This window comes from Oryctolagus cuniculus, chromosome 4 (assembly GCF_051225735.1).
Source record: "Oryctolagus cuniculus isolate XC-2025 breed Fujian yellow rabbit chromosome 4, ASM5122573v1, whole genome shotgun sequence".
In the NCBI taxonomy this organism is placed as follows: domain Eukaryota; kingdom Metazoa; phylum Chordata; class Mammalia; order Lagomorpha; family Leporidae; genus Oryctolagus; species Oryctolagus cuniculus.
The window spans coordinates 77,645,247-77,767,656 of NC_142870.1; the positions used below are offsets into that span (position 1 = coordinate 77,645,247).

General features: G+C 41.2%; 1 protein-coding gene across 3 annotated transcripts; it reads right to left on the minus strand.

Moving 5' to 3' along the window:
* Positions 1-7,441: 7,441 nt before the first annotated feature.
* On the minus strand, positions 7,442-113,918 carry POLQ (DNA polymerase theta). 3 transcript variants are annotated; one of them, XM_002716640.6, is made up of 30 exons: positions 113,449-113,918; positions 112,225-112,404; positions 109,350-109,480; positions 106,972-107,128; positions 104,986-105,094; positions 99,771-99,990; positions 94,838-94,985; positions 91,904-92,050; positions 89,980-90,192; positions 66,936-67,078; positions 63,949-64,153; positions 63,491-63,633; positions 57,386-57,579; positions 55,790-55,914; positions 54,348-54,591; positions 45,823-48,911; positions 43,856-43,999; positions 42,219-42,415; positions 39,693-39,933; positions 36,283-36,476; positions 35,902-36,039; positions 33,376-33,550; positions 28,713-28,839; positions 27,191-27,312; positions 23,646-23,830; positions 18,175-18,286; positions 15,747-15,871; positions 11,079-11,232; positions 8,683-8,798; positions 7,442-8,257 (listed from the first exon to the last, which is right to left on the minus strand). In XM_002716640.6, exons 1-30 carry the CDS (start codon positions 113,789-113,791, stop codon positions 8,144-8,146), a joined length of 7,935 nt encoding a protein of 2,644 aa, XP_002716686.2. In that variant the 5' UTR covers positions 113,792-113,918; the 3' UTR covers positions 7,442-8,143. The 3 variants fall into 3 exon arrangements, with proteins under 3 accessions (XP_002716686.2, XP_051715229.2, XP_089187894.1); XM_051859269.3 differs by lacking the exons at positions 7,442-8,257; positions 8,683-8,798; positions 11,079-11,232; ... (12 more) ...; positions 112,225-112,404; positions 113,449-113,918 and adding an exon at positions 107,661-107,766 and having other exon boundaries at positions 45,767-48,911; XM_089331768.1 differs by lacking the exons at positions 7,442-8,257; positions 8,683-8,798; positions 11,079-11,232; ... (18 more) ...; positions 112,225-112,404; positions 113,449-113,918 and adding an exon at positions 68,285-68,392 and having other exon boundaries at positions 45,767-48,911.
* Positions 113,919-122,410: the final 8,492 nt, after the last annotated feature.

The window sequence follows — 122,410 nt, forward strand, 5'->3', positions numbered from 1 at the left end:
TTTTACTTTGAATTTCCTTTGAACTTTTACTGGGAGATTTCCTTCCTTTGCCTTCTTTCATAGTGATGACCATGTTTCTGTGTGTTGCACATCCTTAAGCTTCTTTTGTAGGGCTAGATGGGTGGTGACATTCAATCTCTGTCTGTCATGCAAGGTCTTTATTTCACCTTCATTCATAAATGAGAGCTTTGCAGGACTCAGTATTCTGGATTCACAGTTCTTTTCTCTTAAGACTTTGAATATATCTTGCCATTCTCTCCTAGCTTGTAAGGTTTCTGATGAGAAGTCCACTGTGAGTCTACTTGGAGATCCTCTGAAAGTAATCTGGCATTCCTCTCATGCATATTTTAGAATCTTTTCTTTATGTTTTACTGTGGTGAGTTTGATTACAGTGTGTCGTGGTGAAGATCTTTTCTAGTCGTGTCTATTAGGAGTTCTATGTGCTTACTGTACTTGGATGCCCCTTTCTTTCTCCAAATTAGGAAAGTTTTGTTATTTCACTAAAAAGGCCTTCTAATCCTTTCTCTCTTTCCACACCATCAGAAACTTCTAGAACCTGTATGTTGGTCATTTGATGGTATCCTGTAGATTCCCAATAATGTTTTTTAGTTTTCTAATTTCTTCTTCTTCATTTGACTGTATAGTTTCCTGTGTTTTATTGGATAGGTCAGATATTCTTTCTTCAGCATTTTTTATTTGTGCTATTGAATTCATTTCATTTTGATTTCTCTTTAAGATCTCAATTTCGTGGGAGAAATTTTCTTTCATGCCATGTGCAGAATTCAGTAATTCATACATTTGCTTGTGATTACTTCTGTGTAATCTTATGATCGGTGTTTTTAATTCCATTTCTGGCATTTCTTCAGTCTTATCATCTTCACAATCTAGTACTGAAGAGTTGTGTTCTTTTGTGGGTGTCATGTTGTCTTCCTTAATCTTGTTTCTTGAATTGTTGTGTTTTTTTAATTCGGCATTTGTGGAGATATTCATTGGTTTCTTCTTCGTTTTTTTTCTCTATGGTGGCTTTTATCTTTGTACTATGCCTCTGTAGATATGTGGAATGTTTGCTTTCAGTGAATATCTAGAGGTGTGCAGTGGGTGTGGCCAGGGATCGCTGTTCAGTTCCTAGGATGAAGGGTGTGCCTAAGATGACACACCCAGGTTTGGCATGGTAAATCTTTTTTTTATCAGAAGCAAAATTTATTCTGGTCGGCTGAGCTCCTCTCCTCAAATAGACCAGTGCCTGAGTACCTGCCCTAGTTGGTGTAATATTTGTCCGCTCTATCCCAAGGACCAAAGGATCTGTGCAGTCTTCAGTGTAAGCTCAAATTCTGCAGCACTGTCCCTTACCAGGTAACCAGGAAGCCCTAAGTATGTGGAATCTCCCACAGTGACTGCCCAAAGTCCCAGCCACTCTGTGAGTCCTCCCACACAACCTCAGGGTCTTTTTTGGTTTTTGTTTGTTTTTTACAGCCTGGCACAGAACCCTCCCACATTCACAAGCACTCAGCCCCCTGTTGGTTTTCCCCACCAGAGTCCTGAGTTTCCACTCAGCTGATTGCTGGGCATGGACACAAGCTGGTGCAGCTGTTATATATGCCCAAAATGACGCCCAGTCTATCAGTTTGTTACAGGACACCATTAGGGAGAGAGAAAAGTCTCTCTTCTTTTTATTTTTCCTCTAGTGTGATAGTTACACTATTCCCCCCCCCCCCGCTTTTTTTTTTTTTTTTTTCGGACAGGCAGAGTGGAGAGAGAGAGAGAGAGAGGAGAGAGGTCTTCCTTTTGCCATTGGTTCACCTTCCAATGGCCGCCACGGCTGGTGCACAGCTGCGGCACACTGTGCTGATCCAAAGCCAGGAGCCAGGTGCTTCTCCTGGTCTTGGGCCATCCTCCACTGCACTCCCAGGCCACAGCAGAGAGCTAGACTGGAAGAGGAGCAACCGAGACAGAATCCAGCACCCCGACGGGACTAGAACCCAGTGTGCCGGTGCCGCAGGTGGAGGATTAGCCTAGTGAGCCACGGTGCCGGCCTAGTTACACTATTTCCCACAGGGCTCCAAGTTGGTTCCCTCTAGGCTCTTCCTAGAGGAAAGTGACAGTGGCTTGGGCTGCTGCAGTCTGGTCTCACCTCAGTCTCCTATGCTGGTGCAGAAGCTGTTGGCTGCTAGAGTCCTGAGCTGTGAGCATCCATGCCCTCCATGTAGGTCCACTGTGTCCCTCTAATTTGCATAGAGTTCTATCTGCCATTTTCTCCCTAACTTTTCCCTGGGACTGCACTCTTTCCACTTTTTTTAAGCTATCATCTCCTAGACTAAAGCAGTAAGCTCCCTCACTACTCCACCATCTTGGAACCTCCTCTCTAATGTGGTATTTTAACAAATGGGTTTACTTATCCCTTCATCCCTATTTTTTAACAACTAATCTTGATTGCTAATTTGTCATGATATTTTAATCATTTCCCATAGATGTCTGTTTTTTGAATTCTTTATTCTAGTAATTGATTTCTATGTCCTCATCCAATTTTTAAATGATTCTCTTTACAATGTGTGCTAGTGTCTGACAGATCTTTGTTTTTTTCAACTGTGATAGGCATTGACATTTTTTTCTTCAGAAGTTTGAGTACATTATCTTAAAAAAATCCCTGGTGAGATTTTGACTAAAATTACAGTAAGCTACAGATTAATTAATTCTTGGTTTTGCTGGTTTCACTTCCTCTGGGATAACTTTACCCATTGGTCACAACCATTTTGCTCGTGTAGGTTGATAATTTTGCCTTCACTAAGTTTTTCAGGTTGCAATCTGGATTCTCTTAAACAATGGAAATGTCAGCATTCCCACAGCTTCCTGTTCTTTCATAATCCCACTTATGCTCAATTTGAATTTCACTCCCAGTGTTGTCATTTTTCATTTTTCTAGTGTACTTTTCATCTTTATTAGGTAATCTCCACTTCTGATTATCCATTTTTGTAAACTGTCTCACATGGGAGACCAAGAGTCAAGATAATTACTTGCTTTGCTGTCTGTAAGGTAATGGACATGCAGTGGGCAACCATAGACAGACTCTGAAAGAAGTGATGTAATTGATCAGTTATCATGATGTATGCATGTTTTCTGTTAATGACATTAGAAATTGCCATAAACTTACTACCTCCAAACAAAACAAATTCTTGTCTTACAGTTCTGAAGTTCCAAAGTTCAAAACGGTCTTAGCAAGGTTAAAATTCAGGTGTTGGTAGGATTACAACCTTTCCGGAGTCTCCAGGGGAGAATCCAGTTCTTTGCCTTTTCTAGAGGCCTCCTGTGTTCCTTAGCTTAAGACCCATTCTTGCACCTTCATAGCCAGCAGTGTGCCATCTCCAAATCTCGGACTCGGTTATCTCTATCTGCTCTTCTGTTATAAAGACCCTTGCAGTTACACTGGAATCAGCCACACAATGCAGGATAATCTCCCCATTTCACACTGACACATCACATTGGCATAGGTCCTTTTTCCATGTAATATAACTGCAGTTCACAGTTTCAGGGATCAGGATGTAGACCTCTTAGGTTTGGGGATTGGCGGGGGAGTGGGGAGGTGAGTGTGGTTATTCTGCCTAATACAATGCCAATCTAAAATTTGCACAGAGGTTTGCAGACTGAAGAGGTATCAGTCATGTTTCAATGTTAGATAATGACACATAGTAATACTCTGGAATAACTGAAATTTGAATTGTATTGTGGGGGAACTCATGTCATTTAAGTAAATCATAGTAACTAGAATTTATGCATAACTGAATCATGCAAAGTCAGGAAAGACTGCCTGCTTTAAGTCCAAGTGATAGGTCACAAAGGATGAGAAAATGCATGTGACTACATGTGCAGGCAAGGGCTGCAGAAAATGAAGTAATCAACATTTGCCCTCATATTTAAGGAACACATACAGGTAGGTACATAAATTGAGCTTTCCCTTGTGCCAGATCTCAAGCCTACCAGAAAATGGACAGCACTACAGCTGTGTTTTTTGAAGAACATGGTAAAAGTGAATATAGGAAAAACTCAAATAATGATGCATCTCTACCATGTTCTGCTCATTCCCTTGACCCCCAAAACTATGTCTAGTGTACCAATACCCAATCACTGATAATGCATTATCTTTGAAAACAACTGTTTTTCTCTATGCTGTCTGATAAACATAAAAGAGCTCTTCTGATAACTGATTAAGAATATAATAGCAGTCAGAAACACATATTCTAGGAAACCAAGATAGCAGAATAGGGAAGAAGCTTACTGCTCTAATCTAGGGGAAGGTTGTTAAAAAAAAAAAAAAATGTATGTAGAGAGTGCAATCTCAGAGTTAGGGAGAAAACAGCAGAGTAAACTCCATGCAAATCAGAGGAACACTGTGGATCTGCATGGAGGGTGTGGAGGTACACAACTCAGGACCCCAGCAACCCAGTGCAGCAGCACCAGCTTTGGAGAGTGAAGTAAGACCAGAATGCAGGAGCCCAGGCCACTGTTGATAAAGCTGTGGGAAGAGTCAGGTGTGAGTCCAACATGGAGCCCTGTGGGGCACATTATACCTGCCAACCTAGAGGGGAAAAAAGAGGGGCACATTTCTCTCTCTCTCCCCAGTCACCAACACTGGTGTCCTGTAACTAGCCAAGAGGGGAAGGGGCTGTTTTGGACATACACAACAACTGTACCAGCTCATGCCATGTGCCCATCAACCAGCCAAGAGGAGACACCTGAGTCTGGCTGAGAGAATTGACATGAGGCCGAGTGCTCCTAACTGTGGGAGCCTTGTATACTGGGATAGTAAAACGCTATGGCTGCATAGGAGAGCATAGGGTGTGGCTGGGACTTTGGGCAGTCAATGTAAGTGGATCCACAGGCTCGGGGCTCCCTGATTCCCTGGTAAGGGTCATTGCTGCAAGACCCGTGCTCACACCAAGGACTGAATGGATTCTTTGTGTGGTTCTTGTAAGAGTGTGAATGAATATTATACCCACTGGAGCTAGCGAACAGGCATTGGTCTCCATGGAAGAGAGGAGGTAAGCGTGAGACTACTCCAGCAAAGCTAATCAAACTTCCCCTCTAATTTAAAAAAAAGAGCAAGATTTAGCACGCCCAACTTGGGTGTCCTCTTAGATACTTTGCTTACCCTGGAGCACTGAACAGAACTCCTTGGCCACACCCAGCACACACATCTGGGTATTCACAGAGAGCAGGCACTCCACTAAGCCACAGAGGCATAGTCCAAAGAAAAAAGACATCACAGGGGGAAAAAAGATCTCAAAATGTATCTCCACAAATGCCTAAAACAAACACAGCAATTCAAAAAATAATAAGGAAAGCAACGTAACACCTGCCAAAGGAACACAACACCTCAATACTAGAAGATGAAGAGATTGAAGAAATGCCAGAACTGATTGCAGGATAATCAGAAGTAATCAGAAGCAAATCCATGAATTAATGAAGTCCATACATGATATGAATGAACATTTTTCCCATGAAAAATAAAAAATGCAGTAGAAAGCCTTAACAGCAGACGTGGCAAGGCAGAAGAAAGAATATCTGAACTAGAACACAAATTTTTGGAATTATTACAGTAAGACAAAAAAAAAAACCAAAAAACTTAAAAACATTTTTGGAGATTTATGGGATACTATCAAACGCCTTACCATACAGGTCTTAGGAGTTCCTTAAATCATGGAAGCAGAATAGCTTAAAAGGCCTTTTTAGTAAAGTAATTACAGAAAACTTTCATAATTTGGAGGAAAAAAAAGGGAAATCAAGTACTGGAAGCACAAAAAACTCCTAAAAGACATGACCAGAAAAGATCCTAAAATGTGCATGAGAAACACCAGATAAATATCAGAGGATCTCCAGTTACACTCACAGCTGACTTTGCGTCAAATACTATAGGCCAGGAGAGAATGGCAAGATATAGTCCAAGTCTTAAGAGAAAAGAACTGTCAACCCAGAACACTGTACCCTGCAAAGCTCTCATTGATGAATGAAGTTGAAATAAAGACCTTCCATAACAAACAGAAACTGAAAGACTTTGTCACTTGTCCAGGCTTATAAAAGATGCTTAAGGATGTGCTACACACAGAAGCATGACATCACTATCAAAGAAGGTAAATACAGAGGCAATCCAAAGTAAACAATAGGAATATTTATAAAAATAGCAGGGCCAAATCATTACTTATCAATAGTCACCTTGAATGTAAATGGCCTCAACTCTACAGCTAAAAGATACAGACTGGCTGGATGAATTAAAAAACAAAACCCATCTATTTGCTGCCTACAAGAAGCACATCTCACCAACAAAGATACATGCAGACTAAAAGTGAAAGGATGGAAAAAGATATTCCATACTAACAGAAACCAAAAAAGAGCTGGTTTAGCCAACCTAATAGAAGACAAAATAGACTTTTACACAAAAACTGTTAAGAGACAAAGAAGGGCACTATGCAATAATTGAGAAATCAATTCAACATGAGGATGTGACTATAATAAATGTATATGCACCTAATTACAGGGCACCTGCCTTCTAAAAGAAATGTTAATTGATCTAAAGGGAGACATAGACTCCCATACAATAGTAATGGGGGACTTTAATGCCTTACTTTCAGCAATGGACAAAACAACCAGACAGAAATCACCAAGAAAACAGAGTTAACGACATTATAGACCAAATGGACCTAATGGATATCTACAGAACTTTTCATCCTTCAGTGCAGATTACACATTCTTCTCATGAGTGCATGGAACTTTCTCTAAGAATGACCACATGCTAGGCCATAAAGCAAGTCTCAGCAAATTAAAAATAAAATCATACCATGCATCTTCTTGGACCACAATAGAATAAAGCTGGAAATCAACAACTCAAGAATCTTGAAGAGTGAAAAGTGAGTTATAGAAGAAATCAAATGAGAAATCAAAAAACTGTTGAGAAACAGTGTTTTTCTTCATATTACTTGTTGAATTCTCTATTTAGTATAGAATTAATCTTCTGTGTATAAAGTTAACTGAAAATAGATTTTAATAAAAAATAAGAATGGAAATAGGGGAAGGAGGAGGAAGAAGGGTGAGAGGGTGGGTACAGAGGGAAGAATCACCATGTTCCTAAAAATGTAATTATGAAGTTTGTATACCTTAAATAAAAGGTTTCCAGGGGAAAGTAAAGAATAAACAGTTCTATATGCTCTGACATTGATGAATAAGCTATGGAATTTGTAAATACAGAATATGGGTTTCTGATACTGTCAGACTAAATATAATTTAAAAACACGTAACTACTGATAAAAAGTTTCTCATAAATACATTTTATTTGAACCACAAAATGGTCATTTCTGTACCTCTGCTTGGGATGATAAAGTATACTCTTTTCAGCCTGGGTATTCTCACCAAGTCACAAACACAGAACAAGGTGTGAAGGGGTATTTCTTTTCACTTTTTAAAGAACAAGATTATTTCTTGGAAAGGTATAATACCTGGATATTTCAAATACATTTATTCTATAAACTGGCAAGAGAAAAGGAATAAGAAACATTTTATGAAAATTCATTCCTAAGTTCCATCCATGCTAAGTCTTACCACTTTACAGAATTCATCATTTATTAACCAATGCTATTTTAAAATACTATTTCAGTAGAATTAAACTGACATTGGTGGGGGAAAAAATGCATAAGGCCTAACCCCATAGTATAAGTGAAACAAATCTTTGTCTGCCTGTGGCTCCCATTGGAGCCTGCACCATGAGTGCCTAACCACAGGACAGGGCTGGCACTGCCTGGAGAGCAGTTTTCCTCATGCTCAGTCCAGCGAGACAAGGATGCAAAGTGCTACGTGCATGGTTTCAAGCATACATTCTGAAGCTGTTTAAAGCCACAATAAATTACAAAATGCTAAAGTCACAGATTTCTTTAAGAATATAATCATTAAACTTGGTATTTCTCCTCCTCTCCCAAAAAGATTTTTGGCACTACAAGTATTAGACCTCTTTATACATTTGGAAACACTTACTATAAAATTAATATCCTAAGTGCATCCAGATCTGAGAATTTTTTCATGAAACAGGTGGAAAAGTAATGTCCATTCTTTCCAGGTGACTCTGCAGTGTGTGATGCCGAAGAGGACTGCAGGAAGTGCATGATTAGACATCAAAGTCCTTGAGCTCTCCCCAGCTGGCACCTATTTTCACTTTCACTTTTAGTTTCACAGAAAGTTTTATGGCATTTTCCATTTCATTTTTGACAATCTGAGCTACCTATACAAAAGGAAAATATAAATAAATGAGGTTAACAAATTCTCTACCCAGTCAAAGACTGTTTCCCAACCCACCCACTAAGAAGGTGATAAGCCAGACTGGGCCTCTTCCTCCAGTCACGCTGAAAACACCAAATCAGAACACAGCCAGGAATCTCCAACTGCTCTCCCTGCTTCTGACACCTTTAGTGGGGATGCTCACAGCTCAGAAACCCTCAGAGCAAGACCCCAAATTATTATCTCTAGTTTCTCCCAAAAACATCCTTGCATCAGGAATTTCTTTAATGAGTATGAAACAGCACTCTTAGCGTGGTCTTTCCCTGTATGAACTTGACATTTATACAGCTAGTCTGGGGCTAAACCTCACGTATAGGACAAAAAGCTGCTGGCCTGACTTATGGAATGGACACAGTGCTACAAAAATACCTGAACGACATCTTCTTCCGCCACTTCGTACAAGAGTTCATCGTGGAGCTGGAGGATGAAGAAGCCGCCTCTGACCGGGCAGAACACCCCAGGCAGTCTTCTCTTGGGAAACAACCCTACCCCGGGAAAACGTGACAAAGCTGATGAGCACATCGCCGTGCTAGAGGACAGGTGTTTTCAGAGATTCTAAGAAGTTCTTGGAAATTTTAATTAAGAAATTAAAACATATGATTTAGAACTATCAGGAAAATAAATACCTATTGGCTGCTCTCTAGCCTACATATCACATAAACTCAAATCCCCATCAACTTCCTCCAGAAAGGAATCTGACAAGAAGTTAGGGGTGTGAAGAGCTCTGTTCTTATAACCAACCAACCTTTTCTCTCCTTGTATCCCCCTTCCACCATGTGAGTAATGAGGTGTGGGGCCTGATTCCTGCTCTAGGAAAATGAACCAGTATTGTTAGGCAGTGTTGTATAAAGGGGAACACTCTGTGGTACCTTTTTTATGACAAGCACCATCATTGTGGTAGAACTGGTACTTACCAATTGTACTATACACTCAAGACACATCATTCTAAACCTAGGGCCCAAATGTGGGCTTCAGAGAGTGTGTGAAATGCTTGACATTATAGGGCTCCAAAGGCTGTGTGCATCCACTTGGCTAAAACACGATGTACCCCACTAAGCCCCCAGCGCTGACTGCATGCTCCGGCTTAGCTCCTTTCTGACTGCCACTCTTTTGTCCTCGATTTCCCTGACCTGATTTCTGACCCAGAACACCTCGATCCTCTTGTGCCCCGGGTACTCTTCCTGTTCCCGTGACCTCCCTTCAATCCCACTGACACACTGCTACCTTTAACCCAGCATGACTCCACAAAGTCATCGTGAATGGCATATCCACATTTTCTTCCACTCACTCCTAGTGTTGGTATTGCCTGTATCCTCATTTTGACACTTGACACCTGCTATAAAGAGTTACATAAATACTTTAGCCAGGTGTCATATCTTCCCTACCTTTCTTTAGTTGACTTTAAACCTAAACACAACTTTTACTTCTAAATCCTCTGAGCACACAGCACAGGGTTGTTTCCCAAGTGTGTACATCTTCTCTCTACAAATACAAATGTCTATACATACACATTCCCTCCCACAAAATGCTGAATAAGCAACCTCAGATATTCTGTTTGGGGTTGAAGACAATTCTCATTTAAGGAACAAATATACTTTAGTATCTTTGCATGTAAATTAACATCTGATGTAACTATTATCCTCTATATATGAGGGATCTTCAAAAAGATCATGGAAAATGCATATTATGAAGAAAAAAACTACATGGATTTCAAAAACTGCAGCAAAGTAGGCATGCTTTTAATTCTGTATTTCCAAGAGCTTTCTGAAGTACCTCCATCTGAATCTTCTGGAAATAGAAAACTTCACCTACAGCTCTCTCTATACTTCCTATTCCATCTCGAGTAGCTTATCCTTCCACCCTATGCCCCAAGTCCTCTAACTTCTTTCCAAGCAAAACTAAAACATGGCTGCAGTCATGATTTGACAACCTCAGGGGCACTGAAGTGATATTTAAAGCAGAGAGAGGTATAGGTACATGGCAAAAGAGAAAAGGGAAAGTTATATGTATGTACTATACATGAAACATGGAAAACATGAAACAAGAACAAGATGGCAACATCATAAAGTAACATACATGATGAGTAGATGAATTCCAAATTTATTCCTAGACTTCAGAGAATATACTAAAGGTCAAAAATGGAAATCAAGATGTCTCCACGTGTGGTCTAGGAAGCACAGAGCGTCCCTGAGCCGGCAGTGTCAGCATTACTTTCATGACAGCACCATGGGGTTACTCACCTTTTTTAATCTCATTCTCTCAGAGGTTACCAGCAAGGTAACCAACCATCCTGGTTTTAGACCTCAGAGTTCCATGTCATTGAAAACCCATCAGTCTCCCAGTAAATGGGACACATATTACCCTATTATACAAAGGGTTTTCCAGAGGTTACTGGACTTGTGACATTGTTACAGGATGAACGAAGAAGCAGATAAGAGAATGCAGCTATCTTGTCTTAAGTCAGACATTAAAGAGATTTGCAGAAATGTAAAATAAAACCACCTAATAAAATTCTCTTTTGCTCTGAATAACTATGATTATTTTCATAAAAGTAACTTCTGTTAAAATTCTTTGTCTTAATTTCTAACACGATAGATACAACACACCTAAGCAAAAGGTCTTTGGGATCCTTAACAATTTCTAAGTGTATAAATACATCATGACACCAAACACTTGAGAAGTCTTAACAAACAAAATATAAAATACTTCCCCCCCTTTTCTATTTTGATATAATTATCTAAATATGGCCTCACTGATGAACAAACCTGTTTTGTCACTTTGGAGCACACCCTCACGGTGACCGTGGGATTTGAAGGTTGAGTGGAAGGTCTCTAATTGCTTCTGAATGTTAACTGTGGCTATTTTCACTATATCAGCTGCTGATCCTTGGACTGTTGTGTTGATAGCCTGACGCTCAGCCTATGAAAACAACAGGTGCTCTGTTAGATATGCCAGCATGGTTTCATACTTGCCCTTAGTATCCACAGATCACGTCCCTAGAGCAATGCTCACATTTGCAACTAAAATGGAAACCTGGACTGAGATATGGCCCAGGACATCAACTATTAGACTGCATCCTAAGAATAACAACAATAACAACCCAAGACTAGATACGTGGTCAGATTGCTTCAGTTCAGAAATCTTCAATACTCAGGAACCCCAAAACAGCATTGCATTTAGTAGCTCAAATTATTTTATTTTATAAACATCTATGATCAGTGAGTTAACTGGTCTAAACATCAATAGAAAGAATCTATTCCTCCAAATGCTCCTAATGCCAGGATGTAAGTAGATGACTCTTCGTGATGCGGGTTGGAATGTCCTCAGTGCACGCCCCATTCCAATGGCCTCTTGGTCCCAAGTGTAAAGTTCAGCCCCAGTGTTTGTGGAGCCCACTGGTAGGAATCAGAGGTTTTCATGGACTACTGAGGTTAATCAACAGCTGCTAGAGAACCTGCAGATCCTGGGTAGTAAGAACTGCCCAAACCACTGCTGCCAGGAGCTTCTTGGCAGGCAACCATGGCCACTGAACACAACCATCCCGGGGCAGTGGGGAAGGAGGGGTGGATTAATAGCCAGGTGTAACCTCTCCCTGAACACCATTCCTGATGGCCTAAAATGACTCAGAAACTGCTCAAGGGAGGGGGTCAATATAACCTGAGAGGTGCCTGCCAGCACCTGTCACCTGGGCTACACTCAATTTCTGGTAGATTAAAAACAAGTCTATCTAACAGGTATTTAAAGTATCTGTCATTTTTGTCAAATGCTGATGAATCCACTGTAACCTCACTCAGTTGTCACTGTGTAAAGAGTGACAATGTCAGAGTTACACTGACTCCACCTGGAAACTGTGTACCTCCATGTCATAGACAGTATTACTGTGACTATTACGCTGCCTATCTCTGTGATAATTCAGGGCCCCCACTCACTGCCATAAGACTTGAAGTGTTGCTGCCCATAACAGAATGGCCTTGACTTGTTTTGATCAATGAAATGAAAAACCACCACATAGTGTATCTAAGAAGTTCTAAGAACTATCCAGCACTACCCCAAAAAAAATGGGACCCAGATGAGGTCTGTTCCTTCTTTCTGAATTCCAGAATGAAGATGATATAGCGCTAAGCCACAATCTGGAGGCAACTATAATATATGAGTGAGAATTTAAGTTTCCAGTAACAATTAGGCCACTAGACCCAGCCCTGCCACTTATATTATCTGAACCAGGGAAGGTAAACAAGAAATGCCTCTCTGAAGGAATCAGATGGCTAAAAACAAAGTGAAGAATTTCAGAAACTAGAGATGGAGGAGAGAAAGGAACCCAAGGCATCAGAGGTCACCTTCCACCCGGAGGCATACCACACTCCGGAAGATGCATCTGAGACGCTAAAAAAGCAGATCTTCTGGTGGTCATGAGGAGATGGGGGAACAAATGTAAGGGTTCGGGGCTCAATAAGTAGAAGGGGGCTTGGTCAATCACCCAGCTACAATCCAAAGTCAACACCCTAAGGACAAGATCAGCTAGAAATCATTTGGCCCTGACAGCCTTGCTTCTAATTATCTCTATCACTAAAGTAGGATCAAAGTAATCCTGTTGATTCTACCCTCCTATAGGAAGCAAAGATGAACCCTCTCTCAATAAAAGTAACATCATAGCCCAGGCCTCAAATACTTCCATGATTCTGATACACAATTTTGACACCACCCAAAAAACCCAGACAGCAAGGAGCTAAGACAATGTAACTGCTTCTATAGAATACTACAAAAAAGGGCAGGCATTTGTGCAGTAGTTAAGGTGCTGCTTCAGAAGCCTGCACCCCATATCAGAGTCCCATGGTTCGAATCTTGGCTCTGCTTCCAATCCAGTTTCCTGCTAATGCACACACAAGAAGGAAGCAGGTAAAGGCTCAAGTACTTGGGTTCATGCTACCAATCTGGGATACTCAGGTGGAGTTTCAGGCTCCTGGCCTCAGCCTAGTCCAGTGCCAGCTGTTGTAGACATGTGAAGAGTGAGTCAGTACATAGAAGATCTCTCTCTCCCTTTCAAATTTGAAAAAAAATTAAAAAGAAAGAAAATGATGAAAAACAAAAAGCAGAACAAACTATAGGACAGAAGTAAGAGAACTATCAGACTATGGACTATCACCAAGTTAATTATCCCATAAGATAGGCATATATTCAAGGACACAAAAAAGACAAAGTTGAATATTTCAACAGTATAGCAAATGCCATAAAATAAAAACAAAATGGAAACTTTACAATGAAAAATAAATTTAAAATCACAACAGGTGGATTATACAGCACACTGAAGGGCAAATCAATAAATTGGAAAAATACATTAAAAAGAAATTCAGAGTAAAACATGGTGAAATATAAACATGGAAAATATAGATATTAAGAAACATGGGGGACTAAAATATAGGTTTAAAATTTAGAAAGTGGGGCCAGCACTGTGGTGTAAAGTGCTAGCATCCTATATGGGCGCTGCTTTGAATCCCAGATCTCCACTTCTGATCCAGCTCTCTGCTATGGCCCGGGAAAGCAGTAGAAAATGGTCCAAGTGCTTGGGCCCTTGCACCCACGTGGTTGACCTGGAAGAAGCCCCTGGCTACTGGTTTCAGATCGGCTCAGCTCCAGCCATTGTAGCCATCTGAGGAGTGAACCAACAGATGGAAGACCTCTCTCTCTCTCTCTCTGCCTCTGCCTCTACCTCTCTCTGTAACTCCATATTTCAAATAAATAAATCTTTAAAATAATAAAATTTATAACAAGTTCTAGAAAAAAGGAAGGAATATGATAAAGCAATAAAGAAGCAAAGCCCAACAATTTTCTAAAAATCAACAGAAACTATCAAGCCACAGATTAAATCCTAATAGGATCAATTAAACACAGCCCTACCCAAGAGCACATCAATTACAAGAACAGACACTCTTAAGGCACAAAACAATAATCTGATTGAAATCAGGCAGAAAGAAAAATACTGTGTTGAGAAAAAATGTAGAGCACAAAGAGAGGAGCTGGCTGTAGTACACCATGAGTCAGTAAACTACAGGCTGGCCTACCTCCCATTTCTGGAGATGAAGTTTTGTTGATACACAACCACACCTGCTTGTTCAAGTATTTTTTGTGACTGCTTTTGCACTGCAACCACCAAACTGCACCATGAAGTTTGGACAAGAATGTTAAAATCAGCAAGATCCACAATAGCTTCAAACTGGTTCATTCCCCAAATGCTGGCAACAGCCAGGACTGCATCACACAGAAGCCAGGAGCCCAGAACTCCATCTGGGCCTCCCATATAAGTGGCAGGGACCCGATAAATGGCATCATCTACCACTGCCTTCCCAGGCACATTAGCAGGAACCTGGATCAGAAGCATAGTAGCTGGGTCTCAAATTAGCACTGACATAGGATACCGGTGCCTAGTGGCAGCTTAACCAGCTGTGCCCCAACACCAACCCCTGGAGGTCTGAGCTCCAGAGAGAAGTGTAGGCAGTTAGGCAGCTGGGTATCTTCAGTACATATAATGGGCTGAGATGGGCAAAACACAAGTTAATTTAGGAAGAACTGGATTATAATAGAAGCTTAGATACTCAGATACAAAAAAAATTTTTTTAATCCTAGTCTGGGCAAATATCATCAATATATCTTTAAAATGTTATTGAAAGTAGTCTTTTAAAATATTTTAGGTATCCAGATAACCTCTGATGAAACAGCACATTTAAAATAAAGAAATGAGGGGCCAGTGCTGTTGGCATAGGAAGTTAAGCCACCGCCTGCAGTACCAGCATCCCACATGGGCACCGGTTTGAGTCCCGGCTACTCCACTTCCGACTCAGCTCTCTGCTGTGGTCTGAGAAGGCAGTGGAAAATGGCCCAAGTCCTCGGGTTCCTACACCCACATGGAGACCCGGAGGAGGCTCCTGGATTCGGATCAGCACAGCTCCAGTCTTTGCGGCCATCTGGGGAGTGAACCAGTTGATAGAAGACCTCTCTCTGCCTCTGCCTCTCTGTAATTCTGCCTTTCAAAATAAATAAATCTTTTAAAAAAATAAAGAAATGAGAGGAAATAAAAAAAAAAGAAAAAGAGTAAAATCACACTTCAATGACTGGCTAGTCTCTGAGAAACACCAGCATTGTGGGCATGAGCTGACAAATTAGCAAATGACATCTGAAACAAATAACTACTAGCAAATATGAGAATTCGGTCTATTTGTAACTATTACCAAAGCTAGTCGGCTTCAGGTACCCCAGTCCCCTCAAGTCTGCAATCTCAGCACGTACTGTCACTTGCTTAATGGAACCACTGGTTGGCCTTGCAGATACGGACCCTATTAACGTGCTAGTATTCCTGAAAGGAATATTAGTGTTTAGCCTTTGCTGAAAAGTACGTATCATTGAGCTGGCAAGTTAAAAATCCAGGAAATTCAACATACATGAGCTTTATGATAAGGATTATTGTCTTTGATTCCTGGCAAATATCTGCGTCTTCCCAAAATGGTCTGAACAAACCCATCTCTTCTACAATTCTTCACTGTCTCCTTCATGAAATGATTAATCCCTAAAAAGAAAACACAGAAATATTTAATTAAAACCAAAGTCCATCCTTCCTTTCACTTGCTGGTTTCAATATAGTGAAATATACCAAATGCCATCATACTTATTTAAAGATTTATTTATTTATGTGAGAGGCAGAATTACAAACAGAGGGAGAGACAGAGAGGTAGAGATCTTCCATCTGCTGGTTCACTCCCAAATGGCCGCAATGGCTAGAACTGGGCTGATCCAACGGCAGGAGCCAGGAGCTTCTTCCAGGTCTCCTATGTGGGTGCAGGGGCCCAAGTACTTGGGCCATTTTCCACTACTTTCCCAGGCCATTAACAGAGAGCTGGATTGGAAGTGGAGCAGATGGCATTTTGAACTGGCACCCAAATGGGATGTCGGCACCACAGGCAGAGGCTTAACCTACTACACCACAGCACTGGCCCCTTTTTTGTTGTTTTGTAATTAATTACTTAACTTGAAGAGCTACTTACAGAAGAGAGGGAAAGACAGAGAGACCATCATAATTTTTAACACTAATAGCATATCAAAATAATGCATACGAACTTTCATTTACTATTTATAGACTCAGAAAGTTAGAAACAAAGGGGACTTTAAAAATGACAACAAAAAAATCTAACCCCATCTTTGTTTTTTAATCAACAAAAACAAAATATGCAACCAAGTTCCAAAATAGAGCAGGTATCTAGGTGGTTTTACACTTGCTTTTTTAAACATGTATCTCTATTTCAAAGGCAGACTGGCAGAAAGAGAAGGGAAGAGGGAGAGGGGGAGGGAGGGGGAGAAAGATAGAGGGAGGGAGAATCTGTCCACTATTCACTCCCCAAATGGCCGCAATAGCCAGATCTGGGCCAGACTGAAGACGAGAACCAAGAACTCCATCCAGGTCTCCCATGTAGGCGGCAGGGCCCCAGATACTTGGGAGATTTTCCATGGCCTCCCCAGATGCGTTAGCAGGAAGCCAGATCAGAAGCACAGGAGTCAGGATCTTTAAGACTACTACACACTACTTTTCACAGATTTCCCTTCTAGTCTTTGCTTTTATCATTTTGAGGCTCAAAACATCGCAGTCCCCTCCTTGTTGCCATCTAACTAACAATCCAAAGTCCATACTAAAATTAATGCATGAGTTACAAGAACTACTTCACTAGACACACATATGACCCACTCTCATGTACAGTGTAGTATTCACACCCATGCATATCCCCCATGCCGGCATTCATCCTTTTTGCCTTCTAGGTTCGTTTTATCTTAGGAATCCTTGGCTCCACATGGACTAATCTTGTCACTGCTAATTCCTGTGTATACTCTTTACCACACAATCAGGTCATGGAGACCGTGTTGGTGGATCTTCAGTCATACACATGATCTCTGCTTTCTGACTGTTCTGCTCATCCTAAGTAGTAAACACTGCAAATTTTTTTGCACCAAAATAAACTTATCATTTAACTCTACTTTTCTATGAACTTGCTGAAGTATACTTGTGTGTCTATGTGTGTATGTGAGTGAGACAGAATTCATTCACTAAAATGTCTGTTGCTCAAATATAGAAATAAAACTGGTTTTGACAGATTGACTCATAAGGTGGGACCTTGCTAAATTCAGTTATTAGTCCCAATAGCTGGTTTTGTAGAATCCATGTACAAGATTCTATGAAGATCATGTCACATCTAAGTAAGAACTTTTTTTCCTTTTTCCTTCAAATCTGTAACATACTTTTTTCTTCCTGTACTGTAGCATTGGTTCCTTGAGCATCAGTTTGGGTAAAGGACAGGGTTGAGCACAAAAGGACATGAAAGCACTTCCAGGTGACAGAGTGGTGGTTTCTGTGTACAGTTTAGACCACATATGTTTGTCAGAATTCACAGAACTATACAGTTGAAAAGCGGAGATTTTACTGTGTGTGACTATACCTCAATAAACTGCCAAAAGAAGAAATAAACAGTGATATCAAGCTGATGTAGAACAGCAGTTGTTTTTCAGAATTGCCAAGTCAATGGTTCCTGTTTCAACCTAAAGCTACCCCAGATTTTACAGGACAGCCACAGTGAGCCGGTAGCATATACATCAACCATATTTTTGCTGTTCCATCTCTATCCCTACTTTATGATAAAAGCATATCTTAGTAAATAATCATAGTTAATGTTACTTGTCCTTCAAAATGCTTGGTGAAAACTTCCAAATAGGTGAGATTTTAACTGAAAATTCCTTAACAGACTTTTTAAAATTGATACACAATGGTTTAAGATGGCTTGAAAAGAGTTGTGTCTACAAGAGAATCAGCACTCAAGGCTTCTTTACCTGTGTATCTGGATTTGAAGGAGTCAATATAGCAAGCAGCATCGTTTTCTTTAATGCCCATCTGCTCTCCTAAAGATTTAGCTCCCATTCCATAAATGATTCCATAGCAAATCTGAAAGGTAGTCATCACGTCCAGTACATACATTAAAGGCCATAACACGAAACACAAATATGAAGACAGTTAATTAGAATCAGAATTTTAATAAACTTTTATTTCACAGTGATTCAAAAAAATGATTAGAACTTTTTCGTAGATTTACAGAAGGTGATATCCACCTAACACGTTTTCTACCTTTTAGCAGTACTAAATGGAGAGAGAAAGAGGGACAAAGAAAATGTGAATGAAAACGAATGTATGGGGGCCAGTGCTGTGGCGTAGCAGGTAAAGCCGCCACCTGCAGTGCCAGCATCCCACATGGGCGTCAGTTCAAGTCCCTGCTACTCCACTTCTGATCTAGCTCTCTGCTATGGCCTGGAAAAGCAGTGGAAGATGGCCTAAATTCTTGGGCCCCTGCACCCACATGGGAAGACCCAGAGGAAGCTCCTGGCTTCAGATCGGTACAGCTCCAGCCGTTGCAGCCAACTGGGGAGTGAACCAGTGGATGGAAGACCTCTCTCTATATATATGCCTCTCCTTCTCTCTCTCTGTAACTTTCAAGTAAATAAATAAATCTTGAAGAAAAAAAAAAGAAAATGAATGTATATGTGTAGTCTATGAAAATAATTCTAGTGATTCAAAAAGAAAGATTTTGACAATGTAAAGTAATACAGCCATTATGGAAAACAGTATGGAAGTTCCTCAAAAAACTAGACGTAGGAGCCGGCGCCGTGGCTCAATAGGCTAATCCTCCACCTTGCGGCGCCGGCACACCGGGTTCTAGTCCCGGTTGGGGCACCGGATTCTGTCCCGGTTGCCCCTCTTCCAGGCCAGCTCTCTGCTATGGCCAGGGAGTGCAGTGGAGGATGGCCCAGGTGCTTGGGCCCTGCACCCCATGGGAGACCAGGAAAAGCACCTGGATCCTGGCTCCTGCCATCGGATCAGCGCGGTGCGCCGGCTGCAGCAGCGGCCATTGGAGGGTGATCCAACGGCAAAGGAAGACCTTTCTCTCTCTGTCTCTCTCTCTCACTGTCCACTCTGCCTGTCAAAAAAAAAAAAAAAAAAAAAAAAAACTAGACGTAGGGGCCAGTGTTGTGGCATAGCAGGTAATGCCACTGCATGCAACACCGGTGTCCCTTATGGGCTCCAGTTTGAATCCTGGCTGCTCCATTTCTGATCCAGTTCCCTGCTAACAGCCTGGAAAAGCAGCCAAAGATGGCTATCTGGGAGTGAGCCAGCGGGAAGAAGATGTTCTCTCTCTCTCTCTCCCTCCAACTCTGCCTTTCAAAAGAAAATAAATAAATTTTATTAAAAAAAAAAAACAGAAAAAAAAAAAAAACTAGAAGTAAAACTACCATACAGTCCAGCAATCCTACACCAGATATACTCATACATCCAAGGGAAATGAAATGAAGCTGTTGAAGAGTCATCTGCACTCACATGTTTTCACATGTAGCACTATTCACAAAAGTCAAGATACAGAATCAACCTAGGTATCCACTACTAATGAATGAATAAAGAAAATGTGGTATAAATATAAAATGCAGTGTTATTCCCTCCCCCCAAAAAATAATAAAATCCTGTCATTTGGAGCAATATGGCTAGAACTAGAGAGCATTATGTTAAATATAGATCAGACACAGAGAGACAAATACCACATTATTGTCACTTATAGGCAGACATTAAAAAGTAGCCATCTGAGCTGGTGCTGTGGTGTAGCAGGTAAAGGCCCTGGCTGCAAACCTAGCATCTCATATGGGCACTGGTTCGCATCCCAGCTGCTCCACTTCCAATCCAGCTCCCTATTAACCTGCCTGGGAAAGCAGCAGAAGACAGCCCAAGTGCTTGGGCCCCTTGCACCTATGTGGGAGTATTGGATGAAGCGCCTGGCTTCTGGCTTTAGCCTGGCCCAGCCCTAGCTGCTGTGGCCTTTTGGGGAATGAACCAGTGGATGGAATATCTCTCTCTCTGTCTCTACCTTTCTCTGTCACTCTTTCAAATAAAAAAAAAAAATCATTTAAAAGAAAGAAACTCTTGTTTACTAAGTATTGCTTGGGTTCAATTCTTAGTGCCACCATGCACAAGATGGACAGTGTATAAGTCACCTAACCTCTTTGAATCACAATTTCTTCATCCACAAATCAAGGACATGAATTGTTACACTAAAATATTATTATCAGGACTGTGGTGGGTGGGCTAAGCCTCGCCTGCAGTGCCTGCACTACCGCATCCCATATGGGCACTAGTTCACATCCCAGCTATTCCTCTTCCAATCCAGCTCTCTGCTATAGCCTGGGAAAACAGTGGAGGATGGTCCAAGTCCTTGGGCCCCTGTACCCAAATGGGAAACTCAGAAGAAGCTCCTGGCCCCTGGCTCTGGATGGGCCCAGCTCCAGCTATTGCTACCATTTACAGAGCGAACTAGCAGATGGAAGACCTCCCTCTGTCTATCCCTCTGTCTGTAACTCTACCTTTTAAATAAATAAATATAAAAAAAAAAATTCTTGGGGCCAGCACTGTGGCATAGCAGGTAAAGCTGTCGCCTGCAGGGCTAGCATCCCATGTAGGCACCAGTTCAAGTCCCAGCTGCTCTACTTCCAATCCAGCTCTCTTTTAAGGGCTAGGAAAGCAGAAGATGGCCCAAGTCCTTGGCCCCCTGCACCTGTGTGGGAGACCCAGAAGAAGCTCCTGGCTCTTGGCTTCAGAGCAGCACAGCTCTGGTCATTGTGACCATCTGGAGAGTAAACCAGCAAAATAAAGACCATTCTCTTTCTGCCTCGGCCTCTCTGTAACTCTGCTTTTCAAATAAATAAATCTTTAAAAAAAATTCTTATCAGTAATTATTATCTATAATTGTTTAGGAAATTGCCTGACATAAGGTTCTATATAAATGTTAAATAAAATCTAAAAAGAGAACTTACATAAAATGCGCATTACAATTCCAAGTAAGAGTGTCTGCTAATAGTAACTGATAGAATCAAAAAGGGAGAGAACAATCCATCATGGGAAGCGGGATACACAGCAGACTCATAGAATGTCAGATGTCCTAAACAGCACTCTGGCCTCAGAATCAGCCCTTAAGGCAGTCAGATCTGGCTGAAGAGCCCGTGAGAGTATTTTAGGCATGGAAACCCAGACACTCTGGGGAAAAAAAAAAAAAAAAAAGGAGAAGACCTAAATGAAAGATCTCTGTGAGTGAGATCCCAGTGGAAAGAACGGGGCCATCAGAGAAGGAGGTACCTTTCTCTGAAGGGAGGAGAGAACTTCCACTTTCACTATGACCCTGTCAGAATAAGATCGAAGTCGACGAACTCAAAAGGCTTCCATAGTCTTGGCAACTCATGACTAGAGCCTAGGGAGATTACTGACGCCATAAATAAGAGTGTCAAATTGTTAAGTCAACAACAGGAGTCACTGTGTACTTACTCCTCAAGTGGGATCTCTGTCCTTAATGTGTTGTCCAATGTGAAGTAATTCTATAACTAGTACTGAAACAGTATTTTACACTTTGTGTTTCTGTGTGGGTGCAAACTGATGAAATCTTTACTTAATATATACTAAATCGATCTTCTGTATATAAAGATAATTGAAAATGAATCTTGATGTGAATTGAATGGGAGCAGGAGATGGGAGGGGTGCGAGTGGGAGGGAAGTTATGGGGGGGAAAGCCATTGTAATCCATGAACTGTACTTTGGAAATTTATATGTACTAAATAAAAATAAATTAATTAATTAAAAAATAAAAAAAAAAAGAATTCCAAGTAAGGTAAGTAGAGGGTCCCTCCCTCTTAATGCATTGGGGGGGGGGGGGGGGTATCTTTTTTATATTCTTTTTTCTTATACTTTCTTATCTTCTTGGATTTCCTAGTGTTTTGTTTTGTTTTTTTTTTCATAAATCACTACATGCTGAGATCTCAGAAAGATGCAGACTCAATGTCAGTGCATGGTGACGTAGGTCAAACTTGGTGTAGTCGGAACAGTATTAAATCAGGTAAGAACCCACTAAACAGAGGCAGCTATCACAGGTGGATAAATGAGTAGGGGAAGAAGCAGAATGCCTGAGTTCTGGCATTCGGGATTTATCCTATCTCATTCTGCTAGATGACCTCAAGCAGATTACTACAGCTCAGGCTCCTCCCCTATAAAATGTGATTCTAATAATAATACCCCTCTCAAGTGTTGATATCAGGATGAAATATTTGAGAATATCACCTATTTTACATAGGGTTTGATTCTTGCCAAATGCAGAACCCTGGGGTAGCGAGGGCTGGGAGAGAAGGGGGTGAGGCATGTAAACAGACAGCAGAAGTGTGAATGCAAAGTGACAAAGCAGGGTCTCAGAGCTGAGCACTGTGCCTCTACCTCAACCATACTCTTGTTCTCTGGAAAAGGGCATCAGCCTTCCCAGCAGGTGTGGGGTAAGGAAGGATTAACATTAATTCAGGCCACAAAATGGGTGAATGAGCCCTCTGACTCTCTCTGTGCCTAAGAGCCACCAAGCAGTAGCAAGTAACAGTGACCACTTCAAAGGTCCAAGGGCAGCATGCAGAGTCCCAGGTGGGTGAGTTGACCAAAGCTGTCGGTTACTAGAGATGCTTCACAGCTCTGCAGTGTTTACTTTTTTAACAAACATTTATGGGGCACCTTCTATCCAGTGCATCTAGGCTTGATGTTGTGGGGAAATATACACATGAAAACACAGAACTATCAGAGGACGCTTACAGCTGAGAAAGAGATGTTAGAAATAGGTTTGTGCGTATACATATACACACACACACACTTAATCACCACCACCACTACCACTTTTAAGTAAGCATCTACTGAGTATCAGGTGCTGTGAGAAGCCATATTACAGTTTTAAATACACATGGCTTTGCTGACAGTAATGGCCTCAGACCTCTGTATAGTTGATACTTTCCCCTGCTTCTAAGAAGAGCTTGATTTTTTATTTGTTGGACTCTTTATGTAGTGGAGCATTAAGCCTTTGATGATAACAGTCCATTTTTAAAATGTATTCATTTATGCAACATTTACCAGGCACACATTTATCTCAAGGGCACTATCGCAGTACAGTGAGTTCAGCAGGTTAGAATCCCAGCAGCTCACTGTGGCCATCTGGGGACTGAACCAGCAGATAGAAGAGATCTCTCTCTGTGTGTCTCCTCCCTCCTCTCTCTAACTCTGATTTTCAAATAAATAAATACTTTTTAAAAATGTTATCTCAAAAAATATTAAATTGGGAAAAAAGAACTCAATGAATATGATAAGCTCATATGAATGAATGACTCAAAGACAGAGAAACTGTTCGAACTGCAAATAATTGAGACTTCTAATTTTTTGAATCATACACAATAAGCATGTTCCCTAAGATCACCTGCTTTGCCTGTTGCCGCAGATCATCTCCAACAGATTCAGGCTCCATCATCCTCCATTCTGCTGCAATGCTCCTGAAAACATCCTCCCCAGTGTTTAATACTTGAATGAGACGACGATCTTGTGATAAATGGGCCAAGATCCTCAACTCCAGCTGAGAGTAATCAGCAGCCAATATTAATCCACCTGAAGGAGAAATGGCATTAGAAATGCTAATACAAAGTTCCATGCAATGCTATCCAAGTTCTGTTCTAATCTAGAACTTGGAGACTATATGCTCATGATTTAAAAACTAGCTCTTAACACGCTGCAATTCAGTTCTATACCTTAGGTCATTTTTATTTTCGATTTTTTATTTCAAGTACATGTAGTACTCATAATGTGTTAAAGCTGCCCCTGACGTCTGCCTCTACTCTCTGTGTGCTTCTTCAGTGTCCCAATAGCATCCGCACACAACCTAAAATAATTCTCTCATGCCTCAATCAAAAGGTAGTCCACAGAAAACTAAAGTTTCCTTTCTGTTCTATAGAAAGCCTTGCAAAGTACAAATTATGCCCTGAACAAATGGCTGCTGAAGGTATGAATTAATTAATGGAAAAACTAGCATCCAATAAGTGCACATTGAGAGTGTGCTGGACAGAAATGTGTGCTTTGAGTTGATGACAACAAAGATGTTCAGTGAAGAAAATCAAGTGGTCAACAGGTGAGGAAGAATTATTGAGAAGATTAAGATAATTTACCTATGGATTTGAAATAAGTAGGTTAGGTATATATGAAAAAAACAAAAGCCAAATTGAAAAATTAAAAGTAGGACGAGGGGCTGGCATTGTGGAGTAATGCGTTAAGCTGCCAACTGCAATGCCAGCATCCCTTATGGGCACAAGTCCGTGTCCCAGCTATTCCACTTCTGATCCAGCTCTCTGCAATGGCCTGAGAAAGCAGTGGAAGATGACCCAAGATCTTGGGCCCCGGCACCCACATGGGAGACCCGGAAGAAGCTCCTGGTTCCTGACTTCAGATCAGCGCAGCTCTGGCCATTGTGGCCATCTGGGGAGTGAACCAGCGGATGGAAGACCTCTCTCTCTGTCTCCACCTCTCTCTGTAACTCTTTCAAATAAATAAAAATAAATCTAAAAAAAAGAAAAACTTAGGCAAGTGAATATATTTTTGACTATAAATTTTATCAAATTCAAATACAGACCAAGTACTTTCAATGAATCTTTAGTGCCTGAAACTGAGATAACTATAAAAGACACTAGATTTATAAGATTGGAAACTTAAAAAGTAAAATGTCTATTCATAATTGTTACACTGATTTCATGGTAAAGTGATGATATTTTGAACATACTAGGTTAAATTTTTTAAAATAGGAGCCAGTGTTGTAGCACAGTGTTAGTTTAAGCCACTACTGATACAGCCATTCCATTCCAGAGCACCAGCTAGAGTCCCGGCTGTTCCACTTCTGAACCAGTTCTCTGCTAATGGAAAGCAGCATAAAATGGTCCAAGCACTTGGGCCCCTGTCACTCATGTGGGAGACTCAGATGGAGTTCCTGGCTCCTGGCTTTGGCCTGGCTCATACCTGGCTCTTGCAGCCATTTGAGGAATGAATCAGTGAATGGAAGCCCTCCTTGTGTGTGTGTGTGTGTGTGTGTGTGTCTGTCTGTCTGTCTGTCTGTCCCCATCTCCTTCCTTCCTTTATTGCTCTGCCTTTCAATATTAAATAAATTTTTTAAAAATTTAAATAATTTCAACCCCCTCCCAATTTAATGTCTTGGGAAGATAGAGCTCATTGACAAGTATAATATATTAGGAAACCTTTATCTATCTCTAGGATCACTTGAATGCTTTTTTTATTTTAGCTCTTGGCCAAAATTAAAGCAATGGAGTTAACGATAAGATCTGGCATTCCACAAGCCAACTCTGGGTTTAGTTTCTTTACTGATGGTTTCCAATGAGACTAACCAATTAAGTCAACCTGGCTTGATTTTATAGCCAGAGAGTCAAAAAGTCCATATAAGGCTCCCGGCTTCAGCCTGGCCCAGAACTGGCCTATTGAAGCCATCTCATCTGAGGAGCGAGCCAGCAGATGGAAGGTCTCTCTCTCTCTCTGTCTCTCCCTCCCTCTCTCTATGTAACTCTGATTATTAAATAAATAATCTTGAGAGAGAGAAAAAGAGAGAGAGAATGAATGAATGAATGAATGAGATGGGGGCCAACACTGTGGCATAGAATATTAAGCCTCCCACTGGGAACGTCTTCTTCGAGGTTTTCTTGAGCCTAGACTCCTCTCCAAATCAGAGATACAGTGTGGTTTACACAGACTTCTGAGGAGTTTGTGCATGGAATGTGCCTTGGACTCAAAATGTTTGCCTATATTCTTGTGTGTGTAAGAGTGTGTGTGAGTGTGTGTGTGTGTGTGTACAAGAGCCTTTGTTTTCAAACACAAGTTTTACATGTTCTGTGGGATCTCATGAGCTCTTTCAAATATTAAAACTGGGAAAAGCATTAATACTGTGGCTACTTAGAAAATTTTAAATCTTAAATGGACTTCACACTACTATGTTCTTTTTCCACTTTTAAAGTTTAACTTTTCATTATGTTCCTATTGAACAATACCGCTTTTAAATTCTTTCCTTGTACATAAAAGAAGATGCCCTGGATTGCATAACTTCCAGTACAAAATTACCATTTAACATATAGACCTTGTCAAGGCTCACTTGGACAACAGATGTTTAAAATACAAAACTGAAAATTGCCAAGAAGGTTATGTTATCGTTGACTTGCATTAATCTTTGAAGAATAAGTTTCTGACAGAATGTAGATAGATTTTTATGGCTCATTACACTACCTTGGGTTTGCCAGTTGGCAGAGAATGGAAGAAAGGCATCTTCACTGGTGTGTTAAGAATTACCCTGGGCCGGCGCCGCGGCTCACTAGGCTAATCCTCCACCTAGCGGCGACGGCACACCGGGTTCTAGTCCCGGTCGGGGCGCCGGATTCTGTCCCGGTTGCCCCTCTTCCAGGCCAGCTCTCTGCTGTGGCCAGGGAGTGCAGTGGAGGATGGTCCAAGTGCTTGAGCTCTGCACCCGCATGGGAGACCAGGAGAAGCACCTGGCTCCTGCCTTAGGATCAGCGTGGTGCGCCGGCCGCAGCGCGCCAGCCGCGGCGGCCATTGGAGGGTGAACCAACAGCAAAGGAAGACCTTTCTTTCTGTCTCTCTCTCTCTCACTGTCCACTCTGCCTGTTTAAAAAAAAAAAAAAAAAAAAAAAAGAATTACCCTACAGGCTGCCCTTCTGAACTTTTTCAGATCCTCTCTTAAGATTCAGCTGACTGCTGCCACATGATACACCATGGAAATTTCACAGAGAGCAGATGATGAAGACAATGCAGACTACCAGAAACCTGGCCAAACTAAAGGAAAGCACAGGTCCACCACAGAGCTGAAAGATGGAGGGACCAATGCAGGCATGATTCAGACTTTATCAGCGTTCTGCAAAACATTCCCACAACAACGAGAAGCTCAGGAACCATTGTCCACCTTACCTGGGAAAGGCACAAAAGCATGCCGCATGCTCACTGAAAACGGTATTCCTCTGTCTGAGGCTCGCTCTTCCTTCTGTGCCCAGGGCTTAGGGTTCAGGGTACAATCCTTCTCATCTGGTCCTCTGTGGTGTAGAGAGTATCGTCAGCCCCACGTGTAGCAATCGCAAGTACACAAGAGGTCTGATTTTCAGTAAAGTCAGCATTTCCACCTAAGAAAAATGTTCTTATCGGAAACCCATCTTAAAGCTCAACGAAGAAAACCAACCTTTTTTAGCAAACATTCAATTCAACGTTGAGGCATTTCTAGAAAAGCTTTTCCCAAAAATTTATTTTGAGATAATTCATTGTTGTTTAGTTCAACTCAGTAAATCTCTGTGACCAAATATATAAATTATATAAAATATAAATTATCTATGCTTTTTCTTCTTGTATATATGAGAGGGTGTGCTGGAGATGGGGGGGGGGAATACTAACATTACTAAATTCTTAGCTTTAGTATTAGACTTAAAACAGCATAAAAGGGGCCAGTGCTGTGGCTCAGCAGGTTAACGCCCTGGCCTAAAGTGCCAGCATCCCATATGGGCGCTGGTTCTAGTCCTGGCTGCTCCTCTTCCAATCAAGCTCTCTGCAATGGCCTGGGATAGCAGTGGAAGATGGCCTGGGTCCTTGGGCGCCTGTACCCGTGTAGGAGACCCGGAAGAAGCTCCTGGCTCCAGATCGTCGCAGCTCTGGCTGTAGCGGCCATCTGAGGAGTGAACCAGTGGATGGGAGACCTCTCTCTCTGTCTCTACCTCTCTCTGTAACTCTGCCTGTCAAATAAATTTTAAAAAATTAAAGAAAAAAAAACAGCATATAAGAGTTCTTCAAAAACATTCAAGGAAAAGAGATATTTTATGAAAATATTATGCATCAAAGTTTTGACACTGCAGCAGCCCTGTGGCATAGCGGGTAAAGCTGCTGCCCACAGTGCTGGCATCCCAAATGGGTGCCAGTTTGTATCCCGGCTGCTCTATTTCTGATCTGTGTCTCCCTGCTATGGCCTGGGAAAGCAGTAGAAGATGGCCCAAGTCCTTGGGCCCCTGCACCTGCATGGGAGACACAGAAGAAGTTCTTGGCTCCAGATCTGCTCAACTCCGGCCGTTGCAGCCATCTGGGGAGTGAACCGGTGGATAGAAGACTGACTCTCTCTGTAATTCTGCCTTTCAAATAAATAAAACTTTTTTAAAAATTAAAAAAAAAATTACAACAAAATAAACATATTTCTTAAACTCCATTTTCCACAGCCTTCATTAAGCACCTGCTGTGGTACTAAATGACTTACTTAGTGGTCCATGCTTTAAGCCTTTCACCATCAACTAGCTTCTTTAAACACATACTCAGGATGTGAAACAGGTATCTAAAACACAATGGGCATGTCTGAAACAAAATCGAACTAATACCACTGTTTTGTTTAACAGGCTACCTGTGAGCTTTTCATACTCACAACAGTGTATTAGAGTAGATACAAAGAAACAGAGTCTACCTGCTCTTGGGAAGTAGGCCTTTGCCTTGGACGAGAGGAGGAGGGCTTTCCCCTACTAGTGTTGGCATTTTGATCTCAAAATCTCTTGGGACATTCTGAATATTTGGTTCTATAAATGTTATCCGTCCTAAAATGAAACAGAATAAAGATGTAAAATTAGAAAAAAATTTACATTTTGATCATACCTGCATTTCTGAATTATCGTTAAAATACATGGTCTATCAATGTTAAAGTAAATTTATGGTTACATGATATATTTATCATGTTCATGAATCCAATAATGATAAATAAGAACAAGATCACTCCAAAATGAATGAATCAGATATTACAGTATATTTTCCATTAACCCAGCTGTCTAGAAAACAATCCTATTTTAAGAAGTAATTTGAGGGCCGGTGCTGTGGCAGAGTGGGTAAAGCCACCATCTGCAATGCAGGCATCCCATGTCGGTGCCGGTTCAAGTCCTCGGCTGCTCTTCTTCCAATCCAGCTCTCTGCTATGGCCTGGGATAGCAGTAAAAGATGCTCCTGAACCCGTGTGGGAGACCCAGAAGAAGCTCCTGGCTCCTGGCTTCGGATCGGTGCAGCTCTGGCTGTTGCAGCCATCTGGGGAGTGAACCAGTAGATGGAAGACCTCTCTCTCTCTCTCTGCCTATCTGTAACTCTGCTTTTCAAATAAATAAATAAATCTTTAAAAAGAAAAAAAAGTAATTTGATAAACTGAACTACTATTACACTAAAATGAGTACAAGATATCAGTTTTGTAAGATGTAACATGTTACATGTTAACATATAAAGATTAAGCTAATGGATTTTAGGAAAAATGCCAGTTGAAGCTGTGAAAGCCAAAAATGCACAAGACAGAGACTGTCCAGGGGCAGAGGAGCACCTGAGATTAGGGAGTTAACTAGGGGAGGAGAAGGAGCAGAAGTTAGCAATGGTGACCACCAGTGCATCATTTTCAGACATCACCTGGCCAGTATGCTTTATCAACACGAATGTTCATCAAGAGAATTAACAAAAGTACTCATATGATCAGAGACTAGAATTAGGTAGTTAGTGCTTGATAGAAAACAGTTATTTAGTAAAAATGCTTATAAAGCCTTTGCTTCCCCAAAATATTTTATATTTTATTTCCCCATTGGTTGAATTTTTCTAAAACATATAAGTGCTTTCCAAAAGAGTTTGGGTATCACTCTTCTCTCTCTCCCTCCCTCGCTCCCTCTTTCTCTCTCTCTCTCTCTCTCTCCCCTCCCTAACTCTGTGTTTTTTTGTTTGTTTGTTTGTTTGTTTTTTGGTCAGGCAGAGTGGACAGTGAGAGAGAGGCAGAGAGAAAGGTCTTCCTTTGCCGTTGGTTCACCCCCTAAATGGCTACTACAGCCAGAACTACGCCGATCTGAAGCCAGGAGCCAGGTGCTTCTCCTGGTCTCCCATGCGGGTGCAGGGCCCAAGCACCTGGGCCATCCTCCACTGCACTCCCTGGCCATAGCAGAGAGCTGGCCTGGAAGAGGAGCAACCGGGAAAGAATCCGGCGCCCGACCGGGACTAGAACCCGGAGTGCCGGCGCCACTAGGCGGAGGATTAGCCTATTGAACTATGGCGGCGCCGGCCATTGCTCTCTGTTTTAACCTCTGATTTTCAAATAAATAAATGTTCAAAAGTTTGGTTAATTAATTTTCAAACTGCTGTTTGTACAACACATCTAGAGCAACACTAAAGTCCTCTGTTTTATGACTTTTCCTTCTAACAAGCTCTCTACTAGCTACCATATATAATTTCATCTTCTTCTGATAAATCAGACATTCTAAAGTTTTGGATACTGTTTTTTCTAAATAAACCCAATATTACATGCTTGTTATTTAGTCTTTAGTACAAAATAATTGTTCCATTAGTACCTTTTAATGTCATTGCTGTTAAGTGACCTGCTCAATGTTCTAATGCTAACACACAGCAATGGATGGTATCTAAGGCTCTTTCCATTTCAACACACTGCATTCTTTGCTAGAATATATTTAATATACTCAGCCCTGGCCAATTAGTTGAAATAATGACATAAGACTAACAGACAAAAAAGATAAGGAAAAACTATAAACCATGAATACAACTTATTGTAAGCTATTTCTAACCATGTGATGGCTCAGGTATGCTATGGTTAACTCTGCATTTCTAAAACACTGTTAAAATAATATAAAATTTTAAAATGTTTCTAAAATCAATGAAATGGAATTAACTTTCTACTTTACTAGCACAAATAAATTTGTAACACCTTTGAAAATGAAATTTTTTTTTTAATGTTTAGGATTTTATTTTACAGAACTATAAAGCAATAGCAGCTGTTTCAAAGTGAAATTTAGGGGCTGGGGTTTTTCAAGATGTTGGAATAGGGAAGGTGCTAACTGCTCTAGTCTAAGGAAAGGTAATTTTTAAAAAGTGGAGGGAGCACAATCTCAGGGAAAATTTAGAAAAAATGGCACAGAAAATCCCACACAAATTAGAGAGACACTGTGGACCTAGGTGGAGGGTAGAGACAGGTACAACTCAGGAACCTAGCAGCTGAGAGCCTCAGAATCAGCTCTGGAGTGAGGTGAGACCAGACCATAGGAGTCCAAGCCACTGGTGATAAAGCTGTGGGAAGAGCCTAGCACGAGTCTGGCTTGGAGCCCTGTGGAGGACAGTGTATGTAGGAGCCTAGAAGGGAAAAAAAGGGCACACGTTTGTCTCTCCCCGAACACCTGGCACCGGGGCCCTGTAACTAGCTGAGAGAGGGCGGGTGCCATTTTGGGCACATGGAACACCTCTCTCTCTCTGTCTCTACCTCTCTCTGTAACTCTTTCAAAGAAATAAAATAAATATTTTTTTAAAAAAGTTAATTATGTTTCAAAAAAAAAGTGAAATTAACTTCAAGATGCAAAGGCTTTGAACAGCCCTTGTCTCAACTGTTGAGGAACAAGGGTTTTTTTGCTTTTTTGTTTGGTTTTTTTTTCCATGCAAATTGTTGCCCTCTTTACTTAGTATAGAGTTGGTTTTCTGTGTATAAAGTTAATCGAAAATGGATCTTAGTGGAGAATGGGAATGAGAATAAGAGAGGGCGGAGGATGAGGGGTAGGAGAGTTGGTGGGAGGGCAGGTATGGGGGGAAGAATCACTATATACTTAAAGTTGTATTTATGAAAAGCATGGAGCTTGTATTCCTTAAATAAAAAGTTTCTGAGGGAAAAAAAGAGATTTAAGAAAATGGAATTGATTTACTTTGATACAATGCTATTTATTACTAACAAAAAAAATGGTCATATTGATCATCTGGGACTAATCAACTCAAAAGTTTAACTTTCTAGTTCCTTGAATTAATGGTTGGTTTTCTAAGCCTGGCTTTTTATGAAATGAATGAAGTTTGTATTCCTTACCTAATAAGGTTCCTTTGGGAAAAAAAATTAAAGGGGCTAGCATTGGGGTACAGCAGGTTGAGCCACCGATATCCCATTAAAGAACTAACTTGAGTCCTAGACGCTCCACTTCTAGTCCAGCTCCTTGCTAACGGATCTGGGAAAGCAATGGAAGATGGCCCCAGTATTTGGGCTCCTCCAACACATGAAAGAATCAATGGAGTTCCAGGCTCCTGGCTCTGGCCTGGCCCAATCCTGGCTGTTGTGGCATCTGGGGAGTGAGCCAATGGAAGAAAGATTCCTCTTTCTCTCTCTCTGGAACGCTTTCAAATAAATAAAACATTTTTAAGTCGAATGTAGAGATGACCAAGAAGGAACAAAAGGTTACCTCAATAGGGAAGTAGGAAAATTATTTAGGACAAAGACTAGGTGAGCAGAGAGCAAAGCAGCTCTTCCTGGTGCCTGCACCTTCCCAGCAGCAACAACAGGCACTGCGCATGTTCTAGGAGCCATGCACCATTCCCAACATGCATACGCATTAACATAATTGTGCATTAACATAATTAACTCTCAGAATGACTCTGTGAGGTCAGAATGATCCAGAAACGCAGGACCACAAATCAAGCACTGAGAGGTTAAGAACTTCATCTAAAAGTTCACAGCTCCAGGATTCAAACCTCCATTCTGGTTCCAGAGCTTACATTCTGCAGCAACAATCTAAGCTGCCTCCCTTATGAATGATTTCAAGCTGCTCTTTCATCCCTCACATGTGGCAAATATTTTGCGCTGTACTTTTTTCTTTACCAGACTACACTTGTACCTATCCCAAGAGGACCACAGACACCCAAAGAACTCTGTAGTTTCTTTTCTGCTACAGCAAAGTAAGACATGCACTTATTATATAGATGTCCCCGAGGCCTAGTCAGAGGCAACTTGGAAAGAATTAAGAGGCTCAGCAGAGAGGCAGGGCTGAAATTGGGTAAGATCACTGACCCAAATAAATATGCAACTCCTATGTCTACCTCCATTCAAAGCACTGTCTCAGACAAGCCAGTTTCTCTGTACAAGTACTTAAAGGCAGGAACATATCTACTAAACCTCATTTGTGAATCTAGGTAATCTCTATCAATGCTTTGACTGTTCTGTGTTTTAGGAATGGTGTTGAATTCCATTGAACCCTATAGTCATCACTGGAATTCCCTGACCATCACAAGCAAATATCATAGATGAAACTGTTTTTCTTTCAAAAGTACATATCATCCACAGTACAATCTCTCATCACCTGTAGCAGTATGTGACTGTGAAACAGGATAGATTCTTTCCATTCCAAGAAAAGGATTCAGGCGCTTTTCTCGTTGCAGGGGAAAGACCACTTTGGTAATAGCATTAGTGATTCTTCTCCATTCTAATATCAAGCCTGGTAAAGGATGCAATGCCTTTAACTTATTTAAAACATCCTGCCAAAGAAAGATAATAAATTGGATTCTTATCCAAATTCCATTGCAAACTATAACATCATTGAGGTAAACAATAGATCCTAAATTTCATAACCCTTATTTCTATAACACAAAATAATCATTTGGGTATTTTAAGAAATCATCCTAATGATAAACTGTGATAACTACAAACACAGTAATGTTGAATATTATCAGTTTAGAGTTACTTTTAAATAAATCAATGAAATACCAGGTTAGCCAAGTAATTGCTTCCCTATACCCCACAAAGAATATATAACATCTATATTCTTTATGCACTGTCCCAATCCATTACTCACATGACTGGAAAACCCCAGTCGTTTCCCTCTTGTCCTAATATTTACATGTATCATTTCTGTATCAAGGAAATCAGAAGACATTTCTTTTTAAAACTGAATTTCTGGGCCAGCACAGTGACATAGCAGGAAAAGCCACCACCTGCAGTGCTGGCATTCCATATGGGTACTGGTTCAAGTCCTGGCTGCCCCACTTCCCATCCAGCTCTCTGCTATGGCCTGGGAAAACAGTAGAAGATGGCCCAAGTCCTTGGCCCCTGCACCCGCGTGGGAGACCTGGAAGAAGCTCCTGGCTCCTGGCTTTGGATCGGCACAGCTCCAGCCATTGCAGCCAACTGGGAAGTGAACCAGCGGAGGGAAAACCTCTCTCTCTCTCTCTCTCTCTCTCTCTCTCTCTCTCTGCCTCTGCTTTTCTCTCTGTGTAACTCTTTCAAGTAAATAAATAAATCTTAAAAAAAAAAAAAAAACTTAATTTCTCCATACTGCAGATCAATGAGCCACTAAGAATAGAAACTTGTGAGATAAAGGTTCAATGAGGGAGCAGGCATTGTGGCACAGTGGATAAGCCACAGCTTAGGACACCAGCATCCCATATCAGAGTGCAAGGGGTCAAGTCCCAATTCTGTTGCTGATCGACCTTTCTGCTAATGCCCACCCTGGGAGATCAGCAGAGGATGAGATCCCTCCACTCCCATGAGAAATGTGGGTGGAGTTCCTAGCTCCTGATTTCACTCTACACTTGCACCAGCTATTATAGGTACCTGAGGAATGAACCTGCAGATGGTCGGTTCCCTCCTCTCTTTCTATCACTCTGCCTTTCAAATAAATAAAAATAAATTAACTGTAAAATGGCCAATGAGATTAAATAAAAAGTTATGCTACAGCATGAGGCTGTGGAAACTTTCCAAGGGCAGGCAAGTCATGGTTAATGGAACAAGTGTCAAAATCCTATAGAACAGCAACTTGGACAGCTCCCCACAGCCGCAGGAACTGTATTTTCTATACTTGATTTTCCATGGAGACTTTGGTTAAAATGTAAAATTAAATAATTTTCTCTCTTCTCTCCCACTAATGCATATAGTTCCCAAGGATGATGATTAGAATTTTTTTTTTATTTGACTTAGATCTTCGATTCACTAGTTCACGCCAAAATGGCCTCAATGGTTGGAGCTGGGCCGCAGGGAGCTAAATTGGAAGTGGAGCAATTGAAATACAAACTGGCACCCACATGGGATGCCGGCAGTGCAGATGGCAGGTTAACATGCTACGCCACAAGGCAAGCCCTGCTAATTTATGTTGAAATTAGATTAGATTAGAGAGAGAGAAACTGAGATATAGAGAGACAACTCCCATCCACTGGTTCATTGTCCTCAGTGCACACAAATAGCTAGGGCTAGGCCAGGCAGAAGTCAGGAGCCAGGAACACTATTCAGGTCTCCCACATGGGTGGCAGGAACCCCATCACTTGAGCCAACATTCCTGCATCCCAGGATCTATATTAACAGGAAGCTAGAAGCAGGAACTGAATCCACTCACTCTGATATGAAATACAGGAATCCTAACTGCTTGACTAAATGCCCATTCCTATGAAGGTAAGATTCTTAAATTCAGAGAAAACTAACAATTTTGCCCTACGAAATTTAAAAACAATTTTTAAAAAGATTTTATTTGTTTTGTCAAGGATCTTTTTTTTCTCTTTTTAATTCTCCCATACCCTTCTCCATATTCATATAACTATACAAATTACACTATGCTCAAAGTCCAAGAGTAGCAGATGGCAATAACTGAGTATCTGAGGTCTGCATGTACAAGCCTTCATACTGCTTTAATGATAGGAAGGACAGAAGTGCTAACCTAGATCTTCCATGCAGGAATGTCACCACAGATTTTGTAGGCTACCAAATGACAAACCAATTTGCTTGTAGCTAGATAAATTCAAACAGTGGGCTATGTTGGATCCTGATTTGAACAAATTCTTTCAACATACTGAAATGCTAAATGTAGTTCAGATTCTGTTATGACTGCCCCCAAAAGCACCTTACTAGTGCTGAGCCGTCTTCCCAGCTTTAGTTTGCATCCTTTGTCATTCCCTCTCCTGGTAGAACCCAAAGTTTTCTTGCAGCCTTGGCTTTTCATCTCTCCATTTGGTGGCAATTTCAATTCCAAAAATAAAACCTGCAAGACATTAATGCTTCTTCAGTCATGATAATAAGAACTGCCATCCATAAAAGTTTTCAAAGTTACTTGAGAAAACAATCTCTACAGTCCACCACAGGATTACAACTTATAAGTGAGATGTTAGAAGATTCCATTCCTAAAGCATTCCTGCTGACTGTTTTATTTTACTATCTTTGGTGTTTAAGTAGGCATATTTAAGAACCACACGCATACATCACTTCCCTATTCCCCAGATACAACCTCAGCAATGTCATCTGAACTGGTGAAGGAAAAGCTGTGGCCGGCTAGTTGATAGGCCTGAGTCTCGATTGCATCCAGCTTGGCTTGCATTATGTGTTTTTGACTTTCACTTTCTGCAGTACTGAAGCCGATCCCATTTAGTTCTAGCAAAGCCAGGCAGTACTGAGAGGGCATTTCTACTTTATGGAAAATATCTGAAAGGAAAAAAAGAAAACTAAAATATCAATTCAACAACTGAGTGAATAAAACAGCAGCATTACCTAAATGACATAGAATCTGTTCAGGAAAATCTAGAAGTGCTTCCCAAACTCTCCTTTAGGATCCAGTCCTTTGAGCAGTATCTCAAACCAACAATGAAAAGGGGAAAGAATACAGGCCATTTAAACACTAGACTACTATCCTTGTCCACACAGGAAGTAGAAGACCTGGCAATCTTGTGAACAGTCTGGATTATAAGACACTACATTTGTCCCAAGATAATGTTTCTGCTTCTACTCTTAGGAGGAGCAAGGTAGCTAGCTTTATCTGCTGAGTTAACCACATAGTGTTAATTTCTCAAAATTACTTCCAATGTTCCAGGTTCCATAATATGCATGCTTGTACACAGAACTAAATATAGTTGGGGCCAGCACTGTTGCACAGCAGGAAAAGCCGTTGCCTGTGACACCTGCATCCTGTGTGTGTACCAGTTTGTGTTCTGACTGTTCCACTTCCAATTCAGCTCCTTGCTTATGGCCTGGAAAAGGCAACAGAGCATGGCCCAAGTGCTTGGGCCCCGCCCATCCACATAGAAGACCAGAAAGAAGCTTCTGGCCCAGCACTGTCTGTTGCAATCACCCGGGGAGTGAACCAGCTGATGGAAGGTCTCCCTTTGTCTCTCTCTCTCTCTGTAACTCTTTCAAATAAACAAATAACTCTTAAAAAAAAATCCTAAAACAGAAGTTTTCTATGACCCATTAAAGAATCAGTGTTTTTCAATCTGCTGACATTACTCAATAGAACAGTCATTCTAAGTCAGTTTCCCTAGTGTGTCCCCTGGAATATTAGCCCCACTGAAGCTCTACCTAAAAGGGTGGAGTTGAGAAGCATTGCCTGTTGGGAGTTCTTGGATATTCATAACAATTGCTAATATATCAAAGGCTCTGAAAAGGCCTGATGCACAGACTACTATTTTATTTTAGTTTTGCTGAAAATCCCAAAATTATTTAACCATAATGCCCTTTATTTTACATAATATTTGTTCACATACTGAAAAGTAAGCATCTATAGAAAACACTATAGGAAATGAAATCCTACTTAGTTAACAAAAAAAAAATCCATATTAAAGGTTTCAGTTTCCATACTGTGAGTTACAAGGACTCCAGGGAACCTCAGCCCACTCCAGCCAGCTCCACACTTTCTTTGAAACATTGCTAGTTTTAATTAGCAGAAGAGATCCCCAGGGACACCCATAACCACCACCAAAAGCAAACAAATGAGAGCTACCAGCCTCTAATAGCCAAGAACAGACACTGGGCAGCCACAGACTGGCTTTAGGAGCCTCAAGCCACAGCAGAATTTCTGTGATATAGATTCAGAGCAATAAAGACAGAATGGAAATAATCAAAGCAGCGCAACATAAGGGTAACAGCCAGGATCCATAGGCAGTACAAAGGAACAAGGTTGTTTTGGAGACGGATTCAGTAACAGAAAGGCTGAGGGATGGATATATATCCTTAAAGGGCAAAGGACTTCTCAGGAACAAAACAAAACTCTCAGGAAAGGCTAACACAGACCCTAGATGTGGCGCAGCATGCTCAGCAGTAGAGGCAGATTCGAGAAAGCAGCTTCCCCCCAAGTTAGCATTTTGGGTTCCCCTGATTAAATCTGTATAAACTCAAAAAGTGTGAAAAATACAAGATAACAAAGAAGTATGAATGGAATTCAGAAGAAATAACCAACAGATTTATATCCCCAAGAATTGAAGAGCTGGATTCTTCAAAAAGAATAAAACACAGCTACAAATGAGAACTATTTACACAAAGAGTAGAAACAACTTACCTGCTAGGCCACAACACTGGCCCCCATTCTTTCTTTTCATAGGTGAGAAATTATCGTTAAGTACCAAACAATAATTTCTTAAAGTAAAAGCTTATAGTTCTGATAATGGGTACAATGTCTATAAAAAGTTACAGACCAATTCATATCAGCATCATCCAAAGCCAGTATCTGGGAAGTACAGACAATCCAGGACATCTGGCCTAAGGGCAGAATAGACAGACACAGAAGACAGCCAGTACACCCAGCATCAGTGTCCACAGATGTAGAAGCAGGCCTGTGGCATGTGTGCCACACACTCCCACTCATCAGCCCGTCTAGATTGGCTTAGAGAAGCTGAGTCAGAAATAAAACAGTGCCCGTACATGGGCAGCTAATTAGTATTACAAGCAAGAAACCCTAAATGAACATACAATTCAGTCTAGTCTTTGCCTTTGTCATTCTACATTCTGCCCCAGTGATGCTGGGGTGAACACTACCACCAACACTGCAGATGTGACAGTAGTAAAAACAGTAATAATAGTCAACTAACATAGTAATAGAAACCTACCCAGTGCCAAACACTGCACTATTTGCATTGTCTCATCTAATTCTTAGAACAGCATTGTGAGAACCAGACTTTGTTTTAGAAATTTGCCCAAGAGGTCCCTTAGCTAATAAGTGAGACAACCTGGATCCAAAGCCTATCCTGTGTGAACCTATCTGTCTGCCGTTTCTAGTTTCCTGAGATCAGTCAATAAATTCTTGGTGCAAACTCCTCACGAGGAAGTCAACTTTGTCCTGCTTTACCATCTCTGCCGGGGCATCTGTTATGCTCTCTGGAGTCAATGCAGTCAATCTAGGCTAACAAGTGAATCACATGAGTAGCCTTTGTTAAAAAAAAAAGCTGTTAATAGTTCTGAAAAGAGTTCACCTTTTTTAAATCCATGAAAGATTATCTTCTAAGTATGAATAAAAATCATTTGATAACACTCAAATATAAAGTTAGTAACAACTGAATAAAATATCATTTTTTTCTCTTCAATATAATAGGACCAAGAATAAGAAAACCATGGCCAAATAGGGCCAGGTGCATGTTTATATTACTAAAGTGTTACTGGAAAACAGCCATATGCGTTCACTTTGATTTTGTCCATGGCGGCTCTCCTGCTACCATGGTAAAGCTGGGTATTGGTGACAGACTCCACCTGGCCCACAAAGTCAAGCATGTTTACTATGTGGCCTTTTACAGAAAATGTTGATTGATTCCTGAACTAGATGATCCAAAGGTTAGGATCTGCAAAAAATGTGTCATTTCCCAATTTTTGAACAAGAGTGGTTAAATACATGCATTCCCAACTGTCACATGAAAACGCCAAGAGTTTTGTTTTTACCTTGAAGCTTTTCCTTCTGCAACAAAGCGTTGAGTTGATTCATAGAGTTGAAGATGAGAATGGACTCTACTGATGCTCTATATCGCCCAGAATGTTCCATGCTGACATTCAGTCCCAGGCTTTGAATTCCCTGGCCAGTCTCCATCTCTTCTAGGAGCGGAAGCTCACAAGGAAGAAAACTAGTAACTATGCTGTGAAGAGTTGGCTCCTTAGAATCAGGATCTAGCAGCCAGCATGCTACCTGAATAAGAGAATAATTAGGATATTTTCGTGATTTTTTTCAAAGATATATCTGCTCCCTTAAATTAAAATGGGGAGAAAAAGAGCTCATTTCTGATCTCATTCCTTTTCACATATATATATAAAAGTTGGCAGATGTTTCTTATAAAAGTGAAATTTCATAAATCAATAGTCTATCTTCTTACACCAAAAGTTTCTGACTGGGGCAAGTGTTGTGGCACAGCAGATTAAACTGATGTTTAGGATGCCTGCCTCCCATATCAGAGTGCCTATTCTAGTCCCATTTACTCCGCTTCCAATCCAGCTTCCTACTAACACATACTGGGACGAAGCAGATGATGGCTCTACTGCTTGGGGTCCACATCAGATACTCAAAATACAGTTACAGACTCATGGATTTGGTCCGGCATAGATGGCTGTTACAGGCATTTGGGGAATAAACTGGTGAACAGAAGATCTCTTTCATTCCCACTCTTTCTAAACACTTTTTTAATGTTTCGATTAACAAAACCAGTTATGGAATATATCAAGTCATTTAAAAAAAAGGTATAATACAAATCTGAGATGTAACTGTAGCTCTAATGAGAGGCTCATAATATCCATATTCTTGTTTTAGACTCCAGAATATCACAATTAATTAACAACCTTTATAGCCAGTAAAGGTCAGAATATATCGCATGTAAACAAAGCCTGTCTTGAAGTATAGAAAGGACAGTAACTTGAGTTTACCTGATGTTGCCTTTGAAAATCTCTGCAAAAGAAAAGCTAAAGAAACAAACTAAAAAATCAGCCTGTCATTAATTACACTGATAACAACTAGCAAATAGTACCATTTTTCAACTCCAAATTGATTCTCTACATACCTTATGTATCCATATAAAAAAGTAGGAAAAAATGATGTAACTCTATGATATTTAAATAAAAATTATCTGAAAATGCATTATATTATTCAGTGTATATATTCTAATAACTCAGAATCTATCAACTTTGCTATACAATAGGAAAATTCCCAGAGGCTAGGAATGTGATTGCCTCTATGCTAAGTGGCCTCTCACTACAATCTTTTTACACATCTTCCACTCATGCACTTTACTTATTTTCTGCCTCCATCTTTATAAATATTTGAAACATTTTGCTATCATATAAGAGGGTACCTCAGAATGTTCATGGAAATGCATACTATGTTATGCATAAAACATTTGGGATCTCAGCCTATACAAGCCCAGCAACTGGTGTTCATTGATTCTCAGAGTAGCATATTCCATCCTTACCATCAAATTACTAGACTCTTATCTTTAGGCACAAAAATAATCTCACCTTTTAATTCTATCTTCCAATGAATCTTCGAAGTACACTCAAAATGAAATCTAACAGTTTACTTCTAATTTAACATGGGACAAAAAATTTAGAGCTTATGACCAAAAATTAAAAATTTCTTCAAGCTCTGAGAAAAGACATGAACGTTAGGGCTTGGGGCTAGTTAGGTTTTTATCTACACAGAGGCATTTAGTGTATGACATTCTATTCTAGGTAGAAGAGATTATTAGATTTTTTTATAAAGATTGATTTATTTATTTGGGGCCGGCACTATGGTATAGCGAGTAAAGACGTTGCCCGCAGATGAATTAGGTAGATGCCGGCATCCCATATGGGCGCTGGTTCGAGTCCTGGCTGCTCCACTTCCAATCCAGCTCTCTGTTTTGACCTGGGAAAGCAGTAGAAAATGGCCCAAGTCCTTGGGTCCCTGCACCCGCATGAGAGACCCAGAGGAAGCTCCTGGCTCCTGGCTTCAGATGGGCACAGCTCCAGCTGTTGAGGCCAATTGGGGAGTGAACCATTGGATGGAAGACCTTTCTCTTTCTCTCTGCCTCTCCTCTCTCTGTGTAACTCTGCCTCTCAAATAAATAAATCTTTTTTAAAGAGAAATAGCCTCAGTGGCCAGAGCTGGGCAGATCCAAAGCCAGGAGCCAGGAGCTTATTTAAGGTCTGCCACATGAATGCAGGGGGCCAAGCACTTGATCCATCTTCTGCTGCTTTCCCAGGTTATTAGCAGGGAGCTGGATCAGAAGTGGGACAGCTGGACTTGAACCAGTGCCCTTAGGAGATGTGGGGACTGCAGGCAGAGGTTTAACCTACTGTGCCACAGCACCAGCCCTGAGATTACTGGATTTAAAAGTAATTTCTCTAACAGACTTAAACTGCACTATTAAAGATAAGAAACATAAAGTCATTTAAAATTTACCTAACATTAAAAAAATTAAGTATAAAAAAACTAAGACCTAGAACCTTAGGATCTTCAAAACTTTGTTCCAGGGAGACGCCGCAGGATAAGAGAAGAATTTTATAGCTCCGGATGAAGTCGTAGATGATGACAGAACGTTCTTTATCAGATGCCTTTTGCAAGCAGGACTGAAGATGCCACATCCTATCTTTCACAGTCAGCCTTGGATCCAGAGAAGGTGGGACCAAACTGGCACTAATTTCTGAAGGGGGGAGAAAAATGTCTTAAGGCAAATTTCACATACATTCATTTGAAGCAGCAGTCCTTAGTCCTCAGTGGAAAGACTGAAAGAGGCTAAGAAGGCTAGCGGGTCTGGTTCCACATGAAGCTGTATTCAACCTGACCTCCAGATCTTATCAGCTACGTGGATGAAGTGTCTTCATCTAAAAACAATGCTTTAGAAGATTTACAATGCTCTACTGAATTAGGTGTGAAAAATTCTAAATATCAAGATTTCTAAAAATGAAATTACATTTCTCAGAATAAAGAATTAAAGTCAAGAAAGACCTTAAAGAAATGAATTTCTGAGGCCAGCGCTACGGCATAACAGGTAAAACCGCCACCTGCAGTGCCAGCATCCCATGTGGGCGCTGGTTCAAGTCCCAGCTGCTCTACTTCCGATCCAGCTCTCTGCTATGGCCTGGGAAAGCAGTAAAAGTTGGATCAAGTGCTTGGGCCCCTGCACCTGTGTGGGAGACCCAGAAGAAGCTCTTGGCTCCTGGCTTCAGATTCGCGCAGCTCCGGCCATTGCGGCCAACTGGGGAGTGAACCTGCGGATAGAAGACCCCTCTCTCACTGCCTCTCCTTCTCTCTGTGTAGCTCTGACTTTCAAATGAATAAATAAATCTTTAAAGAAACAAAAACGATTCTAACCGGGGTGAGGTGATGGGGGGGAAGCCATTGTAATCCATAAGTCGTACTTTGGAAAATTATATGCATTAAATAAAAGTTAAAAAAAAAAAAAAAAAAGAAACAAAAACGAAACGAATTCATAAGGGAGATTTATTATGAGCCTACAGGATTAAAAATAAGAGAACTATAAATGCAAGTACTGACTTACTGCAACATATTTTTCCAGCAAAACAAAAACACTTCATGATTACTAGGGAACAGACACTATACAGCATCCTTAATTCTACTCCTGTGTAAAACCAACCAATCAGCTGGGTATTCAGCAACCATAATCAAATTATAAGGTGCTCTTAGATCATATCTTTTAAATTTCAAAGACTTCTCCAAAGGCTTTATGAATCCACTTCTATAAATTTTTACTTCAACACTGCCTATAGGTGAGTTCTAGACCCAGTCAATGGGAGAAAAAAGTGATAAGAAACTACAATGATCCAGTCTTAAGAAGCAAACCCTGAAGGTGGCCAGGAAATCCCGAAGCTCCACTGCTCCTCAGAGAAGAAAACACCTCATGTGGCAGGCAGGATGGAGTAAGGGAGGAGTTTCTCATGCTATTTCCTGTATGCAACTATGTACACACTATCCACTCTGCAAATGTTAATAATTTTAATTCTAAAAATAAATAAATAAATAAAAATAAAAATACCACAATATTATTCTCAATAAACAATATTACCACCCTAATAGATGTTACATTAGCCATATGGTGACTTAGCCCACACTGATCACTTACCAGAATGCTGTTGTTCCTTCTGCAATGAACAATAATAGGCATCCCTTCCACCCCAGCATACTGCCAGGCCGACCACCAAGATATCATCACAGCCTGGAACAGGAAATCCGTCAGCTCTAACAGAGGTTGCCTGAGATGAGCTTACTAAGGGAATCAAAAAGGAAACCACTGTTAAAAATTTGTAAAAATAAACATAAACTGTTAAAACAATAACAAAAACTATAATTGATAGGCAAAATTTCCTGATCCTAAAATATGCATTACTTGGACAGCCATTTTTAGGTGTGTGTCTTTCAATTAATATAATAAATATTAAATATTTTTTAAAAAGAACCAATCTGGCAGCAGTAGCACAGTGCAATGACTTCAGCCAGTTAGGATGCCTGCATCCCATATGGGAGTGCCAGTTCAAGTTGCAGCTACCCTACATCTGATCCAGCTTTTTGCTGATGGATCCTGAGGCAGCAGATGATGGCTCCAGTGCTTGGGCCCCTGCCATCCACGTGGGAGACCTGATGGAGTCCCAGACTCCTGGCTTCGGCCTGGCCAAGCACTGGCTATTGCAGGCATTGGAGAGTAAACAAGAAGGTGGAAAATTAATCTCAATATCTTTCTCTTTCTCTCTGTCTCTTATTCTCTCTCTCACACACACACACCCGTTTTCAAATAAAAATAAATGTTAAAAAATAATTAATCTTACTTATATTTCTAATACCCAAAAATAACCAGCACATAGGAACCCAATATATATTTCTTAAATTTCAGTGAACATTTTTATCCTTCTAGAATTTGGCATAGATCCTGATCCAGAAAATGTGCTCAACTTTGCCTGATGGATGAAAAACAGAATGTGTTGTTCAACATTAAAAGTATACTTAAAACTTGTCATGAACACATTTGCTCCATGAGTTGAAGATCAGGTAAATATTCAAAACTTCATGAGCAAACCCATTCATAAATACAAAGATTTTAAGATCTAATCACATATCCAGTTTCCACAATAGGTTGTCAAGCTGATTACGGCTATTCTCCTTTTTCCAGAACTCGGGGTTTTTGCAGGAAGACAGGAAAATACATAGCATTACTTGACCACAAGATTCAACTTTCTCAAAACCTGTAAGAGCTCTGTGAGGCTTTGGAATCAACTCCTCAGGATAGAATTCAAAACTATTATTGGAGGCCTAAGTTCTACTTGAGATAAGTCTTGCAAAATGTAGCTAATGCAGGGCCGGCACCATGGCATAGCGGGTAAAGCTGTGGCTCACAGTGCTGGCACCCCATATAAGCACCGGTTCCAGTCTCAGCTGCTCCATTTCCCATCCAGCTCTCTGCTATGGCCTGGGAAAGCAGTGGAACATGGCTCAAGTCCTTGGGCCCCTGCACCCACATGGGAGACCCGAAAGAAGGTCCGGCTCCTGGCTTGGGATTGGTGCAGCTCCGGCTGTTGCAGCCATCTGGGGAGTGAACCAGCGGATGGAAGACTTCTCTCTCTCTCTTTCTCTGCCTTTTCGTCTGCCTCTGTGTAACTCTGCCTTTCAAATAAATAAATCTTTAAAAAAATGTAGTGCCTATTTGGTGTTTACTTCTGTGATTAAACAAACACAGTAGGAAATAATTCATGAGCACTGATGACTAATAAACAACCATTATGGCACATAAAAATATCATAAGAAACAAACACCTGATCATACTCAAAATGTATCTTAATTTTTATAAACTTATATTCCAATTAATATTGCATATACTGCATGCAACTCATACTGGAAGGCAAGCATTTAGTAATCTAGCTGATGAATAAGTAAGGCTGTTAAATGAAAATCCACATAGGAAATACTTATTAAAGGAGATACTTCCTTAATTTTGAATAGATTACATTAAATATTCAATTCTGAAAAATTCAAATCTCATCTCAGTTCACTAACTAGTTTATAGATGTGAAAAATTAAAAACTTTAAAAAAAATCTTACCTTGCTTAAACCTACCACCAATGGTATCAGATCTAGAAGATGTCAAACTTCTAATCTTCTCACAAGCCAGGGAGATGGAAAATCGCTTTTTGCACTGCCACTCTTTAATGAATGTTTGAAAGAGAGTTTTGTCACTCGCCACATCAATTATGGCCAAACTTTCTGAACTGCAGGAAGCTTGACTTAACTGCGATCCATCCTGTGACAACTGCAGTGAAAAACTTGTATCTCTAATAGGACTATTGCCTTTGAAGCCATTTCTACTTTCAGGACTTAAATCATGGTTTATATCTGAAGGTGAGTCAAATGAGTAACTTTCACCTGGGTGTAAAACACTCTGAGTTTTCTGAGGTTTTACAGACATTCCAAGAATCTCTGACAATGCCAGCTTGGAAGCAGATGCTGGAATGGGTGTAGGAGGAATAAGACCATTATCATCAAGTGCACAGCTTTCTTTACAAGGCAACAGGGATGAGGTTTTACCAGGATTTGCATTGTTCTGTAGCACCTCAATCTTGCTTTTTACTTCATTGTTAGAGAAAACTGAAATTCTCCGTACTTGGCTTATCCCCAAATTTGAAATCACTTCTTGTGTCTCATTTAGTTCTCTCTTCCCTTTCAAACTGGACGAGTTTGTTGTCATTACTTTTAGCTTTCCATCTTCTAGAGGACTGGATACATCATCTAAAATCCTTTGCAGTCCTGGACTTAAATCAAATGATGCCCCTGACCACACGAATGAATCATTTTGCCTGGTCCCAGTCAATTTGGACCTTGGAGTCTTTTCATTTTGATCTTCTCCAGCTGGTTCTCTTGGGCAGTGATCACTACCTGGCTCATTTAGTTCTAATGTGCTAAGAGATTCCGCAGTATTCTGTTTCTCTTGGACAGGAAATGTATCTACATTGTCCAAAGCCTCAACCATCTGACCAGAAACCATTTCTGAAAATAAAATAGATTCATCATTGAAACAAGTCACCGACTGCCAAGTATCTTGATTATCACTCACGTTTGATTTTTTCACTGAGCCCTCCTTCAGACAATCTCTGAAATGGTTTGATGTCATATCCGAGAGAAGGGGTTCTTTCAGTGGGACCTCGGGAGGTGGTGCTTTTATGAAGGAGTCTTCGCTGAAACTGTCAAACAGTAGACAATCGCTCATATTCAGACTTGTTTCAGGAGCTGGGAGACACTCTCCTTCCCCTGCCAGGGGAGGGTCCTTTTGAGGAGCCAGAGGTATGACTGTTTTCACGGTTTCTTGTGTCTGATAACCTTGAAGAAAACTATTTAATTGGGAATCAGTAACAGATATCCCATCCCCTTTAAAGCAAGGACTATCTTCCCCCAGTAGTATTGGAGAATGAAAAATTAGGCTTTCGGGAGTCAGGTTATCAACACCATCTGCACCAGTGCTTTGCCTCATAGTGTCTGTAGTCTTAAGGTCCAAGTGATCTTTACTGGTCGCTCCTGGAGAATGCTGTTCTCCAGCAGAGGCAGTGTTTAATTCTTTCTGAAGAGACATCAGTGAGCTCTGTCCATCTAGGTTCTTCAGCACTGTCGCTGCAGCCAGGCTGCTGTCCTGAGCTGCCGGCTTGGCATTCGCTGTTACCACCTGCTGTAGCATTTTCTCCGACTGAGTATCGAGGTAGAGACTGTCTTCGAAATCACAGAGAACAAAACCCAAGTTGTGAACATGATTAGCTTTAGTTTTGTCAGTTGTGTGAGTGTGTGTTTTTTCTTGCATTCTAGAGGAATTTAGCAAATGCTCCGACTGGCCTCCTGGCTTACCAAATGATCCAGCTGACAGAAGGACTCCACCAGGTCTCTCAGTTCTGCTTTCCTTATCTCCTGAGCTCAGAAAATGATTGGGTTTCTTCTCCTCGGAATTAAATTTCACCCTTTGACATCTGATAGTAGTGATATTTGAGTCTCCATTCATACAATTACTGACTACCTCACAGTGCATTTGTCTCTCTATTGTGTCTTTATGTTTGGGATCAGCATTTGTCGGTTTATCAGAATGCTTTTCTGGGCACCGGTTAACTGGATGGATGTCACAATGTTTCACACAACCATTTTGGTTTTCTGGATTATTTTGTATCAGCACTGCATTTATTTTTTCTGTCTCAACAACAGCAAATTCCCTTCCATTTTCCCTAACCACACTAGTGGCTTGACAAGTCACATTTTTATTCTGTGTCACAGGAGTACCATTAGTTACAGTTCTATTCCTTGAGTAATTCTGCTCAGTTTGTAATGGAAATGCTATTTTCTCACATTGTTCACCAGCACGAAAAGATACATCTTCAGGAAATGGCCCTGGACTTCTAAATTCCATGTTCTTCTCATTTAAGGTAAATGGATCTTCACAAAGAATAGGACTGGATGTTGTCTGTCTTTGTATGCCGATTCTATGCAATCCAGAGTCTTCCTCGGGGCTACTGTCTCTGGACCGTTTTAGATGCTTTCTATGTTTTGAAAATCGAAAAGCTGTGTTTTTTTCTGAACTTAAATTCAAAGCCGCTTTTCTGGTTTTCTCAAATGAAAAAGTCTGAACATCTTCCTTAGAACTTATTTGTCCTTCATGCAAAGATATTTCTGGCTTTTCTTTATCTCTGTCCAAAAATGTCCGTTTTCGTGCTCTGCAAATGGACTGTCTCTCACGTTCTTGATTCCCATCCTCTAGCTTACTAAAAAAGGAATTTGAATGCACTCTACTTTTGTCTAAATTTTTTTGCACTGTATTTGATGACTGTATTTGGTTAACATAAGAATCATTAAATTTTGTACTACTTTTGTTTCTTGATGTTAACCTTTTACAAGAACTCTTAGTATAGGAAGTAAAAGTTTGTTCTTTTACTTCCGACTTACTGCTGGTCAATGAATGAATACCAGGACTTAAAGGGGAATATGGATCCCAATGTATTCCTATTTCAACCAGGTCTTGCTGAAGAATCATTTTGGCTTCTTCCACTATCAGGGCTGCTGCTTCTCTTTCAGTTAAACTTTTTCTGCCAGTCACCCAGATAGTTCGCATACTTCGTCGTTCTTCAACTGCTTCCTCTTCCTCATCCACTGCCTTTCGGGTGCTGTGCAAGAAGACAGGAAAAGAAAGATGTTAATGCACTGATTTCATTTATTCATACAACACTATGTGCTTCGCAAGCAATATGAGCTCCTCTAGGAACCAGGAAATACCACTGAACAAAAGAAAAGCGTCTCTGTTTTCAAGGTATTTACTTGCTACTTGGGAGATTCAGAAAATAAACTAATGTTTAAAATGCATTCTGTGTCAACTGGCACTAAGAATTGTGTATAAAAATGAAGCATGAGAAAGGAGTGGGTGCTTCCACAATTTGTAAATGGCATAATATGGGAAGACTTTAACAAGGCAAATTCTTAAGGCATAAGTCTTAAAAATGGTGAAAGTCATAAAACTTTCATTAGAAACAAATCCTACACAATATAAACGCTGGACAAAACATTTAAAAGGACTAGAGAATGACCAAAAGCAAGTATACAATGGAGGGGGGTTGAACCCTAAGACAAAAAAATAGCAGTGGATGAATTTTTGCTTTTTAACCTGAAGGAAGTAGGCCTGAGTCAGATCCCTACAGATTGACTAAAGTTTGTGGGAAAAAAAAATATCTGGAGTTTGCTTATTGACAAAAATCAGAACAGAACTTAGAGTAAGGCTTGGTATTACTAATTTTGATCAAAAAAGATTCTGGGCTTCCAGATAAGGCACAGCCATGGCTGTATTGGCATAATACAGAAATGACCTCAATTATGTGCAAAAAAATAACAAATAAGTTTTTCTAAGTAACCTTCTTAAAATGTGCACTGCCTTTACAGTTTTCCCTGGAAGGGTTCCAGACCATTTGTGGTATGTTGCTGATACTCTTACACCTGATTTTTTTTTTAACCTTAGGAACTACCAGTTTATACTTCTGGGCATGGTTGGCTATAGCCAAAGATTCTGTAAAAACCTGAGGCCCTAGAGCTGAGCAATGCTTTGGGAAGCAGATTTTAATCAGGCTTCAGCCAAAGGCAAGCCCCAATGTGACAAAACAAAGACCTAATTCTCAAACAGATAGGGGTGAACTGTGCTGAAAAGCTAAAGAAATGTATAATAAAGTATCCCTTGATCTTTGAGTCCTAGCCAAGGACCGGAACTGAACTGCTGATACTGACAGCAATGAGAAATGCCTGCTCATCAGCTCATAGCTTGACACTCAAGAAAATGAGAAAATTGAAGTCACAAATAACAGAGCACAGCAGCAAAGCACAGCAGTTTAAAAGTATACATTTCATAAGTAGATTTTCAATAAAAAAGCAGATTTTCCATAAGTACTATTCTATACTAATTAAGTAATATTTGGAAGAATGAGCACAAAGCTATTGAGTCGAAATTAAAATAATTGTTTCAGAAGTATAAAATATATGCCAAAAACATTTTTCCTCAAAATTGTTCAGAAATTTTAATTACTGAAAAGTATAACCCTAAGTTATCTAAGATGAGCACAAATGTGCAATGCCCTCATGAGAGCAGATGTTGAGAACAAGAACTCCTTCAACAGTACTATATTCATTCCTAAAAATAAACCTCCTTACTTTAAAATCACATAGTAAAACTGTCAGGTAGGAAGCTAGAAATTAGCCTATGTGTGTGAGAGGGGCCTTAGGAACACAAAGCATCTGCAGAAGCTCACCTTGGAAGCAGCCCAGGATTTTACGCTACAAAGTCCTGCCCGTACCCTGATAACTTTCCAGGTGGTCTTAGCCTCCTCCCAAGGGAAGCTCCCCAGGAGAATCCTCTCTGCTCAGCACCAGATAGGCCGTCTGGCCTGATAAAACTCTTCACATCTTTCCTCCAAGGCAGACACCCTCGGGGAATCGCCTCTGCCCTGCACCAGGTGTGCTACCCAGTCTGATACCACTGAGTAGTGAAACTTTGAGAGGAATTTCACATAATTTAAACTCAGCAACCCTTTGTCCTGGAGAATGAGAAGGAAGCGAAGGAGAAATAGCAGAAAGAACTGGACTCCCTTCCCTTATCAGCCCGTCTGAATACAGACTGCTCAGCTCTCAGCTCTTTCCTGAGCTGCCCTCCTGGGCTGTCAGGTGTATTTCTTCCATTAAACCATGTAACCTTGCTTTCCTGCACCTGAATGACCGGACACTCTCTCGGATTCTGTCCCATCCATTCTGACAGATGCTCTACCCCATTAAACCTTGCTACCTCACTCACCACTGTTCTGTCTCACATCTGGAATTCTTTCTTGTGTGAAGACAAGAACCTGTTTCATCTATCACTGCTAACAAAACCATACAGGCTTAGGAGAAAAAAAAAGTAAAGACACTCTAGTAAAAACATATGGTGCTTTATTACCACAGCACTGATGAAAAACAATGGTAAAGTGAACACCACCACCACAGCTAAAGAACATTCCAAAGGTATCAGCAACACTCATTAACTCCGAGGTATCTTTCAAGAATCTTCAAGAAGTTCATAGAAAACGCATATTATGAAAAAACTAAGGGAGTCGGCACCGTGGCTCACTTGGTTAATCCTCCGCCTTGCGGCACCGGCATCCCATATGGCACTGGGTTCTAGTCCCAGTTGCTCTTCTTCCAGTCCAGCTCTCTGCTGTGGCCCGGGAGGGTAGTGGAGGATGGTCCAAGTGCTTGGGCACCTGCACCTGCATGGGAGACCCAGAAGAAGCACCTGGCTCCTGGCTTCGGATCGGCGCAGTGTCGGCCGTAGTGGCCATTTGGGGGGTGAACCAATGGAAGGAAGATCTTTCTCTCTGTCTCTCTCTAACTCTATTCATCAAATAAATTTTAAAAAATTATTAAAAAAAAGAAAAAAAAGAAAAAACTATGAGGGCCAGCACTGTGGTATAGTGTGTAAAGCCACCATCTGCAGTGCCAGCAACCCATATGGGTATCAGTTCGAGTCCCAGCTGCCCCACTTCCGATCCAATTCCCTGCTAGTGCACCTGGGAGGGCAGTGGAGGACAGTCCAAGTACTTGGGTCCCTGCACCCCTATGGGAGACTCAGAAGAAGCTCCTGGCTCCTAGCTTCAGTATGACTCAGCCCTGGCCATTGAGGCCATTTGAAGAGTCAACTAGCAGATGGAAGCTCTCTTCTTCTCTCTGAACCAGCAGATGGAATATCAATCTCTCTCTAACTCTGCCTTTCAAATAAATAAAATCTTAAAAAAAAAAAGTATAGATTTCCAAACATTTTTCCACTAAAGAAAACATATTTTTTAATTCCACTTTTCTGTAACATTTTGAAGTGCCCTCATACATAGCCTTTCTTATACCACTATTTCTGAAAGACTTTTGTAACTTCTTTAGTTTGAGGGCTCTCATTAGTGTGGATGTAATAAAAAGCCACATTCCCCCCCAAACACCATTTATAAGAGAAAGGTCCAAAATTTGGACATAGGCCAGCTTTCAACATCCAACACACATTTAGATATAAATACCACTAAAAAACAAGATTTTGGGGCTGGTGCTGTGACACAGCGGGTTAAAGCCCTGACCTGAGGCTCTCGCATCCCATATGGGTACCAGACCTAGTCTCAGCTGCTCCTCTTCTGATCCAGCTCTCTATCACTTGGGATATCAGTGGAAGATGGCCCAAGTCCTTGGGTCCCTGCAGCCGCGTGGGAGACCCAGAAGAAGCTCCTGGCTTCAGATCAGCACAGCTCTTGTCGTTGCGGCCATCTGGGGAGTGGACCAGCGGATGGAAGACTTCTCTCTCTGTCTGTAACTCTTTCAAATAAATAAATCTTTAAAAAGAATAAATGACTAAAAAAATATTTTTGGCTCCTTTCTCTCATCTCTCCTTCTCACCTAAAAACTTACCATTATAAAAGGCAAAGAGCAAATGGGGGAGGAGATATACAAAAGATAGGAGAAGAAAGTTTGTATCCCTACCCCTTCCCACACGTCTCAAGTTTCAGAGACTGGCTCAGACCTAAAATGTGTGGGAGAGAACAAATAGTAACCTGCAAACAAGACTGATGCTTTGATTAAGAAAAAAATTTTCATGCCTGAAAATGTAATTGTATGTACCTGAAAGCTATGGGATCTGCCTGAGATTTCATAGAGGACGGAGATCAAATAACAGTGATGGTCTAAGCTATCCCCTGATTATATGTTGAGCGCAGTCACTGAGTGCCGGGTTAAATACGCATCTACACACACACAAAACAGGGAATCTTCTTCCCACAAATTATGTTGAGGAGCTAGTATTCCAACAACAATTTGAAGGAGTGCATTTTAAAGTGCTCTTGCATAAAGGAAGTCTAAGATGAGTCCTGAATATATAATGAAAATTAATTCATCAAAGCAGAAAACATTGGTACTATACATTGATTCAATCTTTCTAGGACAGAATTATGATAGTTTTAGAAATGTCATTTCAGGGGCTGGCACTGTGGCACAGCTTCTGATCCAGCTCCCTGCTAATGCCCCTGTGAAAGCAGATGTCCCAATTGCTTGGGCCCTGCACCCACGTTAGGGACTGGGATGGTCCAGACTCCGGGCTTCAACCTGGACTAGCCCTGGCTGTTGGGGCTTTTTGGAGAGTGAACCAGCAGAAGATCTCTTTCTTTATCTTCTTCTCTCTGTAATTCTGCCTTTCAAATACATAAATAAATCTTTTTTAATAGTTATTATTTTATTTAAAAGTCAGAGTTACACAGACAGAGAAGGAGAGGCAGAGAGAAAGAGAGTTCTTCCACCTGCTGGTTCCATCCCCAATTGGCTGCAACGGCCACAGCTGCACCGCTCTGAAGCCAAGAGCCAGGAGCTTCTTCCGGGTCTCCCATGCCGGTGCAGGGGCCCCAGGACTTGGGACAAATCTTCTACTGCTTTCCCAGGCAATAGCAGAGAGTTGAGTCAGAAGTGGAGAAGCCGGGACTTGAACTGACGCCCATATGGGATGCCGAGACTGCAGGTGGTGGATTTACCCGCTACGTCACAGCGTTAGCCCCAATAAATAAGTCTTTTTAAAAAAAGTCCTATCAGTTATAATTTTTTTTAATATACAAAATAAAAACTAATCTTCAAGGGGGAAAAGGCAGCCACATCCAAGGATGTATTAAGATGACTTCAGAGAAAAATACTATAATACTGGGACAGATGTTTGCACAGCGGCCACTTAAGACACCCACACCTCACATAGCTTGGGTTCAAGTTTCGGGTCTGCTCCCAATTCCAACTTCCAGCTAATAATGTGCACCGTGGGAAGCAGCACGTGATGGCTCAAGTAGTTGAGTCCCTACCACCTACCATGAGAGACTCAGATTAAGTTTCTAACTCCTTGGTTTAACCTGGCCCAGCCCTAGCTATGGTAGGCATCTGAGGAGTAAACTGGTAAATATGAAATATCTGCGTGTGTGTCTACACGTGTGTGTGTGTTTCAACAAGAGACAAAATTTTTATTCAAAAAAACTTTAAATGATTTTCCATTTGACAACCCTCTATAGACAAAGGGACTTTCTTACCTTTTGAAAGGTGCAGCATTTTTCAGGACCACCTCTACCTCAGCAATAGTTGCTCTAGCAAGATCTGCCACAGTGAGAAAGCCAGAAGCATAGAGGAACCTGGCTCGCTGCGCATTGAGCAAGGATATCCGTACAAGGTCGCACAGCTCCCTCTGGATGCCAAACGTGAGACGCTTCTGAAATTGGGAAAGCAGTAGTTCCATGTTGTGCCAGCCCAGGCGGTTGGAAAATACTGTAATCATCCCTAGAACATATATTGAATATCTGTTCAATTAGAAATTCCTTACAGACCATACCTATACCTATTCAGATGTAAGTTTCTGATTTTGTTTTTTTATGGAAGAATTAGAAGGTATACCCAAAAGTATATTGTAGGTGACAAAAGATATATGTTAAGGGCCTAATGAACTGGACAATCAATGTGATAAACACATTAAATGACATTTATTCTAATCCCGGAATTCACAGTTAGAAACTCAGAGCACATAAATATAAAGCAAACAAGAAACCCTCACCCAAACCTCCCTCCACTTTTTTTTTAACTATCTTCCCTAGTCTAGAGCAGTAAGCTTCTTCCCTATTCTGCCACCTTAGTATCCCAAAAAGTGGAGTTCCCTTTATTATTTTCTTCAAAGAAAGATTGCACAGCTCAACAGCTATCCTCTCTTGAAATAAAAACACCATAGCAGCCAAACACCAAGTCATTAAGAAAGTCACTTCCCTATGAGAACAGTAACCCTAGAGGCAATCGTAGAGAGGCCAGTGAACTGAACAGGAAGTCCCTCCCTCCTTACTACCCTCACCCACATCTTCGCTAAGCACTCCCTGGTACCACAAACCTTCACATGAAACCTCCTACACATTTAAATACACACATCCTATATTAGCCCAGCGTTTCCTGCCTAAGGGCTTATAAGGTTCTGCAGTAAAATCAGGCCTAAAATTTCCTTGTTTGCCTGGTTTAGAGGACATGGAGTTCACATTCATATTTAAAGAAAATCAGAGCTTCCTAAGAAGAGACAATATTTAGAAATCAGAACAATCCAGAAATCCCTCTCCATCCACCATCCTCTGCCTCAATAACAGTACCTTGATGAAAAAATGGAGACCATTGAGAAAGTTGTTCCTCTTGCTTCTTGGTATAGAAGCAAAAAAGAAGAAAAAAAAATAAAAATGAAAGAATAAAAGAAAAAGAAGGAGACAGTCAGCACTCTGCTAAGGAACACAATGATAGTAAGATCCAGACATTCAATTTATTCTTGCCAGTCCTCTGCACCAGGGTATGAGTAGAGAAGAGCAATAGTTTTGGATCTTTTGATTATGACAAGGACAAGACAAAATTATGGCACTTTTAGAGAGGCTTATATTAACATGGAATTAGAAAAAATCTTAACTTGACCTCAAACCGCAGTCTTAAATAAATGTGAAATCCTTTAACTGACCTGCATAAACAGCAGCTGACTGTTGCAAAGACTGAATCTGTCCACGATTGCATCCATATTTCTGGTTAATTTCCTTTAAGGGAACTTCACTGATTAAATCCAACAGCACAAGACTAGTAAAAAACCTAAAAATTAATCACCAGATGTATGGTAAGAGTTCACTTGTGTCTACTATTAAAGTACAATATGTGCTGAAAACAACTAAGAACCAGGCAGCAGAGGGTTTACACACTTGGGGAAAAGTGCTAATATGGATAGGGTTAGTGGACAAAGACTAAGACCAATGTTTGGAAAGCCACTTTCGACAGGCATTAGTGCTAGGTGCTAGAGAAAAAAACTTATCAGTGTGACAAAAAAAAAAAAAAAAATCCCCTATATTTCCATTCTGCAAACAAATAAGACTCAGCTCAAGAAATGTGATTGCTTGTTGAATTCCTTACTCAATGGAGGGTTAAGCTTATGATTATAAAATAAACTGAAAGTAGGTCATTGTAAAAATTTTTCGAAAAAGAATGAGAAAGGAAGGAGAAGCTAGAGTGGGAATGTGGGCAGGAGGGAGACTAGGAAGGGAAGTGTCACTAGGCTCCGAAATCTGTGTATAGGAAATATATGAAATTTGTTCACTTTATATAAATTTAAAAATAGAAAAAACAAAAAGGAATGTGATTGCACAAAACCTAAAGGCAGGATTGATGTACAGTTATTTAATATCTCACTGAAATGACAGAATCTGATCATAAAATCCAGTTTTGATTTGAAAAGAAACAGTGACACAAACAACCCACGTATACAAATTCCTACAAGTTTACACTTGATCATGCTGTAAATAATAGACAATAACACTTTAAGAAAAATAACTTTATATTTCAAAAAGAAACAAAAATTCTTTGAAGCTGTACAATTTCCCTATGTGCATCTTTTAATGCATTCTTTCCTACAAGTAATAAATCATATCTGAGGATTATACAAGGAATAACCGCAAATGAAGCAACAGGAAGTGGGCAGTTCTTCCTAACATATCTTCTTTAAGAAAGGGTGGTGGGGCCAGCGCTGTGGCGCAGCAGGTTAACACCCTGGCCTGAAGCACCGGCATCCCATATGGGCGCCAGTTCCAGACCTGGCTGCTCCACTTCCAATCCAGCTCTCTGCTATGGCCTAGGAAAGCTGTAGAAGATGGCCCAAGTCCTTGAGCCCCTGCACCCATGTGGGAGACCCAGAAGAAGCTCCTGGCTCCTGACTTCAGATCAGCACAGTTCCAGCCATTGCGACCAACTGGAGAGTGAACCAGCAGATGGAAGACTGCTCTCTCTGCCTCTCCTCTCTCTGTGTAACTCTTTCAAATAAATAAATTAATTTTTAAAAAGGAGGTGGTAATTAAATACTCTATTTTTAAAGATACTCATATGCAATGGCTGTTAAACTATTAGCTGCACAAAGAAACTGAAACATCAACAAATTCAGTAAATACGGAAAACTAAAACATTTTACTACAGTCAGCCAAAACTTTTATTTTATTAACAATGAAAGTGACTATACACCTACTGTATGACAGCCACTGTGTTCAATACTGAAAAGCTCAGGCTCCTTGATGTTTACCTTTTATGGATGGCCATCTGCCGATGCTGTCTCTCAGTTCTGGCTATTACTTTTCCTTTCACACAGCGAGCCAAGAATCCTTCTTCAACCCCTACTAGCTCTGCCACCCTTTTCATAGAAGTTGGCAACTTCTCCCATAAACAGAAAAATCGATACCAATCAATAGTAGTCCAATCTTCAAACATAGGTGTAACCTAAAGGGAACATACATCAGTCATCAGCTAAAACTACTGCATAACAGAAGGAACAAAATTATAAAAATAAAAACCATATTAAAGTCAACAGCCTCAAGATTTAGAAAAATTTCTAACTATAATAAAATCTCATTTAGATAGAACCATGATATATTTAAACAATTCACTGCCAGGACAAAAGGGAAAAGAACCACTAAGCACACAAGTGGTGGATATTACAGAACCCTAATTTTAATCATAGGCCATTTGATTGCAAAATTCCAACTTTATGTACAATCCTTAGAATTTTGTAATTTTCAAGAAAGAACTGGGGCCAACGTTGTGGCATAGTGGGTAAAGCCACTGTCTGTAATGCCGGCATCCACATGGAAGTGAGTGCTGCTACACTTCCAACTTAGCTCCATGCTAACAACCAGGGAAAACAGCAGTGCTTGGGTCCCGCACCATGTGGGAGACTCAGAAGAGGCTCCTGGCTGCTTGGTTCTGTCCAGCCAGGGCTGTTGTGGTCATCTGGGGAGGAAACCAGTAAACAGAAGACCTTTCCCTCTCTCTCTGTAAGTGTGACTTTCAAATAAGTAAGGAAAAAAAGAGAAAGAGAAAGAATCAATAAAATAGAAAATGGAGAGGAGGGAGGAATGAATTCTCAGAGTTGTTATATTATTTAAAATGTCCAGGATTAAACAAAAAACTATGAGACATGCAAGAAACAAGAAAGTGTATCCCAAACACAGGTAGAAAAACAGACAAAAGAAATACCTACAAGAGGGCCCATATGTGGAATTAGCAGACAGACATTCAAAGCAGAGGCCTGTGTTGTGGTGCAGAGGGTTAAGCCACTGCTTGCAATACTTACATCCCATATCTCCTGTATTAGAGTACCAGTTTGCATCCCAGTTGCTTCACTTCTGATCTAGCTCCCTGCTAATGCACCCGGAAAGCAACAGAAGATGGCCCTAGTACCTGGGACCCCAACACCCATGTGGGAGACCACGATGGAATTCCAGGCTGCAATCTGGCCCAGCTCAGCCACTGCAGCCATTTGGAGAGTGAACCAACAGATTGAAGATATTTCTCTCACCCTCCTCCTCCTCTTCTCTCTCACCTTCTTTTTCTCTCTCAGACTTGCAAATAAATAAATCTTTTTTTAAAAAAGACTTCAAAGCAGACATTATAAATATAGTCAAAGAACAAAAAAAAGTCAAGCTTAAAAAAGGAAGGCATGATGACAGTCTTAACAAGTATAGAAGATGATTAAAGAGGAAAAAAAAAATTTTAAAGGAGCCAAATCATGATTCTGGAGTTGAAAAACACAATAACTGCCGGCGCCGCAGCTCACTAGGCTAATCCTCCACCTTGCAGCACCGGCACACTGGGTTCTAGTCCTGGTTGGGGCGCCAGATTCTGTCCCGGTCGCTCCTCTTCTAATCCAGCTCAGCTCTCTGCTGTGGCCCAGGAGTGCAGTGGAGGATGGCCCAAATCCTTGGACCCTGCACCCGCATGGGAGACCAGGAGAAGCACCTGGCTCCTGGCTGTGGATCAGCACGGTGCACCGGCCGCAGTGGCCATTGGTGGGTGAACCAACAGAAAAGGAAGACCTTTTTCCCTGTCAAAAAAAAAAAAAAAAAAAAGGAAAAGAAAAACACAATAACTGAATAACTGAAATGAATAATTTGGGGCTGGCGCTGTGGCATAGCAGGTAAAGCTGCCGCCTGCAGCGCCGGGATTGCATATGGGCACCGGTTTGAGTCCCAGCTGCTCCATTTCCAATCCAGCTCTCTGCTCTGGCCTAGGAAAGCAGTAGAAGATGGCCAAAGTCCCTGGGCCCCTGCACCCACATAAGAGACCTGGAAGAAGCTCCTGGTTCCTGGCTTCAGGTCAGCGCAGCTCCGGCCGTTGTGGCCAATTAGGGAATGAACCAGCAGATGGAAGACCTCTCTCTTGTGGCCAATTAGGGAATGAACCAGCAGATGGAAGACCTCTCTCTCTCTCTCTCTGCCTCTCTCTGTAACTTTTTCAAATAAATAAATAAATCTTTAAAAAAAAAAGAACTGAATAATTCACTAGGGAATTTAAAGTGCAAGGATACTTCAAAATTCCTGGAAAAATCAGTTTAAAGGATAAAATCATTTTGGTACAAAAAATAGTTTAAGTCCATGTGTACATTTTTCAAAATAGGGATTTTTATATCAATGTTTTACAGAACCCTAATGTATCTATCTAACTAGCATAAGAAAGAATCATCAAACATGAAGATAATAATATTGACAGAGATTATGCAATCTGAAAGAGAGGGACGAAAAAAAGCAAAAATTAACAGAGCTTCAAGAAATGTGGGAGGACATTAAGTGTACAAATATATGCATAATAAAAGTAGCAGAAGGAAAAAACAGAAACAAAAAAAAATCCTAAGAAATTATGGCAAGAGAATATATTAAAATTTACTCATAAAATATATTATGTAAATTATAAATTAAAACTACACTCAAAAAATATAAAAAAGCTTGACAGTATATGAAGTCATGAAAAGTCAACCAGTCTTATACATTACTGGTAAAATTGGAAAATGATACAAGCTAAAGGACAATTTTAAAAATGAAAATCATTTATTTCCTTTGTACTTCATCAAGCAATCATATCTGAGCTTATCTGTAAAATTTAAACACTGTAGGCACCAAGTTATTTACTACAGCATTCTTTGCCAAATCAAATATCAGAAAAAAATCCTAATGTCCGTTAACAGGGAGCTGATCAAATAAACAATAATACATCTACCTAAACAGTGGAACTGTTCAGCTATACAAAAGAAAAAAATTCTCCATGAATTAATATGGGGTGATTTCCAAGATGGGTGATTTCCAAGATATACTGTTAAAAAGAAAGACGTTATAGAATAATGTAGATAGAATGCTAGCCTCTGTAGATGAAAGCAGATGAAGAACAAATTAATTACTGGATAACTTTTGTAAAATGAAACAAGAAAAGAGATACACATAAAACTTAATGAAATTACTCGGGGCAGGCAATGAGATGTAGCTAGTAAAGCCATTGCCTACAGTGCCAGTATCCTAGATGGGCACCAGTTCTGGTCCAGGCTGCTCCGCTTCCAATCCAGCTCTCTGCTATGGCCTAGGAAAGCAGTAGAAGATGGCCCAAGTCCTTGGGCCCCTGCACCCGTGTGGGAGACCCAGAAGAAGCTCCTGGCTCCTGGCTTCAGATAGGCGCAGCTCCGGCCACTGCAGCCAATTGGAGAGTGAACCAGCAAATGGAAGACCTCTCTCTCGCCTCTCCTTCTCTGTGTAACTTTGACTTTCAAATACATAAATCAATCTTAAAAAAAAAAAAAAAAGAAAGAAAGAAATTACTCACCTGGGAGGGTAGACAGAAAAGATATGCAGGAGTTAGATGCAGGAGTCAGATTTCTCTTTTTTTTTTTTTTTCTTAAAATTTAATTATTTATTTGAAAGGCAGAGTTACAGAGCGGCAGAGGCAGAGAGAGAGACAGAGAGAGGTCTTTACCTGCTACGCCACAGCACCGGCCCCTCTCTACCCCTTTTTAATATAGTTCTGACTTTTCAATCATAAACACTTCAAATATTCATAAAAATAAGATAGTACATGCATACTTCACACATTTTAACTTAAAACATGACTGTATATTTATTTGCCAATATTCTGATCTGGGATCAAGGCCTTGAGAGAGGCAGTCTACTGATTAGAATTCAGTGTCGCAAGGCCGGCGCTGACACCTCAACACCAGCATCCTCTACAGGCTCCGGTTGGAGTCTTGGCTGCTCCACTTCTGATCTGGCCCCCTGCTAATGGCCCAGGTAAGCAGCAGAAGATAGCCCAAGTGCTTGGACCCCTACCTTTTACGTGGCAGACCCAGAAGCTCCTGGCTCCTGGCTTCAGCCTGGCCAGCCCTTGCCACTGGGGCCATTTAGGGAGTGAATCAGTGAATGGAAGACCTCGCTCTGACTCTGCCTCTCCTTCTCTGTAACTCTGACTTCCAAATAAATAATCTTTAAAAAAAAAAAAAAAAAAAAACTACCACTTTCTTAAACTATCTTAACACACTGTCTAGGAAATCATTTCTGCTTTCTAACATGAAGACAGAAACGAAAGGTGACTAAAATAATCAGTGAACAGCAACCTTCCAGTTTTTTTCCCATAAACTTTTTCTGAGTCTTTACAGTTGTCTGTCATCAGCAATTTTTTTTAAATCTAAGATCTATTTATATTCATTTGAGAGGCAGAAATGACAGAGAAGGAAGGGAAAAAGACAGAGCTTGTCCATCCACTCGTTCACTCCCCAAATGTTTCCAAAAGCCAGGGTTGCATCAGGAGGAAGCCAAGAACCAGGATCTCTAGCCAAGTCAACCACATGGGTGACAGGAACCAAGCACTTGGGCCATCATCTACAGCCTTTCCAAAAGCATTAGCCAGAAGCTGGATCAGAAGTGGAATAGCTGGAACTTGAAGGTCACTCAGATACAAGAGTAGGTACCACTCCATCAGCAGTGTTTTTAGTAACTTGCATTCAACCCAATTTTCATGGAAGTAAACTCAAACAGTTTGGGTATAAATGCAACTGACTTCTGAAAGGCATGGGACCACTAACACAAGCATCCAGCCTCACAATGCCCATAATCGGTCTTTGTTTCCCATGGCGATAGGAGCAACCAGGTCATCATGGGAAATGACACATATAATTTTTCTGGGAAATGACACATATAATTTTTCTGGGAGAATGCATTAGATATACTAGATAATATTTATTAAATATTCACTAAGATATCCAGCATCCATCAAAGACTATCAGCCTTGAAGAGGGTATTATTATCTCCACTTCACAAATGAGGAAATGGCACCTTGAGAGAGGCCAAACACTTACCCAAGGTTGCATGGTTGTAACTGAGAAGGCCAAAGCTAAACCAGACCCTAGAGTTCAAATTCTCAACCATCCACTCATAAATAAGACGTCCTCAAGGTCCTGGCAGATGAATGCTAAGACCTGCTTTGAGATTTCTCCCACTTTCTAGGACACAGAACTTTGGGCATATCATCACCAAATGTATCAAAGGTTTACAAGAAAAAAAAAGCACTGTTTAGACATTTCTCCTCTGCTAACTATATAGTGGTTTTTATTGAAACATCACCTGATAAAATTTCTTCATTCTAATGAGAAATCCAATTTTACCCCTCTCTCTCATGTGTTTAACAAAATATATGTATCTTCTCTTAACTAACAAAACAAATTACTGTATTTCTGGTCAAGCTCTTGCCAAAGAATATGACCTCAAACTATTTTATCCAATTTTTATCAATATCTTTGTTAAAAAGAATAATATTCATTGAGAACTATAATGCAAACACTTAAAATTCTTTTTTGCATTTATTATCAAGAATGTAAGTTTCAAATTTTTTTAGTATTAATTTTTCATAAGTAATAAATGCAATACTTTTCTAAATGTGTTTTTTCACTTTATGAATGTTGAGACTAATCACAGTTCCCTCTTTATTTACTGGAACTCCAAACAAAAGTTTGCAAGAGCACCTATACACGACTTAATGGCATGCCAGCTTAGGTACCAGCCTTTGCTTGGGTTTTCACACTATGATCTGATCTTCAGTTTTCAGATAACCCAGTGCCCTTTGCTATTCACTTATTTAATGTGGGATAAATTTTTTTAAGCTACCTCAAATCCTTTTTGAAAGGGGACTGGAGAAAACAGATTAAAAAGTCTCTAAAACATTTAGCTAATTTGAAAAATTTTTTTTCTTACCTCTTTTCTATTCCTACAAATCTGGTCAAGAAACAGACAAGACAGTGCCTGAGAGTAGCTTTGATGCTCAGGATTTTATTTTTTTCCCTCCATTTTCTCTTATAATAGTTCAAAAAAATAGAACTTACAAGATAAACAATATGAAGGTCATTCTCTAAAACAAAACCCTTCATTGCTCTTTGGAGGTCAGCAAAAATATCTAAGGTATCAGTTGGAGAAAGTGAAGAAGAAAGAGTAGCCGAACCCAGCTGTGTTGGATGATATATCTTTCCTGGTGGGGAAACAGAGGATCAAATGTTAAAAATAAAACAAAGCACTGTTCTTCTGTATTCCATAATTAACCTCCCTGATTCTGACAAACCATTCAAACAAAACTTAAGCCAACATATGTAAATTTATGAGCAGGCTTTATGCTAATTGTCTAAAGTTGCTGAACTATGAGTCGATACATTGCTTGAAAAATCAATTTCCTTTTATACTCCTTGAAAAGCTGATTTCCTTTTATACAGCAGTCTTACACATTCTAAATCAGCAAAAATGAAAAGATGGAAAAGTGAGTAATTTGCAACTAAGAAGTCACATTTACCTTCTGTTCCATCACTGGCTTCTGTAATCTGGATGAATTCATTTTCTAACAGCCACATCACACAAGCCTCAATTGCTCCAAGTTGACCAGAATCTTGATTTCTCTGAATTCCCTGCTTTCCTTCTTTCATACTTGCAGCCAAAAACGTGCAAGATGCATAAGTCTCCATATCTTGTGATGTACTTGCCACTCTGCCAACTATAATCTGAAATAAATGTTCGAAAAATTTTGTAAAATTTTAATAAGACATTCAGGCCTGGCATCATAGCATAATGGGAAAAGTCACCACCTGCCCCACCGCCATGCCATTTGTGTGCCAGTTCAAGTCCCAGGGGCTGTTCCACTTCCAATGCAGTCCCCTGCTAATGCTCCAGGGAAAGCTGCAGAAGACAGCCCAAGTACTTTGGCTCCTGCCACCCATGTGGGGGCTCTAAGATGAGGCTTCTGGCTCCTGGCTTTAGCTTGGCCCAGCCCCAGAGACTGTGGCCATTTGGGGAGTGAACTAGCAGATGGAAGACCTCTCTTTCTAACTCTGCCTCTCAGAATAATATAAATCTTGGGGCCGGAGCCATGGCACAGTAGGTTAATCCTCTATTTGCAATACCAGCATCCCATATGGGTGCCAGTTCTAGTCCCAGCTGCTACTCTTCTGATCCAGCTCCCTGCTATGCACTGGGAAAGCAGTGGAAGATGGCCCAAGCCCTTGGTCCCCTGCACCTGCACAGAGAGACCTGGAAGAAGCTCTTGGCTCCTGGCTTTGGATTGGCCCAGCTCTGACCATTGTGGCCATTTGGGGAGTGAACTAGCAAATGGAAGACCTCTCTCTTCAGCCTAGCCCAGACCTGGTTGCTGTGACCATTTGGGGAGTAAATCAGTAGATGAAAGATTCTCTCTCTCTCTTTCCCTCCCTCCCTCTCTCCCTCCCTCCATCTTTCCATCACTCTTTCAAATAAATAAAACTTAAAAAAAAAAAAAATCACAGTATGTTAAGGTACACTCTCTGTTAATTCTTCCAACATTATTCATTGTAAATGTAGATAACATCTACTGAAATATGAAAACTTTTCCTTAAAAGTAGAAAAAAATTTCTTGCAAACAAAATACAATTAATCATTATCCATCTGAAACTTTGGAAGCAATAACAGATATAAAAGAGGTAGTGATGGCTCGTGGTCATGAACCAAATCAGTTCTCTCAGTCCTCCCTCTCAGATACGTGGGCATGTAAGAATGCTACTATCAAATATTCTTTCTGGGTGAGAATAAGTGCAGAAAAGGATGAAGTCAGTCATGTCTTCTGGATATCATTTTGCACAATGATCCTATTAAATACATATACTAATTTTCTTCTTGCCTTCCTTCACTTAATATATGGTGGACACATCAAATAATCATAACAGAGCTATCTCCTTTCTAATAACCATAAAAAATGGGCTTAGCAAAATTTTCAAGATTTTATTTATTTATTTATTTGAGAGGTAGAATTTATAGACAGCGAGAGGGAGAGACAGAGAGAAAGGTCTTCCGTCCACTTGTTCACTCCCCACATGGCAGCAACAGCCAGAGTTGCACCGGTCCAAAGCCAGGAACCAGGAGCTTCTTCCAGGCCTCCCACATGGGTGCAGTGGCCCAAGCACTTGGGCCATCCTCCACTGCTTTCCCAGGCCACAGCAGAGAGCTGGACTGGAAGAGGGGCAGCTGGGACTAGAACCGCCGCCCATATGGGTTGCTGGCACTGCAGGCAGAGGATTAACCTACTGCACCACGGAGTCAGCCCATGGCTCAGCATAATTTAATAATAATATTTAGCTTTTCCCAACCATTTCTTATTACTAATAGTACTATAGTAAACATTCCAGTACATTTAACTTCATGTAATTTCACAGATGTACCCCTAGATAAAATTCCTAGAGATAAAACTGCTAGACAAATGGGAATGTACTGGTCAGCTTGCCCCCTGAGAGTTTCATTAGCAAGAGAATATGAAAGTGCCTACATCCTACATCCTCACCAACCCTGTTAGCAAGCATTTTCATCTTTTTCTCAAACTAACAGTTAAGGAGGAGGGAGAGTACAGTTACAGGTACCAGAATGACCAGCACTTTTACTGTCCAATACCACAGCAGGCTAGCATATGCCCAGAAAACCTTTCTGAATGGACACATGAAACACTGGGCCGGCATTACCTTTGAGGACTCTGAAGAGAAAATGGTTTTATTTTTCACTTTAGATTTTCTTATATTGTTCAAAACTTCTAATCATAGGTATTTATAACTTCACTTCATTTTATTTTAATGTCATCAGATATTATACGGAACTAGGGCCCATTTTTGTCACCTCTTCTTTCAATAAAAAAATAATAAAGAATATCTAAAAACTAATAAGTCATCCGGCATTTAGTTTTTAATCATGGTTTTGAAACAGACTGATACAGTACTAACTATATGAAGCTCCAGACATTATATACACATACATATATTATTTATATATGTATATAAGTATACAAAATTTTTTGCATTTGTAGAAAATATCTACCAGAAATCACAATAGATTCAAGTTTGGGAAGGCTATAACTATAATAAAGTTATGAAGAAACAGAGTTAAGATTCTTCACATACTGAAGTTCTACTATAAAACTGGTATAAAACAGCAAATGATGGGGCCAGCGTTGTAGCATAGCAGGCTGCTCCACTCCCCATACAGCTCTCTGCTATTGGGCCAGGAAAACAGTGGAAAATGTCCCAGGTTCTTGGGCTCTTGTACCCACATGGGAGACCTGACTGAAGCTCCAGACTCCTAACTTCAACCTGGCCCAGCTCCAGCCATTGTAGCGATTTAGGAAGTAAACTAGCAGATGGAAGATCAATCTCTCTCTCTCCCTCCTTCTCTCTGTCTTTCCTTCTCTGTAACTCTGCTTTTCAAATAAATTACAATAAATCTTAAAAAAAAAAAAAAGAGCACATGATAATTTAGTAAACCATCTCTTACCTCCAGAATAGCCCGAACCATGCTGGCAGTTACTTCTTCTCCTTCTAGTTTTCGCAGACAGCTACGAACAGGTTTGAGAGATCCCTGAAGTAGAGCTACGCCTTTTGATTTCTCAGAGTTCTTACAAACTAAGATACTCTCACCTATAACCAAAAACCATACATTTACAAAATGCCAATGCATTTCCATAAGATACTTGCTAAAACGTTGGCTTACTTATTTAAACAAAACTAAGAGATGATAGTGGTTGTCACAGGATTATGGCTAATGTCTTCAAAAAAATGTTTTTAAAACCTTGGCAGCAAGGACATGCTACTCCAAAATATGCTACTTCAGCATAAGGCTTATTTTGAGCAGAAGGCATCCTAAAAACAACGCATACTTCTTGCTGTGGAGATGCTTCCCCTTCCCTCTCCTGGGAGAGAGAGGTCGGCACTGAAAGGATCTGCGTAAACCTTACTAAAACAACCCTTACCTCCCACTACTTTCCCCAATATATTCATCTTCTCACAATTCCTGTCCTTAGAAGCCCAAACACCATTTCCTCTGTTCTGTCACTTCTCTCAATTTATTGCCTTTTGTTCAAGTAATTCATAACACTGCAGGTCTAACAGCAATTTCGGTCTTATTTTTTATAAAGGCCCCCAGACACATAAAAATTAAATATTAACATCAAATAAAATTGACACGCATTTTCATTTTAACTAACAGTCCCCAGCTGCAGAACCAAAGAAAGTGAAGGAAAAGATTTTTCTTCCCTAACAAGATTAACCATTACAATTGTATAATCAAATTAATACAGGTACAGTGTAAAATTCCAATGCAATTTATTACTAGTTATGTATTATGATAAATTTAAAAATACTGACAGATAGCTAACAATTATAACTTTACTCGTAAAATTTTTAGGTTATTCTGATAATCAAATGAAGAAAAATACACAAAAACACTTGTAAATTAAAATACACAGAGAGGTTCCAAGATGGCAAAGTAAGGAGGGAGCTTACTGCTCTGTCTCGGAGAGAGTAGCTTAAAAAAAGTGGAGAGAGTGCAGTCTCAGGCAAGAGTTAGGGAGAAAACGACAGAGGAAATGCTACATAAATTAGAGGGACACAATGGACCCACGTGGACAGTGTGGACATCACAGCTCAGTACTCCAGCAGCCAAGAGCTTCTGAACCTGCATGGGATACTGAAGTGAGACCAGACTGCAGCAGCCCAAGCCACTGGCAATAAAACTGCTGGAAAACCCTTGAAGGACTCCAGTGTGGAGCCCCATGGGGGATAGTGTACCTGTCAAACTAGAGAAGAAAAAAAAAAAAAAAAAAAACTTTCTCTCTCCCCAATCACCTTAAAAGGAGTCCTGTAACAAGGCAACAGAGCAGGCGCCATTTGGGCATCCGTTACAGGGGCGCCAGCATGTGTTTGAGCCCAGCAATCAGCCGAGTGGAAACTCCTGACTGGTGGGGAGAACTAACAGTGAGCTCAGTGCTTGTAAATGTGGGAGGCTTGTGTGCCAGAACTATTAAAAAAAAAAAAACTGAGGCTATGTGGGAGGACTCACAGAGTGGCTGGGACTTTAGGCAGTCACTGTGGGAGATTCCACACACTCAGGGCTTCCTGGTTAGCTGTTAAGGGACATTGTTGGAGAATTTGAGCTTATACTGAAGACTGCACAGATCCTTTGTGTGGTCCTTGGGATAGAGCAGACAAATTAACACCCACTGGGGCAGGTGCTCAGGCACTGGTCTCCTTTGAGGAGAGGAGCTCAGCTGAGCAGAATAAATCTCCCTTCTGATTAGAAAAAAAAAAAAAGGAGGTTTACAGCACTAAACCTGAGAGTGTCACTTTAGGCATGCCCTTCACCCTGGAGTACTGAACAGCGCTCCCTGGCCACACCCACCACACACCTCTAGATATTCACTGAAAATAGACACTCCACATATCTACAGAGACCCCAAATCTCATTAAGCTGGGTGATAAAAATGTCATCTTAAGTGTTAAAGTGATCACATTAAGTGTTAAAGTGAACATATAAATAGGATTAAGTATTAAAATAACCATATAAATAGAATCAAGTCTGGGGTAATTATAATTGATAGAATTAAAAAGGAGAGACTCTTCCAAGATGAGAAGCAGTCCACACAGCAGACTCATAGAATGACAAATGCTTTAAGTAACACTCTGACCTCAAAATCAGCAGACTCATAGAATCACAGATGTCCTATACAGCACTCTGGCCTCAGAATCAGCCCTTAAGGCATTCAGATCTGGCTGAAAAGCCCGTGAGAGTATTGTAGGCATGGAAAGCCAAGATACTCTGGCAAAAAAAAAAAAAAAAAAAAAAAAAACAAACCTAAATGAAAGATCTCTGCCAGTGAGATACCATTGGGAAGAACAGGCCATCAAAGAAGGAGGTACCTTTCTCTGAAGGGAGGAGAGAACTTCCACTTTGACTATGACCCTGTCAGAATAAGATTGAAGTTGGCGAACTCAAAAGGCTTCCATAGCCTTGGCAACTCATGACTAGAGCCTAGGGTGATTACTGACGCCATAAATAAGAGTGTCAAATTGTTAAGTTAACAACAGGAGTCACTGTGTACTTACTCCTCATGTGGGATCTCTGTCCTTAATGTGTTGTCCAATGTGAAGTAATGCTATAACTAGTACTGAAACAGTATTTTACACTTTATGTTCTGTGTGGGTGCAAACTGATGAAATCTTAATATATACTAAATTGATCTTCTGTATATAAAGATAATTGAAAATGAATCTTGATGCAAATGGAATGGGAGAGGGAGCGGGAGATGGGATGGTTGCGGGTGGGAGGGAGGTTATGGGGGGGAGCCATTGTAATCCATAAACTGTACTTTGGAAATTTATATTTACTAAATAAAAGTTTAAAAAAAAGAAATTAATAAAAAAAATCAGCACTTAAGGCTTTCTGGTCTGGTTGAAAAGCCCATGAGAGCATTTCAAGCATGGAAAGTCAAGACACTGAGACAAAAAAAAAATATTCTACATGAAGGATGTCTGTGAAAGATCCCAAAGGAAAGAAGTGGCCATCAAATAAGGATGACTTTTCTCTAAAGGAAGAAGAGAACTCCCACTTTGCTTATGGCTTTGTCTAAATATTGACAGAGTTTGTGGATTCAAAAGCTTCTATAGCCTAGGCAGCTCACGTCAAGAGCCTTGGGTAGTCACTGGCATCATACATGAGAGTGTTAGTTGTTAAATTAACAACAGGAGTCACTGTGCACTAACTCCCCATGCAAGACCTCTATCCTGAACGAGTTAGTTGTATTATGAGAATTAACTATGATACTTGTTCTCAAACAGCTTGTGTGTGTGTGTGCCTGTGTGTGCAAATTGTTGAAACCTTTACTTAGTATAAAGTTGGTCTTCTGTGTAGAAAGTTAATTGAAAATGAATCTAAATGGAGAATGGGACTGGCAAGGGGAGAAGGAGGAAGGGGAGAGGGAGGAGGTGGAGAGGTGGGAAGGCGGATATGGTAGGAAAAAGTAACTATTCCTAAAGTGGTACTTACAAAATTTATATTCCTTAAAAAATTACACATTTAATTTTTTTAAATGTAAAAAAAAATACAAACATGAAGTTTTTAAAACGCAGGGGCAGGCATTGGCCTAGCAGTTATGACACTGGTTAAAATGTCCATACTCCATGTCAGTATGACTCAATTCAAATTCCATCTCTGGCTCCCAAAACCAGCTTTCTGCTAAAAAGGATCCTAGGAGGCAGCAGGTGATAGCTTAAGTAGTTGGGTCCCTGCTACCCATGTGGGAGACAAGGACGGAGTACCTCCCTCCTGGCTTCTCCCTGGCTTAGCCATGTCTCAAGAACCTCAACTTAGCAACGATCAACAGACAAGAACTGCTTTGTGGGATCTCGAATACTTGGGAATAATCCTGGAGCATTTGAAAAGAACACAGAACTGGAAGAGGAAACACACACATACACACACTGGGTAAGAGAGTCTCATTTTTTTGACTGTGTTGTGCCTTCCCCTCCTTAAAGTCAGCACAGCATGGCACAAAGAGGAATCTCCAGGGTTCATGGTTTCTACTATCAATTTCTACAGGTAAACCAGAGTTAACCGCCCAGCTACCTCACCTGGGATGAGGCAAAACAAAGCAAGGAGATAGTACTCACAGAGACCTGTGCACAGATCTTGGTAGTAAGTTCTGTGTACTGGCTACCAGTGGCATTCAGAGAGACCATTCACAACATGTCCTTCCCATAGAGCTGGGCTTGTCACTCCCAAAAGTTGTGGGAAATTCAGGCTGGCTTAAATTCCTGTATGGTGGGCCTCTAAGCTCACCCAAGGAACTACCAAGGAAGAGAAACAACTACAAGGCATTTCAGCAACACACAGCAGCTAGTTCTCCCACATCGAAGCATTTAAATAATGCTTGGCTCAACCTCAAGGCCCATCAGGTACCTCGTGTATCAGGGAGGCAATTTTCAGCCACACATTTCCACTGAGGATAGCAGATGATCCCATCCATTCCATGCAATAATTCCCATCTAATCTCGGGGCCCAACCTGCAACACCAATCAAATGCGGATCTCAATAGCAATTCCACCTGGCCAAGGAATATACCTCAGGCTCCAGCCCAATCAGAGGTGATTACAGTACCCAGTTACCAACTCTGACTAAACTGCTCACCTGGCAGTGGAGCGCAGCCAGCAATCCCATTTGAAACCAGAGCCAAGGAGCATTCCTCTGTCTACAGAACTCAAAAACAAGTTCTGCCAGCCCAGGATCATTATCAGCTGGCTCATTCAGAAACAAAAGCTAGGCTAATAAGTGAAACTCGACCTATGCCAAACATCATTAAAATCCACAACATGTGACAATCTCTCAAATATGCAGAAACCATGAAAACACACAAGGATTACCAACTCAGAAAATCAGCACAACTCCAGAAAAACTAACAGAGATCCAACAATAGACCCTAGGAAAAAAAATCTATGAAATCACAAAGAATTAAGAATAATACTCTTAAGTTGCATGAACTAAGGACTACAGGAAGAAAATACATGAAATTTGGAAAACAAAGCAAGAAGTTTGAATATGAAATAGAAACAATTTAAAACCAAATAGAAATTCTAGAAATGAGGAATACAACGATTACACTGAAAAATGTAACAGAAAGCCTCAAAATCAGGCTTGAACAAGTAGAATACTGGGGTTGGTGTACTGATGTGGTGGATAAAGGCCACTGCCTACAAAGCCAGCATCTCATGTGGGCTCAGGTTCAGGTCCTGGCTGCTCCATTTCAGATCCAGCTCCCTGCTGGTGGCCTGGGAAAGGCAGCAGAGGATGGCCCAAGTGCTTGGGTCTCTGCACCCATGTGGGAGATCTGGAAGAAGCTCCTGACTCCTAGCTTTGGATTGGCCCAGCTCCAGCCACTGCAGCCATTTGGGGAGTGAACCAACGGATGGAAGACCTCTCTCTGTGTCTCTCCCTCTCACTGTTTGTATGTCTACATCTCAAATAAATAATAAATAAATTCTTAAAAAAATAAAGGGGCAAGAAACTTATTTAAAGCAATAATGGTTCAAAATGACCCAAATCTAGGGAGAAATAATAACCACCTGGTGTAAGAAACATGAGAAGTCCCCATCAAAGTCAACCTAAAAAGGAGTTCACCCAGGCAAAAATAATCAAACTATCAAAAACTAAAAAAAAAAAATTCTGAAAGCATCAAGAGATAAGAAACATATCACATACAAAATGTAGAAATTAAGCAACATGCTTCTGGACAACCAATGTGTTAAAAAAGGAAATCAACAGGGAATCAAAACATACCCTGAGAAATATGGCAATGCAAATAGAATACACCAATACTTATAAAATACAGTAAAAGCATTGCTAAGTGGAAAATTTGTAGCCATAAATGCCTATATCAAAACTAAAAAGGAGGGGCGAGCACTGTGGCACAGTGAAGTGTTGGCATCCCATATGGGCACCAGTTCGAGACCCGGCTGCTCCACTTCAGATCCAGCTTTCTGCTGTGGCATGGGAAAGCAGTAGAAAATGGCCCAAATCCTCGGGCTCCTGCACCCGCGTGGGAGTCCTGGAAGAAGCTCCTGGCTTCTCTCAAACAGCAACCCACATCACAACGAACAAGAAAAAGAATTAACTAAATCAAAATTTACCAGAAAATGAAGATCAAAGCAGAAATAAATGGACACTAGAAAAATAGAAAATAAAATCAAAAATTGGTTTTTTGAAGATATTTAAAATCAATAAATCATTAAGTAGGCCAAGAAAAACACAAAGCAGACAAATAAAATCAGAACTGAAAGAAGAAAAATTGTAACTGAAAAATACAAGAGGTCTTCAAAAAGCTTGTGGAAAAGGTATATTATCAAAAAGCAATGTGTGCATTCCAACATTTTTAAACACCAAAATAAACATCTTTTAGTTCCATTTTTCCACAAGCTTTTTGAAGTTCCTTCATACACTTAAATACCAACAAAATGGATAACCTGGAAGAAACAGATAAATTCCTGAACACATAACTTAACAAGATCAAATCATGAAGAAACAGAAAATCTGAACAGGTCAATAACAAGCATGCAGATTGAATCATCAATGAAAATTCTCCACTCAAAGAGAAGTCTAGGATCTAATGGCTTTACTGCTGAATTCTAACAAACACTGGAAGAACTAATATCATTCCTTCTCAAAATTTTACAAAAAAACTAAAAAGGAGGAAAAACGTTCACATTTACAAGACTAATATTACTAATAAAAAAGCTAAATAACAAGAAAGGAAAATTACAGGCCAATATCAACTGATGAACATATATGCAATAATCCTCAACCAAATACCAGTGCACCAAATTCAACAGCACAATAGAACAATCAATCAACACAATGAAATGGAATTTATCCCAGGAATGCAGAGATGGTTAAACATATGTGAATATATAAACTTGATACACCCCATTAGCAGAATGAAGGACAAAAATCACATGTTCATCTCACTAAATGCACAACGGGCATTTAACAAAATTTAACATCTTTTAATCATAAAAAAAGAAACTTCCAACAGATTAAGTATGGGAAGGAATGTAATTCAACACAATAAAAGCCATATTTGACAAACCTACAGAAAACATTACTCACATCACTTCTCGGCCTTTTGGCTAAGATCAAGTATAGATAACAGTACACATTACTCCTTCCTTATCCTTGGGGATATAATCTAACACCCCAAGTGGATAACTGAAACCAAAGGTTCTACCCAATCCTATATATACTATGTTTTGCTCCAATACATACATATCTATGAGTTTTAATTTATAAATTAAGCACAATAAGACATTAATAAAAACAACTAATAACATAAGATAATTACAATAATATACTAAAATAAAAGTTACTGAAAGCTTTTGTTTTTCAAGTCACACTCTTTCCTCCTCCAGCCTTTATTGGAATAGTTTAAAATTACATTTCTATTTTCTAGGATTTCAGTTGCTTTTTCCATCTGACTTTTAAAAACTAATTACAGCAAATGAAACACAGTTGCCTAAGTATTAGAGTATACAAAAATAACATCTTGATTTCTGTGAAAATGCATTTCTCTGCAATTCCTGAATAGCTCCAAATTATGCTAACTCTGAGCACTGATGTTTACCTTGGGTTTTTGATTTAATCTTTGAAAAAATGTGTTCTAAATCTTTACCATCACCATCTGTATGTCCAGCATCAACGTTGTGAGAAGTTGTTCCTGTTTAGGCTTTTATCTTCATTTCTCTTGCATAGCCACTAACATGCATGTTTGTCTTCATTTTGTTCACTCCCACTCAACTGTATGGTCTATGAGGGCCTCATGCAGATGTTACTTCACGTTATTTAATAGCTACCGAGGTCACACAATCTAAGGCCATCATTATGCTAAATTATTTACAGAAACTAATACACACGTCCAGAATCGGTTTTACCTCCATATTCAAGAAACCCACAATGGGTATATTGGTCTGACAAAGCTCTTCCCAAGTACCCATCTCTATTCACTAATGGTGCAGAAAGGGGGTTCTTTAACAAAGCATAACACCTCTACCTAATTAAACATCAACTTTTTTGGTTTGTTTAAACGCAGAAAGTCATATTTTCTCACCCCTTTCCTCCTATTACACAGCAAGTAAAGCTCACAGTCCTGGGAGTAGCCTCTACCTGCCAATCTTTGACCAGTGAAGAAAATTCAGAGAAAATAACACAACCGGGGCCAGCGCTGTGGTGCAGTAAGTTAACGCCCTGGCCTGAAGCACCCACATCCCATATGGGCGCCAGTTCGCGTCCCGACTGCTCCTCTTCTGATCAAGCTCTCTGTTATGGCCTGGGAAAGCAGTACAAGATGGCCAAGCCATAACAGGGCCCCTTGGGCCACTGCACCCATGTGAGAGACCTAGAAGAAGCTCCCCACTCCTGGCTCCTGGCTTCGGATCAGCCCGACATCGGCCGCTGCAGCCAACTGGGAGTGAACCATCGGATGGAAGACCTCTCTCTCTCTGCCTCTCCTTCTCTCTGTGTGTAACTCTGACTTTCAAATAAATAAATAAAATCTTTAAAAAAAAAAGAAAAGAAAAGCACACAACCAACAATCAGAAAATGGAGACAGAGGCCGGCACTGTGTCATAGCAGGTAAAACAACTGCCTCACTACCGGCATCTCATATGGGCGCCGGTTCAAGTCCCAGCTGCTCCACTTCCCTTCCAGCTCTCTGCTATGGCCTGGGAAAGCAGTACAAGATGGCCCAAGTGCTTGGGCCCCTGCACCCACGTGGGAGACCTGAAGGAAGCTCCTAGCTCCTAGCTTCGGATTGGCATAGTTCCGGCTGTTGCGGCCATCCAGGGAGTGAACCAGCGGACTGAAGACCTCTCTATCTCTACCTCTCTCTGTAACCCTATCTTTCAAAGAAATAAATCTTTAAAAATAAATAAATAAACATATTTGGTAAAATTGCAGGACACAAAATGAACACACAAAAATGACAGCACTTCTACACACTAACAATGAACTATATTTTAAAAATCAAGAAAACACAAAATCAGAGCAGAAAGATGGCGGAATAGGAAGGGAGCACAGTGATAGTGCGGGAAGACAGTTTAATAAAAGTGGAGATACTGCAGGTTCGAGGAAGAGTAGAGGAAGAAACTGCAGAGGAAATTCTTCCGAACCAGTGATTCACAGTGGACCTGCGTGGAGGGTGTGGGAGACCACGGCTCGGGACACCAGCAGCACAATCAACGTACCAGCTCTGGAACGTGAGGTGAGCCGAACCTCAATAGCCCAAGACACGGGGGGAGGTGGGGGGGACTACAGGAAACAAGGCTTGAAACCCTGTGGGGAAAAGTTCACCAGGCTCACTAGAAGAGAGAAGGAAAAAAAAAAAAAGTGGCCAATACGGACACGAGTTTCTCTCTCTCCGCTCACCTCTCAAACGCTAGCAAGACAAAGAGCAGGTGCCATTTTGGACATAAGCGGTGTGACCTCAGGACTAGACCCGCCCTCAGCCAAGCAGAAAAACCTGACTCTGGAAGGGGGGAAATAACAGATTAGGACCTAGTGAGTATGTGGTGCTAATGAACTGAGATTGTGAAAAAAGAGACGGTGGGGGAGAGAACTCACCGAATTCACGTGAGTACTCTCCAGAGATGCTACAATTCAGTAACCTTGGCAACCCAGTGAGAGACTGCAGGAGAATTTGAGCCCACACTGAGGGCAGAACAGATTCCCTGTGTGGTCCTTGGGAAAGAGCTTCCAATCTCTGGCTCCTGTGGGTATATCATTCGCCTGCTAACTACCTCCAATTCCGTTCAGCTGTGCAGAATTACTTCCCTTCTGAATAAAAAAAAAAAAAAAAAAAAAAAAAAGAAAGAGAAAGAGAGAGAGAGAGAGAGATTTACCACACCTAACCTGGGAGCATCACCTTTGGCACACCCTTAACCCTGAGGAACCAAACAGAGCTCTCAGGCCACACCCATCTCAAGCCTCTAAGGATCCATCAAAAGCAGACAGTCCACTTAATCTAGAGTGATAGTATAACGAGAAAAAACACCACAGCAAGGAAAGAAGAATCCAAAGAATATCTCCACAATGCCAAGCAACAAATGCAGAAAAGAGGAAACAAGAACAATGAAGACATTATGGCACCCCCAAATCAACAAGACACCCCAAGCCAAGATTATAAAGATGATGAGATGGAAGAAATGCAAGATACGGATTTCAAAAAATTTATGGTAAGAACAATTAGAAGTTTTCAAAAACAAATGCTTGAGCTACGGAAATCCTTACTGGACAAGATAAAAAATCTCCTTCAAGAAAATGAAATCTTAAGGAGGAATCAAAATGAAACGCAGAAACTAATAGAACAGGAAAGTGTGATAGTGATGATAAATCAAAATGAAATGAAGAATTCAATAGATCAAATGACAAACACATTAGAGAGCCTTAAAAACAGAGTCAGTGAAACAGAAGAGAGAATATCGGATTAGAAGACAGAGCACAGGAAAGTTTACAGTCAAACCAAAGAAAAGAAGAAGAAATTAGAAATCTAAAAAATATTGTTGGGAATCTACAGGATACTATTAAACAAACCAACATTCAGGTTCTAGGAGTTCCTGAAGGCATGGAGAGGGAGAAAGGATTAGAAGGCCTTTTTAGTGAGATACTTGCAGAGAACTTCCCGGGTTTGGAGAAGGACAGAGACATCCTAGTACAGGAAGCTCATAGAACCCCCAGTAAACATGACCAAAAGAGATCCTCACCACAACACGTTGTAATAAAACTCAACACAGTTAAACAGAAAGAAAAGATCCTAAAATGTGCAAGAGAGAAACGTCAGATTACTCTCAGAGGATCTCCAATCAGACTCACAGATGACTTCTCATCAGAAACCCTAAAGGCAAGAAGGGAATGGCGAGATATAGCCCAGGTACTAAGAGAGAAAAGCTGCCAGCCCAGAATATTATATCCTGCAAAGCTCTCATTTGTGAACGAAGGTGAAATAAAGACCTTTCATAGCAAACAGAAATTGAAAGAATTTGTTGCCTCTCGTCCAGCCCTGCAAAAGATGCTTAAAGATGTGCTACACACAGAAACGCAGTGATCAATATGAAAGAATGTAAAGGAAGAAAACCTACTAGTAAAAGATCATAGAAAGCTCAAAGCATATACTAAAAAACATCTTTGGGAAAATGGCAGGGCAAAGTCAATACTTATCAATAGTCCCATTGAACGTTAATGGCCTGAACTGTCCAGTTAAAAGACACAAATTGGCTGATTGGGTTAAGGAACAAAACCCATCTATTTGCTGCTTACAAGAAACACATCTTTCCAACAAAGATCCATACAGACTGAAAGTGAAAGGCTGGAAAAAGATATACCATGCCAACAGAAATGAAAAGAGTGGGCATAGCCATCTTAATATCGGACAACATAAACTTTAACACAAAAACTGCTAAGAGAAACAAAGGGGCCCTATATAATGATTAAGGGATCAATTCAACAGGAAGATATAATGATTATCAATGTATATGCACCTAATTACAGGGCACCGGTTTATTTAAAAGATTTGTTAAGGGACATAAAGGGAGACTTAGATTCCAATACAATAGTACTGGGGGACTTTAATACTCCACTCTCAGAAATAGACAGATCAACAGGACAGAAGATCAACAAGGAGACAGTACATTTAAACGACACTATAGCCCAAATGGATCTAACAGATATCTACAGAACTTTTCATCCTACACAGAAAGCATTTATATTCTTCTCAGCAGTACATGGAACCTTCTCTAGGATTGACCATATACTAGGCCATAAAGCAAGTCTCAGCAAATTCACAAGAATTAGAATCATGTGATGCAGCTTCTCAGACCATAGTGGAAGAAATTAGAAATCAGCAACTCAGGAATCCCTAGAGCATATGCAAACACATGGAGATTGAAGACCATGCTCCTGAATGAACAATAGGTCATAGAAGAAATCAAAAGAGAAATCAAAAACTTTCTGGAAGTAAAAGAGGATAACAGCACAACATACCAAAACTTATGGGATACAGCAAAAGCAGTGTTAAGAGGAAAGTTTATAACAATAGGTGCCTACATCAAGAATTTGGAAAGGCACCAAATAAATGAGCTTTCAATGCATCTCAAGGATCTAGAAAATCTGCAGCAAAACAGACCCAAATCTAGTAGGAGAAGAGAAATAATTAAAATCAAAGAAGAAATCAACAGGATTGAATCCAAAAAAAAAAAAATTACAAAAAATCAGCCAAGCAAAGAGCTGGTTTTTTGAAAAAATAAACAAAATTGACACCCCATTGGCCCAACTAACTGAAAAAAGAAGAGAAAAAACCCAAATCAATAAAATCAGAGATGAAAAAGGAAACGTAACAACAGACACCACAGAAATAAAAAGAATCCTCAGAAATTACTACAAGGACTTGTATACCAGCAAACAGGGAAATCTATCAGAAATGGATAGATACCTGGACACATGCAACCTACCTAAATTGAACCAGGAAGACATAGAAAACCTAAACAGACCCATAACTGAGACAGAAATAGAAACAGTAATAAAGGCCCTCCCAACAAAGAAAAGCCCAGGACCAGATGGATACACTGCTGAATTGCACCGGACATTTAAAGAAGAACTAACTCCAATTCTTCTCAAACTATTCAGAACAATTGAAAAAGAGGGAATCCTCCCAAATTCTTTCTATGAAGCCAGCATCACCTTAATTCCTAAGCCAGAAAAAGATGCAGCATTGAAAGAGAATTACCGACCAATATCCCTGATGAACATAGATGCAAAAATCCTCAATAAAATTCTGGCCAGTAGATTGCAACAACATATCAGAAAGATCATCTACCCAAACCAAGTGGAATTCATCCCTGTTATGCCGGGATGGTTCAATGTTTGCAAAACAATCAATGTGATACACCACATTAACAGACTGAAGAAGAAAAACCTATGGAAGCAACATTCCTCAATACAATCAAAGCAATTTATAAAAATCCCACGGCCAACATCCTATTGAATGGGGAAAAGCTGGAAGCATTTCCACCGAGATCTGGTACCAGACAGGGATGCCCACTCTCACCACTGCTATTCAATATAGTTCTGGAAGTTCTAGCCAGAGCTATTAGGCAAGAAAAAGAAATTAAAGGGATACAAGTTGGGAAGAAAGAAGTCAAACTATCCCTCCTTGCACATGATATGATTCTTTATTTACGGGACCCAAAGAATTCTACTAAGAGACTATTGGAACTCATAGAAGATTTTGGCAAAGTCGCAGGGTATAAAATCAATGCACAAAAATCAACAGCCTTTGTATACACAAGCAATGCCACGGCTGAGAAAGAAATGCTAAGACCAATCCCATTCACAATAGCTACAAAAACAATCAAATACCTTGGAATAAACTTAATGAAGGACGTTAAAGATCTCTACGAGGGCCGGCGCCGCGGCTCACTAGGCTAATCCTCCGCCTAGCGGCGCCGGCACACCGGGTTCTAGTCCCGGTCGGGGCGCCGGATTCTGTCCCGGTTGCCCCTCTTCCAGGCCAGCCCTCTGCTGTGGCCAGGGAGTGCAGTGGAGGATGGCCCAGGTGCTTGGGCCCTGCACCCCATGGGAGACCAGGAAAAGCACCTGGCTCCTGGCTCCTGCCATCGGATCAGCGCGGTGCGCCGGCCGCAGCGCGCCAGCCGCGGCGGCCATTGGAGGGTGAACCAACGGCAAAGGAAGACCTTTCTCTCTGTCTCTCTCTCTCACTGTCCACTCTGCCTGTCAAAAAAAAAAAAAAAAAAAAAAAAAAAAAAGATCTCTACGATGAAAATCACAAAACCTTAAAGAAAGAAATAGAAGAGGATACCAAGAAATGGAAAAATCTTCCATGCTCATGGATTGGAAGAATCAACATCATCAAAATGCCCATTCTCCCACAAGCAATTTACAGATTCAATGTGATACCAATCAAAATTCTGAAGACATTCTTCTCAGATCTAGAAAAAAATGATGCTGAAATTCATATGGAGACGCAGGAGACCTTGAATAGCTAAAGCAATCTTGTAGAACAAAAACAAAGCCAGAGGCTCACAATACCAGATTTCAGGACATACTACTACAGGGCAGTTGTTATCAAAACAGCATGGTACTGGCACAGAAACAGATGGATAGACCAATGGAACAGAACAGAAACACCAGAAATCAATCCAAACATCTACAGCCAACTTATATTTGATCAATGATCCAAAACCAACCCCTGGAGTAAGGACAGTCTATTCAATAAATGGTGCTGGGAAAATTGGATTTCCACGTGCAGAATCATAAAGCAAGACCCCTACCTTTCACCTTACACAAAAATTCACTCAACATGGATTAAAGACTTAAATCTACGACCTGACACCATCAAATTATTAGAGAGCACTGGAGATACCCTGCAAGATATAGGTACCGGCAATGACTTCTTGGAAAAAGACCCCAGAGGCACAGGCAGTCAAAGCCAAAATTAACATTTGGGATTGCATCAAATTGAGAAGTTTCTGTACTTCAAAAGAAACAGTCAGGAAAGTGAACAGGCAAGCAACAGAATGGGAAAAAATATTTGCAAACTGCGCAATAGATAAAGGGTTGATCCCAGAATCTGCTAAGAAATCAATAAACTCCACAACATCAAAACAAAGAACCCACTTAAGAGATGGGCCAAGGACCTCAATAGACATTTTTCAAAAGAGGAAATCCAAATGGCCAACAGACACATGAAAAAATGTTCAAGATCACTAGCAATCAGGGAAATGCAAATCAAAACCACAATGAGGTTCCACCTCACCCCGGTTAGAATGGCTCACATTCAGAAATCTACCAACAACAGATGCTGGAGAGGATGTGGGAAAAAAGGGACACTAACCCACTGTTGGTGGGAATGCAAACTGGTAAAGCCACTATGGAAGTCAGTCTGGAGATTCCTCAGAAACCTGAATATAACCCTACCATACAACCCAGCCATCCCACTCCTTGGAATTTACCCAAAGGAAATTAAACTGGCAAACAAAAAAGCTGTCTGCACATTAATTAATGTTTATTGCAGCTCAATTCACAATAGCTAAGACCTGGAATCAACCCCAATGCCCATCAACAGTAGACTGGATAAAGAAATTATGGGACATGTACTCTATCGAATACTATACAGCAGTCAAAAACAATGAAATCCGGTCATTTGCAACAAAATGGAGGAATCTGGAAAACATTATGCTGAGTGAATTAAGCCAGTCCCAAAGGGACAAATATCATATGTTCTCCCTGATCAGCGACAACTAACTGAGCACCAAAGGGAAACCTGTTGAAGTGAAATGGACACTATGAGAAACAATGACTTGATCAGCCCTTGTCTTTACTGTTGATGTACAATGTAATACTTTATCCATTTTAGTATTTTTTTGTCCTAATAATATTGGTTGAACTCTGTAATTAACGCACAGTTATTCTTAGGTGTTTAACTGAAAAGTGATCCCTGTTAAATATAAGAGTGGGAATAAGAGAGGGAGGAGATGTACAATTTGGGACATGCTCAATCGGACTTGCCCCAAATGGTGGAGTTAGAAACATGCCAGGGCATCCCAATACAATCCCATCAAGGTGGCATGTACCAATGCCATCTCACTAGTCCAAGTGATCAATTTCAGTTCACAATTGATCACACTGATAGGTCTAAGAGTCAAAGGGATCACACAAACAAGACTAGTGTCTGCTAATACTAACAGATAGAATAAAAAAGGGAGAGAACAATCCATCATGGGAAGTGAGATACTCAGCAGACTCATAGAATGGCAGATGTCCTAAATAGCACTCTGGCCTCAGAATCAGCCCTTAAGGCATTCAGATCAGGCTGAAGAGCCCATGAGAGTATTTTAGGCATGGAAAGCCAAGACACTCTGGCAAAAAAAAAAAAAAAAAAAAAAAAAAAAACCCTAAATGAAAGATCTCTGCGAGTGAGATCCCAGTGGAAAGAACAGGGCCATCAAAGAAGGAGGTACCTTTCTCTGAAGGGAGGAGAGAACTTCCACTTTGACTATGACCCTGTCAGAATAAGATTGAAGTTGGCGAACTCAAAAGGCTTCCATAGCCTTGGCAACTCATGACTAGAGCCTAGGGAGATTACTGACGCCATAAATAAGAGTGTCAAATTGTTAAGTCAACAACAGGAGTCACTGTGTACTTACTCCTCAAGTGGGATCTCTGTCCTTAATGTGTTGTCCAATGTGAAGCAATGCTATAACTAGTACTGAAACAGTATTTTACACTTTGTGTTTCTGTGTGGGTGCAAACTGATGAAATCTTTACTTAATATATACTAAACTGATCTTCTGTATATAAAGATAATTGAAAATGAATCTTGATGTGAATGGAATGGGAGAGGTAGTGGGAGATGGGAGGGGTGCGAGTGGGAGTGAAGTTATGGGGGGGAAAGTCATTGTAATCCATAAACTGTTCTTGGGAAATTTATATTTACTAAATAAAATTTTTTTAAAAAAAGAAAAATCAAGAAAACAACCCTGTTCATAATAGCTACCACAAAAAAAAAAACCTTATGAATATACTTAACCAAAGAGGTAAATAATCTGTATAGTGAAAACTAGAAAACTTTGATGAAAGAAATTGAAGACAAAAATAATTGGAGAGATATTCTATGTTCATGGACTGATAGAACGTTATTAAAATGTCCAAACTATCCAAAACAATCTAAAGGTTAAATGCAATCCCTACCAAAATGCCAGTGATTTTTCATAGAAACAGAAAAAACAATCCTAAAATTCGCACAAAACTACAACAACCCAAAATAAGCAAAGCAATCTTGAGGAAAAACAACAAACTTGAAGGCATCACATTACCTCACTTCAAAATCTATTATAAACCTAGAGAAATTAAAACACAGCATCAAAGCAGACTCTCTGACCAATGGAACAACAAAGAGCCCAAAAATAAAACCCCAAATAGAGACAATTTTCAACAAAAATGTCAAGAACACACAGTAGAGAAAGGACAGTCTGTTCAATAACAGTGGTTAGAAAACTGGATAACCACAAGTAGAATAAAGAAGTTGAACTCTTACACAAAAATCAATTCAAATGGATTAAAGATGTAAATGTAAAACCCAGTACTATAAAGCAACTAGAAGAACACACGGTAAAGATTTCTTGGATATAATCCCAAAAGCAGAGGCAACAAAAGCAAAATAAACAAAGGAGTTTGCATCAAACTAAAAAATAAAGTTAAGAGACAACCCATGGATTGGGAGACAATCTTTGCAAATCATATATTGGGTAAGAGACTAATGTACAAAATATATAAGGAACTCAAATAGATGAGATGAATTCTGAGATATGCTGCTTTAATTACAGGCAGGAGAATGGAGGAAAGGAAAAGAGTTTATTTTAACTGGCAAGTTTGAGCAAAGAAAAAAAGAGGGAAACTGCTCCACATCCTTTTCCCACATATTGAAGATTAAACCTCAAGGCAAATGTAGATTCAATGTAAGGATTTATGCTTTCTTCTCCACAAACTTTCATGATAAAATATCCTGGCTTCTAGAGCCGACAGTGCAGCGCAGCAGGTTAAAGCCCCAGCCTGCAGGGCCAGCATCCTATATGGCACCAGTTTGACTCCTGGCAGTTCCACTTCCAATCTAGCTCCCTGCTATTGTGCTTGGGAAACCCACATGGGAGACCCTGAGGAAGCTCCTGGCTCTTGGCTTCGTATCAGCTCAGCTCTGGCCATTACAGCCATCTGGGAAGTGAACCAGCAGATGGAAAACCTCCTTCTCTGTCTGTCTGTCTGTCTGTCTCTCTCTCTCTCTCTATCTCTCTAACTATGTCTTTCAAATAAATAAATCTTAAAAAAAAAAAAAATCCTGGGGGCCAGTGCCATGCTGCAGTAAGTTAATCCTCAGCCTGTGGTGCCAGCATCCCATATGAGAACCAGTTTGAGACCTGGCTGCTCCTCTTCCAATCCAGCTCTCTGCTATGGCCTGGGATAGCAGAAGATGGCCCAACTGGCCAGCGCCACTGCTCACTAGGCTAATCCTCCACCTGCGGCACCGGTACCCCAGGTTCTAGTCCCAGTCGGGCTGCCAGATTCTTTCCCAGTTGCTCCTCTTCCAGGCCAGCTCTCTGCTGAGGCCCAGGAGTGCAGTGGAGGATGGTCCAAGTGCTTGGGCCCTGCACCCGCATGGGAAACCAGGAGGAAGCACAAGGCTCCCGGCTTCGGATCAGCCAGCAGCCACTGGGGGGTGAACCAACGGAAAAAGGAAGACCTTTCTCTCTGTCTCTGTAGCTCTCACTGTCCACTCTGCCTGTCAAAAAAAAAAAAAAGAAGAAGAAGAAGATGGCCCAAGTCTTTGGGCCCCCGCACCCGCATGGGAGACCCAGAAGAAGCTCCTAGCTCCTGGCTTCAGATCAGCACAGCTCCGGCCATTGCAGCCATTTGGGGAGTGAACCAGCGGAAGGAAGACCTCTCTCTCTGTCTCTCCTTCTCACTGTCTGTAACTCTACCTCTCAAATGAATAAACAAAAATATTTTTTAAAAAATCCTGGCTTCTTAGACACTGGACATTTTTCCAAAGGTTATCTAGCCATGCTGCTGGTGGCTTAGGGAACAGAATAGAATGAAGATTACCACAGACTGGACAGTGGAGAAAATAAGATGCTAACTAAGAAACACAATATTTCAATTAAAATAAATGATAAATATTTGAGGTGATAGTTATGTCAATTAGTTTGACTCAATCATTTCACATTATACACCTATATGATAGTGGGATTTTATACACCATAAATATATGCAAATGTAATTTGTTGATATTCAATTTTTAAAAATCACATGAGGAGCCAGCGCTGTGGCATAGCAAGTAAAGCTGCCACCTCACTGCCAGCATACCATATGGGCACCAGTTCGTGTCCTGGCTGCTTCACTTCGATCCAGCTCTGTGCTATGGCCTGAGAAAGCAGTAGAAGATGGCCCAAGTCCTTGGGCCCCTGCACCCATGTGGGAGACCTGGAAGAAGCTCCTGGCTTCTGGCTTCAGAACGGCACAGCTGAAGCCGTTGCAGCTAATTGGGGATTGAACCAGCGGATGGAAGACCTCTCTTCCTCTCCTTCTTTCTCTAATGCTTTCAAATAAATAAATAAAATCTTAAAAAAAAATCACATGAACAAAATATAACACTTTGCTCTTATAATGGCTATAAAACAAACCAGTTTAAGGAAAAAAAATTTCAAAAATTAGATCAACTAACATTAGCACCAAGGTAATAAGCCACTTTGAGCTATTTAAAGGTCTTCCAAGCTTTGATTCTTCAGCAAAATGGACTAGCCTTTTCAGGATGTCCAGATGTATGTCAGTGCATATATTCAGCTCCTGCTCTCACTTGTCTGGGAAGTTTTCATGCATACCACACAGATAAATCAAAACGACTTGGAATCAAAACATTTATTATTGACTGCTGAACTTGAAAATCACTATTTTGGCACAAAGCACCATCATCCTACACTATAAAAGTTCCATGTCATCTAGAGAAAAACTGAGTAGTCATCTAAACGAAGCACCACGTATTAGTGTCCAAGAAATGTTAGCAACACATATTAAATGCATAGATGTTGCAAAGATGCTACTCAATATGAAAAGAATGACCAGGTATTTATATGCTCATAGTGAATATAAAATAATATATTCCCAGACTCCCCGCTTGCTTGAAGTTCAACACAGTCATAAGCCATCCTGAAGTGGATCAGTATACAAGGCAAGAAGTCCTTAGGAGCTCACAAACAATGTTACTCTAGTTCTCTTTGAGTGTTTTCTGATTTTAGGCTTGATGATTAGTCTAGGACACTAATCTTCCCAAAAAAATATAGCAAGGCAAATAAGACCTCATCTTCTCCATTAACTTACAGACCCTCTGGCCCTGAAGGAAGAATTACATAAAAAATGAACTTGCACTTTACTCTCCAGAGCTGTGAGTCAACTAAAAAATCACAGGGGGAGGCAAATAGGAATGGGAAGGCAGTCTTAGTCTCTGTGCCTTATCTTTTTAAACATATACATGCAGTTTGCATATTTTGTAGGTAAATTAAGAAAAGTAGAATAAACTTCTCTGATGCCTACTATAGGGGAAATCTAACAAGTTAGATGTTTTTTTTTCATTACCAGAATCTTTCAGCCCTTCAGGGATTGTATATATGAGTCATTTTGTTACTGGGACTGAGCCTAACAGTTGTCTCCTGATAGCCATTATCTCATTCTTCCTTTAATAAAACCCTAAGTGTTAATTGGGCACATGGCCACCGGCTGAAGATTACATCCTCCCACACCCTTTATGGAACCATGTGATTATGTTCTAGACAACCGCACGGAAGAAAAACACTACTTGTAACTTTCGGGTGATGCCCATAGCAGGCAGGGCGTGCCCTTTACTGCCTCATCTCCCTTTTCTGGTGGCGAAATGCAGATACAATGACAGCGATGAGACTGGCTATCTATCTTATATAATGGGATAGAAACTACATTACTGAAGACAGAAAATCAAAATGGACAACCAGATTTTCTGACACAATGAATCCACTGTATCAGCCTCAGATTAATTACATTAGTATTTATATTACATTATATTAGTATTATATTATATTGTTATATAAGAAATAAATGAACTTCTCAGGGGCTAGCACCATGGCTCAGCAGGTTATGCCACCACCTGCAATACTGGTACCCCACAGGGGTACAGGTTCCAGTCCTGACTGCTCTGCTTCAGACCCAGCCACGTGCTAACATGCCTAGGAAAGAAGCAGAAAATGGCTTAAGGACTTGGGCCCCTGTAACCATGTGGGAGACCCAGATAAAGCTCCTGGCTTCAGCCTGGCCTAGCTGTAGCCCTTGCAAAAAGAAAGAAATGAACTTTTCTTTTTGTTTTCTAAACTTATTTATCTATTTGAAAGGCAGAGTTACAGAGAGAGAAAGGGAGAGACAGAGAGATAAAGATCTTCCATCTACTGGTCCACTCCCCAAGTGGCCACAACAAGCCAGGAGCCAGGAACTCCATCCAGGTCTCCCACATGGGTAGCAGGTGCCCAAGCACTTGGGCCATCTTCTACCCATATAGGATGCCAGCATTGCAGGAGGCAGTTTAACCACAATGCTGGCCCCAACTTCTGTCTTCCTTAAACACCTATTATGTTGGCTTTTTTTCACAAGAGTGAACTTAAGATTCTAACTAATCTAGTCACCAACACAATATAATCAACTCTCATTTTTTGTGGTATTTATAAAGTTACCACAAACACTGAATACTATTCACATAACAAGTCAAGTTATTTTTAAAGTTATTTCCTCAGCAACCACTCAGTTTTCTGTGCCCCAAATCTTCCACCTATTTTCCCATTAGCATTTTCCCTTTTCTGCTTGATTTCCAAATTTCTCTTCAGAAACCTCAAAGCTGTTTGTCTGTGTAATACTAGAGCCAATTAGGTCCTAGAAAAGAAAGACGCAATGACAGGAAATGTTCCTCCCAAGGTTCTTTAATGTCAGAAGGCCCATATGGCTGGCGCCGCGGCTCACTAGGCTAATCCTCCGCCTTGCGGTGCCGGCATACCGGGTTCTAGTCCCGGTCGGGGCGCTGGATTCTGTCCCGGTTGCCCTTCTTCCAGGCCAGCTCTCTGCTGTGGCCAGGGAGTGCAGTGGAGGATGGCCCAAGTGCTTGGGCCCTGCACCCCATGGGAGACCAGGACAAGTACCTGGCTCCTGCCATCGGATCAGCACGGTGCGCCGGCCGCAGCACACCGGCCACGGCGGCCATTGGAGGGTGAACCAACGGCAAAAGGAAGACCTTTTTCTCTGTCTCTCTCTCTCACTGTCTATTCTGCCTGTCAAAAACAAAAAAAAAGAAGAAGAAGACCCATAACAATTTAGTCACACCCAATGATGTAGCAAAGATTAGAAATTATGTTTGCTGCTGTCTTGACATTTAATTTAAGCCTCTTCCTCATTGCTTAAGATAAGATTTTTGTTTGGATTGTGGGTAATAACATTATTTGCTGGTGCAAGGTAAGAAACAGAAAAGGTATTCTAAGACCCAGCACCAATTTAGGGAGAAAAAGACAGTGTACGAAGCTCCTGTTCCCAAAGGTGAGCACGCTTCCCAGCTTTGACCTCTCAGGTCAGCATCCCTGTTTGACCTCTGAGGCCTGTCACCTACAGAACTAAAAAGTCACCCTGATTTACCCAACAATGAAATGTTTCATTGTGCATAATACAAAAGATTATCTTAATTCTACTTAGAAATCAGCAGTTCATCTATGAACATTATAACTTATACTTCAGGTGGGCAAGACAGGGAGTTGGGGAAACAGAGCTAAGACACTCCAGCAGCCTGTGGCCAAAGCCCAGTATCACCCAGAATGCTACCCCCTTCTAAGCTGATGGAACATGGCAGAGGGTTCAGCACACCCACTTCCCATCCTACACCTGAGACTCACAAGGCACCAGGATAACCACGTGTACACTGCAGCCCCATGTGGAGATACCATGACACCTCCCTAAAGAGATCACCACCTGCAAATTCCACTCCATTTGTATACCCAACTAGGTCACCAACTCCTTACCCAATAAAGGAACCATCTGACTTTGGAGGGGGCTGTAGCCATTCTTTCCTCTGGAAGAGGTTGCCTGCATTCACATCTCAATATGTACTATCCCTTTAAATGAATCCCGCTTCCCTTTTCTATATCTCTGCTTTGAATTCTTCTCTCACAAGACCAGAACTTGGAGTAAACTCAGATGAGGATTTAATCCCCACACATACTCAATATAAATATTAAAGGAATCCAAGAGAACATTAGTACATTAGATAATGAAGAAATACTCCATGTTGAGAAACAAGATGCCAGGCACTAGTCAAATTTCAAGCAGAATGACACTGTCCTTCAGCAATGCTATTACAATTCAAATCAAACTCACTTACCTACTGTGTCTACTCCTTTCCTGCCAGCACGACCAACCATTTGCTTGTAAGTAAGAATATCTAGAGTTCGACCACCAAAAATAGGAGTCCGAATAATGACACGGCGTGCAGGCAAATTCACTCCAGAAGAAAGAGTGGAAGTTGCTGCCAAGACTCGAATGAGCCCTTGGCGGAAGGCTCCTTCAATGATATCCCTCTCCTCAAAAGTAAGACCTTTAAAAAAAAATAAAAAAAAAAAAATAAAATAAAAAAGGCTTCTATATATATCTGTTAACACAATGAAAATACAAGTCTTGATCACTTACAAATTAATCTAAGAATCTGCTACAAGCTTAAGGGTTTTAAGCTTTTTTTTTTTTTTTAGATTCATTTATATATTTGAAAGAATTACACAGAGAGAAGGAGAGGCAGAGAGAGAGAGAGAGAGAGAGAGAGAGGTCTTCTATCCACTGGTTCACTCCCCAAATGGCCACAATGGCCAGGGCTGCACCAATCTGAAGCCAGGAGTCAGGAGCTTCTTCCAGGTCTCCCACGCGGGTGCAGGGGCCCAAGGACTTGGGCCATCTTCTACTGCTTTCCCAGGCCATAGCAGAGAGCTGGATAAGAAGTGGAACAGCCGGGATATGAACCAGCGCTCATATGGGATGCAGGAACTGCAGGCAGCGGCTTTACCTGCTACTCCACAGTGCTGGCCCCTAAGCTATTGTTATTATTGTAAACAGAGAAATAATCTATTGAAAAGCATAATCTGCCATCTCTAGTATATCTCACCTTCTAGACCAGGAGGCAGCAAGATTTTCTTATAAATAGTTTACATTTTGTGGAATAGAAAGTCTCTGTTGAAACCACTCAATCCTGCCACTGTGACATGAAAGCAGACACAGAATAACTGGGCATGACAATAAAACTTCTCTTACAGAAACAGACAGTAGGCTAGATTTGACCAACACAGTTTTGCCAGCCCCGTTTCGTGTTTGTGTGTATAAATGTGTGTATACTAAAAACGGACCTTTATGTGCATTTATCATTTTTAACTTTAATTAAAAATTAATTAAGGGGTTAAATTCCTAACTTGGAAACTACACATTCTTCATCATATCCTTAGCACATCTGAGCACTGATATCACTTCCTTAAAGTTCTTTAATTCATTGACTGTCATAACCTGTGCAACTTTGACAACTTTGGATACTTCTAGCCCTCTCCAAATGCAGTATGACAAATTCTAACACTAATTTGATTTTTATATAATTAAGAGACTATTTCAGTACTCCTTGAGACAAAAGGAGACAGAGTGGCAAAGAATTAGGGTAGCAAGTGCCACTCCAACCTCAATTTTAAGAAAACAAAGTAGAGGAAGGTTAACAATTTTGGAATTCACCTACCCAGTGGCCCAAACACATTTTCATTTAGTATTTATATACCATACAAATAAATTTAAACATGTTTGCTCTACTCTTATTTTAGTCACACAATTTCTTTTTTAAAAAATGTTTGTTTTGAAACACAGAGTTAAAGAAAGAGAGAGAGATCTTCCATCCTCTGGTTCACTCTCCAAAGGGCTACAACAGCCAGGCATGGGCCAGGCTGAAGCCAGGGACCAGGAGCTTCATCCAGCTCCCACGTGGGTAGCAAGGACCCAAACACTTGGGCCATCCATGGCTGCTTTTCTCAGGCCATTAGCAGGAAACTGAATCAGAAGTGGAGCAGCCAGGACACAAACTGGAGCCCATATGAAATGCTGGTGTCGCAGGCGGCAGCTTTACCCACTATGCCACGCTGGCCCCAGTCACGTGATTTCTTAAACTGAAATCTACGAGTAGTAAGCTTGGTTAAAAAGAAATAAACACACATAAATATAAAAATGAAGAGATTATACAGATTGCTGAAGAAGACGCTTTAATAACAGAGTAGAAATATAAATACCTGCATGATGAAATGCGACTCCCCATGGTATAGTTTTTTGTAATACAGAGTCCAGTCCTGAAGGCAAACGTTTTAACTGATCTATCACTTCCAGGAGGCCCTTTTTTTCCAGAATCACAGGTGGAAATTCAGGTGGCTTTACCAATTCTGTCACCAAATTTAAGAAAAAAAGTTTATCAATACTATGCAGCTTTGCCTGGGCCTCTTTAAGTGCTACTTGACTAAGTCATGATAGAGCTAAATACGAAGGAAATGGTTCAGAAACTCCAAAATACTGTATCACACGGAGATCTTTTAAAACAGTGAGCTCTGGCTCTCATCCCTGGATAGTGTCAGGTAATTGTTATGCAGTATGACCTGGACATGAAAAATTTTTAAATCTCAGACAATGCTTATGTGTGCTGAAAGTCAGGAAACTTGTCTCAAGGTAAGGGCAGGCACACGGGGCAGGCAGAGGATCTGGTGAAAGAACAAGAAGTTTCTAACTGCCATCTAAAGCCTAAAACTCAAACCCTTGCTCAAAGCATATCCCACCAGCCAGCAGTATTGATACCAGCTAGGGGCCTAGTTTTCTGAGAAAATTATCCCAGCCTCTCTGGCACTATCTGGTAATCATCATGCTTTACCTTCTGTTTTTGCCTTTTGTAAGCTTCTCCACAAAAAAGACCTGAACCTTCTTAAATGCAGGAACTGAAATTTCCAGAATTTTAGATTTCTGAACTTGTAAAACTTTTCATAAAAAATAAGTATCTTTTAATATATATCTCACATTTTATGTATATTTTTTTTAATTCTGAGGTAAACTTTTCTAAAAATGTTGAGGACGCAGAGGGGGTTGGCAATGTTTTATTTTGGGAAGATCAATTAAAAATTTTTTAAAACTATCATTTGTCAATATCTTTAATACAAAAAAAGTCATTCTAACTTGAAAAAAAGTAGAGGGATAATAAAAGAATTCAAATTTCAGCTTCATAAAAAAATGTGCTGCTTTGGGCCGGCGCCGCGGCTCAATAGGCTAATCCTCTGCCTTGTGGGGCCAGCACACTGGGTTTTAGTCCCAGTCGGGATTCTGTCCCAGTTGCCCCTCTTCCAGGCCAGCTCTCTGCTGTGGCCCAGAAGTGCAGTGGAGGATGGCCCAAGTGCTTGGGCCCTGCACCCCATGGGAGACCAGGAGAAGCACCTGGATCCTGCCTTAGGATCAGCGCAGTGCGCCGGCCGCAGCGGCCATTGGAGGGTGAACCAACGGCAAAGGAAGACCTTTCTCTCTGTCTCTGTCCACTCTGCCTGTCAAAAAAAAATGTGCTGCTTTGTCTTAATTATTCTGTTGAAAATTTCATCATAGGCCAGGCTCCAGTTCAAGCACTGGCATGTGGAAACCGCATCTACAAATAAAGATAAAAGAATTACAGAAAAAAAATTGTTTGTGGTTAAGGAATATAAGTTGTCATGGTACAACGTAAAGAATATAATTTAGCATGAAATAGAAGGCACTGATTAAGAGGGAACAGGATGAGATAATACAATATTGGACCAGCACCAAGTTAATATAACCTGCAGGCAAAATGTACTCACTGGAGCCATGCTTCAGATAGCTGCCACCTGCCCTCATGATGTCACAGGCACTTTAGTAATAAAATATCCTAACATTCTGTGACTAGACCTGGTCTCCGTTTTTCCTGTATTTACCTTGGGCCCCAAAGGACCACCACATGCTAGTAAAAATGGTGAGGCAACAGTGTGCATCTCAGAATCAATAAAAATAAAAACAAATGGTTATAGCTACACATTAGCTCACAATTCAACAATCAAAAAGAATCAAATTGATAAACGTTAACAACCCAGATGAAATTCAAAATCATGCTGAGCGAAAGAAGCCAGATACAAAAGATATATATATATATATAGTAGAACTTCATTTATAGTGAAAATTTTTTTTAATTTTATTTATCCATTTGAAAGGCAGAGTAAACAGAGAAAGAAAAATTTTCCATCTGCTGGCTTACTCCCCTTATGCCCACAGCCAAGGCTATACTAGGCTGAAGCCAGGAGCTCTATCAGGGTCTTGAACGTGGGCAGCAGGAACTGATGTACTTAGGCCTTCATTGGTTACCTTCCCAGGAGCGTCAGCAGGAAGCTGGACAGGAAACAGAGCAGGCAGAACTAGAATGGGCACTCAGAAATGGGAATTAGGTGTCACAAGCAGCGGCTTAACCTGTTGTGCCACAATGTCTGCCCTCTATGAAATTCTTAGAAAAGACACAAGAAACCTAAAGTGACAGAAAGCAGATCAGTGGTTAACTGTGGCTGAGGATAAAGCTCAAAGGAGAGTGACAGCAAAAGAACATCTTGGAGTCATCAAAACATTCTATATGTTGCTTATAGTGGTGGTTAAACAGATATATACATTTTTTTAATTCATCAAATTATACATTTAATGTGGGAACACTTATATATAAATTAATTATACCCCAACATAGCCGATTTTAAAATATATGAGTATATGTGATTATATATACACACATGTATATATACACATATATCTGTGTATGTATGATTATTTTAGCCATACATTCCTATGGAATTAAAGAAAGACATGGCCACTTTCCCCAAAAAAAATGTGCACATGTGACGTGCATACAACTTAGGAGCTCCAAAGATCAAACTCTATAAATACATGGATCACAGATGAAGAACCTTGTATATTCGCATACCGATATAAACTCAAGATGCTAAAAACTTGAAGATGATCAGCCTGTGTACACACATCAGGAAGAAAGAGGAGGATTGGAATCACAAAAGCAGTTTAGTGAAGACAGTACCCAGGAAGCAGGCAGTAGCAGTGATAAAGAGGGCCAGGCATTGCTAACATGATCACTGAGTACCCTAAGGCAAAGGTACCAAGAATGGATGGGCTCCATTCCATCCTCAACTCACCCTCCGCTTGATGGTGCAGATTATAAAACTCTCGGGCAACAACATCAGCCAACTTTTCACACCATTTTTTCGATGGACAAAAAAGTAATACTGAATGGTTATCACGAATGGTCTCATAACATAAACTAACAATGTGGTCCTCATCGCCCTAAAAAAGAAAGAGAAACAGCCACTCAGGTGGTACTTTCAAAACATTTTCAAATCAGTCTTTTTGCTTCATGGGGAAGGTTTTTCTACTCAAAGGCATGATAAAAATCAGTTAATAACAAAGAAAAAAACAAACCAAAAAGAAAATAAAAACACACCTTATGATATAGGATGAGAAGGAAATATAGCGAGTCATCAAAAACTTCATGAGAAAGCACATTATAAAAATATTATGTATAGATTTCAAAGTTCTTTTGCAGGACCAGCACTGTGGCGCAGCAGGTTAAAACCCTGGCCTGAAGTGCCAGCATCCTATATGGGCGCCAGTTCTAGTCCCGGCTGCTCCTCTTCCGATCCAGCTCTTTGCTATAGCCTGGGAAAGCAGTGGAAGATGGCCCAAGTTCTTGGGCCCCTGCACCCACTTGAGACCCAGAGGAAGCTCCTGGCTCCTGGCTTCAGATTAGCGGAGCTCTGGCCATTGCAGCCATCTGGGGAGTGAACCAGCGCATAGAAGACCTCTCTCAGTCTCTTCCTCTAACTCTTTCAAAAATAAATAAAAAAAATTATTTTGCATCAAAATAAATTCATCTTTTAATTGCATTTCCCAAAGACTTTCTGAAGCACCCTTGTATTTCCTATCTACTCAACTAATACTTACTAAGTTCCAACTCTCAGGGAATGGGGTAAAATGATGAGCAAAAGAACATCAAGGCCGGTGCAGTGGCTCACTAGGCTAATCCTCCGCCTTGCAGCACCGACACACCGGGTTCTAGTCCCGGTTGGGGCGCTGGATTCTGTCCCAGTTGCCCATATGGGACACCGGCACCACAGGTGGTGGCTTTGCCCACTGCGCCACAGCGCCAGCCCCCAGAGGTCTTTTTTTCTAAAGCATCTCTGAACAGATTGCTGGAGGATCTGTGTCCCGAGCACTTAAAATCGCAGGTGATGATATGCCGTCTTGTTGGAGACAAAGTGATGAAATACCTGCTGGGTGGCAACCTCCCAGCTGAGCAATTAGGAGTAATTCAGTTAGGCTCTGCATCTGACCCCTGTCAGACACCAGGCCGCTGCTGTTATCTGCATTCTTGAGTGGAGCTAGCACAGTCTTGCTGTATCTGGCTACTAACACCAAGCACAAGTTACAGGAGAAGGCCGGCGCCATGGCTCAATAGGCTAATCCTCCACCTTGCGGCGCCGGCACACCGGGTTCTAGTCCCGGTCGGGGCGCCGGATTCTGTCCCGGTTGCCCCTCTTCCAGGCCAGCTCTCTGCTGTGGCCAGGGAGTGCAGTGGAGGATGGCCCAAGTGCTTGGGCCCTGCACCCCATGGGAGACCAGGAGAACCACCTGGCTCCTGCCATCGGATCAGCGCCGTGTGCCGGCCGCATTGCGCCGGCCGCGGCGGCCATTGGAGGATGAACCAACGGCAAAGGAAGACCTTTCTCTCTCTCTCTCTCTCTCTCTCTCTCTCTCTCACTGTCCACTCTGCCTGTCAAAAAAAAAAAAAAAAAAGAACATCAAGACTATAAATCACTAATTTTCAGGAGTTTTATGGCTTCACTGAAAGACACACTAAAATTCTAAATAAACAAATGCAAAGTACAAACATAAGATGAATTATAAAGAAGAATCTGGTGCTTCAAGGGCTCCTATGTGCAAAAAATTTGACAGAAAGATCTGAAAGAAATTATTTAGCTGAAATACAAAGAGGAGGCATTATTCTCAATGTAAGTTAACTCATTTCAGGCAATTCTACAAGTTCTCTATTCTAGAAGGTCAGTGTGTGTAACTGAATTCATTCATCCACCCATTCACTCTTCAATGAGTGAATTAAATATCACCATATTCCAAGTACTTGTTCTAAGTACAGGAGATGAGATGGAGAACAAAGCAGGAAAAAAGCTCAGTCTTCCTAGTGTTTCTACTCCAGCAGGAAGATAGTAACAAAAACAAGGTAAGTAAAAGGCACAGTATATTCCATTTGGAAAGATAAGGAAAGGGCTGCCACTGTAGTGTAGCAGATAAAGCCACCTGCAGTGCCGGAACCCATATGGGATGCCGGTTCTAGTTCCAGCTGCTCTACTTCCGATCCAGCTCTGCTGTGGCCTGGGAAAGGAGCAGAAGATGGTCCAAGCCTTTGGGCCCCTGCACCCACGTGGGAGACCCAGAAGAAACGCTTGGTGCCTGTCTTCAGATTAGCACAGCTCCAGATATTGCAGCTATGTGGGGAGTAAACCAGCAGATGGAAGACCTCTCTCTCCCTCCCTCTCCCTCTCCTTCTCCCTCTCCCTCTTTGCCTCTGCGTAACTCTGCAAAAGAAAGAAAAGAAGGGCCAGCACTGTGGCGCAGCAGGTTAAAGCCCTGGCCTGAAGCGCCCGGCATCCCATATGGGTGCCAGTTCTATCCTGGCTGCTCCTCTTCCAATCCAGCTCTCTGCCATGGCCTGGGAAAGCAGTGGAAGGTGGCCCAAGTCCTTGGGCCCCTGCACCCATGTGGCAGACCCGGAGGAAGCTCCTGGCTCCTGGCTTCAGATTGGCGTGGCTCTGGCTGTTGCAGCCATCTGGGGAGTGAACCAGCAGATGGAAGACCTCTCTCTCTCCCTCCCTCCCCCCCCACCCCGTAACTCTTTCAAATAAATAAAATAAATCTTAAAAAAAAAAAAAAGAAAGAAAAGAAAGGAAGGAAGAAAGAGAGAGAGAAAGAGAAAGAGTTAGGAGAAAAATAAGAAACAGGGACAACTTGATTTAGTTAAAGTGGTCACACGAGGTCTAAAAAACATTTGGGTAAAGAATTAATAGTTAAAAAGCAAAGCTTACTGCCGGCGCCGCGGCTCACTAGGCTAATCCTCCGCCTTGCGGCGCCAGCACACCGGGTTCTAGTCCTGGTCGGGGCGCCGGATTCTGTCCCGGTTGCCCCTCTTCCAGGCCAGCTCTCTGCTGTGGCCAGGGAGTGCAGTGGAGGATGGCCCAGGTGCTTGGGCCCTGCACCCCATGGGAGACCAGGAAAAGCTCCTGGCTCCTGGCTCCTGCCATCGGATCAGCGTGGTGCGCCGGCCGCAGCACGCCGGCCGCGGCGGCCATTGGAGGGTGAACCAACGGCAAAGGAAGACCTTTCTCTCTGTCTCTCTCTCTCACTGTCCACTCTGCCTGTCAAAAAAAAAAAAAAAAAAGTAAAGCTTACTGATGACTAAAGGGAAAACATTCCAAGAACCTGAGTGGGTGACTCTTGGCATATTAAGGAACGGCGAAGACATCACTATGAATGCAGTAGGTGGAGTCAGATCTTGTAGAGTCTTATAAGGCTTTGATTCTGAAGGATACAAAGAGTCGCTGAAAGTTTCTGAGCAGAAAAGTAACAAGATCTGATGTCCACTTTAAATAGATCACCAGCTCCTGATCTAAGGTGGACAAAGTCAGAAGACACAAAAATTAGGCTAGTTGAATAACCTAGGTCAGAAGTGAAAGTGGCCCAAATAAAGCAGAGACAGGCACAGGGTAAGATGATTAACAGGAATGTAAATGTGTTTACATAAATACTGAGGTAAACAAAGCCAGGTAAATTTGGGGTACAGCGCAAAGCCACTGAGTAAGATTCCATCCCAAGCACACATAGACTACAAACACATAACTATGAAGACATTGACACACACACAAATTTAGTCCTAATCTCAACGTCAAAATGACCCTTAACTGTTTAAGTACTCAGAGGCACAAATCTACATTTTAAAAAAAGGTACCCCACTCTAGATTGATGTCAATTCTTTAACCTCAGGATTAAAGAATCCAGGTTTTAAAAAAGAAAATTCTGTCAACTAAAATTTTTCAAGCATATTTAGGAGTATGGGACAGTTCTTATTTACCAAGCACTTTCTAAATGCTGGACAATTTTTAAAAACCATATTTCGGGGCCAGCGCTGTGACGCAGCAGGTTAATGCTCTGGCCTGAAGCGCCAGCATCCCATATGGGTGCTGGTTCTAGTCCCGGCTACTCCTCTTCCGATCCAGCTCTCTGCTATGGCCTGGGATAGCAGTAGATGGTGGCTCAAATCCTTGGGCCCCTGCACCCACGTGGGAGACCCAGAGGAAGCTCCTGGCTCCTGGCTCCTGGCTTCGGATCGGCGCTGCTCCTGCCGTTGCAGCCAATTGGGGAGTGAACCAGTGGATGGAAGACCGACCTCTCTTTCTCTCTCTCTCTCTCTCTCTCTCTCTCTCTCTTCCTCCCTCCCTCCCTCCCTATGCTCTCTGTGTAACTCTGAATTTCAAATACATAAATAAATCTTTAAAACAACGTATTTCATTCTGGCAATAATGCTAAAGTATTATAAACTACTAGGTTCAAAGAGGTTTTGTGATTCAACTAATGTCACAGTCTAGCATGTCTAGTAAGTATCAGAAGTAAATCTGACTCCAAAAATGAAACTCTTTCTACTCTACTGTATATCTACCTTAACAAAGTTTTATTTTCCACATCAGTATTTGATGTAAACTAAACCATAAGAAAACCTTTCCCATTTAAAGAGAAAAATGCACAAATGTTTTCAATGTTTATATATCAGGAAATGGCGATTATTTATATTAAAGGTACAAAAATACATTTCCACTCTCACCATCACCACCAGTTCTTTAATATGAAACCAACTAGCTTAATACTAATTAAAACATCCATGTAATATACATTCAATTACTTTGCAACCCCTAATTATATAATTTGAAAATTGTTAACAACTTGCTAGAAAATGCCATCAAACACAAAGATACTAGTAAGAATGGGGTAAGAAATTTGACTCACCTTCACGTGTAGCAGGGGTTGAAATTCCCTCACAAGCTTCATTGAAGAGTCATATATGGAATTGCCAATTTTTATTGACTCCAAAAGTGGTACAGGACGGAAGTCAGTGTGGTAGAGTTCCGCATTCAACCAGGAAGCCACAAGCTCCAAGTTAGGAAGAGTAGCGCTCATGCCAACAATCTGTACAGCATTAGACAAAGGACTAGCTAAACCTGCCCGGCTGTGGAAAACAAATCAAAGCGTTGATCAAGAGACACAGTGAATTACAAATTGTGCTGCTAAGAACATTCTTGGCCATGCCCTTTGGTACACATATGAATATTTCTTTAGGGCACATATCTAGGAACCAAATTATTGAATCCCAGACTACTGAGTCAGACTGTCTTCACTGTTAGCAGATAATGTCAAGCTACTTTCCAAAATTATGCATCCATACAAGCCATGTGTGTTCGTTCTCCACAATCTTGCTACCACTTGGTTTTGTCAACACGTTTAATGTCAACTGCTAGGGAGAGTGTGTGGTAACAGCTCGTTCAAGAGGTGTTTACATTTCCCTGGTCACTAAGATTGAACACCATTCCATTTAAGGGCCATCTGGGTACTTTCTTGGGAATGCCAGTTCAAGGTTCTTGCCCATCGATATATTGGGTTATTTGTGTTCTTACTCATTTGTAGAATTTTTCTAATGTTCTGTATGGTTTCTTCCCTCTTTCCTGAATATTTGCTGTTTCTATCATTTATTTTCTTCCACTTTCTCTATATATACCAACAACTAAGCACATCAGTGTGAAATTTCACAGCACTGAAGAAAAGCAAAAGCTCCTAAAAATTCCCAGAGAGAACTGAAAAAGGCATAAAAAGGATAAACGATCAGCATAGCATTAAACTCCTCAACAGCAATGAGAAAATGAAGTAATTCCTTTACAATGAAGGAAAAGAATTTGCAATCTTGACTTTTCTACTTGACCATCTATGAAGTAATTACAAGGTGTTTTCAGACATGCAAGTTCTCAAAAACTTTTACAAATAATAATGTGCTCACTGAAATAAACTGGAACTTATGGAAGACATCCCTATCAAAACAAGAAAGCAAATCAAGAAAAAGACATATGCTCCAAGCAAAAGGCAAAAGAAATGAATGTGAATGCAAAGGGAAATCCCAACCTGAGAGCTACACAGGATATATCTAGATTAACCTCCTGTCCAGAAGGGAAGAAGGCTTTAGGAGAGACTTTTTTACAAAGAGGTAATGTTTGTATTTAGTAATTATTTATCTATTTGAAAGGCAGAGAGAGAGAGAGAAAGCATTCCCCATATGTTGGTTCACTTCTCAAATGCCTGCAACAGCTGGGGCTGAGCTTCAAAGCTAGGAGCCAGGAATGCAATCCAAGTGTCCTATATGTATGGCAGAGACCCAAATACTTGAGCCATCACTTGTTGCCTAGGAGGAACTTCTCTTTTTTTTTTGACAGGCAGAGTGGACAGTGAGAGAGAGAGAGAGAGAGAAATGTCTTCCTTTGCCGTTGGTTCACCCTCCAATGGCTGCCGCAGCCGGCGCGCTGCAGCCAGCGCACCGCGCTGATCCGAAGGCAGGAGCCAGGTGCTTCTCCTGGTCTCCCATGGGGTGCAGGGCCCAAGGACTTGGGCCATCCTCCACTGCACTCCCGGGCCATGGCAGAGAGCTGGCCTGGAAGAGGGGCAACCGGGACTAGAACCCGGTGTGCCGGCGCCACAAGGCAGAGGATTAGCCTATTGAGTCACGGTGCCGGCCCATAGGAGGAACTTCTTGAACATGACAACTTTGGTTGAATAGCGTATGTGGTGGAATGTACCGGGTGGAGATTTACAAACTGGAGAAGAAGTTTGGGATAAATTAGCAGTAAATACATAGAAAATCAAGCTAAAGAAAGAATAAATTTATTAATTTCAGGGAAAACAAAAATTTCAAAAAGTAAAAGTTATCCTAGCATACTATAGCTCAGTTGATAATAGCATTTATATGTAATACTGTAACACCAAATAACGATTTTAGCAAAATTATATTTCAAGAATGGAAAGTTGATTAGAGGATAAGAGAGACAAGATTAGGTAGTAACAAGTAAATACTATTAAAAAGAGCTAGGTACTGGTGTTGGGGCGCAATGGGTTAAGCTGCCACATGGGGCATGGGCATCCTATATCAGAGCACCAGTTCAAGCCTAGCCCCCTCTGCTTGGGCTCCAGCTCCGTAAATACACCCAGGAAAGCAATGGAAGCTGATCCAAGTGCTTGGGCCTCTGCCACTGACACGGAAGACCCTGGAGTTCCTGGCTCCTGGCTTCAACCTGGACCAGCCCTGGCAATTGTGGCCATTTGGGAAGTGAACCTGCAGATGGAAGCTCTCGTTCTCCCTCTCTCTCACTCTCTACTTCCCTCTCTCCCTCCCTCCATGTGTGTGTGTGTGTGTCTACCTCTCTCTGTAACTCTGCCTTTCAAACAAATACATAAATCTCTAAAAACAGAAAAAATAGAGCATTAGATCTTCATCCTGCACAAAATGAGATAAATATATAGGGGGAGGCATTTGATGTAAGTTAAGCTGCTAGTTGGGACATTCCACATTCCATAGCAGAATGCCTGGGTTTCAGCCCGGCTCTGCTCCGGATTGCTGCTTCCCGCTGATGTGCATCCTACTAGACATCAGGTGATGGCTCAAGTAGCTGAGTCCCCACCACCCACACGGGAGACCCACATTGAATTCCTGGCTCCTGGTTTCAGCCTGCCCAGCCCTTGCTGTGCCAGACACTGCGGGTGTGAACCAGCAGATGGGAGATAGCTCTTCTCTCCTTTCTCTCATAAATAAGTTATATATAAGATCTATTTATTTGAAAGGCAGAATTACAAAGAAGAAGGAGAGACAGAGGTCTTCCATCCACTGGTTCACTCCCCAAATTGCCAACAGCCAGGTCTGGGCCAGGCAGAAGCCAGGAGCCAGGAGCTTCTTCCACGTCTCCCATGTGGGTGCAAAGGCCCAAAATCCTGGGCTATCTTCTGCTGCTTTTCCAGGAGCTCTAGCAGAGAGCTGGATCAGAAGCGGAACCGCCAGGATTTGTCAAACCAGCACTGCAGGCTGCAGCTTAACCCACTCCACCACAGCACCGGCCCCATAAATAGGTTTTTTAAAAATATTTAAAAACGAAGTGAGCTGGGGCCAACGCTGTGGCAGAGTGGGTTAACGCTCTGCCTGAGGCGCCGGCATCCCATATGGGCACCAGTTCCAGACCTGGCTGCTCCACTTCCAATCCAGCTCTCTGCTGTGGCCTGGGAAAGCAGTAGAAGATGGCCCAAGTCCTTGGGCCCCTGCACCCACGTGGGAAACCTGGAAGAGGTTCCTGGCTCCTGGCTTCAGATCGGCACAGCTGTGGCTGTTGCGGCCAATGGGTGAGTGAACCAGCAGATGGAAGACCAAGTAATAATAATAAAAAAGAGTTGGGTAGAAGAGTTGAAAGTTGCCTCTGAGAAGCAGGCATCAAAAAAATGCTATTTTTCAATATTCACTTAACTAATTAGATTAACTGTGTATACTACAGGACTTCAAAAACTTCATGGAGCAAGTGAACCTTTGGCCGGGCACTCAAGGATCCCACACCCCACATCAGAATGCCTAGGTTCAATTCCCAGCTCTAATTCCTGACTCCAACTTCCTGCGAGCAAAGACCCTATGAGACAGAAGGAATGGCTCGGGTGACTGAGTTCCTGCCACCATGAGGAAGACCAGTTGCAGGTATTTGGGAGTGAACCAATGGATAGGAGCTCTTGCTATTTATATTAATTTATATAATATATAAAATATATTTTTATATAGTATATATAAATATATTTTATATATATTATATATATTTTATATACTGAATATATAATTTATGTATATTATTTATATGTATATATTATTTATATATATTAATTTGCTCTCAAATTAATCAACAAACTATTTTTTAGAACTTTGTGGAAAAACTAGAATTAAATGATAAAAATTTAAAAACATAAACGTTAGTTATAAACACTGGTTCCATCAAGTTGCAGACACCTTTGTAAGCAACGATAGTTATTTAGTCCATCCCCAAAGAACTGAGGGTCTTGATCAATGTGGACTTTCTTACATTATTTATTGAAGAAAAATGCATGACCTTAAATACTGTTTTAAGATTAAGAAACAAAAAGAAGTCAGAAGGAGGGGCCGACGCTGTGGTGTAGCAGGTAAAGCCACTACCTGCAATGCCAGCATCCCATTTGTGTGCCGGTTTGAGATCTGGCTGCTCCACTTCCGATCCAGCTCTCTGCTAATGGCCTGGGAAAGCAGTAGATGACCCAAGTCCTTGGGCCCCTACACCCCCGCATGGGAGACCCAGAAGAAGCTCCTGTCTTCAGATCGGCACAGCTCCGGTCATTGCAGCCATCTGGGGAGTGAACCAGCAGATCGAAGACCTCTCTCTCTCTCTGTCTCTCTCTCTCTCTGCTTCTCCTCTCTCTGTGTAACTTTGTCGTTCAAATAAAAAATAAATCTTTAAATTAAAAAAAAAAGGAGCCAAATCAGGACTGTAAGCTGAATGCCTAACGACTTCCTATTGAAACTCACACAAAACTGCCCATGTTTGATGTGGTTTTTAAAAATCTGTAATAAAAATGTATACACTGGAGCTGTCGCTGTCCGCAGCAGGTTAAAAACCTAGCCTGCAGCACCAACATCCCATAAACACCAGTTCAACTCCTGGCTGCCCCACTTCCGATCCAGCTCCCTGCTAATGCCCCTGGGAAGTCAGTGAAGGATGGCCCAAGTAGCTGGGCCCCTGTCATCCATGTGGGAGAGCTGGATGGGGCTCTTTGCTTAGGTCTGGCCCAGCCCTGGCTGTTGCAGCCATCTGGTGAGTGAATCAATGAATGGAAACTCGTGTGCTCACTCATTCTCTCTCACACTCTCTCTCTCTCATTCTCTATAACTCTGCCTTTCAAATAAATAAATCCTATAAAGAAAAATAGTTTACAAAGTAATCTAAAATAAATTTCAGTCTGAAGTACTTCATTTGGAAAAATAAGATACTATACACAAGTTTGTTCTAAATAAAAAATAAATACTATATCCTTTAATTTCTTTAACTCACATTTTTGTACTTTTACAGATACTTTCTCAACATTGTTTGGACTCTGAGGAACTCAGTTACTTCAGTCAGGTACTCACCAGGATGCTGATTTCTGTGTAATATAGCAAATCTTGGTCAACAGAAGTTCCAACAGATACCCCCGGTGAGAATCTCCTAGCATATGCAATTCATCCACAACCACCATTCCTAAAAAGATTTTCCAGATACCAGGTTTAACAGAATTTCACAATTCTAAGACAAATTTTTAAAAAGCAATCTTCTACGGTAAGTAGCTGTCATTATAATATACTGCAAGTGATAAAAATTTCAAAGCATAAAACAAAAAGTAGGTTCCTCTTAATGGAAAATTACTTTCCCAGGTATTTCAAGCATTACTACTGTACTACTGCAGTGTATCCTGGATCTAAAAATCAATGATTCACTTACTCAGGACCAATCAAATCCACAGAAACTTTCTCACTACTCACACAATTCTAAATTGGCAGTTATAGAAATGAAATTACAATGAAATATGTAAGACATCTATGTCAGTTATTCAGTGTATTTACTTGTCTGTGGGAAAACAACCACACTTATGTTAGAAATGCTTAAAGAAAAACAGAATTACGTCAAGAAGAGATATGACTTTAACAGATCTTTTTTCAATACTTTAGGCTAGTCAATCACCTTATCATAAAATTTAAATACGATCATAATGCTCTCCTCTTCTTGGAGAACTGAGCCAGTCTATGCATTTGGAATAATGTCCACGATTGACTGAAAATGAATTATTCACCAATGTCATCTTCAAATATTTCCATAAGACCAGTTTCCACATGCACTGATGTCCCCTACCACACAAACCCAGCCCCGCAAAATCAAGATCTATTAGACAGCTTCCTTCTATACGTGATGCTTTCTCCTTTTCAGTAAGCTATCTCCAAACCATACCGTATGTTGATATTTCAGTATTTCATCATTTATTCATATAAAAGCATTCTACATACACTATGCCAGGCACTGTAATAGGTATATTTGATATGACAATAAGATTCTACTGTAGTCTTCAAGATATTTAACAAGTAACAAGACATTTCTGAAATTGATAGCGATTTCTCCTCCCAGGCTTCATACAGCAAAGCCTATGTCTTATTAATCTTTGAGTCTCATCATGCATCTGTATCCTACCACAATGCTACCATAATCATTAAGTTTACCAGGTTCTCAATGAGCAGCTGATATTCTTGCTGCTTCTGCCTCTACAACCATATTATTCCTGTTTAACTCTACATAATGTCCTTTCCTTAGAGGAAAAAAATGCATTAACATAGAAAATCATCCCAGATTAAATATTCCCAATTCAAATACACAATCAGTTTCTATTGCTTTTGACCATCCCTGCTAAATGGCAGCTTCAGGACACAGGCCTAATCTAGATAGCACAGTATCAGAGTACAATTATGAATAAACATATAAACTAATTGCAGAGCTGGCAGACCCAGCCCAACAGGCTTCCTTCTATGCCTGGTACAGTTTTGTGTAGTACAAAAGTGCAAAGTAGTACGTGTGTAATAGCGACAAGACAAAAAACTTAACTATATATAAAGTTCCTGGGGTCAGCACTGCGGCGTAGAAGGTTAAGTCTCCGTCTACAGTGCTGGCATCCCAAATGAGCCCTGGTTCAAGTCCTGGATGCTCCTCTTCCGATCGATCCAGCTCCCTGCTACAGCCCAGGAAAGCAGTGAAAGATGGCCCAAGTGCTTGGGTCCCTGCACCCACGTGGGAGACCCGGAAGAAGCTCCTAGTTCCTGGCTTTAGATCGGCCCAGCTCCGGCCATTGCAGCCATTTGGGGAGTGAACCAGCAGATGGAAGACCGACATGTCTCTCTCTCTTTCTCTCTCTGTATCTCTGCCTTTCAAATCAATCAATAAAGTTCTTGACATTACAGATGCCAATTCTTGCCTCCAAATGTAGATAACAGACAACAGAAAAATATCATGGACATACAGAAATCACATCCGTTCCAATCCATTCCATCAAAACTAGCCACAGGAATGACTTGGGTTTCTTTCTAATTTCTTACCTAACAGATCCATCTTATCTTCCTCTATGAGGCGGTTGACCAGACCATTGGCTCTCTCAATTGTGCAGACAGCAATATCCAAGGAAGAGAAGCGCCCTGCTGGAGAGCTACTGCCCATGTAACCATCTACTTTTATTCCTACTTCCTGAAACAGACTCTGAATTGAAGCAAAAGGAATAACACAGGTGAGACAATTTGGAATCTGTGAGTCTTACACTGGTTCTATCCAAGAACACAGATAATTATCTCAAGACATTTATCAAATTACTGTCAGTAGCTCCTGGCCAAGACACACTTGTTCTTTTCAATTCATATACTAAAAATATGAAGTTTACAACTGACAAAACTCAGTACAGGGATTTCTATTAAGACAGAGTCAAATTAAATCAAGTATGCCATTTTAATTGTAGTACTTAATAATCTATAAAGCTCTAAGTGCTATTTAAAGAAATTAAAATTGAAGAAAAATTAGCAGTAAAACTTTTAATCTAATAAACAAGAAACTAGCTGCTTTTTTAACACTAATATTTAATTTGTTTAAGAAACAAATTTATACTTCATGAGGAAAATGGTCTTATTATCCAGCTAAGGACTAGGTTCTTATGCAACAGAGGAAAAAAGTTTTTAAAAGTTAAATTCAGTGGGACTTCGATACTAAATTTTTTTAGTTCAACTTTTAACTAACATACCTTCTCATTATAAAGGATCCTTTCATCATTTTGTTACTTTGGGTCTAAGTTGAGAGGATGTTACCATGTAGGACCAGCTTTGGTGGCTATTTGGCCTCTGAAATAACTGTTAAAAAGATTTACAGAACCACAGAACTTTAGAGTTGTTCATTCAATAAATTTTTTTCTGAGTGTTTACTGAGTTAACATACAGTGCTAAGGGCTATTAGCCTCATTTTAGAAAAGAAAAAACAGAAGCCCGGTTGAGTATGTGCCTAGGCTGAAGACATAGTTGCTGGTAAAACTGGGACTAGAATCCAGATTTTTTGGACCATCAGTACAATCTTTCCATTCCAATGCACTTTTTTCCACTGGAGAAATCGCAGCAGTAACTTTACTCTATTAAATGAAACACTGTATTCATGAAAATGTCTTAAGAACTATTGACTATTATATTTAAACTACTGTTATTCATTTTTTCAGGTAAACAGAGGACAGACCACAGACTTATCTAAGCACCAAAGGATTTTGTCCTTCAACCCCTAAATATTCCCAAATAGCCCTCAGGATAGGATATGCTTCCTTAAACACTCCTTTCCATCTTTCAGAAGTCCCGCTATTCGGTTAAAATGCTGATTCTCGATGTGCATGAATATATACTAATTGAAGTATTTTGTTTACTTCCTAAGGACAAGTCTACAAAAATACATAAGTTTTACTAATTACTCCTGATTTTATGACCATTTCTCCTTTAGGCAATATATATATATATATATATATATATATATTTTTTTTTTTTTAAGTTCCTTCTGCAGCCATTTACAATTAACTTTTAAAACTACAAGGGAGGGGGCCCACATCATGGTACAGTGGGTTAAGTCACAGTCTGTGAGCCTCCCATACAAGCACAATATGAGTACTGGCTGCTCCACTTCCTAACCAGCTCTGCTAATGCGTCTGGGAAAGCAATGGAAGATGGCCCAGGTGCTTGGGACCCTGCCACCCACACAAGAGAGCCAATGGAGTTCCAGGTGCCTGGTTTCAGCCTGGCCCAGCCCCAGTCATTGCAGCCATTTGGGGAGTGAACCAGCAAACGGAAATTTTCTCTCTCATCAGCAAACAGAAACTAGCTGTGTGTTTGTGTCTGTCTCTCTGTCATTCTGCCTTTCAAATAAATTAGTAAATCTTTTCTAAGGAAAAAAAATGGGCTGGCACTGTGGCAATAGCAGGCAACACTACTGCCTACAGAGCCGGCATCCCATTTGGCCACCAATTCAGGTCCTGGCTTCTTCCCTTTCAATCCAGCTCCCTGTTATTGGCCTGAAAAACACCAGAAGATGGCCCAGGTGCTTGGGCCCCTGCACCCACTTGGGAGACCTGAAGGAAACTCCTGTCTCCTGGCTTCAGTCTGGCTCAGCTCCAGCTATTGACGCCATTCCGGAAGTGAACCAGTGGATCAGCGGATGGAAGATCTCGCTACCTCTCTCTCTCCGTCTTTCTGTATAACTCTGCCTTTCAAATAAAATAAATAAATCTTTAAAAAAAAAAAAAAACTATATGAGGAGGCAATAAAAGATACTTTGTTCCCTGTTAAGCAGGATAAAGATCCTGTGTTTTCTTCTCACTTTTATAATCCTATTTCAAATGAATAAAGCCAAAGCTACCAATAGTGGACCTTTGATGATTTCAAATGCAGCACAAGAACATTACCTGGAGATAGTATTTCTTCTCTTTAGCCACAGAAACGAAGGGAAGAATGAACAAAGCTTTCTTCCGCATTTCTAAAACCCGCTTCAAGATAAGTAATTCTGCAACGAGAGTCTTCCCAGCACTTGTAGGAGCTAAAACACAATTATTACAGAAAGTTACAGCAAAGTGAGGTCATATTTGGAACACTGCACTAATAAATGTTTAAGCCATATCTAATACTATAGAATCTAAGGCTAAACTATTGAGGCCTCAACCAGCATTTTAAAGCTTTATATCCTGCAATGCCCTAATTTTAAATCAGCTTCCTAAATAGTTTCACACTAAAAAAAAAAAAAAGACAGTAAAGAAATCATTCTCTCATCAGTAAATGTTGAATATTATTGACTGCTTAATTTATACCTAAAGATTCTTTCCTTTATTGGTTAAAAGCCCTGTTCTGAGGAAAACAGTAAACAACTTTAATACACAGTGGTGAGCCGGCGCCGTGGCTCAATAGGCTAATCCTCCACCTTGCGGCGCCGGCACACCGGGTTCTAGTCCCGGTTGGGGCGCAGGATTCTGTCCCAGTTGCCCCTCTTCCAGGCCAGCTCTCTGCTATGGCCAGGGAGTGCAGTGGAGGATGGCCCAGGTGCTTGGGCCCTGCACCCCATGGGAGACCAGGAAAAGCACCTGGATCCTGGCTCCTGCCATCGGATCAGCGCGGTGCGCCGGCTGCAGCGGCGGCCATTGGAGGGTGAATCAACGGCAAAGGAAGACCTTTCTCTCTCTGTCTCTCTCTCTCACTGTCCACTCTGCCTATCAAAAATAAAAAAAAAGAAAAAAAAAAAAAAAAAAAGAAAAAAAAAAAATACACAGTGGTAGAAACTATGACAGAAGTTGAGGGAAACAAGCTGTAAGGAAGTGTACAGAAAGGAAACAACACATGAGAAGGAAGGGAGGGTGGGAGGGAAGAAGGGATGACAAGCCTGAGAAACAGCACATGCAAAGGCGTGCAGGAAGGTAATTCAGTAAGCCGGATGTAAAGTGCTCCAGGGAGTGACAGAAGAAACCTGAAAGGGCCACGTAGAGGTTTTTAGCCAGTTCAAAGGGACAAATACCGTATGTTCTCCTTGATCTGCGAGAAGGAATAGAGCACCTAAAACAAAACCTGCAGAAGTGAAATTGACACTTTGAGAAGGGATGACTTGAGTTGCCCTTGTCTTGACTGTAGAGAAAGTTTTGGTTCTTTTGTTTTTTCGTTTTTTTTCTCTTCATGGTATTTGTTGAACTCTTTACTTAACATAGAGTTAATCATATGAGTATAAAGTCATTTGAGAATTGATCTCAGTAAGAAATAAGAGTGGGAGTAAGAGAGGGAGCAGGAAGTTTGTAACTACAAAGCTGTATAGTTCTGCATACATTCCTAAGGACTAGCTTCTAAGGGTACAGTTTAAAAACTTGTCATGGGACCCCAAATCCCATTAAGCTGGGTGATAAAAATGTCATCTTAAGTGTAAAAGTGATCACATTAAGTGTGAAAGTGAACATACAAATAGGATTAAGTATTAAAATGACCATATAAATAGGATCAAGTCTGAGAAAAGGAGAGACTCTTCCAACATGGGAAGCAGTCCACACAACAGACCCATAGAATGACAATTCCTTTAAGTAACACTCCGACCTCAGAATCGGCCCTTAAGGCTTTCTGGCCTGGCTGAAAAGCCCGGGAGAGCATTTCAGGCATGAAAAGCCAAGATATTGTGGCAAAAATATTCTACATGAAGGATCTCTGTGAGTGAGATCCCAACGGAAAGAAGTAGCCATCAAAGACGGGGTACTTTTCTCTGAAGAGAGGAGAGAACTTCCACTTTGCTAATGGCCTTTGTCTAAATATTGACAGACTTTGTAGATTCAAAAGGTTTCCATAGCCTAGGCAGCTCATGTCAAGAGCCTTGGGTGGACACTGACAGCATACATAAGTGTGTTGTTAAATTAACCTCAGGAATCACTGTGTACTAACTCCCCATGCAGGGCCTCTGTCCTCAAAGAGTTGTATTATTAGAGTTAAATGTGATACTTGTTCTCAGTTTTGTGTATGTGTGTATGTGCATGTGTGTGCAAATTGTTGAAATCTTTACTTAGTATAGAGCTGGTCTTCTACGTACAGTTCATTGAAAATGAATCTTAATGTAGAATGGGACTGGGAAGGGGAGAGGGTGAGGAGGGGTGGGAGTGTGGGTGGGAGGGCAGGTATGGTGGGAAGAATAAAGTTGTACATACAAAATTTATATTCCTTAATAAATTAATTACTGAGGAGTTCTTTGAAAGGGAGTGACAAAATCATATTTATGCTTTATAAAGGTAACTTTGGCAGCATGAACAGCATAAGATCATAGGAAAAAGATAAACTAGTTACAGGGGCTGGCGCTGTAGCATAGTGAGTAAAGCCACAGCCTGCAGTGCTGGCATCCTATATGAGTGCTGGTTCGAGACCTGGCTGCTTCACTTCCAATCCAGCGCTCTGCTATGGCCTGAGAAAGTAGAAAATGGCCCAAGTGCCTGGACCCCTGCACCCTTGTGGGAGACCTGGAGGAAACTCCAGGCTCATGGCTTTGGATCAGCACAGTTCCAGCCGTTGCAGCTAATTGGGGCGTGAACCAGCAGATGGAAGATTTTCTCTCTCTCTCTCTCTGCCTCTCTGTAACTGCCTTCAAATAAATAAATAAATCTTTTTAAAAAATGCATACAATGAGATCCCACTTTTCATATATATTCTAAAATTTTCTTCAGCTACAAAGCAGTCTCTTTTTTTTATAAAAACATAACTTCCTCAAGAGAGTATCCTTTATACTGATATCTTAAAAACAGCACAATTACTTTGCATAAATTTGAATACCTGAATAAACTAAATTCTTTCCTTCCAAGACTTGTCCAAGCAAAAGGCACTCTGCCTGCCATTCAAACATCTTTTTTACACCAAAACTGTCATATTTTTCCAGAACCGCTGTAGGTAGTCCCCAATTTGCCAACAGCAGCTTGTCTAGTTGGTCATCAGGCAGTGTCTGCTTGCATGCCCCTTTCAGAAAAAACAGAAAAAATTAAGAGTTTAATTTGGTTGTAACACATGACTTTAGTATTTGGCCCTCACCTGTATGTTGGAATTCTAGTGTTAGAATGAAGTGATTCAAAGTACATCTTGACCTTCAGCAGTTGGTGAGAAATTGATCACACTCTTATAGAAGGATCATAGTAAATTGCATAGAATTAAAAAAAAAAAAGCAATTTCCTTAAACCCCAGACAAGAAATTTTGCTGTACACAATGAAGAATGTTGGAATCACAAAGCAATCATTGCAAAGCTAAGTTAGAGGGGAGTTTCTTTTTAAGTTTTAGCATTACGAGGACTGCACAATGACAAATATGAGATCAACAATCCCCGGAAATCCAGCCAATCTGAGAGAACCGTACAATTCCCACCCAGCCTTCCTCTGTACTCCCAAACGTCCCGTGCCACGTCCTAGACCCACCATGCGGTGTACGGATCTGTTAGGAGCGAACCTGCCGACATGTAATGGGATTTGGCCAACTAAGACATTGCTTTTATCACGTCAAAAGACGCAGAAGCCACTGGAACATTTTCTTTTTTATTTTTTGACAGGCAGAGTGGACAGTGAGAGAGAGAGACAGAGAGAAAGGTCTTCCTTTTGCCGTTGGTTCACCCTCCAATAGCTGCCGCGGCTGGAGCATCGCGCTGATCCGAAGGCAGGAGCCAGGTACTTATCCTGGTCTCCCATGGGGTGCAGGACCCAAGCACCTGGGCCATCCTCCACTGCACTCCCGGGCCACAGCAGAGAGCTGGCCTGGAAGAGGGGCAACCAGGACAGAATCCGGCGCCCCAACCGGGACTAGAACCCGGTGTGCCGGCGCCGCAAGGCGGAGGATTAGCCTAGTGAACATTTTCACCCGACGATCACTAAGCGCACGCCTGTCAATAATGCCGCAGAGGTACCGTGCACAGAGAAAGGGAATAGAAGCCCAGCGAGCTCTGCAAAGCAGCAACCCCCAAGCGGCGAGGCCGTCTCCCGACACGTGCCTCTCCCACCCCACTCCAAGCTGCCCACCTCGCCCGCGGCCCCCACGTTCCTTCAGGCTGCGCCCCAGGCCCGGTGGCGGGCTCAGCGCGGACCCTGCGAGGAGCTGGGGGCTGGCGCTGCTGTCACTGCTGCTTGCCGAGAACGAGTCTGAGACTGGACGCCGCCGCTTCCCACTCCGGCGCAGGAGATTCATGGCGCCGTCTTCTCGGACTTTTAGGGCAAACCACAGACCCAGCGCCCTTCCATTCCGGAGAACCGCGGCCTGGAGACAGCTGAAGCCACCATCTTCCCGCCACGGCTTTGAAACTCCGGCTCCCAGCCCGCCCCGGAACCATAGAGCTCTCGGCGGCGAGAGTAAGCCGAGAACCATAGAGTCGAAGGGATGGAGCGGCTCCCACGGCGCGTGTAAGACAGCCGACCTCTGGCCTCTTGCTGGTTAACTGGAGCGGACCGCGTTTACATCTAAATTCAAAGCATCTGCGTTTATAATCTGGCTTAAATGTGCTCCTGCCCTCGGCAAGGTAGAAGCAAAAGAGTTCTGGACGTTAAGCCGTGTCCAAGAATGACTTAGTTACACAATATTCCTTTCACAAGCAAAACTAGTAGATGACAGGTCTGTCCTGCAGAAGCTGGCCATTCGGGAGCGCCAAAATATCAGGCCAGTCCGATTAAAAAAAAAAAAAAAAAGATATCGTCCAAGAAGTCGTACTGGAACATAAATTCTCGTTTCTTGTTGGAAAAAAAATTTAATGACAATATGCGATTATTCCACAAGATGGAGGCATTACTCCATGAAGGAAACTTTATTGTTGCTTTGTATACTTTTATTCACTCAACAGCTATTTATGAAGGTGTGGATATGTGGCAGTGAAATGTGAAAAAGTTCCTGCTCTCAGAGTCTAGATAAGGAGACAGATATTAAACTAACTAGTGAAGAGCCAAAGTGACTTCATTTTAAAACAATAAAAAAAAACAGCCTCCGTTTCCCACAGTAGACCTGAGTCCTTGTAAAAGCAGGCATTCAGGCATTCCGGAGATATCAAAGCTTACCAGGGACAGCTAGCTCAGTAGACCAAGGACAGCGCAGTAGAGATTGCTAAACAAGGTAACTCCCTACGCCCAAAGCTTCCGTGCTGTATGTAACTCTTTTTTTCCTGCTGATGTAGCCCTTTCTCCCTTTAAAAACTCTCCCAAACAAAGACTGGGGCCCCACTCCTTCCTCCGCTGCGCGGGTTGGTTGGATGGGGTCCCCGTCTCGGCTTGTACTCCCCAATAAACCTTGCTTTTGCAGTTTGGTGTGATTGACTCTCTGGAGGTCTCTGCGGGGATCTAACAATCTGGGCACAACACTAGTTAATTAATCAAGTTACACTGCGATGAATATTCAGGAAATGAATAGAGTACTATCAAAGAAATAAAAAGGAACCCTCGTTTAGATTGTAGGCGTAGACCTTTCTGGGATGCAGTCCAGCATGAAGGTTAACATCGCAAGTGAAGACAGTCCATGCAGGTTTCAAGACCTAGTAGCTATGTGATCATAGGCAACTTGCTTAACCCCTCTGTGCCTAGTTCCAAATCAAAATGATGAAACAACAGGAGCAGCCGATTTGTTTATTATGAAGACTGCGTAAGTCAACATGTATGAAGTACTTGGAACAGTGCTGACAATAAGCACTAGCCAGAAAAAATGATAATGACATGCTCTAATTCTCAATATAAATTTCTCATTTTGATAGAAATAGAGAAGTCCCTCACAGTTATTCTATTTTTGTTAAGTGAACTATGCTCAAATGAAGAAACAAGAAGAAAGTGAACGAAATGATGTATATCATCCCACTTAAAAGCCTGGACAATATTTTAAAGTTTATAATTTATTTCAAGTTTCAACATTGATTTCTAATTTTTAAAAATCTTCAAAAATAGAGAAGGCTGCTTTACAAAGATATTCACGAAGTGTTATGCTAAGGCATCATAATAGTTCATGTTGAAACAGAAGTAGTATTTCCTATCTCTTTCCTCTTGCATCTGAGCTTGTGATCCTTGGAATTTTATCTATGATGATTCTTCAAGGTATGAGTTAAAGCCCTCCAAAGAAAACGTACACATACGTGTGCCAGTTACATGGGAGACACACCCAGTTCTGATCCACTTTAAATTGAATCTCTGGCATGGCATTTCTTTAAGATACAGAAGTAGAGCAATGATATTAGACACCTGGAGTCACGTTTGCATAGGCTTGCATCCTTGCTGTCTGGATCTGCACAACAGATTTTTCTCTGCTTTGTTTACTGAGAGAGCTGGCCTTTTTGGGTGTTGGTTTTATGTGACTGGTGTCAGATCTTTCTCACCCTGCCAGGAACACCAGACTCCTATCCCCTGTAGCCCATAATCCTTTAAAATACACCCTTTAGGAGCCGGTGATTTGGTGCAGCAGGTTAATGCCCTGGCCTGAAGTGCTGGTTCAAGTCCTGGCTGCTCCACTTCCCATCGAGCTCTCTGCTATGGCCTGGGAAAGCAGTACAACATGGCCCAAATTCTTGGGCCCCTACACCCGTATGGGAGACCTGGAAAAAGTAAAAAGGATTTTACTTTAAAAAAAAAAAAAAGATTTATTTGAAAATTAGTTACAGGGAGAAAGGGAGAGGGCAGAAAGAGATCCATCTGCTGGTTCACTCCCTAGATTGCTGCAATGGCCAGGGTTGGGTCAGGCCAAAGCCGGGAGCCAGGAAGTTCATCCAGGTCTCCCATGTGTGTAGCAGGGACTCAAGCACTTGGACTATCTTCTGTGCTTTTCCCAGGCCATTAGCAGAGAGCTGGATCTGAAGTGGAAAAGCTGGGACACAAGCCAGGACCACAGGCAGTGGCTTTACCTGCAGTGCCACAACACCGACACTGGTTCTAGTTTTTACGTAAATGTTGTGGCTTATTTGACATGTCTGTCCTACAAGGAATTCTCTGATTTTACCAGCTTTGTCACGAACTCTGTTATTTTTTTTAAGATTTATTTTATTTATTTAAAAGAGTTACAGAGAAAGGGAGGGAGGGAGGGAGGGATGGAGGGATGGAGGGATGGAGGGAAGGAGAAAGAGAGAGAGAGGTCTTCCACCTGCTGGTTCATTCCCCAAACGGCTGCAACAGCCGGAGCTGAGCCAATATGAATCCAGGAGCCAGGAGCTTTTTCTGTGTTTCCCACGTGGGTGCAGGGACCCATGCACTTGGGCTATCCTCTAATGCTTTCCTAGGCACATTAGCAGGGAGCTGGATCGGAAGTGGAGCAGCCGGAACTCAAACCAGCACCCATATGGATGCTGGTGCTGCAGGCGGAAGCTTAGCCCGCTATGTCACAGCACTGGTCCCTAGACTTAGGTTTACTCTAAAATTTTGACAATAAAGCAAATGCCACAATGGACACATTGCAGTTATCTTTTTAGAACCTCTTTTACATATTTTCATAAATACCCTTAGATACAAATAGCAAGTCTACAGTTTATATGATCTTTTTTTTTTAAAGTGTTATTTATTTGAGAGGTTATAAAAAAGAAAAAGGACTTCCATCTGCTGGTTCACTCCCCAAATGGCTACAATGGCCAGAGCTGGGCTGATCCGAAGACAGGAGGCAGGAGCTTCTTCTTGGTCTCCCACGTGGGTACAGGGGCCCAAGTGCTTGGGCCATCCTCTGCTGCTTTCCCAGGCCATTAACAAGAAGCTGGATTGGAAGTTAAGCAGTCAGGACTCAACCTAGCACCCATATGGGATGCCAACACTGCAGGCAGCGGCTTTACCTGCTACACCACAGTACCAGCCTCTATATGAACATTTAAAAGTTTAATTATGATCATCTACAATAGTTTTAAAAAGGTCAAAGAAATTAACTCTGACCCCAATGAAGTCTGCCCTTGTATCATATTTTAAACAAAAGGGAGGAAAAGGAAAAAAAGTGATTTATTTCCTGACTGAACAGGATTTTCTCTTAATTGCTTTTCCATGTACTTAGTGGAGAAGCAACTTTCTGAATTACAAGGTGAGGCGAGGATTTTTTTCATTCTTGTTTATTATTGTATCCCCAGAACCCAGCGTATTCCATGCTGGAATGTGATAAGTAATATACTCCTGCTGGAAATAAATATTAACTGTAGTTTAGTGGAATGCTTAGGGACCGAGTGGATTCTGTTCTGGGAAACTGGAATCAAAGGAATCAACCTTGAGGGGCTGAAATATAATTGACAAGTCAGTTTATTCCATTCATCATGTAATGCTTGCTACGAAAGGGCAAGATCTGGAGGGAATGCAGTGTGTAAGTTTAGTTTTGAGGGCTGGGCTGGGCCAGGGTTGGCCAAGAAGAGAGGCAGGGAGACCAGTGAGAAAGCTATTCCCAGGAAAGCTACTGGCTTGAATCACATCAGTCTGCTATTTGCTTTTAACTTCGTTTGTGGTGCCTTTTGTACTACAGAAGCTTTGTTGTTGAAATTCTGTGTTAATACAGCAATATTTACCTTCATGACTTTAAGCTTTCATATTTTTCTAAAACAGGAAAGAAGAGTTTGATAAGAATTTAAAGGAACTCTTATGAAAAAAAAACTTTCAAATTGAGAAAGATTGAGGGATTGACAAAATTAAGATTTAAAAAAAAGTACCCAGAAGAAATATAGAAATACCAAGAAAAAAGAGAGCATGTGTATGACAGAAAAAAATTGAATAGGCAGAGTTTGTAAAAGATATCCTAAAAGAGATAAAGATTAACAAAAATTTGCAGCAACTGATGTTGGTTGAGAAAAATATCGGGAACTGAGAGGTGTTAAAGAGATTGAGACATTGTCAGAGAATGAGAAAGAATCACTGAGAGAGTCTCAATAAGAGAGAAAATATTGAGTGGATATGAGAGAAAGAAACTGAGCTTGGAGAGTTCAGAGAGACTGAGCGGAAAAAGGAGACAGAGGGAATATACAGGTAGAAACGTGTAAAACAGACTGGCAGGAATTACAGAAATCAGTAGGTGGGGTTCGGTGTGATGGCACAGGGGGTTAGGCCACTCTCTGCAGCACTGGCATCCCATATAGGCAGCTGCTCCACTTCCAATCCAGCTCCCTGCTCATACATCAGGGAAAGCAGCAGAAGACGGCCCAGGTCCTTGGGCCCTGTACCCACGTGGGAGACCCGGAAGAATCCTGGCTTCTAGCTTTGCCCTGGCCCAGCCCTGGCCATTGCTGCCATTTAGGGAGTGAACCAGTATCTGGAAGATTCTCTCTCTCTCTCTCAATTCTTACTTTCAAATGAATAAGCAAATCTTTAAAAAAGAAAAGAAATTGGTAGGCACAGTCAACTGACAGAAACTACAAAAGAGAATTCGATACTGAAAGAGTAAGATACTTTGAGAGAGGTATTGGGATAAATTGTGAGATTTCTCTATATTTTATTGTCTCTGGAATGCCTTCAATCACTGTCCCAGTTCCTGGATTGACTCTCTAATGCCTCCATCTTTTCTTTCCCATTGATATAGCTTCATCTTCTGCTTCTCTTGGAGAACAGTATTAACCAGTTTAAGCAGACAGAACCAATAGCATATGGATGTGGACATATGAGAAGGGATTATTAGAATTGCTCACTCAAACATGGCTCATCCAGGAGTCCAAGGTTAGGCTGTTTGTGAAATTGGAAAAGACCCCCTAAATTATACACTGAAATATAGCCCCTTAAAGTTCCCCAGAAATGCTATCTAGGGTGCCACATATGCTACTGGAATTTGGGGTGCCTTATGATTTCACCATGGGCTTACTACTAAATCCCCAATATTAATAAGCCCGAGAGGGTTCTTGCCTAATATTTAAAGAAGAATTCTAAATACCAGCACAGATAAATGAGGCAGCATGGTACATTTAAGCTTTTATTTAGTGGGAAAGATGCATAGCAGAGTGAGAGCTTTATTTAAGAGAGAGAAGTGAATGGGGGTTCATACGGAGCACCAGGAACCAGCCACATGGAAGAGCATCTAGGCCAGGAAGCCAAGCCCCTTCCTGGCAAGAGGCCAGGGAAAAAGAGCTGGGCCGGGCCACACCGTGGCCCGGCTTTTAACCCATTTCCAAAGGGGAATGGTTAATTAACCTGATTGGCTGGTGGGCACCCAGGTGTGGCTAAGTAGGGGAATGAGGCCACTCAGGGGCATAGCAAAGGCATCAGCTAGGGGCATGAGATCACACAGGGATGTGGCAAAGGCGTGGTCTTCCAGTTCACAAATTTAACAATTTTAACCTGTATGCCTGCCTACTTCATCTGCAAGCTGGAATCCTGGGAATGCTGCAGCCCAAGGCCTCGAAACCAGGAGAGCTGATGATGTGATATTCAGTCCTGTGCTGAAAATCTGAGAACCCAGGGAAGGGATGCAGGTATAAATCCTGGAATCCAAATGGTTGAATGGTTGATCAGCCTTGAGTTCCAATGTCCAAGCCCTCAGGAAAAGGAAGGAGAGATCAATATGTCTTTTCCATTAGCTCTCTTTGGGCCAAGCTGATTGAATTGGTGCCCACCCATATTGAGGGCAGGTCTTCTCCACCTACTCCAATCAGATTCAAAGGAAAATTCTGTTTAGAAACACCCTAATAGGCATACCCAAAGTAATGCCTATTAGGGTTTTTGGGCATTCCTTAATCCATTCAAATTGACACCTAAATTAATCATCACAGGTATATTCCTCACTCTTGGCACTAGGTGAAATTTTTTTTGAACATCTTTCTCCTTTTTAAAATCTTTTAATTATTGGGGCTGGCACATGGCAGAGCACAGAAAGCCACCACCTATCACCTGTGTTGCAAGCATCCCATATGGGTGCCATTCAAGTCCCGGCTGCTCCACTTCTTATCCAGCTCCTTGCTAATGTGCCTGGGAAAGCAGCGGAAGATGGCCCAAACACTTGGGTCTCTTCACCATGTGGAAGATCCGGGGAAAGCTCCTGGCTCCTGGCTTCGGACTGGCACAGCCATTTGGGGAGCGAACCAGCGGATGGGAGACTTCTCTATCTCTTCCTCCTTCTCTTTCTGTAACTCTGCTTTCAAACAACAAATACATCTTTTTAAAAAATATTAAATTCTTTTAAACTTTTTTATTTTGGGGTGAATTTCTTTGGTAGGATGCAGAGCATGGACTCTGGTCTTTGGTGTCTAGATCTTATAGCTTAGCCTATAATGTGCGCCATTGAGCTAGCTAGCAAAGGAGCAGGCAGTGACAGACAGAGCTCTCTCTCTCCAGCCCAGAGAAGCCTAGGCCGGTCAGCTGATGGTTCTACCATAGCTTGAGGCAGGACTAAGTATATTATAGTCATAATTAACACCACCCGCTTCAGTGCCAAAATAGATCTTGTCACCAATAGACAGTCATAAATAAATGATAAATGAATAATATCAGTGATAAATTAATAAATAAATGAAGAATGAATGAATAAGACTTTAGTCTTCTTTTTTGAAAGGCAAGGATATAGAGAAAGAAAGTGAGAAGACAGAAAGAGAAACAGAGATAACCTCAATAGCCTAGGCTGCACCAGGCTGAAGCCAAGAGCTGGGAACTCAAATCCAGGTCTCCAACATGGGAGGCAAGGGCCCAATTACTGAGCCCTCACCTACTGCCTCCCACAGTGCACTTGGCAGAAAGCTAAAATCTGAAGCAGCACCAGAACTCAAACCAAGGCACTCCGATTTGGAATGTGGACAACTCAAGTAGAGCCTTAACCACTGCAACAGATGTACACCCCAGCTTCAGTCATTTTGGGGGAAATGGTGATAGGTGTGGGTAGGCAAAGCACTAAGGAGAAAAGAAATTAAAGGACAACAAAAAGAATAAAATATACACATCAGACTTCTGACATTATGGCCAAACAAATTACAGCCTAGAAATTAAGAACACAACAGTTGTTGAGAAATATAAAGAACTGAATGAGAAAAACCTAATAGAAATCTAGGAATAATGTGCAGACAGCTTGTTTGTTTGCCAATTTAATTTCCTTTGGGTAAATTCCAAGGAGTGGGATGGCTGGGTTGAATGGTAGGGTTATATTCAGGTTTCTGAGGAATCTCCAGACTGACATCCATAGTGGCTTAACCAGTTTGCATTCCCACCAACAGTGGGTTAGTGTCCCTTTTTCCCCACATCCTCTCCAGCATCTGTTGTTGGTAGATTTCTGAATGTGAGCCATTCTAACCAGGGTGAGATGAAACTTCATTGTGGTTTTGATTTGCATTTCCCTGATTGCTAGTGATCTTGAACATTTTTTCGTGTGTCTGTTGGCCATTTGGATTTCCTCTTTTGAAAAATGTCTATTGAGGTCCTTGGCCCATCTCTTTTTTTTTTTTTTTTTTGACAGGCAGAGTGGACAGTGAGAGAGAGAGACAGAAAGAAAGGTCTTCCTTTGCCATTGATTCACCCTCCAATGGCCGATGCGGCCGGCGTGCTGTGGCCGGCACACCGCGCTGATCCGATGGCAGGAGCCAGGTACTTATCCTGGTCTCCCATGGGGTGCAGGGCCCAGGTACTTTGGGCCATCCTCCACTGCACTCCCTGGCTACAGCAGAGAGCTGGCCTGGAAGAGGGGCAACCGGGACAGAATCCGGCTCCCCAACCGGGACTAGAACCCTGTGTGCCAGCGCCGCAAGGCGGAGGATTAACCTAGTGAGCCGCGGCGCTGGCCTGGCCCATCTCTTAAGTGGGTTGTTTGTTTTGATGTTGTGGAGTTTCTTGATTTCTTTGTAGATTCTGGTTATCAACCCTTTATCTGTTGCATAGTTTGCAAATATTTTTTCCCATTCTGTTGGTTGCTGTCTGCACATTAATGTTTATTGCTGCTCAATTCACAATAGCTAAGACCTGGAACCAACCCAATTGCCCATCAACAGTAGACTGGATAAAGAAATTATGGGACATGTACTCTATAGAATACTATACAGCAGTCAAAAACAACGAAATCCTGTCATTTGCAACAAGATGGAGGAATCCTGAAAACATTATG

What these genes read in the sequence shown, in the direction of transcription:
- POLQ (XM_002716640.6), bottom strand. Translation starts at nt 113,791, where the DNA reads ATGGTTCTCGGCTTACTCTCGCCGCCGAGAGCTCTATGGTTCCGGGGC. An exon ending in GAAAGGAGTAGACACAGTAG is followed by an intron (nt 67,079 to 89,979) that starts GTAAGTGAGTTT and finishes TTTTGGTTATAG; the next exon opens with GTGAGAGTATCTTAGTTTGT. An exon ending in CTTCAAATCCAGATACACAG is followed by an intron (nt 15,872 to 18,174) that starts GTAAAGAAGCCT and finishes TTTTCTTTTTAG; the next exon opens with GGATTAATCATTTCATGAAG.